The sequence below is a fragment of the Lynx rufus genome, unplaced genomic scaffold, assembly GCF_022079265.1.
Source record: "Lynx rufus isolate CCGP_SWC_20201006 ecotype Redwood Valley unplaced genomic scaffold, mLynRuf1.p SCAF_1, whole genome shotgun sequence".
NCBI lineage: Eukaryota > Metazoa > Chordata > Mammalia > Carnivora > Felidae > Lynx > Lynx rufus.
Window position 1 is genome coordinate 4,898,499 of NW_025814823.1, and position 129,253 is coordinate 5,027,751.

The following is a 129,253-nucleotide window of genomic DNA, read 5'->3' on the forward strand; positions in this document are numbered from 1 at the left end:
TAGGGCCGAGGTATTTGGGTTCCTCCTGTTACTTCATTCGGGTACTTTAAACCAGCCATTGCCACTGGTGAGAAGAGGCAACTGTGATGCTTTCTCCTTATGTTTAAGAGTATAAAATTCTTTAATTAGTTTCTTAAGAATGATTAGTTGCTTAAGAATGAGCACAAAGTATATGCAAATATATTGGAACACGCCTCAGTAGAAACGGAGCACAGGGGACCAAGGCCAGATTGTCATCATTCGGGGGAGAAATCTGGAATGACTACCCTCAGGAAATGTGTTCCACTACGCAAGTGTCAAAACACTCCACCCTCGCGAGAAGTGTCCCCTTACTGCCATCTGAGGGCACCAAGTAAACATGGTGGGTACGGAGAGAGCGGGGAGAAAGCTGCTTTAATTAATCTCTGCATACAAAGTGAATGGTAAAAAGTCTCTGAAGACTAATCTGACAAAGATGTAAGGAATGAAAACTCGGAAAGATCCGTATAAGAAACCTTGATATCTAACATAGCCTTTTTACCTTGGTAACCGTGTAAGCAAAGGGTACTTTGAATATTATTCATTTAAGTGCAAATACTTCAAAACTTACTTCTGAGATGAATGAAGAAACCCTTAAAACTCAGTAAAACGTCACATTCATCAACGTGAAACGTTTTGTATTTACATAGGCAGGTAATCTGTGGAAAACGTATCTAAAGGAAGCCCTTAATGTCCCATATGTCATTGTTGTTATTAGGTGAAATAATAAAAATCTATTTCCTCTTGCAATTATCGAAAACGCTATAGTAAAATTTCTCCCGGTCAGTGCTAATGGAAGAATAAAAGCATCCCACTGCCATTAGAACTGATGGCAGAGTAGTTCAAGTCACATTGTGTGATGTAGACATTAAAGTCAGGCTGTCTTTGTGCAGAGCCATTAAACTCACTGATAAATGCAGGGCCAACAATTGATTTGACTTTCTCCTCTCTAATTTGTTCAGCTCTCTGACTAAACAGACTTAATCAACCAAGCATCTCAGAATCATACACAACATAGCAAAGGTATCATCAGCCCACATTTAATCCTTCCCATTAAAAAAAAAAAATCAGCAAATACGGCCAATTTAGGAAACGCATAATAATAACTGGAATATAAATCTATTAAAATGCTAAAAAAAAAAAAGCCAACTCTTCAATCTCCAGGAACATGAATGAAAGTAGCCCTTGGCACAAAAAAAAGCAACTATGATTCCTTGCCTATGGGTGGACAAGGTTAGGATCCAGGCTTCCTGCATTGGTCCTGATTTCCCATCAAGCTACTGAGGCCATTTAATTAATTGCCTACATCCTTCATTTTGACTGGCGTGGGTGGAATTCTTAAAGATATAGAGGTTTGGGGTTTTTTTTAATGGAAAACATACGGGAAAAAAAGAAAAAAAAGAGAAAATATTTTACATCTTGCATAACTGGTTAATTGCCAGGCAAGAGAAAATGAAGGTAAACTTTGCTGACACTTTACTTATAAAAGAAGACACAGCATCGTGGTGGAATTGGAGAAAGGAGTCCCAGAACTGTGAAAGCAAAAATAGTTTGTCCCAGTGCTTATAAAAGAGATTTGTCAATAGATTGCCTTTACTGTTACAATATTCTCATCAGTACTTCAGGTACACTTAACTTTCCTGTACAGTTGAACAAATGAGCAAACAGAACTTTTGTCATGGATTCACACAGAGGAGACTACAACCCTCACAAGCAAATGCACGAGAAGAAAATCAAGATCCTTTGTTTTACGGCTAGGAATGAAATTTACGTTTACATTCGCTGGGGGGGGGAAATGAATGCAGCTGGAGTCTAACTAGCACTATCGGGGTGAAATCAAATTTAAATCCCTTTCTCAAGACAGAATGTGTAAAATATTTCCAAGTGTGCAGTAGATGCCTTTGTGCATTAGTTTGTGCACAGTTGAGTGCATCAGCACGTGTGCGTGCGAGTGGCTTTATGAATTCCTGGTGGTGGGTTCAGAGTGCTTAAGGCTATGTCTGATTATAGGACCTCATCTATAGAAGGAAATTAAATATTAAAACAGTACTTTGAAATGACATTAAGGATCTGACACAATGCAATAAAAGCCAGTAATCTGACTAATAAAGAAATTCAACAAATCTCTACCACCTCTTCCAATTGAATCACTGCAAATTTAAAATGGGAACAATCTGCTTTATGCTACTGGCTCAAACTTGTTTTCCTTTGATGTCTGTTTATTTCGTTCCTTTCGTACAGTTGAAATAGGTTTCCATATACTTAGCTTGCCTCTTTCTTTCCTTTATGAAACAGAACACAAGCTTTAAAAACATGTACCATCAGTTCATTACTTAGGCAATCTCTCTGGAAGATGGGAGCTATATAGCTCATATAGCGTATGAATGTTATGCCGTTCACATGCATGTAGTTTTGCTTGAGAATATCTAGTCGTCCTGACACCATGAATCAACTCCTAGTAGGAGCTCTGGTCTTTTGATTACACACACTGAAGAGCATTTCAGAGAGGATATTACATAATCATTAGAGGCTAATAGCGTTCTAGGAGCTGCTTCAGTTAATCACTCAAAGTATCCAGGCATATGGTAACCTGTTCTGAAATAAATGTTTCATCTAAAATAATAGGAAACATACATATAAGGAAGCCACTTTTCAAAAAAAAAAAATCTTGGCATAGAATGTTTATGATACATATGCTTGCCAGTGTCATATTCTGAACATACCTGTCCCAATCACAAGTCCATAAAGCAAAAGTCAACTAACATGAAAAACTGTGTTTTTCTCGTTTTTTCTTTATATGTTCCTCATTTGGGACTCCCTATATTGTAGAATGGTGGAATCCAAAATTTTTATAACCAAGGTAAAAATCTCTGATAGTCTCTTACCCAAGACAAGACAGAACCATTCCTCTGGGAGGTCAACACAATAGACTTTTCTTTTTTTCTTTCTTTCTTTCTTTCTTTTTTTTTTTTTTTTTTTTTTTACCCCTGCATCGAGAGCCAGAGAACCCATATAAAACAAAAACAGAATTGCTTTAGGTTACAGTACATAAAAGAACATCAATAGTTCAGGGACAGTTATCATAACTAGTTATAAAACCAGATTTTAAATTCGAGGTTACTGATAGATTATAAAATGTTAACAGCTGGATAAACTGTAAAATATGCATTATGTACACATGAAAAGGTTACAGTTTATAAATGCTAAAATACTGTGTCTCTTGGCATTTTAGTGAAATCTTTCCCTGATCCTAATTTCTTCACTGGGTGGGAAAGAAAAAGGAGAAAGAAAGAAAGAAAGAAGAAAGAAAGAAAGAAAGAAAGAAAGAAAGAAAGAAAGAAAGAAATCCTGCTCTGTTGAGCTTTTTACTTCTCCCCAAACAAATGATCTAAACCAAGCAAACCAAAGTGCTCCTTTATGGTCCTGGTGGTAGATAGTGACCTATTTGCATACCCAGCAACTGACAGTAGGCAAATTTTCTGCCAATCACTGATCCCCTCTGCTCATCAGGTGAACACCAGACTCTTTCAGCTTTGGGGGTGTTTCCCACACAGTGGTACGGCAAAGGGTCTTTTTTTCTTTTCTCTTTCTCTTTCTTTTCTTTCTTTCTTTCTTTCTTTCTTTCTTTCTTTCTTTCTTTCTTTTTTTCTTTCATCTATCTCTCCCTCTCTCCCTCTCTCTCTCTCTCTCTTTTTTTTCCTGGAAAGAAAAAGGAAAAGAAGGAAGGAAGGAAGGAAGGAAGGAAGGTGTCTTGGGAGAGGAGGGGCTCCTCTGGGGTTGGCAGTGGTTCCTCCAGGCCCTCTTTGCACCCTGCCTGGCACGGCCGAGGATCACGGCATGACGCTTACTTAGGTTTGTTTGGTTAAGTCCTGTTTTCTGCAAAGGCAAGTAAAGGTGACTTCCAAGTGTTGAGCGCATCAAAGCAAAAAAAGGAAAAGCAAAGATTTTTTGTTTTTAAAGGTAAAAAAATTAAAAGTGCTTGAAAATAATTCTCAGGAAACTTATCTTGAGAGGAGAATCCCATGTGTAGCACCCCCTCCACGCTGTATCCTGCTGCCCCTGCTGGCCGCACAGGGACCTCCTGGGTCTAGGCTCTGGAGCAGGGACGGTCCTAAGAGCCTCCGTTTAGGGGGAAGCAAAACTTATTTCAGTGGTTCCCAGGGAAAGTTGTATTCCTTGACGTGTGGTCCACGCACGTCGGCCTCGGAGACCTCACAACTTTTTGGCAGTGTCGTGGCACGCCGCTGCCCGGATGGTGGTCCCAGCCAAGCCCCTGTTGCTGACCCTGCGGACCAGCACTTTGGAAACCGGGATTTTTGTTCTGGGCATCTCACTCCTGACCGGTTGCTGGTGCGCTACGGGATGGCTGGACGGGAGGTTCGCGAGGTGCTTGATGCTGATGGGGATTTTAGAGTCCTTCAGCAGGCTGCCTGGTGTGCGCAGCGGGCAGGTGATGGTGACCGGGGACACGGGCTTTAACCGGGACAAGCAGGCCGTCTCCTCGCTGGCGGGGACGACGGCCGGGCCCGCATCCGGATCGGAGTAGAGGTCGTAGAGCGCGTCCCCGCTGTAGCTATCCCGGGGGATGGCCGCCTTCCTGCCGCCGCCGCCGCCGCCGCCGGCGCTGTCCTCCTCCGGGCCCGGAGTGGTGGAATCCCAGTAGCCCTCGTCGCTGTTGGGGACGCCCTCCTGCTGCTCCTTCTCCGGGGGTTTGGGCTCCTCCTTGGGATGGAGCTCCATGGGAACCCGGTTGAGCCTCCGGTGCTTGCCCAACGGCACGTCCTTGGCCCCTTCTGCGCACCTGGCGTCTTTGGGGGTCTCCGGCCCCACCTGGGCGTCCAGGGCCGCCGCCGCCGCCGCCGCCGCCGCCGCCGTGGCCGCTGCCTCCTGGGGCCCTCGTCCCTGGTCCTCGGTCTGCGACAGCATGTCCCAGAACTCCTGGAGATAGGTGTCGTCCAGCTCGTCCGGGCTCGCCATCTCCTCCCCGCCGCCCTGGTAGGCCACCACGCCGGGGTTCTTTTTAGACAGGACTGGCTTGCCAGGCCCGGGGGCATGCTTGTCGCAGCTGGGACCCGCCTCGTCCTCCGGGTCTGCAATAATATCTCCGCAGCCTGTAAGAGAGTCAAAGCTTTTCAGTGAAGTCACGTCAGAAAACATCAAACAAATACGATCGGCCGCCGGGTCTGAGGGCGGGTCGACAGAGGAAGGGTCGGGGGCGGCCGCCGCCCGGCCGCCGCACTCCGCGTCGAGCAGGGGGACGGGCGGTGCCGGCGCGTCACCTGTCCTGCAGGCATCCTCGGCCGTGAGCGCCTCCTCCCCCGCGCCCGGCTCCGGGGGTGCCCGGGGCTCCTCGGCGCGCCGGTGCCCCGCGGCGTCCTCTCCCCGGGCGCCCTCGGCCCGAGGCGCCCGTCGGCGGTCCGGCGCGGGGGCGCGAGCGGCGGGGGCCGGCCCCGGCTGCCCCCCTCCGGGCTCACCTGCTGCTGGCTCTGGCGGCGCGTCCCCGCGCGGCTGCTCCGGCTGGCGCGCGGGCGCGGGCGCGGGCGTCTCCTCCTTGACGCACTCCAGGCTGGCGGTGAGCGAGCCCGGCAGGACCAGGCCGCCCGGCGCCCCCGCGCGCTCGCCCTTGGCCTCCGCCTTGGCCCGCTTGTCCTTCCTGGGCCAGCGCATGCTGCTGAAGAGCCCCTTGAGCCCCCTCTTTTGTTTGCCGCCGGCCCTGCTCGCGTCCGCGGGCTCGCCCCGGCCGCTGTCCGGCCGCCCGTTCTTCCTCAGCAGCGAGAAGAAGCTGTGCGACTTGGCCACGGCGCTGGGGGCCGCGGAGCCCCCGCCGGGGCCCGCCGCCCTGGGGGCGCCCCCCGCCGCCGCCGCCGCCGCCGCCGCGCCCGGCCGACCCCCGCCGCCGCCGCCGCCGCCGCGCGGCTCCTCCTTCTTGCCGCTCTCCAGCACCAGCACCTCGGCCAGGCCGTCGTGGGTCCGGCTCCTCGCCATCCCCGTCGGACCCGAGCCTTTCGCGTCCCCTTTGTTTTTGACCCCGAAAATGCTGGGCATCGCGCCGCCCGATTTCCTCTTCCTGAACAACTTGAACGCGGCCTTGTTGATCCTGCCCGACGGCTGCTCGGCGGCCGGCGTCTCGGCGGCACAGTCGCGGTGCGAGTCCATGTCTGCCGCGAGGGTCCCGGCCGCGGCCGCCGCCTTCCTCCTGCAGCCCCCCGCGGACGCGCGGTCGCCGCCGCCGCCGCCGCCGCCGCCGCCGCCGCCGCCGCGCCCGCTCGTCGCCATGGAAACCGAGCGGGCTAAGCCGCTTTCGTCAGCCGTGCGCTCGCGCCAGGCCCCTGTCATCGGGTTCTGCATCAACCTGAGCCGCTCGAGCCGCCGCCGCCGCCGCCGCCGCCGCCGCCGCGAGAGACGCACACATCAAAGACCCTCTCCCCTCCCGCCAGCGGCTTACATAACTCCCCAGCCCGCTTCGGATCCGGCGCGGCGCGTGTGTGCGGCGGGGGCAGGCGACGGGGCCCCGAGCCGGCTGCGCACCCGGGAGGCGTCATGGTGGCGCTCGGATCGCGGCCAACGTTGCCCGCCGCCCTCGCGGTCGTCCTCTAGAGATGCTCCTTCCGCAAGCCCGGTCGCGGATCACGGAACGCCCCCGACACGGACAAAGGAACGCGAAAATTCGACCCAGCAAAATGGTTCCTCCTCTCCGCGCCTGTCCCGGGCCTCATGAGTCTCTCTCTCTTTGTGTGTGTGTGTGTGTGTGTGTGTGTGTGTGTGTGTGTGTCTTGCCCCCAGCCTGTCGTGTCTGGCCCTACCGTTTGGGCCCCAGGCAGCAGCAGGCAGGCAGCGCGTCTGTTCGCCTCTGCGGCTCGCCCGCCGCTCAGCTCAGCACAAATCTGCAGGTGGAGGTGGAATCCTCGCTATCGCGGTTCTGATTCTGGCCGCAAAAACGCCAGCCCTCCGTCGAACACCAAGTAGCAACGCTCCGCAAGGAAAGTGCAACAGTTCTGCAGGGTGGACGTGGACTGGTCCTTAGGGACAGCCATAGATTTTTATCTCAGACCCCAGCTCCTGGGGCTCGGGCCACGGGAGCCACTGCCTGGCCCGCATTGGGCCACGGCGGATGAGTGCAGAGTGGGACACCCTATTTGAGAATCTCAGGTCCACAGGTGGTCCTTGGAGGCCAGGGCCTGCCGCCTTCTTTTTCATTCCGCAGGACACGAGCTTTACTCCTGTACCCCCCACCCCGTCCCCTTCAACACCCCCAGGCCTTCCTGCAGCCCTCTCCCCCTTCCGGACGGGCAAGAGCCTGGCAGCATCCCTGAGGGCCCAAGAGTCTCTGCGGCTGCTCCAACCCACATGATCTGGGGAGAGGAAAACCTTGCCCCCGAGAACCGCCCAATCTGGGGACCTTTTCTTCAATCTGACTTGGAAGGTGACTGCTAATATTGTAACCTTCCCACCTAATTCCGTGATCCTGGCTGGGGGGTTATTAGCAATAAAAAAAGAAATGTGGAGAAGCATGTACACACACACACATAACATATACATTTAATATTATTTAAGAACGTGATAAATATGTAACAATACTTATATACCATTTATTTTATTCATAAATATTATTTAGGAATATGCAATGTTTACATCGATGTGAATAGCCATGTTTCCCCGAATCATCTCGGGATTCATTTTTGTTGTTTTTTCTTGTTGTTGCTGTTAGAGACAGACAGGTGGGGTGGGGGGAGGAGAGCCCTCACACTCGCTGAGCAGGGGAGGGACACAGGGAGAAGGAGAGAGAGAGAGAATCCCCAGCAAGGCTCCACACCCAGCGCGGAGGCCAGCTTGGGGCTCTGTCCCACAACCCCGGGATCACGACCTGAGCCGAAATCAAGAGTCCGACTGAGCCACCCAGGTGCCCCTCGAGCATCCTTTTTTATGAGCTTTGCATTTTACCCCGAAACTCCATTCTCTATGGGTTGGAGCCGCAGTTTTACTACTGACGTGTTGGCCATTGCAGCTCCTGTAGCACGGAACACAGTTGGTTTGAATTTAGGCCTTGGGGTTGTTAGTTGCACACTTGCCCTTTTCTACTGATTTCGATCAAGAACACTGTTTCGTAAAATCTAAAGAGCAGGGAGTTTGGACTCAGGAGAGGTTTTCATTCTCGCGTTTGAATCCAACCGGGTCTCTGCAATTCTTGGCACACGTCTCTCCTGGACAGCGTGTGACATTAAGACCCAGGTCTTTTGCCGGTTCTAACTGCCCACTTGCCATGAGGAATCAGGTTTCACATCACCGCAGGGAGGGAAGAGCTATGAAGGTCTGTAAAGTGAAACGCAAGTGTTATTTCTCCACCAGCCTTTGGAAGGCGGTTGAAAACCTTTCTCAGTTCTCTTATACGCATCCTGAAATTGCTCTGACTGATGGCTTACGACGACGTAACTGTCCGTCCACAAGCGTTCATGGCAGGAATCTGGGAAAAATGAAGCACTCTATACAAACTCTCCCCTGCTCTCTCCCCAAGCCTGGCGCTGGGAGAAAGTGGACTGCTTATCTACTGCAGAGCTCTGATCTCCCAGGACTCCAATCTGAGTTTCATTAGCATGACAATCCTTGGGTCCTCCTGGAAAAATGTGGCCAGGACTCTGGGTTGGATATCATTCCCTTTGAGACACAGAGACTCCAACAAAAACAAAGGGACAAAGCAGTCTTCAGTCCTTGGCCCAGAGGCAGAAGAAGGCGCCACACTCAGAACCATCCAAAGGCCTCCAGCAAAGGGAGCTTTAGAAGTCAGGATGTGACTGGGGGTCTTCAAATGTCCTCTAACCTAAGGTCCTGGTTACAGGGACTGTCAAAAAGGAGAGCGTGGCCAGCCTGCAAGGACCTTACCAGAAGAACCAGACACTCGGGGAGAGCACCCCTTCCCGGGGCCCAAGAGCCAGCAAGGGAGGTGGGTGGTTAAGAGTTCCAGGCAGCCTGCTGGGTGGCAGGTTTAAGCCAAAGGTCATGGTTAGGAGCCACGGCAGGGGTTTACGCAACCTTAGATCGCTCTTCACGGTCAAGAGTGGGGGAAGCAAAATCTGCATCTGCACAAACTGGTGACTTTAGTCCCTGAAAGACAGATCGTGGCAGTGAAGAGAAGTTTACCAGAAGCATCCCTGTGGGGGGTTATGTTTTCCTCTTTCATTCCTTCTCCCCAGCTCCACCATTGCCCCCACCCCCACGCTGCCCCTTGAAAGAGCAAACAGAAAATTCAAGTAGAAAGAAGCTGAGGAGAAATGTTTCAGAAAAAAAAAGCTGTTCCGGGGGCGCCCGGGTGGCTCAGTCGGTTAAGCGTCCGACTCCGGCTCGGGTCATGATCCCGCGGCTTGTGAGCTCGAGCCCCGCGCTGGGCTCTGTGCTGATGGCTCAGAGCCTGCTTGGGATTCTCCGTCTCCCTCGCTCTCTGCCCCTCCCCCGCTCGTGCTGTCTCTGTCTCAGGATAAATAAATAAACTTTAAAAAACATTTTAGAGGGTGACTCTGTGGCTTAGTCAGTTAAGCTTCTGACACGAGCTCAGGTCGGGGTCTCATGGTCCTGAGTTTAGAGCCCCTGTATGGGGCTCTGTGCTGACAGCTCAGATCGTGGATCCTGCTTCAGATTCTGTGTCTCCCTCTCTCTCTGCCCCTCCCCGACTTGCACTCTGTCGCTCTCTTTCTCAAAAATAAATAAACATTTAAAAATTGTTTTAATTAAAAAAAAGAAGAAGAAAGGAAAAAAGCTGTTCCAGAATGATAGGATACTTCACAAATGTAAACAGCAAGCTGCCTTTGCTGGAGACAAGTGCATGCTTTTCTGTTTTGGCACAAGGGAGTGTTTGTTATTCAGTGACGGCTTTTCTCTCTGGGTAGAGAGCGTCTTTGGCGGAAGACAATCAAAACAAGAGACAAGATAAGAGAAACACGGGAGAAATCATTTGAAAGCTTACCATCATGATCATCAAATTCCTCTTCAGGGTGTCTTCTGACCAGCCTAGCTCCAGCCATTGTCCTAAACTTATTGGGTGGAATTTTCTGACGGGCATCACCCAGAACATTCTGCGGAAAAGGCCATGGTGCAGCAGCCGCCGTGGACCTCCCCTTGTCACAGCATTCCCAATAAGGAGGCCACTGGCTTTACCTTACATTTGCCTAAGGTCCTTAAAGCAATAATGCTTAATCAATGTCATTTAGAAATGATGCTCGAACTGCAACCAACACTTCCTGTCTCCAGACCACTCAGCCTGCTCTGGACCCAGCCCAGTTGGCAACGCTGGCTTCCCCTTCCTGTCCGTCTCTGCCCCCAACCCCACCCCACCATAACTATCCTCTAAGGCGAGCTGAGTGAAGACCCTCAGATATCTTTGTTGAGAGGACCATCCGGAAGAGCCCCAGCTTTGCCAGCTTTGACCCTCATCCAGCAGTTAACTCTGTCCGTGTAACCACGGCCTGTCCTCGCCCTCCAAGGGACGCCTTGGGCAACCACAAGCTGAGAGAGACCACAGGTGAAGCGCCCAGTGGCCAGGGGAGAACTATGTGAATGCCCCTCGGGAGGGAGCTTGGCCCAGGGGCCCATGCTACTGGCATTTTTCTGTGCCCTCCTTTCTGTGGAACACAAGGCTCTAGGTGACGGCTGGCAGAGAAGGACTAGAGAGCTCTAAGCACAGTAAGCCTGAGCTGGACCGAGGTTCTTATGCATATTTCGATTGCTGATCTGGCCTGAGCACCAGCTTTCAGTGTGGGGTAATAGCTGCTCTGGGTACATGCTTCCTCAGAGGAGAAATTCATTTCTAATTAGTAACATGCAATGTGAAAAGCCCAGTCCAACTCGTAATTTTCCACATTAACCCTGCAACACAGCTGAGGCTGCTGAGGGGCAAGGGCTTATCTCAAGAGAACACAGAATCCCATGTTGGCTCTGGAATGACCGGAAAGCTCAGGGGGTAAGGTGTTCTGGGTTGCACAGGTCACCACTCAGGTGTCACCCTGGCCCAGCCCCTGTGGGTTTGTACCCGGATCATAGAGCAAGGGGGTGTGAAGAAAAGACCAGATAAAAGCAAAATGAGCACCTATCTGTAATGTTGGTGGGTCTCCGGGGCACGGGCCGTGCGGAAGCTGGTATTTGGGTCATTCCTACGCCTCTCTCATAGCTTCTGCTTCTCGCTGGCAATCATTGGCATCCCTTGGCTTCCAGACACATCATTCCAAACCACCTCCATTTTATTCTTTTTAAAAAACGTTTATTTTTTTAAATTTTTTAAAAATGTTTATTTATTTGAGAGAGAGAGAGAGAGAGAGCAGGGGAGGGGCAGAGAGAGAGGGAGACACAGAATCCGAACCAGGCTCCAGGCTCCGAGCTGTCAGCACCGAGCCCGACGCGGGGCTCGAACTCACGGACCGCGAGATCATGACCTGAGCCGAACTTGGACGCTCAGCCGACCGAGCCACCCAGGCGCCCTGAAACCACCTCCATTTTCACGTGACGTTCTCCCCCAAGTGTCTGTGTCTCCTCTCTTCTTACAAGGACACCAGTCACACTGGAGTAAGGACCCCTCTCCAGCATCACCCCGTCATGTTATATCTCAGTCACAATTGCAAAGATCCTATTTCCACATAAGGTCACATTCACAGGTACCGGGGTTAGGACCTCCGCACATCTTTGGAGCCACCGTTCAACCCACAATAAGCACCACTGCCAGCAAGGGTGCCAGCACGCACCTCACTATTATCCTTCAGCCCGGTCACCAGTGCCCTCGGCACAGACAGTATGGTGGCTGGACTCCCTTCGACGGGTCCAAACTGGGTATGGGTCGCTCCAGCAAGTGTAGGCCCTTGGTAGCTTTCAAGGTCATGGATGGCGCTCCTGGGGTCGCCAGCAATGAGGGGACGGTGCCACTGGCAGCCGGAGCAAACAGGAAAGAAAATCGCGTGGTCCAACAAGACTAGATGTTGGCGCACTAGACGTGAGATCGCTGGCGTCTGTTGGCATCGTCCGGGAGGATAAGAGGGCTGCCCGAGTTCCCATGCGGTGGATGGGATAGACTAAGAGGAACACCGTGGCCACCGTTGTTCTCCAATTTCTGCGCATAAGCCAGGGTGGCCCGAGCAACCCGTGAGCCCGTCACCGCGACTCAGCTCCTCCCCATAGTTCCCTTTTCTCCTGGGTCACTGTTTGGCCAGAGCCCCCCTTAGAAAATATTCTGTCTCCGATTGCAGAGTGGGGTGGGAGGCCCTCAAGCTGTCAGCACCAAGGTGGGCACGAGGAAGCGAAAACCAGGCAGAATGAGGCCAGACAACAGGGGCCCGTGTGGACGGGATGCCAGGGTGTGGGGCACGGGTGAATGCACATCAGGGAGCGGCCAGACTCAGCAGTGGGGATCGTCTGATCCTCGCGAGCGTGGAAACCACAGCCAGACTCCAAGAGGAGGCCCACAGGTGTTGATGGAGGACGCAAGGCACAGGAATTCGACAGCGAGAGCCCGGAGGGGCTGCGAGAAATGAATTAAAGCCCAAGCACCCGGCCCCTTGGGGGTAACTCTCGCTCGTCTTTAAGGAAATTCTACTGCGTGTCTGCTTTCTGACGCAAAGCAGCCTCACACACAGGCTTGGCACAGCTCTTTCCGCAGGTCCACAGTGAGCACGAAGCAGCCCGTGCAGCTAAGGGAGGCCCCCCTGTCCAGGTTCCTCCTTCCCACCTGGTTTGCAGCCACATGAGCGAGGTGCTCTCTGCCAGGGCATCTCCTCATTGCCACCACGATGCCTTCCGGATCTCCGGCTCCCTTTCTCGGCTGTTTCAACTTCAGTCCCACAAACACCAAGCTCCCCTGCTTTCCCGGGCCACTCTGGTTCTGCCGCTGCCCCACATCATAACACCTGCTCCCCTGTCCCTGCCGTGATGGCGCAGGGGACATACATAAGGGCTCCAGACAGACAGCAGCAGGGTCCTTTCTGGTCTCGGCTCCCAAGCCCCCCCGCGACACGGGGAGGCGTGTGTCACACCCACTCCTTTGTGGCAGGGCCCCCTTCTTGAAGACCCTGCCATTCCTTCTCTCCAACTTCTTTTCTCCCACTCCCCAAAACTTGGGGGTCTTAAGTAGTCTGGGCCAGCAAAATACACACGTGTTCTCTTAAGTTAATCGCTTAGGTTGGGACCCTGGCCCTTCAAGTTTAAATGACCCTGCCTCGTGCAAGTAAAAAACTCTTATACTGGAAGATACTGCCATGGGCTTCAAAACTTCATTTTGCACTTCAAAAAGCGTCTTCACTTGTTTTCGTTTTCTGGTTTCTGCATCTCTGACGACCTATTCTCGTCTAATTTCCCAGCCCTGTCCCATCCCAAACCTCCTACACACAACGCACAAACACTTGCTCTCTAGCGTAGTCTATATTCTGGCAAGTCTGAGCAAATTCCCCGAACGTATCGTTGCCCATCAGCTTGGTACACACTGCAGCTATCACTTGGGGCACGGGAGCCCCACTTTCGCAGCTGATGTACCCCATGCGTTCCCCACGAAGTGGCTGGGACCCCGGTTTCTCTGTGTCTCTAGGAGGTGTAGCAGATTCCCACGATAGGCATTTTCTGCACTGCCTCAATCATCATGGTGGCCCAGGGCCCACTTCCCATAAGTTGACTTGGACCTAGAGGGGCAGAAGATGCTGTTGACAGGGAGGAGGACTTCCCTCTGTGACAAGCAGAGCCCCCAGCCAGTGGCCCTGAGGCAGGTGAGGAGCTCTGTCATCTCAATCAGAGGCTGATGACTCCCTTCCGGGGCCACGACCTCCCCATTGTGAGTTACACGGGGTGTGTGTGTGTGTGGGGGGGGGGGGTTATTTCCCTTGGAATTCTAAGCGTTACTTAGGATGGTCTTAGCTTCTGTACCGGGTCCCCCCAAATAATGACTCAACCCAACAAGTGTATGTCTTGCTCGGGTACCAGTTCGAAGTAGGTATTCAAGCCAATGGGGCAGGGGTCCCTTGCGCATGCTCACTCAGGGTCTTGAGCCTCACATCTCCCCTGGGGTCTTGTGGCCGTCTGCTTCTAGCCAGTGGGAGGCAAAGAGACCCCGGGAGAAGCTTAGACTCAGGCACCGTGCCTATCCCTTCCTCTCGCGTTCAGAGGGTTACGACCACATCTAGCTGCAAGAAAGGGTGGGAAATCTGGTCTCCCCACATTGCTATGGAAGGAGAGATTAGAGCGGCCAGCCAGCAGAACGTGCTGCCTACGGGCCCACTCTGCGGCCATGCTGGGGCAAGGAAGCCTTCCCCATCTCGCAGTGGGTTCACTTTCCTTCATGCTCCCTCCTCCTACAAGACGGCACATTCGATCTCCAGACCTTCCCCTCCAACCCCATGAGAACATTTTCTGGCTAAAGCAATTACATTTAGGGGCGCCTGGGTGGCTCAGTCGGTTAAGCGTCCAACTCTTGATTTCAGCTCAGGTCACGATCTCACTGTCTGTGAGTTTGAACCTCGCATCAGGCTCTCTGTTGTCAGCGCAGAACCCACTTTGCATCCTCTGTCTCCTTCTCTTTCTGCCCCTCCTCCCCTCAAAAGTAAACATTACATTTTTTTTTTTTAAACGCAAACACAATTAGCAAATGTTTGAAACGGACTTAAGTTAGTGCTGACTGTGGTTATTGCCACCTCTAGACTGCCTCCATTAGCATTTGTTGAGTGTCTACTGTGTGCTGGGGACTGTCATGAATAATCTATGACACTGCCCTGGAGAGCAACCAGGAGACTCCCCAGTGTGAGCCTTAGTTCAGTGTGAAACTCTCCAGCCAACTGGCCTCACAGTACCTTTGTTTCCTCCCAGGTGCTAGGCCAGTATGATCAGCCCTCCGCAGCTTAAGTGTTCTTTTTTCTTCCTTTGGGAAAAAAAAAAAAAAAAAATCTATGTTTTCCTCCATGATGGGTTAATCCCCAAATAGCCAGGCTTACTTCAGTCCCAGATCCTAACCGCCTACTGGGTTTTCTGCGTGGGCTTCAGTTTCAGTCCCTGATCCGGCTTCACGCAGCTTTCGTTTATGTTTCATTTCCATCCACCACAACAAGGTTACTTTTTTCAAAAGAGAGAAATCTCAGCAGATGTATTCATTCTGAAATGTTTCCTGGGCACACACCAGTGAGCTCATTAGCCCAGGCTAACCATGAGGTTTACCCTCCCCCCTCCCTGCCTCTTTTCTTCTTCGTCGTCGTCATCTTTTTTTTTTTTTTTTTTTTAATTTTGCAGCAGAGAGCAAGATCATATGGTCCCCTAGCAGCTCCTTCCTGTATGTGCAGGGAGCAGTGACTGAAATCACCCTCAAGAAGGAGGGCTGTGCTCTCTAAACACGCATACTTCGGAGTATCTGCTTTTGTTTAGCGAAGACTGAAGCTCAAATGGGAAATTTCTAGGTCAGCTGTACTTTGCTCTAATAAAGGGAAAGTCTAGCCAAAAAGAACAGCAAAACTCCGGCCTCAGCTTTTTGGAGTGTCTTGTCTGATTACCCAATTATTATATTACAGCTCAGATTAGGAAGGGATTAGCCCCCGAGGTCGGACAGATGGAGAACACTATTAAAATACCCCATGTGGGGTTTCAGAGTGGGTAGCAAAGTGGCCACCTGTCCCTGTTTCTTGGGTCAGTCTGTCCTCATTTAGAGTCCCAAGATCGCTGTCTTTGATGCCAGTGTGGAGAAGCTGAATAGCACAGGAAGCAAGCTGGGCCCCACCCCCCCCAACTTCTGCCCCTCCTCTTTCTCTTTCCTTATCTTGTGCCCTGCCCTAGAATGCCCTGGCAAGAAAGGGTCAGCTGAAGTGCAAGTGACTTTGGGGTTGCCATCTCTTAGGGCCCTTGGGAACAGGTCTGGGACATTGTATTAGTTAATAACAGACAGGAAGGTTTCCATCCCAGATCCCCTTTTCCTTTGTTAACTTCTGAATAGGCACCTCCTCCTTTCTCGAGCTTTTGTAATTCAGGGGCCACACTGGGCTGTTTCTTGAGCAGTGAAGGAAGGTCTGTCCTGTGTCTTTGTGCCTTTTCACCCCTGTGTTTGGGGAGATGGGGATGGTCTCTGTACCACCTTGCCGGGCAAGGAAGCCTAGTGGCTTGGGCTTCGGGTCCCAGGCTTGAATTCGCAGGCAGAAAGGTGCTCTAAGCGGTTCATTTAATAATTAATAAGCCACTTAGCTCTTCTGCTTCAAGTCTTTTATCTTACAGGAATGGTGATGCTGACCTCAGAAGGATGTGTTCAGAAACATTAATGGCTGATGAGAAAGCACTATGCCAAGTAAAATATGTTGGTAATCTCGACACTGTAATGATCTAGCCAGATGAGTACATCTTCCTAATGAATATATCTAGCTCAGGTCAATTCAGGAAAAGCATACCGAACACATAGAGCGGCTCCTTCCTCAAAGACTTGGCCCCAGCACGACAGAACATAGAATCTTAAAGTTGACAGGGTCATCGATACCCAAAGTCTACAGACAGCCACCATTCGTGATCGGAATTCTCCAGGAAAGAGGGTTTCACCACATCCAGAAGCAGCTTACCCTAACGTTTGGACAATTCCATCACAGAGTTTTCTTGAAAAAAAATAGAGTTGAATTACTTTACGTCTTCACAGCTTCTCCCCCTTAGTCCTGCTACTACTCCAGTACTGACCAGCTCAGACAGGCCGGGTATTATTCCACAGGATTCTCACGCCTTATTTCATCCCCACAATAATCACAGGGGGTTGGCTGCCCCGGTTAAGCAGAAAAGGGAACCGGGACAAAGAAGTAAAATGATTCGCTCAGATCTAATGGCTGGTAAACAGTGTGGCACCATAGTCTGCCATTTTTTTTTGTAATGTTTTTCATCGATTTTTTGAGAGAGAGCACAAGCAGGGGAGGGGCCGAGAGAGGGGGACAGAGGATCCAAAGCAGGCTCTGCGCAGACAGGATGACAGCAGTGAGCCCGATGCGGGGCTCCAACTCGGGAACTGCGAGATCACGGCCTGGGCCAAGGTCGGACGCTCAGTGGACTGAGCCACTCAGGCGCCCCCATCGTCTACCTTCCTTATCACTCTTTCGGTCATCCGCTCTGAGATGTAGCGGCTTCAAACGACGACCATTTATTTGCTCAGAATTTTGCGGCTCAGATGCTTTGTCAGGGCTTGCGGTGCGATGGCGGCTAGCACTGGACCCCAAAAGCGAGCATTTCAATCAGCAAAGCTGAAAACTGCCTAACTGTTCAGGTCCAGCTTGAGAAGTTACATGCCACCACCTCCACCAAATTCTATTGGTCAAAATAAGTCCCAGGGAAGCCCAGACTCAAGGGGAGGATGACTAAACTCGATGTCTTTGTTAAAGAGTGGCAAGATCATAGCGTGAAAAAACACGTGAGATGGGAGAGAGCATGGTGACCATCCGAGGAAACACCATCTACCAAACCCACCACTTATTTCTTCTAGAAAATAAGTTCGTATGTACTTCCAAATGACGCCTCTTCTGGAAACTGCCTTTCGAGTATTCTCTGAGACTTAGGTTTTTCAGGTGAGCCTTTGGTTCTTGAACTGTCCCTTATCATCCCAGCTTTCTCCCGCCATGTACCCCACAATGTAATGGCACATCCCAGGGTATGCCTAGGCGGGTGCACAGCAGAATGACCATGGCCTCGTGTCTGCTAGATGTGGATATTGAATCAAGTGGGAATTTTTGACTGCCACACGGCATCGCGTAGAAATTCTGGCCCCTGAAATTTGTAGCCCCTCACTCCGTACCTGTGCAGTTCTTTCGAGGGACCCAAGCTAAGTTCCATTTTGCAGAATCTGGCCTCGCACTCTGATTCGTCGGGCCTTTCTAGATCCTGATTTGGGGTTCCGCTGTCTTCACGCTCCTTCCCAAACCTACGTTTGACTCATGACTTACCTCTTCCTTCCACACGGGCTTCAAGCCACTGACAAGACTCCGGGCCCATTCAGGCACAAGAAGAGAGTGCTGAGGAACACCTCTTAAAAGACAACCCCTCGGGGCGCCTGGGTGGCGCAGTCGGTTAAGCGTCCGACTTCAGCCAGGTCACGATCTCGCGGTCCGTGAGTTTGAGCCCCGCGTCGGGCTCTGGGCTGATGGCTCGGAGCCTGGAGCCTGTTTCCGATTCTGTGTCTCCCTCTCTCTGCCCCTTCCCCGTTCATGCTCTGTCTCTCTCTGTCCCAAAAATAAATAAACGTTGAAAAGACAACCCCTCTGCGCATTGACATCTAGCCATCGATCTGCAGCTCTGCAAGCCGGTGGGCGGATTTATTCAGGCAGCTGTGATTCACCACCTCGTCCTGCTTGTCATCCAACCCACCTTTTTACACGTTGTCTCGGGAGGGTCAGAAGGACCACTGCCAGCACTTGAACCAGGTCCTGGAGACTCCCTCCTCTTTGCATTTCTCTGGTGTGCCACAACCGTAATACTGGCAACCAGAGAAACTAGGTCAGCCCGAGTTTTCTCACCGAGCCCCTGCTGACTCCTGGCGATCACAGCCTCCCCTTCGCAAATCATCCTGTTTACCCTCCACGCTGGACTCTCTCCCACCTCCTGCCTCCTGCCTGTTTCTCAACAGCAGCGCACTGTTCACCCATGTACAGCCGCCCCTGTCCTCTCCAGAATCCCCCAGGGAGCATCTCAGCGGTGCGGTCACCAAACTAAATCGCAGCTCCCCCTAGAACCCGATCCTCTTAGGAATCTGGGTCAGGAGACGTAAAGCTGCCCACTGTTTTCAAGAAACGTGGGCTTCTCTGCTCCCCGGCAATATTGATGGCACAGCACAGCAAGTGCAAGAAAGGCAGAGTGGACCTTCAGACTGCTTACGGTATAGTTCAAGGGGAGGCATGTCTGCTGATGACAATAATATAAAATTAACTACAGTCACTGCGTTTAGGGGGTGGAAGTGAGACATTACAAGGTGCATAAGACACACGATTTCTACGTGGGCAGAAAAAAAAAGGTTCCGGGAGGCAGTGGCGTGTGGAATAATTCCCAAATAGCAGGTAAGTTCTGGCGAGAGCACAGAGACGGGCCCCTCGCACGGCTGCCTGTTTGCAGACATTCTTGAAAACAGCCAGGTGGCGATGTAACAGATTCCTTTAAAATGCTCGCACCACTCGAGCTATAGTGCTTTCAGCGTCCGAGGAACTAATCCAAACACGACGTTATTCAAAGTGTCATTTAAATGATGGTGTCCTTGAACGGAACACCGGGCCACCATCAAAAGACTGTTTGTGAACGTGAACCCGATATCCGCTCAGGGCCCTAGGAGGCCCTCCCTTGTCTCTCAGATAGCTGATTAACACACCTCGATTCTCCTCTCCACCCTTTGTGACAGTGCGATTCTTTCCCACTAATCGTGCAGATTGCCAAGAGCTTCCTTCCTTCCTGTCCAGGGCCGCCTCATTCAGCTTCCACTCCCCACAGACATGTGATTTGGGTGATTTCCCCTCGTTGAGAAGACCCGTCAAGGGGGCTCAGACTATGCAGCCCAGCTCCCTCTCGCCCTCACGCGCTCGCTCCCTCGACTCCCTGCACCGGGTGACAAAGTATGCCCCCTGCTCCTCCCCAGAGCTTTTTTCTCAATAATGGCCAATGTTTCCCTAAAAGGAATTCTTCTATCAGTTGCCAAGGATATACATTTCCCTCTCACATAATTGTACGAAGAATTTTTTATGACGTGACAAAATGCTTAAGATAACATGAGCTCAGCAGGAAAAAAGCAAGACACAATGGCAAAATCAGACCCAGTATAATCTCGACTGCGTAACACAATGGGCCTCAAAGAGCAAATTTAGCCCAACAGCAGCCGTGGCCGTCTCTGGCGATGGTGGGCTGAGATTTTTGTTCTCCTAAATACACGCTGCTGCATTTGCCAAGTGTTGAAAGATAATGAAGATACTTGGGGCCCAAGTGCTGGGGAAAGTAATGTCACCTTTTGGAAAAACTGAAGTCGAGAAGTGAGGAAAAGCCAGCGCGGGGCAGGGAGGGCGGGCTACCGACCCTCGCGCTCCTGAATGATGCCCAGCCCTCCTTGCCCCGCGCTGCTGACCGCCAGCCTCCGAGCGAAAGCTTGACTAGTTATCTGACTTCCCATCGTGTTGCCAGACCGGCTCCGTGACACTTGGAGCCTCGGCAGGATTTCTGGGAGGCGGGGGCAGCGGCCGGGTCGGACTGAGGGGCGCACCTGCTGGTCTGTCCGGGCGCGCGCGGCCCGGTCCCTCCCCGCGGGCTGGCGAGGCCGGTGCGGTGCGCGGTGTAGCCACGGAGGCAGTGAGGGGCAGCAACGTGTGCTAACGGACAGAGCTCTCAGCCCTTGTGGTCAGCGACGGTCCCTCCTAAGTTAAACATTAGACATTGCAGGGGGACCTGGGGGGCTCAGTCAGTTAAGCATCCGACTTCAGCTCAGGTCATGATCTCACCGTTTGCGGGTTCGAACCCCGCGTCGGGCCCTGTGCTGCCAGCTCCGAGCCTGGAGCCTGCTTCGGATTCTGTGTCTCCCTCGCTCTCTGCCCCTCCCCCGCTCATGTGTGTGCGCTCTCTCTCTCTCTCTCTCTCTCTCTTTAAAAATAAATAAACATTATGGGGCGCCTGGGTGGCGCAGTCGGTTAAGCGTCCGACTTCAGCCAGGTCACGATCTCGCGGTCTGGGAGTTCGAGCCCCGCGTCAGGCTCTGGGCTGATGGCTCAGAGCCTGGAGCCTGTTTCCGATTCTGTGTCTCCCTCTCTCTCTGCCCCTCCCCTGTTCATGCTCTGTCTCTCTCTGTCCCAAAAATAAATAAAGAACGTTGAAAAAAAAAAAAATTTAAAAATAAATAAACATTAAAATAAATTAAAACATAACATTAACCATTGCAAAGCTGGATGTGACATCTATGATGACCACTCCTACGTTTAATCACTACTATTTAGTCAGTAATTTACTGGGCCCAGGAAAGGAAAATAAGACAAAAGGCCTGTCCTCGAGCTGCTTGTAAGATCTAGAACGGGAGATTCTGCACATGACCAGATGGGACAAGAGCCTTGAACAGTACAGCACACAGGAATTCAGATCCTCTGACGGGGGGGGGGGGGGGGGGGGGAAACGACCACTGCCTGGGGCAATCCAGGCCCGTGAAGGATGAAGGTCCTGGTGAGCACGCACGGGAGGAAGGCTTTCTAGGCAAAGTGCTAGCGAAAGGGACAGGAATACCACGGGGACAGGAAAGAATCAAGCATATCCAAGAGTCATGAGTGGTGGGGCACCTGGGTGGCTCAGTGGGTTAAGCACCCGACTCTTGGTTTCAGCTGGGGTCATGATCTCGTGGTTCATGAGTTCGAGCCCCATGTCCTGCTCTGGTGCTGATGGTACGGAGCCTGCTTGGGATTCTCTCTCTTTCTCCCTCTCTCTCTGCTTCTCCCTTGCTCTCTCTCTCTCTCCCTCTCTCTCTCAAAATGGATTAAAACAAAAAGTCACGAGTGGTGGTTGAGCTGGAGGGTAAGATCCACACAAAGGAGTCATTACTGGAAGAACAAACTGGAAGGTAGATGAAGTTCAGTTGAAGGAAGCTATAGATGCAAGTGAAAGAATTTACTCAATGCGCTGAGGGTTTTTGAGCAGGAGAGTATAGGAGCTTAAGAAAGTTTACTGTCTGCTGCAGGTAGTTGAAGGAGGCAAAGCTGGGACTTAGTGATCAGTCCCGGGACTGGCTCTAGATGGTTAAGGAAAGTAGGTTCGAGAAACCTTCTGGGTGTGGAGCCATGATTGTTATTATCTGGTTGAATGTGAAGAACAGAGGAAAAGAACAGAAGGTAAAGCGTGCCGAGTTTTCACGACCAGGAGGGTCGAAAGCTGCCATTTGTTTCCGTCTAACTGAATTTCTGGTGCACCCGTCACCCGAGGGTGGCGGTGCCTCCCAGGCATAGCTAAGGCTCAGGGACTACAGGCCTGGGATCCCTCTCTGAGCCTTCTTCTTGGAGATAAGAGTCAAAAAGTAAGGGGGCGCATGAAATTGCCGAGAAAGGATACTACAGAAGCAGAGAGGAGGGAAGGAAAAAGCCCATAGTTAATGAGTTACAAGAAGAGGGGTTATCAAGATAGTTGGTCAGTATCTTTGCTCGACTGACCTCTGACTTGCTTGGAACTTTATGCCACCTTGACACACAGCTGTCTTGACAATGCTCCGAATGACCTTCCGGCTTGCTTGTCTGGGTATTCTTCTCTACTTCATTGGACGCTCTGGTGCCCAAGGAATATGATTTGCTGTGGCTGAGAAAGATCCTTGACAAAATTTCTGCTGTAGCATTTGGTCCATGAGCTTGTCAGTCCTCAAGTTTGTTTAAATCAGTTGATAGTCTAGGTCTTCCAGACTATCTCTAAGTCATTCAAAGATATTCAAACCCTAGACTGGTATACCTTTTAGTATTCTTTGGTTTGTGATGGTGCTTTTCCTTTCGTGAATACGAACTTCTAGGGATTGTGTCATGCTGTATTTATGTATATCGAGATAAATAAAAAGGTGCCCACCTGGCAAACAATCCGATCATGTACGCACTGTGTACAAAACCCACTTACTACAGACCTCAGCCGTCGCTTCCTGAGTTCAGATCTTTCTTCGCTTGTGATGGGGTTACCTCCCGATAAACCCATCATAGATTGAAAATATCACAAGTTGAAAATGCATCTAATGCACCTAACCTACCGAGTGTCAGAGATTAGCCTCGCCTACCGTAAAGGTGCTCAGGACACTGACATTAGCCTCCAGTTGGGCAAGGTCATCTAACACGAAGCCTATTGTATAATAAAGTGTTGAATACCTCACGTAATGTGTTGAGAACTGTACCGAAAGTGACAAACAGCACGGTCGTGTGGGTTCAGAACGGTTGTCCGTGTATTGGTGGCTTACTCGCGTGCTGGCTGCCAGTCCTGGGGAGGGGCCGCGACTGCTGTCCAGCATCAGGAGAGAGGATCTTTACTGCATATCCGTCGCCCAGGAAAGGACTGAAGTTCAAAATTCAAAGTTCGGTTTCCACCAAATGCGTATGGCTCTCACGCCACCGTAAAGTCAAAAATCGTTAACTCGAACCATCGTAAGCGGGGAGCATCTGGGGAGGGTGTGTTAGACCCCGAGAGAAGAAACCCCATCCTAGATGACGAGTCTGTGAACAGTTCAGACTGCAAGGCAGGGCCAGCTTCTGGGCGTGTCCCGCTGCACAGGGCCCATGCTGGGCTAATGCCCTGCTGCTGCGTCTTGAAATCGTTAACACTTTTTGAACAGGGAGCCCTGCGTTTTCATCGTGCACCGGGGCCCCGCAGATTATGCAGCCGCAGAGCTAAACACATGTGTCAGTAATAATGGAAAAGGTCAGAGGGGTCTCTGCTGGAAGCAACGTTTGAAATGGCTCTTTAGGTCAAAGCAATGCTGGCTGCAAGGACGTGGCCCCGTGGGCTTCCCGCAGTCATTCACTGAGGTCAGCTTGGGGAGGGCCAGGGGCTCGCCAGACCTCGCTGGGGCCTCTACCTTTGAGCCCGGCGCCTGGCAACAGCTGCTCGCCCCGAGTGGGTGAAGAATTTAGCTGCAAAAATCTAATTTGGGACTCCCTAATTAAGCTAACGAAGTCAGATCATTTTAATCTCTTCTTGGTCTAGCCCTATGTCTAATCCCCGAGTAAATAGATAATTGTGACTCTGTGACATATGTGCCCTATTTTGCGATCGATGAGCCGAGCGACATCTTTCTGTGACTTTTTTTTCTTCAAGACTTTAGGCAAGGAACTGGTTTTCCTCAGCCAGACTGGGGCAAAACTAGCCAGACCGATGCCTTTAAAATGAGTCAATCGTACACCTTTTACTATAAACAAGCTGTGCCCAAATTGCCCCTTCGTCCCGAAAGATCCTAGATGATCCTCAAATTTCTCTTGTGTAATTAATAATAAATAATTACCATGTACAGATGTCTCCTGAGACGGGCTGAGGTTGATAAAATGGAGACCCAAGCCGGCTCTCTCCTTTGGCCTCATAGTCTATAAACTAGGAAAATTCGCTAGTTCACCTTCAAAACAGTATCACATTGTCTTCCTGGGACACATACATCCTCGTAACATTGGGAAAGCCTCTAAAACCCAGAGACTGAAGGCACCGTTCTGTGTAGCCCCTCCGTCTTCCTGCCAATCAAGATTGTTGTTACTGAACCGTTTCCCCTGTCTTTTCAAATAACTGAGAGACAGTCATTCTTCCCCTTTGGAGTTTATTGATTCATTCACCGAGTCTTTTCCATATTAATCTTAATATCAGACGATTTTCAAGTATCACCCATTCCTCCCTTCAGAGGGTTTTGTGTTTCACCCGTGCAATTTGATTTCTAAGCATTATTAGAAAATACAGGCACCATTTACAAACAGTCCAATTGGTTAGCAATACCACTACTAACGATAAGGGGTAATGTTCACTGGGAGCTTGCTCAGCACATCAGGCCCTGTGCTGAGCGCTTTGTTTAGATTATCACTTAATTTCTCGCCATCACAAGAGGTAGGGACTCCCGCCATTGGAAGTGAGGAAAGCGAGCACAGACTGGTCTGTCCTCACCCAGGGTGCCCAGCCGGCCCGTCGGGGGGCATCTGAGCCAGGCGGTTCCAGGGCTCCAGGAGCCCCTCAGGTTCTCTTGCGAAGGAAAGATCTCTGTCCTGTGGCCTCCGACTTCCCTCCAGCTCAGCTAAGTGTACAGGCAGGGTTGCCACTGGAAAACACTGCTGAGACAGTGTGACGGTCAGCACACGGCTTCTCAAATCGTGGTGGAGCCCCGATTTGCCGTGTGCAAGGCCGGAGGCGCCATTCGCGGGATACAAAGGTCAGGTGAACACAGACCCGCCTCAGAGAACCTACGGAAGTCTTCCAAATCTCCTCGCAGAGACAGCAACCAGCCATCCCGGGTTGCCTGAGGCTGAAAAATGTGTGATTTTCCATTTTTTTTTTTGTTTTTTGTTTTTTACGTTTATTTATTTTTGGGACAGAGAGAGACAGAGCATGAACGGGGGAGGGGCAGAGAGAGAGGGAGACACAGAATCGGAAACAGGCTCCAGGCTCTGAGCCATCAGCCCAGAGCCCGACGCGGGGCTCGAACTCACGAACCGTGAGATCGTGACCTGAGCCGAAGTCGGACGCTCAACTGACTTAGCCACCCAGGTGCCCCGACTTTCCATTTTAAAAGGAAGATCTTAGCCACACCAGGATGAGTTGGTCACCCCACTAGTGGGAAAGTGGTATCCTGTGTATTTTGAGAAGAAAACCCATGCAGCCCCATTTGGGGACCCTATCTAGACAATCTTGTGGTTTCTGTTCGCCTTTCTGTGTGCACCGTAGGGCCGCAGAGGCTGAATGAGCCCCGTAGGCAAGCAGCGTGCTCAAGACCCACACCTTGAATATTGCGAGTCCCTGAGGACCCCAGAGTGAATATGGCCGGGCTCAAGGAAAGACAAGCTCAGAGGAAGACCTTCCAGAAGCCCCGTGGATGGGAGTAAGGAGAGAACGTGGATCAGAGCTGCCTGCCTGAATGGGAGTGCTCTGAGAGGAGAATTGCCCCGGGAGCACCATTTGCCCCTTCTTTCTGGACTCACCTCTACCAGCCCATAATTCTCCCCGGTGACCCTCGACTCTTTCAACAGCAGGCAGGAGGGACCAGAGCCACTCCAGTAACCCGCCCCCCCCATTCTCCTACTGGTGACCCCAGCAGCATTGTTGTTAGAGTCTTGGCCTGTCCCCCCACACTCGGCTGTCTCACGTTGGGGCAGCTGGACAAAGTCCAATAGGGCAACATACTGGATACTGGAGGGAGTGCATTTTCCCTCAAGACTGAGGCTGCCATCTCTCTCCAGAGAAGCCTTTGAACATTCAGGTGGGAACCAATATGGTGGAGGGTTTTCGTGAAGACTTGTGAAGGACCCCAGAGCAACTTTCCTAGTTTCCGAACAGAGAAACACAAAACGGCTCTTTTCTTTTCTTTCCTTTTTGCTCTTTGTTGCTGAATAGCTCCTTGTTCACAATCCTCTGGGCATGCGTTCAGTTCCTATGACAATGCCTATGGCGGAGCCAAACTGTGAAATCAGACCCATTGTCAACCACAGATGTGCTGCCAGAGCCTGGGTGGGGTCGCCCGATGAACCAAAATGGCATCATCTGAGCGCGCAACAGTGGTGAGCTCTGTGCTATTTACCACGGCATCACAACGGTCCAGATGGGGCGCTTTTCACCCAAGGTTTGAAAATCCTCAGTAGAGAAGATTCTAGGCAGAGAAGAGGAGAACGCAACTGAATTTGCGTCGCTGAACTTAGTCTGATTTCGGAGAGAGATGGTACTTCACTGCCATCGGGTCATTTGCTGAGCCAAGAACAAGAACTTACGGCGGGACAGGTGACACATGGCGGGGTCCTCTGGGAGACAACAGATGCACGAGTCGGATTAACGCTTAAGCTGATTTAAGATTCATATGAGCTTGGTTGAAGTGTGTCAGTAGACTAATGTGTTTTTACTTCTATTTTAATTCTGACGTTGAAATGGGAGCAGTTGAAAACAAGCATGAAATTAATTTCCCTATAATCTCTCGGTAGGAATATGACATCGATATCATTGCTTGCATCGAAGGAGCATTTGGCTCAATAAAAATGGAGTGTCAGGCACTACATTAATCCTGTGGAAGGGTGAATCTCCAAGTAAAATAATTGTCCCACTTAATTTTTATTCCCTAGTCATCTGTGGCCACGGCCGGGCTGCAAATTTCATGAGAGGAGGGGCCAAGTCCGTCTGTATCTCTTATGCTTCACACAGTGCCCTGAACGCATGTAGTAGGCACTCAATAAATATTTATCAAATGAGTGAACGTAGTGTAAATGACGCGGGATCTCCACCCTTAAATTGTGGTAAAGGAAACAAATACAATGTGGCCATAAAGGCTTTGGAGGGTTTGGAGTGGGTGGGCTGGGAAGTCCCTTCCAACCGTGGGAGCATCTCTCCTGTAGAAAGAGGGGCTCTGGAGGCAGCTCTAGAAGATAAAGCAGGGCCAGGCTGGAGGGGGAAAGGGAACTCTTGGGGGGTCTTCCCCATGACTGACAATCTGAATCTGTCTTCTTCCAGGATGCTGGCCCAGCAGTGCCCAGCCTGCCCTCTGTCGGGCCCCCTGTCGTCCAGGTGCGGTGTGGCTCTGCCTCAGGGCGGGCATCTGGGGCAAGGACGTAGGAAGGAGAATAGCCATCATGAGTCTGCCTGAAATGTGTCCTTTGCTGGGGACACATTTGCTGGTCCCAGCAGCAGAAGCCAGCACCCTTCCCACCACCCATGGACAGGCAAACGCCTCCAAACTTGGAACTCAAACCCTAAAGTGTTTGAAGTTTATTTATTTATTTATTGTGTGTGTGTGTGTGTGTGTGTGTGAGAGAGAGAGAGAGAGAGAGAGAGCAGGAGAGGGGCAGAGAGAGAGGGAGAGCGAGAGACAGAATCCCAAGCATGGAGCCCAATGTGGGGCTTGAACCCACAAAGTGTGAGATCATGACCTAAGCTGAAACCAAGAGTCAGGGATTTAACTGACTGAGCCACCCAGGTGCCTCGGAAACCAAATCTTTGTGCCACAGTTTGCTGCTATGGTACCCCAGGGAAATGCCAACCTGCTGCTCTTTCAATGCCAACCTGCTGTTCATTGGTTCTACACTTCCCTTCTGACCAATTACCATTTCCCAATATTCATCCTTCGTCTCAAATTCTCTTCCTCTTCTCTTCCCACCTACAGTCCTCCCCTCTCTCCTCTGGCGTCCCTCTCTTCCTTTGTTTCCTTCTCTGCCTCTCCTTCCTCTTCATAGCACTGGAAATTCCTTCAGATTCTAGTTAACAAAAGAAAAAGACTGGGGTGCCTGGCTGGCTCAGTCAGTGGAGCGTGCGACTCTTGATCTCAGAGTGTGAGTTCAAGTCCCATTAGGTGCGGAGATTGCTTAAAAATAAAATCCTTAAAAAAACAAAAGACCCCTAAGGCAATGTGTACCAAAGCCAAAAAGAAAAAAAAAATCCAAAAGTGTAAAGTTAAACCCATAAAAGTGGGGCACCTGGCTGGCTCAGTTTGTAGAGCATTGACTCTTGGTCTTGGGGTCATGAGTTCAAGCCCCACGTTGGGTGCAGAGATTACTTAAATAAATAAGTAATTTTTTAACTAAAAAAATGTTTTTAAACCTTAAAAGTATTAAAAAAATCATAAGTGACCTTAATTAAAAACGTACCAATACCCATTCATGATAAGAACTCTCAGAAAACTAGGAATAAAGGAGAACTTCCTCAACTTGCTAAAGAACATCCACACAATATCTGCGGCTAATATCACACTTAACGGCGAGAAACTAGAAGCTTTCGTGCTAAGATTAGGAACAAGGCAAGTGTGTCCCTTCTCACTCCCTCTTTCCAACATTGTACTGGAAGTCCTACTTAATACAGTACGATGAGGTACAGAAATAAAAAAATCTATCAACCAGGAAGAGAGAATAAAATTGCCTTTGTTCCTAGATGACATGGCCATCTGTGTAAAAAATCTGAGGGAATCAAACAAAACCTCTTGGAACTAATAAGCAGTTATAGAAAGGCTGCAGCAAACAAGGTTAATACATAAAAGGTCAACACTTTTCTATATATCAGCAGTGGACAAATGGGATTTTTAAACAAGGGTGCCTAGCTGGCTCAGTAGGTACAGCATTGTGACTCTTGATCTTGCGGTCATGAAGCATCTAGCCCCATATTGGGCCTAGAATTTACTTTAAAAAATGAAATAAAAGAACCCAAAGCCAGTTATGGTAGCACGCCCCCAAATGAGGTCAAAAACAATACCTAAAAATGAGGTATATACCTAACAAAATATGTAGAAGATCTCTACGAGGAAAGATACAAAACTCTGATGAAAGAATCAAAGAACTAAATGAATGGAGAGATAGCCCATGTGCATGGATAGGAGGATCCAATATTATCAAGATGTCATTTCTCTTCAACTTGATCTGTAGATTCAATGCAATCCCAATAAGAATCCTAGCAAGTCATTTGAAGATATTGGCAAGCTGGTTCAAATGTTTATATGGAGACGCAGAAGACCCAGAAAAGCCAACACAATATAAAGGAGAAGAACAAAGTCAGAGGGCTGACGATCCTTGACTTTGAGACTTAGGGTAAAGCTACAGTAATCAAGACAGTGTGGCCCTGTTAAAAACAAAACAAAACAAAACAAATAGATCAATAGAACAGAATAGAGAGCCCAGAAATAGACCCACATAGAGTCAGCTGATTTTTAACAAAGGAACAAAGGCAACACAATGAAGCAAAGATAGTTTTTTCAATAAATCGTACTGGAACTGGACATCCACAGGCAAAAATATGAGCCCAGACACAAATCTTACACCCTTCACAAAAAGTAACTCAAAATGGACCATAGATCTACATGTAAAATGCAAAACTATTAAACTCTTAGAAAGTTTAACTAATGTTGGGTATGGCAATGATTTTTTAGATCCACCACCAAAGACACCATCCGGGAAAGAAGTAAATGATAAGCCGGACTTCACTAAAATTAAAAACTTCTGCTCTGCAAAAGGAAATGTCAAGAGAATGAGAACGCAGGCTACAGGCTGGGAGAAAATACTTGCAAAAGACACAGCGGATAAAGAATTGCTGTAAAAAGCACACAAAGAATTTGTATAACTCGACAACAAGGAAAGGAACAACTCATTTTAAAAAAATAGGCAAAAGTGATAAGATACCTCACCAAAGAAGATGTGCAAATGGCAGATAAACACATGAAAAGATGCTTCACATCGTCTGTTGTGAGGGAACTGCAAATTAAACGAGAGTGAGATGTTTCTACACGACTACTAAAAATGGCCCAAATCCAACATGGGCATCCCCAAATGCTGGTCACAACAGGAACGCTCGCTTACTGCCGATGGGAATGCAAAATGGCGCCGCCACTTGGGAAGACAGCTGGGAAGTTTCTTACAAAACCCAACATACTCCTACCAAGTGACCCAGCAATCACTCTCCTTGCTATTTACCCAGATGAACTGAAAATTCACATCCACCCAAAGACCTGCCCGAACGTGGAACTGCCCAAAGTTGGAAGTAACTAAGATATCCTTCAGGGAGTGAATAAACAGTGGTACATCCGGACAGTGGGATATTATCCAGCAATAAAAAGAAATGAGTCATCAAGCCGTGAAAAAACATGGAGGAAACGTACATGCATATGACTAAGAGAAAGAAGGCAGTCAGAAAAGGATATATACTGCCTTGATGTCAACTATCTGACATTCTGGAAAAGGTGAGAGTACGGAGACAGTAAACAGATCAAGTGGTTGTCAGGGGTCAGTAGGAAGGAAGAGATGTATAGGGACAGCACAAAGGATTTTGAAGGCAGTGACACTACTCTGTATGATGCTCTAATGGTGGACACATGTCATTATACGTTTGTCAAAACCGATAAGAAGGTATAACACCAAGAGTGAACGCTAACGTAAATGACAGTCTTCGGACGATAACTATGGGCCAATGCAAGCTCGTTAATAATAACAAATACACCATTCTGGTGCAAGATTTTGTTAGTGGGAGATGTTATTGGGCAGGGAGGGGCAGGAGGTATGTGGGAAATCTCTGTATTTTCACTTTTTTTTGCCTCAAACCTGAAAGTACTCTGAAAAAATAGCCGATCAAAAATATATAATGAGGAAAGGAAGCTATTAAGATGTGACTAGGTGAAAATGAATAATTTCTGACAGTAAATATTACCATACATAAATGAAATGAAGATTATCTCTTAAGATAAAACTGTAACACCTTCCACATTTAAAAATGAAAACATTTAGGGGCGCCTGGGTGGCTCAGTCGGTTAAGCGTCCGACTTCAGCCCAGGTCATGATCTTGTGGTTCACGAGTTCGAGCCCCGCGTCGGGCTCTGTGCTGACAGCTCGGAGCCTGGAGCCTGCTTCCGATTCTGTGTCTCCCTCTCTCTCTGACCCTCCCCCCATTCATGCTCTGTCTCTCTCTGTCTCAAAAATAAATAAACGTTAAAAAAACTAAAAAAAAAAATGAAAACATTTAAAGACAAAACGTGCTCAAACGATAACATTATCACATTTATTTGTCACCGTTCCAAATGAAGGACCCCCACGTCCACAGCATTTGCTCTAACACTGACGGCCTTTCCCCAAACCACTACCATCCACTGGATTTTGCAGCCTAAGGGCGTTCAGCAGGACACCGATCCACCCACGTTCCGCTGTCTGTCCTGAATGAAGCGTTTCCCTGCGCTCCCGGAGCCAGAGTGCCTGCTGGTTTTCCCATCTTTGCCGGAAAGGTCTTTTACAAAGTACTTCCTTTGGCGCCGGTGTTAGCCAGCCTCGGGGCGTTTTTGTATTTCAGATTGCAGAGACAGGTGTAGCTTTTCACTGCAGGCAGCTAATCACTTCACTTGCTTCCTACCTACTTTCGTAGTTCTGGATTTAACTTCTTTTTTTTTTTTTTTCTTGTAATTTTCTTTCTTTCTTTGGAGAGACAGAGAGAAAGAAAGCAGGGGAGGGGCAGAGGAGCCCGGGGTCTCCTGGGAATGCCCATTGCTGATGGGGTTTCACAATAACCAGACTTCGGTGTACCTTCTTCCTCAGTTCTTTACCCTTGGGCTCCTGATTCCCCAGGTCATCCCCCCAGGGGCATGCAATTCAACCAGAACATCTTTGTTTTCTTTCACTATCTTATCAAAGCTCCACTCCCCTTCAGGGGCCGTGGGGTCCTGGGGGCTGCCACACAGGTGTCACCGGAGTAATTTCTCCCGCGTGACAACTGTCTTCTTTTAGCAGCTCTGAAAGCTACAACTTCAGGGGTGTTCTTCCAAGCCACAGATCCGAGCATTTATGGTCCAAGGTCTCCCGGCCAGTGACGGCCAAGCTGAGATTCATCCCCTCCAGCATCCCAGAGCTTTCATGCCGCCAAATCAGTTCCTGCTCCAGTGATGAGACCCTGTCTTATATTCTTTGCATATGTCCAAGCAGATCAAGTGAATCATTTCCTTCCACCCGATCTTTACTCTCCCTTTCTTAGGAGGGCAGAACGTTTCCCTGAATCAATTTCTTTGATCTGGCCTCTGGCCATGTTTTTCTGCTATGAGCGCCTTGCAAGTGATCTGCTGCTGCAGAAACAAATCACCCCAAAGCACGGGGGCTTCAGACAACCCTCTTTGTCGTGATTCTGTGGTTCTGCGGTCTGACGGGGGTGGGGGGGGGTTCTTCTCCCGGCAGGTGGTTCACACTTCCGCGTCCACGTGGGTGTGGGCTGGCCTGGGAGGCCTGAGAAGGTCCCTCGCACACAGCAGGGCTGGGGCCCGGAGTCCGCCAGAGGGCTTCAGGTCACACGCTCCCCGCGAGCCCTCTTTCTGTGCACATGTTGTCAAGCTCCAGGGCCGCCCCACGTGGCCTCTCTCCAGCAGGCCGGCTCGGACGTCCTCCCAGCACGGTGGCCGGGTTCCAAGAACACAGAGATGAGGCCCTCAGTCTTCCCAGGGACAGGGCCACGGAGACCCTGTAGCCGCACTCCATCGGCCAAGTGAGTTTCAAGGCCGGCACAGACTCACGGGCCGGGGCAGTTGCCTTCCGCCTCTAGGTGACGGCGGCATCCAAGAGGCCGTGGCCCTCTTTAATCGGCCAGCGGGTCACAGTCCTGGCCTCAATCTCGCTACCCAGCAGGAAGGACACACAAACGATGGCCTCTCCAGCCCTGTGCGTGTCCTCATCAGACCCCCCATCCGGCGGCACTGGTGTTCAAGCCTGCCCTGCAGCTGTCAGGACCCCTGAGGGAGGTTCCCTGAACAGGACTTTGCAGGTCCCGGCACCTCAGTTACACGCGAACTGCTCACCTACTCCCTCTGCCGGGGAGGCCGGCTCTGCCTTCTTCTTCAGGTGAATGACCGTATCCCCTGTCACAAGCACCGGGTGTGTCTCCAGCTCAACGTGCCTTCAGGCTAGAGAGCCACTGACTCGCATTTATTACAGGGGTTCTAGCCGACAGTACAGTGAACCTCTTCTAGGGAGGTGCTCCCTGCCTTCCTCATTCTAGGTAAGGCCTTGTGATGGTTAATTTGAGATGTCAACTTGCCCAGGCCACGGTACCCCAACAGTCGGTCAAACACCTGTCTGGATGTTTCTGTGAAGACATATTTTAGATGAGATTAACGTTTAAGTCAGTAGGCTTTGATTAAAGTAGATTACCTTCCATGACATGGTGGGCCTCGTCTAATCAGCTGAAGGAGTCAAAAGACTGAGGCTCCCTGAAGAAGCGGGAATTCTGCCTCCAGTCTGCCTTCAGATTCAAGCTGCTGCTGTAACTCTTCCATGGGTCTTCAGCCTGCCCTGCAAGAACCATCTCACCTCACGGTGCCCTTGGGTGCTTTTGGGGACTGGCAGGTATTCAAAGCTGACTTTTGTTTGGGGCAGGGCTCTCTCACACACAGGCACCTTAATATGGGCAATGTCCCCTCAGGCTGGCCATTTGGTACCACCCCCAGCCCCACGGGTTCCAGATTTCCAGCCACACAACCCCCATCCACGAATACACAGACTCTCTGTTACTACTGCCCCCAATGTCGTTGCCTGTGGCTTTCTCAGATGAAGTCCTTTTAAAGATGGCTCCAGTCTGGCTCTCTCTTCTACGTAGACCACATCTCATTCTAGCCCAATGCCCCAGGAACAAGATAGATGGTATTCCTTGACTTTGGGGTCCCTTCATTTGTTTCCCTCCCAAATTCTCCCAAGAGAGACAAGTAGGTACATTTGACTGAGGTGGCAATCTGGGATGCGGTGGGGACAACAGTGGATGCTGATGTTTCTTGGCTAAGGATTACCAAAAGGGGAACCTGTTCCATTTTTTCCTATCATCCTTCCTCTCTGCCACATATGCAACAGGTTTCTCCAGACTAGATCCACCACTGTGGGCCTCTCCCAGAAGGCCCAAAGGTATGTCAGGGCCTGATATGCCTGTCAAGGACCTTTTGGCAATAAGTAGCAGAATATCTAAGAGTAGCTTGAGCAATAAGGATTTATTATTACATATAAGTATAGAGGTAGAAAGTTCCATGTTGATCCAGTGGCTTGATGACATCAGGGCTCTAGGTCAACTTCTCTGCATTCTCTTGATTTTTTTTTTTTTTTATCCTCTTGGTCACAAGATGGCTGCTACAGTTCCAAATATCACATCATCCACCATAATACAAAGCCAGGAAGGAGAGGACAAATTCCGTTCACGTACCTCTGTTCGCGTCAGAAGGGAAAATGTTACCCAAAATTCTCCAGCAGACTTTCCTTTACATCTCACTGGTCAGGGCAGGGTCACACACACCCCTCTCCCCCCGCCCCCCAGTTCCCTGCTGCCCAAACCCAATCACTAACAAAGGGAATAGGTTAGTCTGAGACTCCTCGTGATTCATCCTCTGGAGCTGGTTCCAACTTCCTTCAGGCAGCCAATCCCACAACAAAACTGGGATTTCGTTCACCGGGGAAAGAAATGACGGAGTGTCGCTAGGCCAGCACGCTGTCCTCACAGGCTCCAAAGATAAATGCCACCTCCTTCTACTTCATGACTCTGCCCAGGGCAAGTCATGAGACAGCATGTATCAGTCCTTGTCAGGGACAAAACAGTCACACGCGTGAGTGGATTCTGCCATCTAAGTAGGCTTGTTTCTGCATCCGATGCCCCTCTGAGGTCCCCGAACGAACGGGCTGAATCAGAGAGCAGGAGACCCCCCAGGGCCCACGCAGGCCCCCAGGCTGCAGGGTCCCGCGCCCCCCCTGGGCCTCACGGCCAGCGGGCCCTCCCCTGACTTCCCTGGTCGGCCGGAGCGGGGCGCTGCTGAGGACTCACCGGGCTGCGAGGTCGAAAGAATCAGAAACGCAGATGCCCTTTAGGGGATGCCCGGGAAGCAGTGAAAATCAGCCAGAAGCAGGGCGAGGGCTTCTGACAGCGCTGGGCAGACGCCGCCCCCGCCCCCCACTGGGGAGACTGGGGGGGGGGGCGTCTCTCTGGGTGGAAGCTAGAAGGAGGAGAAAGGAGGTGGAGCGCAGGGGTTGGGGGGGGTGGGGGAGCAGGGGAGGAGAGAGGAAAGGGCCCTCTCCGTCTGGATTGGCAGGGCAACTCTTGGGAGATTTTACTTCCAGTTCTGTTTCCTACTGCTTTCTGGTTTCTGTCCAACACTTCAGCAGGTCAGGGTGTGGCTTGTTTTAATTCGTTTGCATATCTGGCAGGCCCTGGGTTTGGGGCTTCGTTTAATTTCCACCACCGACCGACCGAGCCTCCCCTTGGGGAGTTTGAATGGGAAACACAAAGAGGGAGCTAGCAGAGAATAAAGGCAGAGCAGCGCAGGACTGAAGGCGGGCTTCGGAGGCCAGCGGGGCAGGGGCCCGGGGTTTGCAGGGAGGAAGCAGTGGCCAAAAGAATCACGGGAGAAAGAAGTCGCTCTGTGATCAAGATGAGCTTGCTAATGTCAGGGACGGAGGTGCCCAGGCCGGGACGGAGCTCAGCCGCTTTCGGGTGCCCGGGGGACCAGGCCATCCTGTCGGGAGAGCCGCTTTGCCGTGCAGAATGAGGAAGCCGGCCTCCTACCCTGTCCTCTGGGGTCCCCTGCCAGGTGGCACCTACCTCTTTATTTCCTCACCTGTCCCTCCTGACACACAGTAACCAGATGAGTCCCTTTCGAGAGCACTGAAAGGGCTTGTTAAGATCACTGGTTGGCCCTTGACTGTTCTTTATCCTTCGAAGTATTGCTTCTCGATTTTGACCCCAAATCAGTAAGAACATTTTTCTGACGGTGAGCTGTGTTCCACTTCTCCGCTCATGATGCCGTTGTCGGGAGGGCTCGGGGAGGGATGGTGTGCGCCTGCGTGCCAAACTATGGATTCATTCATCGGTTCACCCGTTCACGCAACACGTATGTAATCTGCACCGGCTGCCAGGTTATGAGGTTTCTGGGATGAGCAGCGTGGCATTAACGTGTCACCATTCGATCCGGAATATTTTACGCCTCAGAAAACAGCATAGAAAAGCTGAAACCAGAAGCAAGAGAAGTATAGAGGAAGAAAGATTAGAAGGACGTTCGATGGCTTCCGGGGAGGAGAAAGGACCCCAAGGCCATCTGCTTCCTGGTGGGGATGGGAGAGAAATTCAGGGATCCCCTGGATGTGTTTGGGTCCTCCCTGGGCAGACGACAGCGCCCATCCTCAATGCCACCAGGTCGTCCCCAGACCGGTGGCCAGGCCTCAGGACGACCCGAAAGTCTCCCGCCAGAAACGCTAGTGTAGAGCCACCCCTTGGCCCTGGGCCTTCTGGCACGTGCAGGCCAACCCCAAATCAGGCCCTGTGGGCTCCTGACGGGGGGTGTGGAAGGCCCCGGGGCAGCTGGGACAAGGCCTGCATTCTGGACAGTGCTGGCTGTGTGTTTGGCTTTCAAAACTGAAAAGTAATAAAGGTATTTGAGGCCAAGTACGACTATAACGGCGTCGTAAGGGATTTATCCAAAAGAGCCACCTAGATGGGAGAGCTTTTGCGTGCCCGGGTTTCAGATGCATTCCAAGGGAAGGAAATGTGACTTCTAGAAAGGTGCCAGCGTGTTTTAGAGTGAGGGATTGTGCCAAAGCATTTGCTGGTTATACTTTGAATAATCAAGAAGGGTCTGCTGCCACTAATTGGCTGATTCAAGGCCAAAATCAAAGACTTGAATGCTGGGTTCAAGTGCACATCACTTAAATTGTATTTTTAGGAAGTGGCGTCATTCAGAGTCCAATTGATTCATGTGTTCTATCAGAATCCTTCCAACCTGACATGAGAAATATGCTCTAAGCACACCTTCAAAAGGAGGAATGATTTTCCTACTTTTTGCCCTACTTTTTGGACATTATACTCCAAGAATTATTATGTGCTCCTATTTGCTATTTTTATATCACCACTGCCTGGACTGTGACACCCTGCATGGGACCCACCCAAACACAGTGGCAACTGTCATCGTCTGTGAAACGTCTATCCCACACCTCCCTCAGCAGCTCATGCTTAGGACAATGAGGAGGGACTGTGCCCCGCTTGAACGCCCTCACCAAGAAATATGGATCCAAGATAGAAAATCCCCAGCGGGAAACAAAGCCTTGACTTCAGACTCACAAACCTTAAATTATCTTATTAATCTGAATAAAACAAAATAGGGCACAAGAATAAAGCACTGAGCTATAAAGACTCCATGATGTTTTTTGACTCTCCACAATAACAAAATTCTCCTCACCACTGTGGAGGAGCTAACCCAGCCTTCCAGAATGTATTATGCCCATGGCGGGGGGGGGGGGGGGGTGTCTCCTGAGGGGAAATTGGCCTAGCTCTGTTTTCCCTTATATTTTGTATGCTGACACCCAGATACTTCTTTTTGTCAGGCAGAAACAGCCATGGGTCTGCGGGGACAGAAATCACCACTGGTTTCCCCGGAAAGTCTATTTGGTACTCGCCCCCGCCCCCACATCCCAAATGGGAGAGAAGAGGTGGCCAGTTATCTGAATGACAAATGGGGAGAAAATACCCAACAGCCCGCAAAACAACCCTCGCTTCAAAAAGAGCTCTTGCATCTCACCCAGTTGGAACTGTCATTTGTCACTACCCGCAGGACGGACTCAGTAAGTTTTGTTGAATGGATAACTCAGCGTTCGTGTTCATCGCGGAGGATTGTCCTGGCCCAGCTAGCTGCACCCAGGCCCCGGTAAGTGACATCACCTGTACAGGGGGCGTGGAGGTCCTACCGGACGGGCTGGAGAACGAGTGACAGAAACGGCACACAGCCATACTAGCGGCTCCTTTCTGTCTCCTTTCCCTCTCCCGCTTACAACCTTCTGGTCATTTCCCAGTTTTCTGAGGACGGTCAAGTCTGAAATCCTGAACAGGGTCCATAGATCCCTGAAGACATGGCCCTTGGCTCTCTGTCGTACCCCGACTCCTGCCACTGTCCCGTTGTCCCCTAGGCCCCAGCCGCCTGGCCTCAGTCTCCCCACACCCCAGCTCCTCCCACCCCGTCCCACTTCCTGCTCCGCGTGAGTTTGGCGCTCAGTTCACAGCTTACCAACCCTGAGAACCATCTCGAAGAAGGTCCCCTGCTGAACAGTCACGTACCCTCCATTTCACAGCACGTCCCTCCATTGGAAACATGTGCTCATTGGGATAGCGGTCCTCTCCTTTTAAACCGTAAGCTTTGTGGGGCACCTGGGCGGCTCGGACCGACTTGGGCCCAAGTCATGATCTCACGGTTTGTGAGTTCGAGCCCCGCGTCGGGCTCTGTGCTGACAGCTCGGAGCCTGGGGCCTGCTTCTGATTCTATGTCTCCCCCTCTCTCTCCCCCTCCCCTGCTCACGCTCCATGTCTCTCTGTCTCTCGATAATAAATAAACATTAAAAAAAAGTTTTTAAACCGCCAGGAACAAAATGATGGCTTCAGTAGCTGACTCATTTCATTATGTCCCGTGCTCTACCAAGAAATAGCCACTCCGGGAATTTTTCTCATAATACTACTGGTTTTACCATCTTGATTACTTTTGAATCTCAGTCTATGTCATTAAGGATGAATGTTCACAAAGGCTCTCCGTCAGAAAAGCGCCCTGGTGCTTAAGCCCCTTAAATAAGCCATTTCTTTAATAAATAATTTCCACCCACCGAGCATAACGGTGCAGATCCTCTGACAAGAGAATAAACAAGGCGTCTGTTGGAGCCTGCTTTTTGCCAGGTTTACACTGAGAGGCCACCCCCCTCCCCCCATGGGACTGGCAGGGGCGTGTCCCAAATCTCCTAGTTCTGTGTAGGGACGAATGTGGCTATAAAACCAGGGGCGACTGCTGTCCTCCTGGGCCTCACCCCGTGCCGGGCACCCTGAGAGGCGGGACTGACCAGGGAAACCACCACATGTCCACCGCTCTGCTGAGGGACAAGAGACCTCAGGGAGGGACCTGCCCCCCCTGCGCCCCGGCTTTCTCCTTCCTAAAGCCAGGGTTATATTACCACCTCTCTCAGGGGGCTGTAGGGACCAGCGGCAAATTCACGTCAAATGCTTAGCCCACGGGAAAGTTCTCGACGTGAGTTGACTCGCGTTACCGTTTCACATCCCGTTTCATCACATCTTCACAGCAAACTCAGGACGGCTGTGTGTGGGCGCTGATTTATCACATCCCCACTGCACAAAAGAGGAAGCTGAGGTTTGGGGGCAGGGGTACAAATCAACTTCCGGGAGGTCAGCCCGACCCCGTCAGATTGTCGGGGCGACCCTGGGACGCTCACACAGATTGATCGGTCCTCCAAGCCCCCGCCTCCATCCCGGCTGTGACCTGGGAGGAGGAGGGGAGGTGAAATACCAGAGCCAGCGGCCCCCCAGCCCCCCTTGCCGCTCGGGAAATAGCACAGCAGGGATCGGGGCTCAGCACCGGCTTTAAACTGGGAGACTGGTCTTTCTGGGCTTCCGGTTCTTTGACTCAGATGAGAAGAACACTCCTGCTGAGCATAACCTATAGGCTTCTGGCGATGAGCCCCAGTACCCACGTAGCAGCCCCAGGACGTTGATCCACTCTCCTTCCTCGTTTGCAACATGGGAGTGAGCGCACCCCTTCCCTGGAAGAGCTCTGTAACCCTAACACCTCACCCCTGGCGGCGGGGAGCGCACTTCTGGTCCCCCCCACCCCCCCACCCCCGTCCATGGCGCTGTACATGGCTTGGCCGTGTGCCCCCAGCGCAGGAGGGAGAACTAGGACCTACCCAGGGGTCTTTTCCAATTCTGTGTCAGACTTCATCCCTTTCCATGCACAACACTGGTGCTGACGGAGCAGAGTAGAAACCAACTTTTCCTCTCCAGGGGTGGCTGTCTGTACAACAGCCCCGGGGCCGTGCGTCGTGTCGGCTGGCCTATTGCACGTCCCGCGTGAGACCCACACCCCTAACCCTGATCTCATGAGCGCAACTTCAGAGAGGAAATACGGGCCTGATGAAATACTTCTGGAATACGGATTCCGCAAGCTTTGATATAAAATAATATTTGTGAAATGTTCTAGGCTTTGGGTGAAAAGTGAAACATGAGGGTCATAAATATATCATCTAACTCGTTAGGCCGGCCACGGTGCTCGTGTCACATGAAGCAGGTCTATGGCTCTGGGCTCCATTCATCACATTATTCGGCGATTATCTCGAAGCCAGTAGAGAGTCCTTTTCGCGGGAGTGATGATTAAAGATGAAATTTATAACGAGGACGCGTGGAAGTCCATCTATACTGCTGATACTTAAGGATGTGCCGGGCATGTGAAACTTAGGATGTGGCTTTTGGGTTTCCCCCCCGTCGCCGTGGCCCAGGATGTAAACTGTACTGGGATGCGTGGCCCGTGTAGCCCTCCCCGCAGTCACGCAGAGAGAACTGGCCTCTGCAACTTCTCCGTTCCTGAGCTGCTCTTCCTCAGGAAGCCCGTGCCCTGCAGGGAAGCAAAGGCGAGGATCTCAATTTCCCGGGACTCGGTAAATTCAGTCTGAGGTAATCAGGCAATCACTTAAGCTTTTGCTATGTGCTCAGTCTCTTAAGAAACATTCTGCGTCTCTCTAATATTTCCCCCCCTCCTGCTCTCCTCCAAGATGGTGACGGAGAGGTAGGGATGGCTCATGACAGTGTGTGGTGCTAGGGGAATCTCACCTCCCCTGGAACTTTCCGGGGGCCCTCTGGCCTCGAACACAAGAGGGGCCAATGGGGCCAATTCCAGATTTGCGGCCGATCCCAGGACCTGTCTGGATTGGGAAGTGTTGGCAGGGGTGTGCCAACACCCTCTACAGGGGTCCTTGTTGCTGCCCCTGGTACTAAGTAGGCTTCCACCTGTCAGGGGGCTCTCATCAGAGACGTGGGCATAGCTGCGCCCCGCGCACACTCTCACAGGGCCATGGCCTCGTGCCACGACCAGAAGGGATCACGCTGGGACCAGTGATGATTGCAAAGATACCTTCGCAGAAAATGCATCTGTTCCTCGGCAACGGCAGTGGGAAGACTGACGTCGTTACAGGCAATGTATCCTACGGCAGATGGCTTCTCAAGGACAGTGGTGCAAATGAGGACGAGCAAAGGGTCCTGGGCCACAGTGTCGGCCCCTCTCACTCACAGAGGGAGGCGAGCAATCAATTTAGTGTTAAAATGACCTGAGGAAGTGAGGATCCCAGACATGAGCTCTGCCATGAAGCCTTCCTCGGTACCTGATGAGCGGGCAGAATGAGGGCTCACACCCACCCCCCCCCGGCACCTCCTACAGCGCGGGGCTCGTGGTTCCACCATCACTCGTGTCCATGGTCATGGCCATCACTCATGGCCACCATGGCCATGGCACAGTCTTTCCCCACGCGATCACCCTACGTTTCCTCCCCCTGATCCTTCTTCAGACCGTGGAAAGGGGCTGAAGTTCTCGTTGTCTTTTGAGCCAAGTCTCCTCCGGGGGCCAGAGGGAAGGAGGCCAGCTCCTCCAGTCAGTCCCGAGTCAGAAGCCAGCAGGGTTCAGGGGAAGCTCACAGCGCCCCCTCCCAGGCTTGCCAGCCCCCCTCCCTCCTGCCCTCCGGTCTCATTGCCGCACAAGACACGGACGCCCTCCTTGACCGAACTTTGGCCGGGCTCCACAGCTCTCTTTCCGGCCAGGCTTCATCTGTGGCCCCTGTTGTTGGTCTATGGAGTCCAGTGTTAGTGAAGATTCTAAGTCACTTTATTGAGAGGCCCCTACCCTCGATATCCAAGCAAACTCCTCTTCCCCGCCCACCCCCTCAACTTCGGTACCGAACCAAGTTCCTCCTAGTAATTTTCCATCCACGGTCTCATCCTACCAGTTGGTTATAAATCCCCACGGTTCCTACTGTATTCCCAGTTGCATCCGGTCTCTCTCCCCTACCGCAGCCCAGTCCTTCTGCGACTGTTTTGAATAAACTCTTTGTGCCAGTTTCACGTGTGTCAGAATAATTTCCCTTTAACAGTTCCGAGACCGCCCCCAAACTTACTCTCTGGAAATTACTGTTTGACTTTGCTCACGGTGCAGGGAAGGCGTGGTTGAGCCACCCGTCTCCGGTCTTCGAGCGTCAGGTGGGGAGAGATAGAGTTGAGGCCACCTTCCAAGCCAACGTCGTCACTCCCACGTCTGGTCCCTCCAGGTCTCCAGCCCCTCCCTCTCCACCTGGCATCTCATCGCTGAGGGCCCCTCCCTGTGATATTGGGTCTCTGGGAGCCGCGATTTCTTACGACCCAACAGAGGGACGTTCTACAAAATACCCGACCAGTGGCCCTCAAAACCACCGAGGTCGTGAAAAGCAAGGAAAGGCTGAGAAATTGTCACAGACCAAAGGCGGTTAGGAACACACGGCACTTACGTGGAATACAGTAACCTACATAGGATCTTGGAACAGGAAAAGAACATTAGGAGGAAACTAATAAAATCTGAGTAAAGTATACAGTTAAGTAGTGACATACTAATGCTAGACCCTCAGTTGTGACAGGTAGTAATGTAAGAAGTTAACAACAGGGGACACTGGGTACAGGGTCTGGAAGTCTCTGTGCCATAGACCTAACACTATTCCAAAATCAAGCGTTTTTTAGGGGTGCCTGTGTGGCTCAGTCGGTTAAGCGTTCGACTTTGGCTCAGGTCACGATCTCACAGGTCTTGAGTTCGAGCCCCGCGTCCGGCTCTGTGCCGACAGCTCGGAGCCTGGAACCTGCTTCGGATTCTGTGTCTCCCTCTCTCTCTGCCCCTTCCCCGCTCACGCTCTGTCTCTCTCAAAAACAAACATTAAAAAAAAAGTTCAAAAAAAATTTTTTTATGTTTATTCATTTTTGAAAGACAGAGAAAGACAGAGCACAAGCAGGGGTGGGGCGGAGAGAGAGGGGGACACAGAACCCGAAGCAGGCTCCAGGCTCCGAGCTGTCGGCACAGAGCCCGACGCGGGGCTCGAACTCACGAACCGCAAGATCGTGACCTAAGCCGAAGTCGGACGCTCAACCGACTGAGCCACCCTGGCGCCCCCCCAAAAAAGGTTTTTTTTTTTTTAATTTTTTTTTCAACGTTTTTTATTTATTTTTGGGACAGAGAGAGACAGAGCATGAACGGGGCAGGGGCAGAGAGAGAGGGAGACACAGAATCGGAAACAGGCTCCAGGCTCTGAGCCATCAGCCCAGAGCCTGACGCGGGGCTCGAACTCCCGGACCGCGAGATCATGACCTGGCTGAAGTCGGACGCTTAACCGACTGAGCCACCCAGGCGCCCCCCAAAAAAGGTTTTTAAACCAAACGTTTTTTAAACAATTAGATGAACCTAAGCTACAGCAATATAATGGCTTACCATTTGTATAAGACTAAGGAATGGAAAAAAAAAAAAAAAAGTCTCAGCTTAATGACACCTGGATCCTGGACCTCCAAGAGTAGTGAAGGTGACACAAATAGAATCAGAAGCTGATAACGACTTTACCAAATGCTAATTACCTCACATTTGAGACTTAGGATTTTGAATTTTCAGTGACAGTACACGGAGTAATTAATTATACAAGATTAACTAGACTATGATTCAATTTAAATTTTGAGTTTCAGATTCTGTTCCTTTTTCTGCTGGGCAATCCCAGTTGAATACGTCTCTGAACTGTGAATGGCATTTGCAACGACACCGAAGGAATTTGAATCAGACTGTTCTCCTCCAGTAAGATGAGTTCTTTCCGGAAAGGATGGCCAAGGAAGTCGTGTCTCTTGGCTACCTGATGAAACTCACCAGCAGCAGCAACTGATCTTAGGTTATGGGAGCGGAAAAGGGGATTTAGAGTTTTGGAGCTTTCACTCCAAAAGTGCTGGTGGGGATGATACCGGTGATGCTGGTGGGAGCAGACGCATTTTCCCACAGCGGCTCCCCAGAGGAGATAGTAGTCCAACGCCCACTTGGCCATGGCAACGGGGTTGTTGACTTCCAGACACGCTGCCATTTGAGTGGCAGCTCAGTGGGGAACCAAGCTCAGCACAATGAAGGTCCTGCTCTTCAGAGCCTACTCAGTCATAAACATAGCTCTTTTCCCAGGCCTTCTGAAGAGAGGAGAGGCCAGGCCCAGGGTGCTGTGAAAAATGCCCCTTCTTTCCACCATCCCACTGTTTCATTTCCTATCGCTGTCTTTTTTCGATGAGCAAAGCATTCATATACTAAAAGTGGTAATATCATGGTTTTGACAGTGTATTTGATTTTGCATTCCCCGTGGTGAGGACAAAGGTTCTTTTTATCACATTCTAGCGCAGCGCACAAGAGGGAGGCCGGCAGGGAAAAGGCGACATGTGCGGTGAGGGGGTTAGTTTTTATTCCGAGTACACTGGGAAGTCATCGGAAGGTGCAGCCATTCAAGGACAATGTGTGCTGGCGAACTTAAGAGACCTGCCTGGAAGTGGGGGAAAGTTTATTGGCTCTGTCTTCTCCCTCATAAATTTTAATGACATGTTAGAAAATTGGGGTCAAGAGAAACAATTTCCCAACGTCTTGATTTCCTGAAGGGTTTACCCTACAAGCAGCTATTTTCATGGGATCCCACTGTAAGACAGAATCAAGGCTTAATTCAGGAAAAGGATCTTGGCACTCTGGGCCACCATGCAGCAATTTCTCATTCAATCAGTTATTAAGTGCTGATTGAATACTAGCAATGCACTAAGCACTGTGCTAAACATCAGGAATAATGATGATCAAGGCCCAGCCCCTGCCCTTAAGACGCCCGCAGCTTAGTGTTGGAGACAGGAAGAGTGGGTATGGTTGGGAAAGACTCATTGCAATTTCGGCTGGCTTTTAAATGTTTTTCAAACTCACCCCAAGTGAAAACAGCTACAGAAGGATACCCCAATTGTCTCTGGTTTTGAGATCCTGCAGCTTTTCATGTGTTGAAGTCTCCTTCAATCGTCTTTAAAGTCTGTATGATTTAGGAACAAGTTCTTTGGCTGACGCTAGTGAATTTACCAAAGTCAACACCTATCCACTCAGCTGCTTGAGGAAAGTTGGGACACTGACAAAGTTTAATGTGGTGACTTCCTGTGCATCTTCCTATATCATTTACACTGTCTTTAAAATCCCAAACTCACTCATTCTCTCTCCCCATTCAGTCTTCTCAGGAAAGAATCTAAGACTTACCCACATTGAGATTTAAGGAAATGTTGAAGCTCAAAGTATGTTTCTTTTTTTTTTTTTAATTTTTTTTTCAACGTTTATTTATTTTTGGGACAGAGAGAGACAGAACATGAACGGGGGAGGGGCAGAGAGAGAGGGAGACACAGAATCGGAAACAGGCTCCAGGCTCTGAGCCATCAGCCCAGAGCCCGACGCGGGGCTCGAACTCACGGACCGCGAGATCGTGACCTGGCTGAAGTCGGACGCTTAACCGACTGCGCCACCCAGGCGCCCCTCAAAGTATGTTTCAATAGGGGCAAAGTTTTGTTGTTGTTGTTTTTTTTTCTTTTTAGTTTAGTCTTAGTGGCCTAAGATCCACTAAATTCCATGGTCAGTTAATACATGTTGAATAAAGGAATAAATGAATACACAAGCAAACAAAAAATAAAATAAAATAAAATAAAATAAAACAAAACAAAACAAAACAAAACAAAACAAAACAATAAGATGTATTAGAAAGAGTGTAAGGAGGGATGCCTGGGTGGCTCAGTCAGTTAAATGTACTTCAGCTCAGGTCATGATCTCACAGTGTGTGGGTTCAGGTCCCACATTGGGCTCTGTGCTGACAGCTCAGAGCCTGGAGCCTGCTTCAGATTCTGTCTCTCTCTGCCCCTCCCCAGTTCATGCTCTGTCTCTCAAAAATGAATAAGTGTAAAAAAATGTTAAAAAAAAAAAGAAAAAGAAAAAGAAAGAGCATAAGGGGAGGCAGAGTTAGGCAAATAGAACAATAGCATCCCATGACTCCAAGTAAGGTTGTCAAGCAATTAGCTAACAAAAACAAAGAAAAGAGATTACAACAGCTAAAAATCAGAAACAAAGATCATCCACCACAGGAGAAGACAGTTTGCAACCTGATCCAAACACATATATTCACACCATGCTGCCCTTCATTCATTTTGCCAGACTGGGAAAACGTTCCCATGGCCTGAAGTCAGCCCACAGGTTAGCTGGTGTTTGGAGCCACTGGGCTGAAAGATGACCCTCCTGACAGGAATGCTGTCTCTTTTTTTTTTAATTTTTTAAATGTTTATTTATGTTTAATAGAGAGAGAGAGAGAGACAGCAAGGAGGGGAGGGACAGAGAGAGAGCGAGACACAGAATCCAAAGCAGGCTCCAGGCTCCCAGCTGTCGGCACAGAGCCTGACTCAGAGCTCGAACCCACGAGCTATGAGATCACGACCTAGCTGCTTAACCGACTGAGCCAGGAGCACCAGAAACTCTCTTTTTTTTTTAACTGGTAGGGATACACAGCATGATGTGGAAGCAACAGAATTTTGCACGAAATGTGTACGCTGCTCTTTTCTTGGAAGCTGAAGCCTCTTTTTTGTCATCTCTGCCACAGTAAAAGTAAGGACCATTAAATTCATAGTCTCCTGACGCCTTTGCTCAGGAAGAGGTTCCACCCTGTTTGTTCCAGGCGATTCCATTGCCTCCTAAAATTGATCATATCCAGAGATGAATTAACTCTTGATTTTTTTTCCAAAAAGGAACACTTAAAAGTCTTAAATTATTCAACTTGCACCAACGGATATTGACTCCTTGACACTGTGTTGTATATTTGTGTCCCACCCCCCTCACCTCTACTTCATCTAAGTGCCTCTTAACTTTAAGATTTAAATAGAGCTGTTTCTTCAGCTTCCAAACTTCTCTGTGGGATGGCATTATATGGTCGACTTCCCAGAGTGAGGAAGAAAACCGATACCACCATCAATGGGGGGATAATATCTTCTCAGTGAAGACGGCTCTGTCTACTTTGGAATGATGGCAAACTCTTTGTTTCAGACCAGGTAAAAAACAATTTGCTGGTACAGAAGCAAGCTATCAGTTTTTATATATTTATCTTGCATTTAGCCACTTTGCTGATTCTTTATCAAATGAAATGGTTCTTGAGTTGGTTATCTGGTGCTTTCTTAGATAGACAACAATATTGGTTGCAATTTTTTCCTCCTTTTAAATAATTATAATATATCTTATTTATCTTTGATATCTAATTGTATTGCCCAGAACTTCCAGGCAATGGTGAGTAATAATTAAGGCAGACATCCTTGGGGTTCCTCCACAGTTTTAATGGAAATGCTTCTAGAGTTTCATATTTAACGTTGTTTAATGGAGTTACATATTCCGTCCCAAATGTGAGCCTTAATTTCCCTACTGTTTTAAAGATTTTTCTTATCTCAATCGGGCAAGAAGAGCCTTAAATTTCACAAATATCTCTTCCACATCTAACAAGATAAACTTTTTCCTTTGTGAGTTATTGATTTGGTTTATTAATATATTTTAATGTAATTATTCTTGTATTTCTGTAATAAATCCTACACAATCATAAATTATTCTTTAAATGTGCTATCAAATTTAATTTATTAGTATTTTATGTAGGATTTCACATCTATGTTAAAAGGTGAGTCTGGCCTACAATTTGGGGGGAAAATTAATTTCTTTTTTCTTCTTTTTTAGGTTTAGGTTTATTTATTTTTGAAAGAGAGAGAGAGAGTGCGTGCACACACATGGGCAGGGGAAGGGCAGAGAGAGAGGGAGACAGAGAATTCCAGGCAGGCCCTGTACTGTCGGCACAGAGCCAGAGGCAGGGCTCGAACACTTGATCCAAGAGATCATGACCTGAGTGGAAACCAAGAGTCGGACACTTAACTGAGCCGCCCAGGTGCCCCAGGGGAAAATAAATTTAAAAAAAATTTTTTAAACTTATTTTTTTATTAGTGGTCTATTCAAGTTTTCCATGTTGTCCAGTTAAAGACTTTCCTATCTATTAACATTTACTGTTTTTAAATAATCTTTTAAAACTCCTCTACGCTTATTCATTTCTTCCTTCATTCAACAAATAGCAATTGAATTTGCCTTTATAGATTCAATTCATAATAAGGTGTCTGCCACAGAGACTCCACATTTTAGGGATTTAATCACTATGCCTGGCACTGATTTAACGGCTGGTGACACAGCTGTGAATGGGCCTCGAGAAGTCCTTTCCGATAAGAGCTTACTTCCTGGTGGGGGAAACCATAGATGAAGTAAACAGATGGATTGCAGTGACAAAAAGATGGGAAGACAAGACCATGTGATGGAGATGAGGAAGCATGCCTGTCTGGAGCATGGTGGCCAAAGAAGCCGAGATTTCACGAGAAGCAGGCTTCCAAAGGCCAAGGGGCCAGCATTGCCAAGCCTCCGAAGTTAGAAGAAAGCAGAATGAAGAACAAAAAGAAGGACAGGAAGAAAAAGCAGATAGGTAATGATCAAGGAGGCCGAGAGGCAGGCACAGGTGAGATCACTCAATATGGGAAGATACTGGAGGGTTTTGTGCGTGGTTGGACATGATCCAACATACATTTTAAGCAGATCTATTTGGCCGTTATACAAAGTGTTGGGGCAGAGAACAAGAGTGGCAGCTGGGAGACTAGTTGGGGGTTCAGTGGCTGCATAGGCAGAAGTGAAGGTGTTGCCCTATCCCTTTTCTCAGAATATTCGAGTTGTCTTTTTCTCCCTTGGGTAGCTACGCTGGAAGTTTGCCTACTTGATCGCTCTTGTCTAAGAAACAACTCTTGCGTTTCTTGACTTACTCTTCTAATGTTCTCTTGTTAATAATTCATCAATGGTGTTTTGATCTCCAGGATTTTTTTCTACTTTTCTCTTTACTTTTTGCCCTCTTGCTCTTTTCTGATTCTTAGCTCATTGTTTGTTGCTTCCTTTAAAGTCAAAAACGTTTAGAGATTTCAGTGTATCCCATAAATCTGATAGGAAGCAAAATCTTCATTTCACCAGACATTACCTTTTGGGGTACTGATGGCATCATATCAATGACCCAAATGTCACTAGGTCAAGGCTCCATGTGGATAATTGTCATTCTTTCAAGGAATTATCATATGAAACACAACTTGCCTACTCTATATTATTGTTTTTTATTTTTTTTAATGCTTATTTATTTTTGAGAAAGAGACAGAGTGTGAGCCGGGGAGGGGCAGAGAGAGAGGGAGACACAGAATTGGAAGCAGGCTCCAGGCTCCGAGCTGTCAGCACAGAGCCCGACGCGGGGCTCGAACTCATGGACTGTGAGATCATGACCTGAGCCGAAGTCGGACGCTGAACCGACTGAGCCACCCGGGCGTCCCTTGCCTACTCTATATTAAATGCAAATCCCAGATACTTTCCCACCCCCCTTTGCGTTAGGACATGGACACTAGACTCTAAGTTAGAAGCCAGTGACAGGAAGAGCCAGGGGCTGTGCAGAGCCCTGTTGAAATGAAACAGCAAGAGCTGCACACAGTGACAGAGGAACGTATAGAAGTTGACAGCAGAAAAAGTTCCACAAACATGTTCAATATTCCTAGAAAACCACATAAGGGGAGCAATGAAAACTTGCCATTGGAGGTGCCAACAGGGAGATCATGGGGGAACAAGAAGCTAAGGCCACTCCTTCTGATGGAGTCTCTGTTTTTTCAGTGGGTGGAGAGGGTAGGCAAGCCATCAGCTGCCTTGTGAGGAAGGAGGCACAAGGGAATGTTGGAGGGTTGAGGACAGGTGACATGTGGGCCCACACTGAAAGGGAGACCATCAGCTACTGTGATTGGTAACTTTTTGAGACTTCTTGAGCATTTGAAACTTCCTTGACATTCCAAATTTCTGTAGCAGTAAATCCCCATAGCATGTGTGTGCTTTTGTTTCAGAGGATGCAAAAGCTAGATGGGGCGCCCGGGTGGCTCAGTCGGTTAAGCATCCAACTTCGGCTCAGGTCATGATCTCACGGTTCGTGAGTTTGAGCCCCACGTCGGGCTCTGTGCTGACAGCTCGGAGCCTGGAGCCTGCTTCAGATTCTCTGTCTCCCTCTCTCTGCCCCTCCCCTGCTCATGCTCTGTCTCTGTCTCTCTCTCTCTCAAAAATAAAGATTTAAAAAGTTATTACAAAAAAAAGAATAAAAGCTAGATAAACTACATCCCACTCTAAAGCTGGTACTGAGAGAGAACCCCAGGTAGCTGGGAAGGTTCACCAGATGCCCAGGGTCTGCAGAGGGGGGCAAGGATCGCTCAGATAGATAGACTGAGCAGGCTGGGTAGTGGGTCACCTAGCAGGGACCATACTCCCTACATTCCTAGGCAAAGCAGAACCACCCTCCTAGATATGGCCTCATCTTGCGTGAGGAGATCGGACTTAATATGTTTGGAAGTTATTTGAGTTTCACTAATGCGGACCTCCAATTTTTTTTTCTCCCGTCTATCCCTATAATTGCAAAAACTAGTGAAGGTATTTTACATATTCGCTTTTGCTTTTACTGAATAAAACATGTCCTTTCCATCCAGAGCACACATTTTTAGTGTTTCCCCATCAGGGACCTCTTCTTTTCTCTATGGTTCAAACACTTATCTTCGAATGTACTCCTATTCTATGGATGAGTTGGAAAGAAGTCAAATACATAAATATTTGACATGACTAAAAGCATGCTTTCCCTGTCAGAACAGCTATACTTTACCACCAAAAGTGAATCCCAGAATTTAAACTCCTTCCCTGCATGCCTCGGACAATCGCTTCTCACCTTGTCCTTTGGTTTTCTGATGACTGACTGTCACTCCGAAAAGAGGGAGGCATTCTCGTCTTGCACATTCCCTACAATGTCAAATCTCTATGACAGATACCTAGGTATAAATTAGATCTAAAAAATGAATGCCAGGGGCGCCTGGGTGGCGCAGTCGGTTAAGCGTCCGACTTCAGCCAGGTCACGATCTCGCGGTCCGTGGGTTCGAGCCCCGCGTCGGGCTCTGGGCTGAGGGCTCAGAGCCTGGAGCCTGTTTCCGATTCTGTGTCTCCCTCTCTCTCTGCCCCTCCCCCGTTCATGCTTTGTCTCTCTCTGTCCCCCCCCAAAAAAAACACAAAAAAACGTTGAAAAAATAAAAATAAAAAATGAATGCCAGAGACTAGAACCCTAGATGAAGGGGTTTCATCACATTACTATTTATGAAAGGTCATTTGACCCTCATTTTCATCTCCATGTGAACCATGAGTTCTACCCAAGAAGAAACAGACACAAGAAGTCCACATTCCAAGAGTGAACTACTGCATTTGATTTGGGATGTGAAGTCACATCATCGAGTGGAGATGTTTGCACTTCTGCATTTGAGCCCTGGCATAGGACTCTAAGATAATTCTTTAAGTAGCTCATTCCCATCTATTTTCCAAACACACTACTAAAACCCTTGTGGACAAACAACTGAGCATTCTCCAGGTCAAACCTTGAGACCATAAGTAAATAGAAGACGACAAAAGTAGATAAATTCAAATAAATAAGAAAAAATATTTAGAGCTTTGATTTTAATGGGGCCCGTACGAACTCAAATCAAGAGATAGAAGCTGGAAGAGATAGCCGTTCACAAGTAAATAATGTGGCCCGAGGAGAATGAAGACGGTTTAATTTACAATGAAAACACATTTTTTTAAATGTTCGCTTATTTTTGAGAGAGACACACAGGCAGACAGAGCATGAGCAGGGGAGGGGCAGAGAGAGAGGGAGACACCGAGTCCGAAGCAGGCTCCAGGCCCTGAGCTGTCAGGAGAGCCCGATGCGGGGCCCGAACACCCGAACCGGGAGACCATGACCTGAGCCGGAGGCAGACGCTCAACTGACTGAGGCACCCGGAAGATGGTTTAATCTTAGAATCACACAGAACATTGGCCTTATACTCGAGTATTTTTCTTTATAGCAACTTATCGTCAGGGAGAGGTTTCCGAAGGCCAAGGTTCTCTTCAGGGCGTGTCTTCTGCCACCGCTCTGTCGCATTTCACATTGTGGATCGTTCTCCTTTCAAACCTTGCTCCTTCTTGACTTCCCGTGTGTACTTGTCCATTCGACGAGTCCCGCGGCGTCCACCAGACACGGAGCCCCGGAGTGACGTCACACACACCAACACCCCTGTCCTCATGGGGCACATCTGTTCAAGGGAGCCAACGGAGAGTTGAAGAGGCCTATGCTGCAAGTGGCTCCAAAGGGTGGGCAAACACAGGGGCACACGGGAGCCAACGTCCGCTCCCACCCACTCTCACCCCTGATCCTCAGGCAGCCCCTGCCCTGGGGCCTTCCCACCCGATGGCCGACTCCTCATCCCCTGCCCGTCTTTGTTCCCACAGCACCGTTTTCACCCCACGCGACCCACGGCCTTCCCTCCTCCTGACCCCTGGGTTTCTTCGCCGCAACTACCAGCTGCTAGCACACAACATCAATTCCTCTCGACGGTCATAGTTCATTGACTGCCTCCTTGCTCCCTGGCAGCTCCTTCTGAGTCTCCTCCAGTATCTCCTGCCCTACCCGTACCTGACACGTTCCCTTGGGTGTGCTACTCCGTTCTTTTCAACGACGATTCGGTGCCTGGGGTATGTTAGATACGTGGGCACGGAGGAGACGAAGATGGAACCGGCCTCGTCTCTGTCCTCGAGGAGCTCATCACGTCCTTGAGGCAGACGTGTGGACGCTTTCACTACACGCGGATTTACCTGAACTCCTGGGAGATCACAGGTGAACCACTCAGCCCTGGTTGGGGGTTGCGGGAAGTCTTCCTGCTGGATCACGGGTCCGAGGATTCGAACTGCATCACGGAGCGAGGATGAGGGTTACCCTGGCAGAGCCAATATGCTCCCCCAATTCCAAGCACGTCTCAGTTCCCCAGCACGCACTGTCCTCGGGTGGCTGCATTTTCCAACGACCGCCCAGAACACTGGGAGCAAAACCAAGCACCTAACCGAGCCGGGAACGTGCCTGTCTGTCCTCCTCTACCTCCTGCACGGCTCTCAAATGTGATCAAGGGACTCGATCGGGAGTCCTTTCCTGAGGAAGATAGTATTTAAACAGAAAGCTATGAAAATAGAACTTTTAACGAACAAATGCTGTCTTAGGAAAGAACAAACAAATGAACAAAACAGTGACAGGAAGTAATACGGTGGGATACAGGAAATAGGGGTACTTCCGGGGCATTCTCAGCCACACCCTTCCCTTTCCTCTCAAAGTCTGGGCAAAGAATTGCGTTTAAGTGATATTAGACACTTCAATAAACATAGTGTATTGAACCCTCTCCTCCTTGTATGCTCATGATTCACAAAACTGCCAGGTACAGACCTCTTTCCTGAGCTCCAGACTCTTTTTTTTTTTTTTTTTTTAGTGTTTTATTTTTTGAGAGAGAGCAATTGAAGCGGGGGAGGGGCAGAGAGACTGGGGGACAGAGGATCCGAAGCAGGCTCCACACTGATAGCAGCGAGCCCGATGTGGGGCTTGAACTCACAAACCATGAGATCATGGCCTGAGCTGAAGTCAGACACTCAACTGACTGAGCCACCCAGGTGCCCCGGAGCTCCTGACTCTTAAATCCAACTTCCTACTAACAATCTCTGCCTGTGTTTCCCAGAGTGCCTTACATCCTTCACATGAAAAGCAGAACCCATATTCTTCCCCATATACACCTGCTCTTCACAACTTTATTTCTCAACTTGGTCAATGACACTACCATCCTTATCAGCAATCCGGGAGGCATCCGAAATCCCTCCTTCTCCACTCTGCACATTGAATTGGCCACCAAGACGTTTCCAATTTCACTCCCGCCACTCTGTCCACTCCTTCCCCTGTGTAACACCTTGGCAATTAATTTTTTGCTTTGGTCTTTCATCATCTTCTCCTGAACTCCTGCAAGAGCTTCTTCTTCGACACTTTCTGTCCCAGACCGGGTGTCCCCCTTTCTCCCCCAAGCAGAGCTTGATTAGAACCCGTGAGTAGGTTCTGTTGACGTTGGAAGTACTCAAGGCAGTAGGCATGAGGGAGCTGGGAGAACGGTGGAAGAAAAGCCCATATAAAGATGAGTGACCAAGATCACCTCTGTGGGTAGCTGGGGCTTGATCCCATTCTCAGGCACATGTAGATTTCATCTTGGTATTATTCGTGAAGAGACAGGAGAAGCATTTACCCACGGGTTTCCATTCCTCACCACGAGGGTGTCAAATCTCCTGCACTTACGAGGCAAGGTGAAGGGGTGTGGGGCCAGGCACCCGAAATATCTGCCACCTACTCAGTTGAACCCACCTTTGTTTAAAATGTCTTTCTAGAATATAAATCTGATTATGTAACCCCCCTTGCCCAACTTATAATCCTCCAGTTCAGTGAGCTTGCAACATAGCACCCATACCCATTAGAACAGTATACAGCCTGCGCGATCTGGCCACTGCAGCCTTCCTGACCTCCCCTCACACCTACCCATTGCCCCCAATGCCCTGGCCATACTAGAGGCTGGACTAGTCATGATTCTTCTCTTTCCTCCATGTTTGCTCACTCTTCTCATCTTAAATGTTCTTCTCTACCTGGTGAATTCTTACTCATCATCTAAAACTCAACCCAACTACCATTTCTCCTCGAGCACCTTCCTGACGCCTACCGTGTACTCCCAGCTTGGCCCCCAAAGAAAGACCTAAAGCTCCCCCTCCTTTGCTCCTATAACAAATAATTCCAAGGCGATGTTACAGGGGGAGTAATGTACACGCTCTGTAATTCCTCCTACCCTCTTGTATTATCTGCCCCGGTCTCGTGAGACCCTTGAGGGCAAGGAACTACTATATCTCCTTCAATTTTGTATGTTCAGTGCCTTGAACAGCGTTGGACCCATAGGGCATTCACTAAATATTTCTTGAATAACAACATGGATTCGTCACTTATAATGGATCAGCCACTTTGCTAACTGTGTAATGCATGTGTCACTGAAATGCGTGCAGGAATCAAAAGCTGGCCCAGATAAAGTACACCTGAGACCCTGCCATCACGTGCTCATGGAAGGATGACATGAAGAGATACAAAGCAGCTAAAGGTTCCATCTCTCAACTGCCTCCATGCACTGCACACACACAGCAGCTTCCTCTCTTTTCTTCTGGCATCTGGCCCTTTACACCATGGGAGAGCACTGCTGTAAATATTACTGGTCCAGAGTCCCCAGAAACTTGAAAATGGACCCTAAGCCAGAGGCTTCGGACACAGCACGGGGACAGGGCAAGTGGAGACAACGGCGATGCAGAATACGAAACTGGATGAAAACCTTCAGTGGCAACAACGGGGGGAAACAGGGCCAAACCCGAGATCTTCGCAAAGAGGACAGCACTTTGTAGCAGCTGCACGGGAAGGAGGAGCATTAAACATTCATTAATATTGCCCATTTTCAGAAACCATTTGGCCAAGAGCCACCTGGCCTGACTCCTGGCCCCAGCCCCGCCTGCTAGGAGGCTGGCTTCCGAGCACAGGGGCCTTCTAAGTGGCGTTCTGCCGAGGGGCACAGGGCTCCAAGCAGCGTCAGCTACATCCCCGCTAGGATGCGATGTTCTTACTCTCTGGTAGCAACACACAAATTTAAAAATCCTAACTTGCTTCCAAGCTCTAGAAGATACTAAAATATTTAGATTCAATACTTGCCTGGACTTATGAGGAAGGGAAGAGAGGGTTTATCAGAGGAGAGCGAGCGATCTTAGCAAACTGGAAAAATAACAGGCTATCTGAAAATTAAAGGCATCATTCTTGGTATGTATCAATATTTTAACACGGTTCCCTTTAGTTAAAAAAAAAAACCCTTAAAAATTCTGGGCCTGTAAAATAAATAAATAATTTCTGGGCCTGGGTATTCATCTCTGCAGCCAATCCGTAAAGGCCTCTTGCACAATTGCTGGGTGCCTGGAGACGTGCTCACGGGTTTTGGATAAGACGAGGAAAACACTCTTGCCATCAAAAGTCCAGGACCGAAACCCCCATGAGACATTTTCCCCTTTCCATGTACATTCTATAGGCTATGCTCATTTGGGTTTTCTAAATCGGTGATCTTTAGTGTATTTTAACTCTTTTCATAGAAAAGTTATATGGATAAGACATATTTTTCTCCCAATTATGAGTGTGGTCTATAGTCATGCTCTCTACTCACTCACCCCCCATTCAGCCATAAAGCTGGCTGAAGTCTGATTTTTGCCCCTACAGTCTGATAGTGAAACTGTTCTTGCCAAACTACAAGGACATAGACCATTTCTACTCTTTACATGAAATGACCTTTATGGCATTTGACACGGTAGATAAAGTTCTCAGACCCTTCCTCCCTGGAGCCTATCGGTCTCTCTGGTTTTCCGTGTTCTCTTTGTCTTGCTATTTTTTCTTTAGCTTTTCTTCTTTTCCTTACTTCTCAAGGTCTCAAGCTCTGATCTCTTATCTTATTCTAGGACCTCTGATAAATTTTATGCACACCCGTATCTTAATCCTCTGCTAGAAACTGGGGGCTTCCAGACTTCCCTTTTATAACTGAGGTCTCTCCTCTGACTACCAGTCCCATATTCCCATATTCATAAAATATCTTCACTTGGATGTCCCATAGATCTCTTCAGTGCAATATAACTAAACCCAAGAGCATCTTTTCCCCACCTTACTCTCCCCTTCTCTTCCCCACCTAGGTGAATGGTAGTCCCATCTTTAACACAGTTACCCTAATGAGAAATCTGGAAGCCATCACTGACTGGTGCCTGTGCATACTCTCAGGCCCTCAGCAATGTATTATTGGTCAGCAAGCTGGTCTATTCTAGCTCTCTCCCTATTCAGCTCCCCCGTATCCTTCATCAAAATCTTTTTTTTTTTTTTTAAGAGACGGGGAGAGAACACAAGTAGTAGAGAGGGAGACAGAGAGAATCTTAAGCAGGTTCCACATCCAGCACAGAGCTGGAGGCAGGGCTCTATCTCACAGCCCTGAGATCATGACCTGAGCCAAATCAAGAGTCTGACGGTTAACCTACTGAGCCACCCAGGTGCCCTTCCTTCATCCATGTCTTACTTCAGGCTTCCATAACTTCTCTCTTGGGTTATCTCAGCAGCCTCCTTTTGACCCCCACCGGTCCAGAGCAATCCCTCCAAAATACAAATCTGACCTTATGTCCCTCTTGTTTAAAATCAAAACTTCAAACGTCTTCTCATCTTCTTTGAATTAATACCCAATATCAACTCTTACTACTTTCTAGTCATACTTTTCATTATGATCGTATTCTGAACTATTCAGAGCTCCCCATAAAACCCATGTTCTCCCACTTTTCTGTGCTTTTGTTCTAAATGGATAACATTCCCCTCTTCTTTACCTGGCCAAAACCTACACATCCATCCTAAACCTCCTCATTCATGCAAACAGTTCAAAACAAAGCCTTTGATGGCCCCTCCCCAAGCAGAAGCAGGATTTCTCTATGCTATGATAGCAACAACTCACAGCAGCAGCAAAAATAATAAAACAACAACGAATATTTACTTAGGGCTAAACAGTCACAGTGGTTCTTAATTCCAAATGTGTATAAGAATCATCTGGGAATGTTAAAACGCTATGCAAATGTTGAAATGGTATCCAGTGGTCTCCAAAGCCCATTCCAATATTCAGATGCATCAGATTTGGGACTGAGATCAGGAACCCACATGTTTAACAAAATATTCAAACTGATTCTGATGCAGTTGATCTAGGAACCATATTTTGAAAAACACTGAACATCTAACTGGCTTCCTGCCAATCGACTCAACACTTTGCCACCAAATTACTATTCATAAAATACCTCTTATAATTTTAAAACATCAAATAGTTGGCACCAAAGACAATTGTGAGCTTCACACATATCTGTCAATTATCTTAAGCCCACTGAAGTTGTATTATCTATAAAGAAACAGAAAGTTATGGAGATTAACCTGATCAAATTCACAGATAGGAATGACAGGATTCAAGTTTCGGCCTTGTTCCAGGATACCGTATCTTGAATCATTCACTGCCATATAAAAATGATAACCAAAAGTCTCAATGAGTCCCCATGACAGTCAACTGAATGAGATCCTTGGCCTGGATTTAAAGGCCCTTAAGGGTCCTGTCCCTTGTGATGGTTAATTTTATGTGCCGACTTGACTGGGCTTATCTGGGCAGATAGCAGATAAAACATTATTTCTGAGTATGCCTGTGAGGGTATTTCCAGAAAAAATTAGCATCTCAGTTGGTGGGCCTAGTAAAGTAAGAGTTCTTCCCCTTTGTGGGTGGGTATCACCCAGTCCACTGAAGGCCCAAATAGAACAAAAAGGCAGAGGAAGGGTGAATTTACTCTTCCTTCCTGACCTGAGACACATGCCTTCTCCTGCTTCAGCTATCACACTGAGTCTGGAACTTACACCATCAGCCTCCCTCTCCCCCTTTCTCATGTCTTTGGACTCAGAACAAAGTATGGCACCAGCTTTCCTGGTTCAACACCAATAAGACAGCAAACTGTGGGACTTTTTGGCCTCCATTACTTCATGAGCCAATTCCTAAAATAAATTCATATATATATATATATATATATATATATATATGTGTGTGTGTATGTAAATATATATATATTTATATATATTTATTAATTTCTATATATATAATTTTATGTATTTATATATAATATATATATTTATATATACATTTTCATATATGTATGTATGTAAATTTATATATATACATATATATATATGTATATGTATATATACACCCATACCCACACCCACAAACACATAGGCATACCTCAGGGATATTACAGGTTCAGTTCCAGACCATTACAATAAAGTGAGTATCACAATGCAAGTCAAATGAATTTTTTTGGCTTCTTAGTGCATATAAAAGTTTTATTTAGGGGAGGAGCCAAGATGGCAGAACAGCATGAAGTTTCTTGTGTCTCGCGTCCATGACATACAGCCAGAGCAACGCTAAACCATCCTGCACACCTAGAAAACTGATCTGAGGATTAACACAACAATCTGCACAACCTGAACCACAGAATTCAGCAGATATGTGGCGGGGAGAGGTGAACTGGGGGAGACAGAAGCTGCAGAGGGCAGAGAGCCACTTTTGCCGGCGGAGAGAAGATGGAGATGGGGGGGAGGAGAATATGGGAAAAGCACCCCCTCCAAAAGCAGCTGGAGAGAAAGTGGAAAAGTGGAAACAGCCGCAGGGACTGAACTAAAAAAGGGAGAAAGGAGAAAGGAGAGGGTTTAAATTCCATTAAGACTATAAACAAGGGAAGCACAGAGTCTGCAACTCCGCAGCTCGATACCTGGTGGTGCTCTAGTGGGAAGGACGAATCCCCAGGAGCAGAGTGGAGTCCGGGGGTCTTCGGGCCACATGGGAAGATGTGGTTCCCCTGCTGGAAGGACACCTGGTAGAGACTGTGTGGGCTCCCCAAAGGTAAGGCCCCAGTGGACCCGGGAGAACAACCACATTCACTGGTGCTGGAACAAGGTCGTTAAGGGTGAAGCCTGGTGCCAGATGTGTGTTGTGATTTTCCATAATCCCTGAAACTCTGCTGCTACACTATCGTGCGAACTTTTTCTGGGGTGGGCTGGCACCCGGCCACAGTCTCTGGGCATCAGCAGCAGCACAGTCTTGCAAACGTTCCTGGGGGCAGCCAGCACCCAGCCATTGCTCGGTGAGACCCTCCTGCAGAGGGGCAGGGCGGGTCAAAGCCACAGTCCCTCAGAAGTAAGGGGCTGGGGAAAAACAGCCACATTGGAGACAAAACTCGGGAGGGAGGTTCTGCCTGGGGCGTGGTCACAGACTGTGTAAAAGCGGGGAGTGGACAGAAGCCAAAGACAGAGGATGGGTGTGTGATTGCTGACCAGGGAGAACAGAGTTCCAATACTAGAGAATGGGTAGCTGGGTGACGCCATTTTCACTGCTCCCACGCATGCACATACGCACCTATGAGCGCCACAACAATCCACCCCAGTAGGCTAGCAGCGCCATCTAGTGGAGAATGGAGACATTACACTGAGCCCGCCCAACTGGGCCAACCTCGCTCTTCAAGAGCACAAGTCTCACCGCCTGCTTAGTTTATGGACTATAAAGCGCTTCACAGTTTGACTTCTAGGGGAAAACAAAGTAATTTCAGTCATATTTCAATCAAACCCTGTTGCTTTATAACTACTAAGTTTATGTAATATTGCAAATCCTTTGCTGTCCCTTCAACAAGCTTCACAGCATCTTCAGCAGGAGCAGAGTCTATCTCAAGAAACCACGTTCTCTGCTCAGCGGTGAGAAACAGTCTTCACCCCATCACGTTCTACCACGAGACACAGCAATGCCGTCCACCTTCAGGCCCCACTTCTAGTTCTGGTTCTCTTGCTGTTTCCACCACATCTGCCGTGATTGCCTCCACTGATGCCCCGAGCCCCCAGAATCATCCTCAAGGGTGGGAATCAACTTCTGCCAAACTCTTACAAAGGATTTTGACCTCTTCCCGTTGTTCTTAATGGTTTTCCATTTCAGGAGGGATTTAATTTACTTTGCCCAGATCCATCAGAGGAATCACCGTCTATGGCAGCTAGAGCCTTATGAAATGTATTTCTTAAAAAATAAGACTGAAAGTCAGAATGACTTCGTGATCCATGGGCTGTGGAATGGATGCTGTGTCAGCAAGCTGAAAACAACATTCATCTCCTAGTGCATCTTCAGAGCTCTTGCGTGACCAGATGCATTGTCAACGAGCAGTAGTATTTGTAAAGGAATCTTTTATTTTTTCTGAGCAGCAGGTCTCAAGAGTGGGCTTCAAATATTCTTCAGTAAACCTTACTGTAAGCAGATGTGCTGTCATCCAGGCCTTGTTGTTCCACTTATAGATCACAGGCAAAATAGATGGAGCATAATTCTAAAGGGCCCTAGGGTTTTGGGAAGGGTAACTGAGTTTGGCTTCAACTCACAGTCACCGGCCGCGTTAGCCCCTAATGAGACAGTCAGCCTATCCTTTGAAGTTTTCAATCCAGGCATTGGCGTCTCCTGTCCAGCTCTGAAAGTCCTCGATGGCATCTTCTTGCAACAGAAGGCTGTTTCATCTTGTTGAAAACCTGTTGTGTAGTGTAGCCGCCTTCATTGCTATCTTAGCTTAGCTCTTCTGGATAACGTGCTGTTTCATCTTACAATCTGATGTCATGGAGCTCGCTTCTTTGCTTAAACTTCAGGAACCTGCCTCTGCCGTCTTCGTACTTTTCTTCTCGGCTTCCTCACCTCCCTCAGCCCTCACAGAATTGAAGAGCAGTAGGGCCTTGCTCTGGATTAGGCTTTGGCTTAAGGGAACGCTGTGGCTGGTTTGATCACTGAAACTTTCTCTGTATCAGCAATACAGTTGTTTCTTATGATTCATGTGTTCACCGGAGGAGTACTTTTTAAATTTCTTTCAAGAACGTTTCCTTTGCATTCATAACTTAGCTAACATTTGGCACAAGAGGCCTCGTTTTCGGCCTGCCGTGGCTTTCGGCTTGTCTTCCTCATTAAGTGTAGTCATTTCTAGCTTCTGATGAAAGTGAGAAGCGTGTGACTCTTCCTTTCACTTGAACAACCCAGAGGCCCCTGTAGGGTTATTCACTGGCCTAATTTCAATATCGTTGTGTCTCAGGGAACAGGGAGGCCCAAGGAGAGGGAAAGAGATAGAGGAAGGGCCAGTCAGTGGAGCAGTCAGAATACACAAAACATTTAGGTTTAAGTTTGCCGTCTTATACCAGCATGGTTCGTGGGACCCCCCACCCCAAACAAACTACAATGACAACATTGACATTCACTGATCACAGATCACCATAACAAATATAATAATGAAAAAGTTTAAAACATTGCAAGAATTACCAAAAAGTGTGACCCAGAGACACGAAGTGTTGGTGCCAATAGACTTGCTCTCCATGGGGTTGCCACCAACCTTCAGTGTGTGAAAAAACACAGTATTTGCAAAGCAGTAAGGCAACGTGCACTAGAACGAGGTATGCCTGTATGTGCTGACGGTTCTGTGTCTCTGGAGAACCCTAACACACACAGACTTTGGCTCTAGAGAAACAGAATTTTAGGGATGAGTTTTCTGAATTGGCTCTTGGGTTTCTGGAATTGGCCATTAGGTTTAAAAATGTTAATGAGGGGCACCTGGGTGGCTCAGTCAGTAAGTGTCCGACTTTGGCTCAGGTCCTAATCTCACAGTTTGTGAGTTTGGCCCCACATTGGGCTCTGAGCCTGGAGCCTGATATGGGTTTGGTGTCTCCCTCTCTCTCTCTCTGCCCCACCCCAGCTCATACTCTGTCTCTGTCTCCCTCAAAAATAAGTAAGCATTTAAAACAATTTTTAAATGCTAATGAATCTATTTCAGGTAGTTAAGAGAGCATTGATAGTTCATGGTGTGAACTGTCTATAGAAAGATGCAAAATATCTGAATTGGATACTTCTGATTAGCCCCTTACAAGAAGCAAGGCAGTAAATGACTCTGTATATGATACCTTGGAAACTTTTTGGAAAACTAAGGCATACAACAACATTGGTCAGTTGATCTTAGAACTCTAAGAAGACTTAGTAAGCCCTGTCCTTTATATTACAGGTGAGGAGAGCGAGACTCTATGGGGAAGAGTCTTGCCTGGGGGGACCACCGAGGAGCTAGGCCTGGGTCCTGCTTCTCCTGGCCCTTGGGTCAGCGATCCTTCCACACAAAAGACTGTCTCCTTTCATTCATCAAGAAAACAAAAACACCTTGCTTTTAGTAAGAAGAGTTTTATGGAGCGATGAAGATATTCTAAAACCGGATTGAGGTAAGGGTTGCGCAAGTCTATAAATGTATTAAAAATCATTGGATTCCCTGCTTAAGAAGGTTGAATTTTCGAGTATTTAAATTATACCTCAATAAAACGGTTAAACAATGAAACCTTGCCCTTAGGGAATGGAGTTTGGTCAGAAGCAGGCTCTATCTAGCACACAACATAGGTAAACTGAAGATATTGCCTATTCTGTTTCCTCCTCCTCCGGCTGAGGTCCCTGTTCCTCCTTTAGTATCAGCCTCCCTACTTGCTGCCACTAAAAGCTAAGCTTCCCAAGGGCAGGGACTTTTTATACCTTGTCCCCTTCTAGATCCCCACCTCCTAGAATAATCCTAGAGTAATCTCTGGTACATGGTAGGCCTGTCAAATATTTGCCGCATGGATGAATGAATGAAAAACATGCCTACCTTCATTTTCTTACTGTGTTCTCTACTGTGTAGAATCTGGCTTCTTTCTCCAGGGAGGGGTTGACAACTAGCCCAAAGTCCACAGATACTTGGGGGTTTGGGGGCAGAGCTGGGGTCAGGCAGAGCCAGGCTCCAGAGGCTGTGTTCTTAATCACTGCTCTGTACTGCCTTCCATAAGCACTGAATAAATGTTAGCTGCTGTTATCACCAAATCTGCAAACAGCTAGTTTCCCTACATCCCAAGAGATAGCCAAATTGGCTCGTATCATTTCCTCATTGAAGAGGACCTGTGCATTTCTTTCTCTAAAGAATAAGAAGGGTTTTGGAACCGCAGGAGTGTGAATTTTGGAATCGGAAAAGTAAAGTATGAGTCCAAGTTGCTAGCTGTCAGAGTAGACACGTCACCTAACTGCTCCAAGTTGGTGCCTTCACAAAATGAGGAAAATGCCACCATCCGTGCAGGGTTACTGAGAGACTTTCATGAAACGATGTCTGTGATGTACCCAGCACCCTACCTGGCATCCACTAGACACTCAGCTCGTGCCAAATGCCCGAAAGACAAAGAATGGGGGAGAGCACTTGAAGTGGGAAAAGCATCAAAGGAAAGGACAGTGAGAAGGTAGCACGAGTGAGACTAAGATAGAACAACAGAGGGAAGAACTCCACAGGTTTACGTAAACGTAAAACACACACACACAAACTCTGAGGACGAGAAAGGCACGTTAAATACTATGTTTTGGGGATGACTGGGTGGCTCAGTCAGTTAAGCGTCTGACTTCGGCTCATGTCATGACCTCACGGTTCATGGGTTCGAGCCCCGCGTCAGGCTCTGTGCTCACAGCTCGGAGCCTGGAGCTGCTTCAGATTCTGTGTTTCCCTCTCTGTCTGCCCCTCCTTGGCTGGTACCCCCGTCTCTCTCTCTCTCTCAAAAATAAACATTTAAAAAATACACAAAAAAATAAATGGATGTTTTGGGGAGTGGAATACAAGTGAGGTGAAAGGGAAAAAGATCAAGACAGGGACTTGTATGAGCTCATGCTGCTGCCGTATCCCTGGAATCCGGACACCCACGGTCCTGCAGACTGCACTCTCGTGTGTACACATCTCCCTCATACTCACACATGGGCACGAGAGCGAAGAAAGGCCAACTTCTCTGCCCACTCAACTTTTGTTCCCAATCTCCCTGATGTTTTGTTCCCCTATCTACCAACTGCTCAAAAAGTCTACCTCCTGCTGGATCCACTGAGCCTAAAATCTTCAACCAATTCCCTTAGGACCTCACCTGCCACAACTACTTAGCCACCAGTCCTACTTTGCCCTCCGCAAATGCCAAGACCGCTTGCCAAGGGCCTGTTTCTTGACAATTAGTCCAATGTCGGCTATTTCTAAAGAATACGCCATTAGATAAATTAAAGACTTCAGGATTTATACCTTCCTACGGGAACTATCTTGTATAAGAGCATACAGTTGGATCTGTTAGGAACAGAGAGCAGAAAAGCTAACAATTTCATCTGTCAAGCTCCGGAAAATTAAACTGACGAACAGATCTGGGCAAGCAAGATCCCACTGTTTAGATTTTTGCTGCCCAATACGGTAGGCACATGTGGCTACTGAGCATGAAAAGTGTGGCAAGTTCAAGCTGGTATGTGCCTAAATGTAAAATATATCAAATTTAGAAGACTTAATACAAAAATATGTTAAATATCCATCCATAACTTTTATATCAATCACTTGTTAAAATGCTAATATTTTAGATGCATTGGGTTAAAGAAAATGCATCATTAAAATTAATTTCTTCTTTTTCTTTGTACTTTTTTAAATGTGTTTCCTAGAAAAATTTTAGATTACATATAGGGCTTGCATTATATTTCTATAGCAGAGTATTAATCTGGACTTGCCTCACAACTCTTTCCCATGCTCTATTTCACCAAGGAGCACTCCCTGATAATAACATCTGATGATCCGGTAACCTGAATAGGAGCTTCTCGCTCAACCAATTTCACACTCACGTGTGCTCTTCAACTTGTCTACCACTTCATTTCCTTTACAATATTCTGTGTTTGTTTCAGATGGCTACGTGACTAGAATTTCTCATATATTTTATGCGATCCTTTTACTCATGTTTATTATTTTAATTTTCATATTTTTGGTAACCGTATCAAAACACAAATTTGAGATGAGTTGGAAGGATGAAGGCTCCGTTAATGCAGCTGAGATATGCTTTTGTCTCTTTTTCCTTGCTGAAGTGTCAGCTTTTCATGGTGGTCACTCTTCCTGTAGTTGACCAACCTATACCATGCCAACACGAGAGAACAAAATACTAGCAAACTGAGTTCAACAGCACGTTAAAAAGATTATAGACCATGATCAAGTGGGATTTATTCTTGGAATGCAAAGGTGGTTCAACATACAAAAATCAGAAAGCAGAGGAAAAAAGTGATTATCTCAATTGATGCAGAAAATTCATTTGACAAAATGTCAAATGTCCTTTCATAATTATGTCCTTTCATAATAAAAACACTCAGCAAACTAGGAATAGAAGAAAATTTCTTCAATATGGTAAAGGCCACCTATGAAAAACTCATAGCTAACACCATACTCGATGGTGAAAGACTGAAAGCTTTCAAGAACAATACAAAAATTCCTGTTTTGGGGGTGCCTGGGTGGCTCAGTTGGTTGAGCATCTGACTCTTAACTATGGCTAGGGTCATGATCTTAGGGGTGTGGGATTGAGCCCTGTGCCAGGCTCTGCTCTGGGCATGGAACCTGCTGAAGATTCTCTCTCTCCTTCTGCCCCTTTCCTCTGTTTGTGCACTGTCTCTCTATCTCTAAAGTAAAAGAAAAAAGTTTAATAACAAAATAAAAATAATTTTAAAAAATGCCTGTTTTCACCATTTCCATTCAACTTACTACTGAAGGTCCTAGCTGGAGCAAGTAGGCAAGAAAAAGAAACAAAAGGCATCCAAATTGGAAAAAAAAGAAGTAAGATTATTTCTGTTCACAGATGACATGATCTTATATGTGTAAAACCCTAAAGTCTCCCCCTCACACATAAAACTGTTAGAGCTAATAAATGAATGTAGCAAAGTTGCAGGAGACAAAATCAACAGACAAAAATGAGTGGGGGTTTTATATACTAGCAATGAACAATCTAAAAAGGAAATTAAGGAAACAATTCCAGTTATAATAGCATCAAAAAGAACAAAATACTTAGGAATAAACTTAATAAGGAGGTACACTGAAAACTATAAAATGTTGGTGAAAGAAATTAAAGGAAATTCAAATAAATGGAAAGACATCCTGTGTTCATGAATCAGAATCTTTTTTTTTTTTTTTTAATTTTTTTTTTCAACGTTTATTTTTATTTTTGGGACAGAGAGAGACAGAGCATGAACGGGGGAGGGGCAGAGAGAGAGGGAGACACAGAATCGGAAACAGGCTCCAGGCTCTGAGCCATCAGCCCAGAGCCCGACGCGGGGCTCGAACCCACGGACCGCGAGATCGTGACCTGGCTGAAGTCGGACGCTTAACCGACTGCGCCACCCAGGCGCCCCTTGAATCAGAATCTTAATAGAGATAAGATGTCAACATTATCCAAAGCAATTTAGAGGTTCAATAAAATGCCCATCAAAAATTCCACAGCGTTTTTGCAGAAATAGAAAAGCACATCCATAAATTCACATGAATCTTAGGGGATCCTAATAACCAAAGAAACTTGAGAAAAGAACCAAATTAGAGGCCTCATGCTGATTTCAAAACTTACTTCAATATTGCAATAATCAAAACAGTGTGGTACTGGCATAAAGACAAATATGTAGATCACCGGGATAAAATATAGAGCCCAGAAACAAAGAAATGAACCCTCACACACACGGTCACTAGATTTTCAATAAGAGTGCCAAGACCGTTCAATGGGGAAAGGGCAGTTGTTTTCAACAAACAATGCTGGGAAAACTGGGTATCCATATGCAGAAAAATGAAGTCAGACCCTTATCTTACCATATATGAAATTCACTCAAAATGGATCAAAATGAAAAATACTATGCTAAATGAAATATACCAGACACAACAGGACATAAACTGCGTAATTATACTTACAAAAGGTAACTAGAATAGTCAAATTTATAGAGACGAAAAGTAGAAGGATGGCTACCAAGGGCATTGGGGAGTTATTGGTTAATGGATACCGAGTTTCTGTTTGGGATGATGAAAGAGTTCTGCAAACGGATACGGGTGATGATTTCACAACATTGTAAATGTACTTAGTGCCACTGAATTGTACAATTAAAAATAACTGAAATGGTAAATTTGATGTTATGTCTATTTTACCACAATAATGACACAAAAAGAAGACATGGGTCGGGGGGCGTCTGGTCGCTCAGTTGGTTAAGCGTCTGACTCTTGATTTAGGCTCAGGTCATGATCTCACAGTTCGTGAGAGTGATCCCTGAGTCAGGCTCTGCGCTGACAGCACAGAGTCTGCTTGGGATTGTCTCTCTCCCTTTCTCTCTGCCCCTCCCCCGCTCGCTCACACACTCTCTCTCAAAATAAACAAACAGAATAGAAAGACCCTAAGAAGAAGAGATGGGGGCTCCTGGGTCCCCACTGGATAATCGTAGCTAACTCTGTTAGTCTGAGTTCTACAGAGAACCAGAAGCAAAAGGATACACACAGAGAAAGAGATTTATTACGAGAAACTGGCTCACATGATTACATGGGCTGAGAAGTCCTGTGATCTACCACCTGCGAACTGGAGACCCAAGGAAAGCCAGAAATATAATCCAGCCCAAGTCTGAATTCAGGCGGGAGACTCAGGGGACCCAATAGTGTGAACTCTAGTCCTAGGGCTAGAGAAGACCAGTGTATCAGCTGGATCATTCAGGCAGAACGAGGAGGTAAGTTCTTTCTCCTTGTTTCATTCTCTTCATACCTTCAACGGATTGGAAGATGCCCACCCACATTGCTTTACTGAGTCCACCAATTCGAATGCTATCTCCTCCAGAAACACACTCAGAACACTCACAATAACGTTCAGCTGAATATCTGGGTGTCCAGTCAAGTTGACACACAAAATTAATCACCACAAGCCCACCCCTTGCCAACTTGGGCCCATACATATCTTGTTAAACCATACTTCTCTCCAAATAAAGAAAATAACCGGACCCTCATTCTGCCTACCATGACACAACTCTTCTGCATACAACTGAAAAATGACTAGCCCCTTCCCCAAAAGAGGAAATAAAATCCTTGAGTGATGTTTACTCTTCTCCTTGACGTCCTGTAACTTAAATACTACGATATGACATTAGCAACACTTAGATACTATGATATAGTGAATACATGATACGCTATATAATGAGGGAACAAGACAGGAAAGAAAACAAGGATATTTGCTTCATATATATACTCACACAAATGTATTCATCAATATAAGAAGGAAAGACTCATAAAAACGACAGTCCTCAATCTGTAACTGGTCACATGGTCATTTCTGGCATTCGTAAGTACCTCTTCCCACTACCCATTCTGTGGTCCTTTTGCCTTCAGCCAGCACCTCAGCTGGTCATGGTTCTTCACCTGCTGGAGTGACCCAAACCTATATTCCTTTAAAAAAACATTTGGATGGGGCGCCTGCGTGGCGCAGTCGGTTAAGCGTCCGACTTCAGCCAGGTCACGATCTCGCGGTCTGTGAGTTCGAGCCCCGCGTCAGGCTCTGGGCTGATGGCTCAGAGCCTGGAGCCTGTTTCCGATTCTGTGTTTCCTTCTCTCTCTGCCCCTCCCCCGTTCATGCTCTGTCTCTCTCTGTCCCAAAAATAAATAAACGTTGGAAAAAAAAAAACACATTTGGTTTTAAGTTTATTTATTTACTTAGAGAGAGACAGACAGAGACAGAGAGAGAGAGAGATTGGAAGGGGCAGAGAGAGGGAGAGGGACAGAATCTCAAGCAGGCTCTACACTGCCAGCATGGAGCTTGATGCAGAGCTTGAACTCACGAACTGTGAGATCATGACCTGAGCTGAAATCTAGAGTCAGACACTTAACTGACTGAGCTGCCCAGGTACCTCCCCTGACTTCTCCAAACCTATATTCCTGAAGGGTCTGCATCACTAGTAACTGACTGGATAGGGTTCTTGTCGTTTTCCACTGACCTTAATCACAGGCCATGGTAATGTTAAGAGAAGCCCACAAGGATCTGCTGTACTCTAGACACACTCTTCCTCACCTCCGCTGTGTAACAGCCGTCCACTTTCCTCTCGGTAGTCGGGACCAATCGCCCAGCCAACACGGTAACTCCCTTCTTTGCCTGTTGATTCAGAGGCGTGAGGAGCCCAACACGGGCGGGTGGCAGTCTTAACGTCCAGCTCATGAAACCATTGGTGTGTTTCCTGGTGGAGGCATTCCTCCCTCTCAAACTAAGACTATGTAGGCCAGCAGAGCATGACATCATGGGAAGAGAAAGCAAAAGCTTTGCTAGCGGGTCACTAGGAGTAATAGTGAATAATCCTATTGCTCCTAGAGGAGTAATAGTGAGCAATTCCTGGAATCATGACTCCCGGCTATGGGAGAAAAAGCAACATATATTGGACACTGATCCAGAGCACGCACAGCCTTCTGGAGAACCTTGTCCCAGCCCCGCAAGGTACCGCCACCGAGCTGGCACTACAACTGAATCTTCAAAGGGCCGTTCCATTGTCCTATCAGGCCAGCTGTTTAGACAACGCAGCAAGGCCAATGAATTCCGTGAGCATAAACTTTTCTGCTTGTACAGACCAAGCAAGAATTTAGTAGGTTTCCTATCCATTTCACTTCTGGAAACACCATTATCGACTAGCCAATGCCACGGGTCTTTATGAGTCGACCACTCTAACTGCCGTTTTGACTCTGCTGTCCGTTACAGTAACTACACCTACCTTGCCTTTGGCCTCGAGTGCAACCACGTGACCCCCGCCACCCCTAGATCCAATTAGTCCCATTAGAACTTCCACATATTCATCGGTGTAGCTGTAAAGGTCAACGGGGAGGACAAATTAAGTCCCTCCTGGCACACGCTTGCAGCATAACCGAGAGAATTTCGTACATTTCAATTTAAATGTGACTGGGGGAATAAAGATCTGAGACCAGCAGAACTGGCTCTCCACCCAAAGTGGACAGTCAGGTGGAAAATGAATGTGAGAGAGTGCAACGTGACAGTTAACATCAGCTATAGTTCATTCCCATAGAGAGAGAATCCCTCTCTACATGAAGAAATATTGACACCATATCTGAAACTATAGAGTCAAAAGGAAGGAGCTTAGGATGTATGTTGTGGTCATCTTAGGAAGACGTTACTTCCAGGGGAAAGAAAGTATCTTGAAAGGTGGAGGTATTGGGAAAGAAGAAGACAGCTAAAGATAAGCCTTTTACCAAGACAAGATAATATAAATAAATCCGAAGACAGACAACAAAGGCACATTTATTAAAGAAACTGTACTTCACTACAGCAACAGAAGAGGAAGTTCTTAAACTAGCAATACATGCTAATTCTTCAATTCTTCTTCATAGGATCACTTGCTACAACTGTTCCAAGAAAATCCTACACAAACGCTTATGAATAGCAAACAAAAACAAGCATCCATGGGAAGTTATTATAAGAAGGAAGCAAAAACGAGAATTAAAACTTTTCAGTAGGTGAAATCCCAAAGATAAATGCTACAAGTGGAGGCAAACTGTAGCAATACGACAACATGCGTTAAAATATAATTAAAAGAAGTGCTGATATGATAAACAACCACTAATCATAAATTCAAAAACTCAGAATAGAAATGAACAAAAAGATGTGAAACAAGAATTAACAAACTTAAAAGAGAAACTGAAGCAGGGCACCTGGGTGGCTCAGTCAGTTAAGCATCTGACTTCAGCTCAGGTCATGATCTCATGGTTTGTGAGTTCGAGTCCCGCGTTGGACTCTGTGCTGACAGCTCGGAGCCTGGAGCCTGCTTCAGATTCTGTGTCTCCCTCTCTGCCTGTCCCCTGCTCGTACTCTGTCTCTCTCTTGCAAGAATAAATAAAACATTAAAACAAAAAAGGAAAGATACTGAAGCAAAAGAAAACAAATCCAGATGGGGCGCCTGGGTGGCGCAGTCGGTTAAGCGTCCGACTTCAGCCAGGTCACGATCTCGCGGTCTGTGAGTTCGAGCCCCGCGTCAGGCTCTGGGCTGATGGCTCGGAGCCTGGAGCCTGTTTCCGATTCTGTGTCTCCCTCTCTCTCTGCCCCTCCCCCGTTCATGCTCTGTCTCTCTCTGTCCCAAAAATAAATAAAAAACGTTGAAAAAAAAAATTTTAAAAAAAAAGAAAACAAATCCAGAAACAAAGATTAAATTTTAAGTTTCCAAAAGGAGAATATGAACAACTAAGTGCACAATAAACAGCATAGAGGAAAGAAATAAAAGATGTAAAAAATTAAACAGAAACGAACAAAAAATGGTAAAAAGAGAAACTGATACAGAAAACTAAAAAGATCTAATACTTATGAAATTTAAGCCCCTGAAGAAGAATAAAACAATAAAACTAATATATATTTTTTAAAGTTTATTCACTTCTTTTGAGAAAGAGAGGGAGAGAAAGAGAGAGTGTGTGTGAGCAGAGGAGAGGCAGAGAGATAGAGGGAGAAAGAGAATCACAAGCAGGGTCTCTGCTGTCAGCGCAGAGCCCAACGCAGGACTTGAACCCACAAAGCATGAGATCATGACCCGAGAGCCATGATCAAGAGCCAGATGCCCAACCAACTGAGCCCTAAAACTCAGGCACCCCTAAAACCAGTATTTAAAAAATGATTCTAGGGGTGCCTGGGTGGCGCAGTCGGTTAAGCGTCCGACTTCAGCCAGGTCACGATCTCGCGGTCCGTGAGTTTGAGCCCCGCGTCGGGCTCTGGGCTGATGGCTCAGAGCCTGGAGCCTGTTTCCGATGCTGTGTCTCCCTCTCTCTCTGCCCCTCCCCCGTTCATGCTCTGTATCTCTCTGTCCCAAAAATAAATAAACGTTGAAAAAAAAAATTAAAAAAAAAAAAAGATTCTAGAAAACTTTGCTGAAATAGAAGACCTGAATCTGTATGTTCAGCTGGGCCCCAGTGTACCTGGAAAAACTGACTAGAGGAGGTAACTAACTGCAAGATACTAGTTTATAAAATGACTTGACTTTATTTTTTTTTAATTTGTTTTAATGTTTATTTATTTTTGACAGAGAGAGAGAGAGCATGAGGGGTGGAGGGGCAGAGAGAGAGGAAGACACAGAATGTGAAGCAGGCTCCAGGCTGCGAGCTGTCAGCACAGAGCCCGATGTGGGGCTCGAACTCACGGACCGCGAGATCATGACCTGAGCCAAAGTCGGATGTTTAACCGACTGAGCCACCCAGGCACCCCAAAATGACTTGACTTAAGAAAAAACAAAAAAAAACCACAGGGGCACCTGGGTGGCTCAGTAGGTTGGGCGTCCCACTCCAGCTCAGGTCATGATCTCATGGATTGTGAGTTCAAGCCCCGCATCGGGCTCTGTGCTGACAGCTCAGAGCCTAAGGCCTGCTTCAGATTCTGTGTGTCTCCCTCTCTCTCTGCCCCTCCCTTACTCGTGCTCTGTCTTTCAAAAATAAATAATTAAAAAAAATTAACCCCCCCCCCCACACACACACATGCACACAACAAAACACACTGGGCTTCCAGGGAAAGGACCAAGCCACTTAAAAGGAAAAATATGGCTGGCATCAGACTTCTCAACAATAAATAAACAACATTTCTAAGAAACCCCAGGAAAGAAAGTATACACAAAGGATTTTATATCTAGCCATACTACTCTTAAAGAATAAAATTTATATGAGAATGCAAGCTGGTGCAGCCACTCTGGAAAACAGTATGGAGGTTCCTCAAAAAACTAAAAGTAGAACTACCCTAGGACCCAGCAATTGCACTACTAGGCATTTATCCACGGGATACAGGTGTGCTGTTTCGAAGGGACACATGCACCCCCCCCCATTTTATAGAGCACTATCGACAATAGCCAAAGTATGGAAAGAGCCCAAATGTCCACCAATGGATGAATGGATAAAGAAGATGCAGTATATCTATATACAATGGAGTATTACTCGGCAATCAAAAAGAATGACATCTTGCCATTTTCAACTACGTGGATGGAACTGGAGGGTATTATGCTAAGTGAAATTAGTCAGTCAGAGAAAGACAAAAATCATATGACTTCACTCCTATGAGGACTTTAAGAGACAAAACAGACGAACATAAGGGAAGGGAAACAAAAATAATATAAAACAGGGAGGGGGACAAAACAGAAGAGACTCATAAATATGGAGAACAAACTGAGGGTTATGGGAAGGGTTGTGGGAGGGGGGATGGGCTAAATGAATAAGGGGCACTAAGGAATCTACTCCTGAAATCATTGTTGCACTATATGCTAATTTGGATGTAAATTTTAAAAAATTAAAAGAAAAAAAAAGAATACAATGAAAAAAAAAGAATAGAATTTATAGAAAATATTTAAAACATGCAAGAACTAAAGATTGTATTTGCAAGCTCTTCTAAAGAATCTTCAAGGGGATAAGCTCCACTGGGGAAACTTTGGCAAAGACTGGTGTTGAGCATTGGAGACATTTAGTGAAAACTTCTAGAGTAGAAAAAAACGAGATGAGCATGGAAGGATAGTTTGATAGTTATATGCTCTGACAAAGTGGAAATAACACAGAAGGGAGACAGAAAAGGAAGAATAGAATAAGCTTATTGACACATAAGTACCACATGGGAGCCAAGGATTACTACATACAGTGGACAATCCAAAGAGCAGAAACCTAAGTAAGGTAAAAAATGAGCTAGGTGCTTCATATAAAGTATCACTAAAGAGGCGACCACTCGAACCTAAGTCCAAATATGTAATTACTAAAAGAAAGGTTTAAAAATATTTTTAAATGAAAAAGACCACATAGTAAACAGATAAAGTAAACATAGAAAGTTGAAGTAAATGTACACACAATAAAGTTATAAATTATGGCAAAGTTAACACCAAAGATGAGTCCATGTTAATATAAATAAATGAAATAAACTGAACATTTATTTGATAATAAAAAAGATCATTTACATAGGCTCAAAGGACTTTCCACAAAATACTAATGTTATTAATTTTAAAGACAAAAAGAGTGACTTTACTTTGAAGAAACCTGGAACATACCACTTTAAGCGTTCATAATTAACACCACCAGTAGCAGAATAAACTGATTTCACCTGATAGTACAAAATAACTGGTCTGTACTCATCATGAAATTCAAGAAAACACTGAGAAACTTTCCTGATTGAAGAAGCTGAAGAGACTGGAGAATCAAATTCAACATGTGGATTCAACAACTGGATTGTCTTTTTATTTTATTTTTATTTTTTTAATCATTCTTTTAAAATGTTTATTTATTTATTTTTGAGAGAGCTAGAGACAGAGCACAAGCAGGGGGAGGGGCAGAGAGAGACAGGGAGACGAGAATTTGAAGCAGGCTCCAGGCTCCGAGCCATCAGCACAGAACTGGCATGGGGCTCGAACCATGAACCAAAAGATCATGACCTGAGCTGAAGTCAGACTCTCAACCGACTGAGCCACCCAGGTGCCCCTGGATTGTCTTTTTAAATAAAGGTAATTTGGGGGACAGTTGGAAAATTTAAATGGGGTCTGAGAATTATAGAGTGGTTATGTTAATTTTCTGGTTTTGATGGCTGCATTATGGTTATATGGAAATGCCTTAGTTTGTGGGGAAAATACACTTAAAGTGTCTAAAGGAGTAAGGGCAACATGTCGGCATCTTACTTTCAAAGGGGTTCAGGAAAAATGTTTCTTCTGTACTTTCAACTCTTCTGAATACTTGGGATGGCCTCAAAATTAATAATAAAAATAATAGTAAAGAAAACTCTGAGAAAGAAAAGTGCCAAGGCACAGTTCTACCATATAGCTTTGATAAATACAGTTGTACAATTTTGGTACATGAATAGACACACCAGTGCTAAGGAAGAGAATCCAAAAGTACATAAACATGATGTCTCAAATCACTGATAAGAAGATGAATTTACTAACAAATGACTAAAATAACCAGATAACCATTTGGGAAAAGATAAATTTGAGTCCATATTTCTTTTTATATCCAGAACAAACTCCAAAGGAACCAGAGAGTCAAATGAAGAACAAACAAACAAACAAAAAAACCCAGCTATAAATACTAAAAGAACATGGGTGAATTATTTTATAGCCTAGGATTAGAAAGTCTAACTATAACTCAAAACAAGAAGCAATATAAGATGAATAGAATTCTATCTCCAAAATCTAAAAGTCTTTTGCATGGCAAAAAGCAAGAAGCAAATGACAAGCAAGGAGAATATATTTGCACATTACATCATAGAGAAAAAGTCAGTCCCCCTAAAGTACAAAAAACTCTTAAGAAAAAACAGAACTTGTTCAGAAAAAAATGGGCAAAAGACATGAACAGGCAATTCACAGAGAAGTGCAAATGACCTTAAATATATGAAAAAGAAAAAAATATATTGATGCCTTATCCATCAACCTACAGCATCTTTACCACACCTTAGCTAGCTAGCTAGCGCCACCACCCCCCCCCCCCCAGCCCTGCCACACACATACTTTGAACTACTTGGTAAAATGGTATGTCTGAAATCTGTTTTGATATATGCCAACAACAAAAAATGGCAGAGTATCAATCAAATGTGATTAGCAAACTGCCATTAATAATCGACTCTAGATATATACACAAAGGCTCATTACACTACTCTTATTTTTGAACTTTTGAACATCTGCATAATAAAAAGTTTAAAAAAATAGGAATGAGTTGAATTCACTAGTTTAATAAAATCTATACCATGGAGTAAGTACTATGTAGCCATGAACAAGGACTGAGCAAGCTCCATCTGTAATGATCTGAAGTAATCCTCAAGATTCAGTGATATAAAAAAATGCAAGATACAGAATAATATATAAAGTAAGCATCTTTTGTTTAAGAAAAAAGCAAATAAATATGCATCATATATGTATGCACATTTAATTGCAAAAAAATATTGAAAGGGTAATAGAAACGAATAAAAGTGGCTGCCTGTGGTGGGGGGGGATGGAAGAGTAGTGGGAAAAAAACAGGGCAGAAGGGAAAGGAATAAAAGCAAGACTTCTGCATATACCTTTTTATAGAAATTGGAATTTTGAATTATGTTTTACCTCTTTAAAAATCCACTAAACCAAAAAGAAAATTAGCAAATCCTAAATTTGAAAACAAAATATCTTAGTTGTATTTGAAATTAGTACAGTTGTTCCTTTTTTTATTGCACTTTATAGATAACCACATTTTTTTTTTAATTTTTACAAATTGAAGGTTTGTGGCAACCCTACATCGAATGAGTCTATTGGCACCATTTTTCCAACAGCATCTGTTCACTTCCTATCTCTGTGTTGCGTTTTGGTAGTTCTTTCAATGTTTCAAACTTTCCATTATTATTATATTTCTTATGGTGAGCTGTGATCAGTGATTATGACTCACTGGAAACTCAGATGATGGTCAGCATTATTTAGCAATAAAGTGTTATTAAGGTATATACATTATTTTTATAGGCATAATTCTACTGCATACTTAATAGACTATGGTATGGTGTAAGAATAACTTTCATATGCATCGGGAAACCAAAAAATTCATTTGACTCACTTTATTGTGATATTTACTCTGTTGTAGTGGTCTGGAATCAAATCCCAGTATCTCTCAGGTGTGCCTGTAATGTGAACAGAGAAATTATTTCAAGTGACTTTTGAATATAATTCTCTTTATGTCCTTGGTAGGATATACACAAGGATAAAGAGAACTGCAAAGAAATCTTAACTTTTATTCCGTATTTCTATCATTAGTAGTAACACTCATTGCGATTGTGAAACTATATTTTGTATACTGTAGTATATGGTAGAATAAAACAAAAAATGTCAAGAGATGCCTGGGTGGCTCAGCTGGTTAAGCGTCCGACTCTTGATCTCAGCTCTGGTCTTGACCTCAGGGTCGTGATTTCAAGCTTTGCTTCGGACTCTGCAGGATATGGAGCCTACTTTTAAAAAAAGGTCAATATACACATGCTATTAGAAACCAGGATTTTTAGTATAAGGAAAAAAGAAATAGACCAAAGAAAGCCCTGTGGTAATAATAATTTGAATGAATATTGTCTAAAGTTATTATTTTTTAAAGTTATTTAGTTAGTTAGTTAGTTAGTTAATTTATTTATTTTGAGAGAGAGTACAATAGTGAGAGAATCCCAAACAGGCTCTGCAGTGGCAGCACAGAGCCCAGCATGGGATTCAAACCATGAGATCATGACCTGAGCTGAAATAAGAGACGCTTAACTGACTGAGCCACCCGGCACCCCTAAATTTATTATTTTTAGAAATACATTTTTTGGGGCGCCTGGGTGGCGCAGTGGGTTAAGCGTCCGACTTCAGCCAGGTCGCGATCTCGCGGTCCGTGGGTTCGAGCCCCGCGTCGGGCTCTGGGCTGATGGCTCGGAGCCTGGAGCCTGTTTCCGATTCTGTGTCTCCCGCTCTCTCTGCCCCTCCCCCGTTCATGCTCTGTCTCTCTCTGTCCCAAAAATAAATAAATGTTGAAAAAAAAAAAAGAAATACATTTTTCTAGTTCTGTCCACTAAAAGGGCCTGGAAGCAGTGACGCTCCAGGAGCAATGAGCACATGTGATGTCCAGAGTTTGGTTTCAAATATTATTCCCCACTAACAGGAACAAAGGTTCCTTGGAGACATGGCCAATTCCAAAACTGGAGTCAGGAAAGCACAAGATGGGCCTGGGACATCTACTCGTGTCACAATCCAAAAATGTGCTCAAAACTACTTGGTACATGAACGGACATGAAAGGAACTTGAAGGAGCTCTTCTGCACAGACAGTGTGCAAAAAGAGCCTTTACTGCAACTGATTATAAAAATACACATCCCTACAGAAAAAGAGAGAAAACTAATTTTTGGAGGTATTACAACTCCTTACTCTGAAAATTAGTGATTAAAGGGAAAGAATTAAGCATTTATCATGCCTTTTTCCAGAAGAATTTTCCCATTTGATGAGTGAAAGCACTTCTTTAAAGAATACCATCATGGGGCGCCTGGGTGGCGCAGTCGGTTAAGCGTCCGACTTCAGCCAGGTCGCGATCTCGCGGTCCGTGGGTTCGAGCCCCGCATCAGGCTCTGGGCTGATGGCTCGGAGCCTGGAGCCTGTTTCCGATTCTGTGTCTCCCTCTCTCTCTACCCCTCCCCCGTTCATGCTCTGTCTCTCTCTGTCCCAAAAAAAAAAAAAAAGAATACCATCAAATAAACATAAAAGTGAAAAGACAATTTAGAAAATCAGCATTTTGGAGCACCCAATGAAATAACTGATTCAGGAAATATTATCAAATGGATAAGTTGTTAGGGAAAGGGATATTCATTTTGATGTCAAAATACCACCTGGCAGATGGGGCGCCTGGGTGGCTCAGTCGGTCGTGTCCGACTTCAGCTCAGGTCATGCTCTCGCGGTTCGTGAGCTCAAGCCCCGCATCAGACTCTGTGCTGACAGCTTGGAGCCTGGGGCCTGCTTCGGATTCTGTGTCTCCCTCTGTCTGCCCCTCCCCCACTCATGTTCAGTCTCTCAAAAATGAATAAACATTTAAACAAAAATCACCTGGCAGAGAATTGGCTAAGTGTGAAGCCGGGGTGGGGCGGGGGGGGGAGGCAAATGTACCTTTAGAAGGAGAGATCAATCAAGTGATCGAATTTATCATCAAAACAGTGGAACAGGCTGATTATTATATCCTCCTGAGTAAGGAGGTACAGGAAGTCGTAAGATGCCCTACAGTTGGTCTGGTTCAAGATGTCAGTGCAAAGGGTGAGGGGACTGTTCAACGTCAGAGCCTAGAGAGGTACGAGCAAATGCAATGCATGAACCTTAACTGTAGATAGGAGTGCAAAAATAAGTAAAAGGCCCTTAGGAGACCATGAGGGGCTGGAATCTAGATGAAATCAGAGGCTTATTAACTTCTTAGGTGTGCTAATGGTTTCCTCATTCAGGATGAACTAGGTTATGCTAGTAACAGAGCCCAAACTCTCGGTGACCTAAAATAAAGGTTTCTTTCTCACCCATCTTGTGCAGCAATGTTTCTTAAGTACGATGCGTCCCAAATTACTGCTCTTCATGGGAAAGTAATTCTGCGTTTCCTTTAAGAACAGGAGAGATGCTTACTGATCGGGGTAGGCGATTCAGAATGTGATTCTCCTACCATTTTGCAACAGAAGCTCCACAAATATTGTTAAGTGCAAATGCTTCTGAAGGTTGCTTTTGGTTACACATTCCACTCTTTGACAAGAGTTGCTGTGCAAAGGGGTATTTTACTTGCTTGGAAATAATTAGATTAGCACTAATACCATTTAGAAAAGTGGCAGAAATTAGTGTTTTATTTTCTGATAAGTACAATAGTATATATCCTTTTCTTGAGATAGTCAGTCATCTTAGTTTACAGGCTTTTTCTAGATACAGCCTTCTAAAGCGTATAGTTCTGTACTTGTAAAAACAGGTTCTACGTTTTAACCCACCAAAACATGTTAATGTGAGTTGTACTACTGCACGGAAAAGCCAACAGAATAGCCAAAACATGGCCAATGAAAATGGATCGACATCACCGATAAAAGCCTGCAACTTCTCCTTATATAGTTTTGTAAATGATCAGAATTTCATCCAACTTAGAATGCCAACTGAATGAATTTTCAGTACTCTAAAGCGGACCTAGAAAAAAAAAAAAAGAGGTCAAAAAAGGCCATTCAAATGGCCGAAACGCAGAACACCGACAACGGTGAACACTGGTGAGGGTGCGGAACAACAGGAAGTCTCATCCACCGCTGGTAGGAATGCCACCGGCTCCCCCACTTTGGGAGACGTTTTGGCACTTTCTTACAAAATTAAACAGGCTCGTCCCACACAACCCAGTAATTACACTCCTTGGCATTTAGCCAAAGGCGTTGAAAACTTCTGTCCACACAAAAAGCCGCACAACAGATGTTTACAGGCAACTTTATTAAAAACTGCCGTAACTTGGAAGCCACCCAGGTGCCCTACAATAGGTGAATGAATCAATCGTGGTATATCCAGACACGGAATATTATTCGGTGAGTGAGCGATCAAGACATGAAAAAACCGAGAGGAACCTGAAGTGCATTTATTAAGTGGAAGAAGCCAATCTGAAGGCTGCGTACCGTATGATACCTACTATGCGACGCTATGCAAGTGGTAAAGCTATAGAGACGGGAAAAAGATCAGTGGTTGCCAGGGGTGGGTGGGTAGGGAGAGATGAATAGGCAGAGCACGGAGGATTTGGGGGCAGTGAAGATACTCTGTATGATACTATAAAGGTCATCATACATTTGCCCAAAGCCCACGGAATATAGGACACCAAGACTAAACAAACCCTAAGGTAAACCGTGGACTTTGAGTGATAATGACGTTATCAGTTTAGGTTTATCAGTTGTAACAAATGCGCCACTCTGGTGGGGTACGTGAGAAATTTCCGGACCTTCCTCTCAATTTTGCTGGGAACCTAAACTTCTCTTTAAAAAATAGTCTTTCAAAAAGGAGGCGGGGGGTTCCTGATACTACCCACCCTGCCCTGCTACTCCACTAAATAAAGAGAATACAAAAAAAAAAAAAAAAAAGACTTCCTTCCATCTTTTTAAGTCAGGATTCCCTGAGCTACTCTGGCTTGGCTAACCTGTTCAAAACACCCCCATATAAACTCCTTCCTGCAAGTCACTTTCCTCCTCACATTTACCTCCAGATCTGCCTTTGGCAAGACATTTCACCAAATGTATACTCTTACTGGACACTGCCTTCCACCAAAATTAAGTGACTCAACGACATCTGCTGAGCCTTTTAGCCCACTGTGCCTATTTTAAATATTTTGGTAATTATCTTTATGTAAGTTATTATTTATCAACATCAACCTTTGGGAAAATGAACTGAGGAAAGAAAGAACCACCACAACTTGATGCCATTTGTTTTTTGTGTTTTTTTTTACAGAAGAAAAACATTCAAAGTAAAATATGAACATTTAATTACCTTTAAATAACGTATGTAATAATTTACATGCTATACATTCCCAAACACACTGAACATAAATTCAATTTTATAAGACACATACACAATCTGCTTTTTGCCAACACATACGCTGTAGGTCACTTCAGATGTTAACTGATTTCTCAGTCCCTGTGTGAGCACATAAATACACATATATATGCCTGAAGTTGAAGATAAACCAAAAACGCGTGAATATGAGAAGTCTGCCATGGAAGATTCTAAAACCACAATCAGTTAACTGGAACCAAGCAACAAGGCACAAAAGCTTCCCTTTGTGGTCACAAAGATTAAGGTTCCTGTCCCAGTGCTTAATTAAGTATGGAAATAGGCTTGGCTAAATCACAAACTATATTTTATAGTGCATTTCTGTCACTGTTTAAAAAGGAGTATTTTTCTTCTTACATAACGCATTACACAAAAGCATTGGAAAAATAAACAGGATTAGGTAAGTTCCCATACAATAAAGCTTTTTTTCCCATGTGAAAAAGATACTTGTTTATGCTCAAAACTAACAAAATAGATAGAAGCATAGTAAAGAGAAGCATTAGGGATCTTACGCAGGTTTCCTACTCTCCCTGAATCACATCTCTTGCCAGCCGTGTACTTAAACCTTCAGTTTTAAAGCCAGCTGAGTGAAGACCGTCAAATGCATGTGATTTTTTTTTCATTTAAAGATATGTTACTAGCACACAGAAACAATTAACATAACAAGGCAAACAGAAACCTCCTAGCATTTAAGTTGTTTTGCTAACTTTGTACTAGGCTATCCTTAATTTTCCTTTTCTTCCCCTATGTTAACGGATAAGATAAAAATGTTCCACATAGAAATGGCTGCTTTAAAATTCATGCAACCAAGCAAAATCTAAACTACCTGTACTAACTTCCCTTTTTTAATCCCAAAATTTTAAGGAAACAAAGTTTGTTTTAGGAAGAGCAACTCATTGAAAGATAAAACCGTACATATCTATATACTCTTCACTGTCTCTAAGAACAGTTTTAGAGCCTTAGCTTGTTAAAGTTACACAGTTAAAAAAAGGAATAAAGCCAACCACAGAGCATCAAAAGAATGCAGTAATCCATACATAAAAGACAGTCAAATATGTTTACACATATTCAAGAAATCGGTAATCTAAGTTGTAAGTAATGTCATCAAGTGTAGCACTGCACAAACTGGAATCAGAATTAAACCTTCAGTTTCATTAATCTTGAATATGGAAGTGGGACCAGCCAACCATGAACTTAACAGTGGACTTGTACATCTGTTTATACAGGAGTATTGTAGCATGCAACCCCTGCAGTAATGAGAGTGCAATTCTTTACAGATAAAACAAGGCTGACCAAAAGAAAAAAACAAAAAAACCTTGCTCTCGGCTACAAAACCTAAGAGTAAAGAATAAGTTGAGATTTTTAAGGCTTTCTCAGAAGTATTTTTCATGGCACTTCAACATTAAACATCACTAATAGGCAAAATATGTAAATACTCATGGTTACGTAATTGTTAAGTCCATGCCATGTCAATTATTAAGTAAGGGAGAACTTGGTCAATTAAATTAGAGTTAAGGAAAGTTATTCATGTTTGGCTGTAATTAACATACAAATCATACAGAAGTGTCAATTCACTAGTATACAGTACAAGTTGTGTTCTGAGTAGATCCGCCCATTCCACTCGTTTCTTAAAGAACTGAAAGTCATTCCTTGCCGGAAATGCAATTAAATGGACTTACTTCTCTCACAACAGCAGTTATTACCCTTTCTTCAACTACTCGACTCCAAAATCATTATCAGACAAATTCCTTTTGGTCATGCGCAAAGACCATTCTCACGATCCATTCTTGCACTACAGTCAGTCCAGAAAACACTCTATGCATCTAACAAGTCATTCTTGCCACACCATACTCTAAGCTGACCACACCGGGTTCCGATTTGGAAAACTCCTCAGCGTATTCACTGTAACGATTATCTGCTGGGTTGCTGCCCTCTATAGTTCGAAGAGCATGATTCACAGGTAACAGAGTTTGCTCCTTGAAACACAAGGAAGTTTTGAGGGTAGGTGACTCAGGATGAACTGAATGTATCAATTCCTTGGTGAGAATTCCATCTGTTGGCTTATTTTTACATTGTTTAATTTTCTAGAACAAATCCAAATTTGAAAAAAATTACTAACTGCACATACTACACGTTCAGTATAGGTTAGATGAAAGAAGAAACCAAGCTTTTGCAAATGTTCTCTTTATGAACAATACAAAGTTAAACCTCAAAAAATTAATAAAATCTACTGCAGAAGAGTAAGACATCATTGAGAATCCTGACTGTTTATACAACTTTTACAGTGAAAAATGGTTATTACACTTGACTGCAAAAGATCCTAAGCCTTCATATTTGAGAAGGATATACGTTACCTAGAAAGTATAAAAAAAAGTAAACATTTTATAATGAAACACATGTGTATGAGACCTTCACCCTGAATCACAACTGTATAATAAACACACACTTACTTATATAAAGGTTTTATTGCCTAAAGAACTTTCTTACATGGTTTCCCTATAATGGTTTGTTAGGTAAACACAACCAGCTTTAGAACACAAGATTAAAACAAAACAAAACAAAACAAAAAAACAAAAAAAAAACAAAAAGAAACAGAACACAAGATTTTAGAAGTATTCTTTGGCAAAGTATCACGCTCTCCAAATCCTTGGACCGCTCTCCAGCCAATCTGCTTGTGTCACCTACGTCTTGGGCTTGCCTCACTTTTTACACATCCTCCTACTGCTTCCTCAAGCGGTTATTAGTTACCTCCCATTCTGACAGATGACTAAGGAACAGTCCTGCCTGATTGGCAGACACGACAGTCTGAGTTACAACTGTCTACGATTTTTAAAGTAGGCACTCGCTGATCCTTTTTGCTTCTATATGAGGACTGACAGAAAGATGATACGAAAGTCTTAGAGTGGAGAGGGACTTCTTTTTTTTTTTTTTTTTAATTTTTTTTTTACATTTATTTATTTTTTGAGAGACACAGAGAGACAGAGCACAAGTGGGGAGGGGCAGAGAGAGGAGACACAGAATCTGAAGAAGCTCCAGGCTCCAAGCTGGTCAGCACAGAGCCCGACATGGGGCTCAAACCCACGAACTGTGAGATCATGACCTGAGCCGAGGTCGGCTGCTCAACCAACTGAGCCACCCAGGCGCCCCGAGAGGGACTTCTTAAACAAGATACAAAAGAAGGCATAAAACATAAAGAGTCATCAATTTGTACACAAAACATATCATAAATAAAATGGAAAAGACAAAAATGGACTAAATGATGCCACTTGTGATACCATCTATCTAGATAGATAGATAGATAGATAGATAGATATGAAACAGAGAATTAGCGTCTGATATATAAAGAACCCTTACGGATCAATAAGGAAAAGGCAAATATGCCAACAGAAAAATGAGTGGAGGTTGGAACAGGCCATTCACAGAAAAGGGAAAACCAAGTGGCCGGCATATATATGAAAAGTTATTCAACTTCATTTGTGATCATGGAAATCCAAAACTGAAAACAAATGAAATGTTCTGCAGTAGCTGAATGGAGAGACTGATATATGCATATAAGAGAATATTATACAGTAGTTAATAATAAAATGAATTAAAGCTACATGTATCAACATGGATAAATTTCAAAACAATGTCGAGTAAAATGAAGTATGATGATATAACAACCTTTATATACTTTTAAAACGTGCAGCTCCTCAAGCCGGGTGAAGGGTACATGTGCAATCATGTTGCCTGTTGCTTTTATACCTTATTAGAAAATATATTCTTTTGTATTTTTTAGTAAATATTAAAAATAATATTTTAAATCATATAAAACAGTCTTATAAATTCTGGATAAAAAGACAGAAGTATAAAAATATGCACAGGAATAATTAACGCTAAATTCCGCCCAAATCATGTGGGGATGGGCTGAGCATAAGTATACAGGATCTTCAAATATATCCTATTTCATTTCTTAAAAAAAAAAAAAAAAGTGCTGAGGTATGATAAATATTAAAATCTCAAAAAGCGTGAAAGATACTCCAATATTTATTGCGTTCATATCTCTACTTTTCTGATGACCCCTGAACAACACAGGGGTTGAAGGAACCAAACCTCCCTGCAATCAAAAACCCACATGTAACTTCCGACTCCCCCAAAACATAACTACTAATAGCCTACCATTGACTGGAATTCTTATCAATAGCATAAACAGTCAACTGATACATATTTTGTATGTTACAATGTATTATATACTATTTTCTCACAATAAAGTAAGCTAGAGAAAAGAAAATGTTATTTCGAAAGGCATAAGGAAGAGAAAGTATATTTACAGTACTGTGCTGTATTTGTAACAAAAAAAAATCCACTTATAAGTGGACCTGTGTATTTCAAACCCATGTTGTTCAAGGGTCATCGGATATTGTACATCAGCTGTACAATATTAGTATTTCAACATTAAAATTCAGGGAAAGCAATTCAAACTTAAGAGGTTTCTACATACCAATTTACACTTCCAACATAAGGAAATAAACTAACTTAATATTCCAAATGTATTATATTAAGACACTTCAGAATACTTACAGATTCTAAGTCTTTAATATCTTTCTCTAACTGCTTATTTTGCTCATTCATATTCGTAATTATATTAAACACAGACTGTCTAGGATGCAATGTTCGGTCAAATTGGTGGTACATGTTTCTCCAAAACCTTTAGGACAAAACCAAAAAACAACAGCTCAATAAATTGTGTTTGAAAAAAAAAACAAGTATAAATACCTCCATGATGCCAACTTACTTAAAATTGAAAGATACTGTATTTGGCTCCAAAACTGTAAATTTTGGAGATTTGGAAGTGTAGAGAGGATTTAAGTACTTCTTCTGGTCATCCAGGAGAAAAGGCCACAGGGAGTAAGTCTTCTCCTTTAACCTTGGTGTAATGAGAAAAACAAAGAGCTTTCTCACAGATGCTAATAATCATTTTTTATAGATCAGGCAATTCCTTCCCAAGTAGATTTCAGTTTTAATTTTTCCTTCTATTCACAGTCTAACCTCACCTTGTCTCTGCATTCTGTATTCTCCCTTTTCACTCATAATCATGAAATAAAACCATGTCTCTTTGAACATAACACAGGTCTACCATTTCTCTCACAACCATACATGTTAAGAGATTCCTTTCAACTCCCACAACTTCGTAAATGTGGTCTCTGTGACACCTATCTCAAATCACCATACACATGTATACAGAGTAAGATACTTGTATCACTCTTTGCCTCATTCTTTTAACCCTCCATAGGGGCCGTAGTACAAGTAATTGCAGAGCAGGGACAAATTTAAGTGGGAATGAGTACAATAAAAGGGAATTGGGAAAAATCAAGTCGTTATTCAACAGTAAAAACACACCAATTATATTGCAATTTTAAGAATACGTTAGGTGAAGTAAGTGGATAAAGAGTAGAATGGTTTAGATAGTACATTTACGAAATGAACATAAAATAGATAGGAGTAGAGGGAAAAGGGGAGAGTTTGCTCATTTTTCTATGATCCCTAAGATGGGTAAGTTCTTAGAGAAAGACTAAGAGGAAATACATGCTTTTACGACCATCTTCCTTTATGACAGGATGTTTGGCACTAACTGAGGACAGTGTTTCCTAAAATAGCTCTGTACTCAGCATCATCTGCTCCAAATTATGATAAACTGTGAATTACCATAGCATGGAGCTAAAGTCTTAATGGTCTTTGATTTGTTCATCTCTGTCATACTTGATTTCAGTTGCAATTCCTTTCACACATCTTTAGAATCTTCCACGTGCTCTCAGTTCTGCTTTTGAGTTGGTTGAGAGTGAGAGTGTGTGGCTGCCTTCAAATTACTATCGGACTTAGCTTCTCTAGTTCTTGGATACGCAAGAATCTATAACTGCTCTTTACTGGCTTGTAAGAAACCTAAGCGCAGAAACTCAACCTAAAAAAAATGTAAGAACTTCTCACGGCCTTATCCCACATCTCCTTTGTATCAAAATCTAGCCAGAAACCCCTACTCCCAAAGACTGGTTAGGAAAGAACAGATAGGAGACCCAATTCAGGGACAGACACACTATGGCTAACATATTTTCCCCAAACAATTGTCTGCTTAGAAATGTGAGAACTGTGGCACAGGGTGGCTCGTCAGCTGAGCGTCCAACTCTTAATTTTGGCTCAGGTCATGATCTCACGGTTCGTGGGACAGAGTCCACGTTGGGCTCTGTGATGACAGCAGGGAGCCTGCTTGGGATTCTCTCTCTCTCTTTATCTCTCTCTCTCTCTCTCTCTGCCCCTCCCCTGTGAGCAACTACGTGCTCTCTCCTTTTCTCTCTCTAAATAAACTTTCAAAAGAATTTTTAAAAAATTATTTTTTTTTAATGTTTATTTTTGAGAAAGACAGAGCGTGAGCGAGAGAGGGGCAGAGAAAGGGAGACACAGAATCCGAAGCAGGCTCCAGGCTCGGAGCTGTCAGCACAGAGCCCGATGTGGGGCTCGAACTCACAAACCATGAGATCATGACCTGAGCTGAAGTCAGATGCTTAACCAACTGAGCCATCCAGGTGCGCCGCCCCACCCCCGCCCCCCCAAATAAAATTATTAAAGAAAAAGAAATGCAAGAAATATAAAGCCTCAAATTACCTTAAAACCAACAATTGTAAAATCCTTTACCAAACCTTAAAACTTAGTGATCAATACTTTGTAGGAAATGAAATAGTGTAAGGCTTTTCTGTTCTAAATATATATTCAGACTAGAAAGGAACATGAAGGGGGTTTCCAGGGTGTTGGCAATACTTCTTGTTCTAGGTGCTGGTTACATGGATGGATGAGTTTGAGATGTGCTGAGCTTCGCACTTAAGCTATATGTACTTTCCCATGTGCATGCCACGTTTCAAAACAAATTTTTTAAATGTGTTTTTACTATTAACCTGAGGATGTGAGGGATCTTCAGAAAGTACTTAGCTTCAGAAATACAGACAATAAAATTCAGTTCTATTACAAACTGTCAAGGTATTTTATTATGTTCAACCGTGATCTAGGTTAGACCTCAGCTAAGTAGGGAAAAAAACCAGTCCATTTGAAGCAAACCATCTTACTTGAGTTCTTCTCTTTCCTTCTGACAATTTCCAAGGAAGTTTCCAAATTGGCATGAATGAATATGTTCATGGATCTGAAGGAGAAACGCTTCATTGAATTCAAAGGCTTGTGGAAACTGTTCGGTCAAATGCCACACACATTCCAAGAACTGAGTAAACACCGGTGAGACTTCCTTTGGGTCACCATCCAAATGGCCACACCTAACCCCCCAGAAAGTACAAGCTTTTGAAAATGCCTCTGAGAGAAGACAAGTGTTCAGGTATTATTAAATTTAAACACACACACAAACACACGAACCAAAAACTTTGTGATATTGGTATTAAAAAAGTATATTTTTTTTTTTATTAAAGCAATTTAAACCTGAGTTTTTCAACCACAACTTTAAAGGGTATGTTATCTTCTAAGTACCACAATCCAGACAGAAGGAAGGTAATGAATTGCCATAAAAATTAACAAAGGTATGAGAATTGAAAGAAGTAACAGAAAAAAATTAAATCAGTTTTCATACAAAAAACAGCACTCTCACCTGCCTCTGGACATGTGAGCTCATGAAGAACAGAAATATTCTGGCACTCTAAAATAGCTTTATTAATTTTACAAAATATATAAGTGTAAAAAGTATGACTCACCTCTCTGAAAACTTATGTCCAAAAGAGATCCAATCCTTTTCTATTAAAACCTTAATAAGAAAAAGTAAAATGCAATTTACAACTACTTTCAATTTCTTTTGTTTAAAACGGATTAAAAACTATTATTTTAATAACAGCATTTACCCTTTCAACTTATGGTTGCAAACAGAACAAAACAATTTTTTTTTTAAGTTTTTTAATGTTTATTTATTCTGGAGACAGAGAGACAGAGCGTGAGCAGGGAAGGGGCAGAGAAAGAGGGAGACACAGAATCTGAAACAGGCTCCAGGCTCTGAGCTCTCAGCACAGAACCCGATGCGGGGCTTGAATCCATGAACCGCAAGATCATGACCTGAGCCGAAGTGAGACGTTCAACCAACTGAGCCATCCAGGCGCCCCCAAATTTTTGTTTAGTTATAGGCAAAATATAGAAAGAACCTGGATTAGGGGCTGGTTTAACAAAGAGCAAAAATGATGCATAAAAGAAATGGTAGTCCTGTGACTTAATCATTTCAGTTGTATTTATTACATTTTAAATGAAAAGTACATGCTATAAAGCACTAGTACATTTACATTTTTATGTGTAATATCTGCATAGTAAAAAAACTAAGAAAATATAAATCAAAATGGTAACAGTGGTTAACTGTGAGTGGTAGACTGGGATATAAGTTTTAAACCTTTTGGCTTACTTGTACATTACTTATATGGTGCTTACCAAAAAAAAAAAAAAAAAAAAAAATATATATATATATATATATATATATACACACACACACACACACATATATATATATATATATATACACCTACACACACACACACACACACACACACACACACACACACACACACAGAGGGAGATGGGGAGAGACAGAGAGAGAGAGAGCAATGAAAAGTTTATATTCAAATTCAAATGTTGGTATCAACCTCTTGAATGAACTGTCTTTATCTGTTTTCTCTGTCACAACTCTACTGAAGAGACAGGCTTCTGATTTTTTTCAGTCTAATTTATGTAACGTATCTTCTTCGTATACCACGTAATTTCATTATATAATCACCAAGTACATTTTCAGTATTAAAACTGTCACATTCAGCTTCTCTGATTTTGTTTTAAATCTCTCCAGAAGGCCATGTAATGTGATGGGGAAAGATGCAGTTTCTGGAGCCATGTTGCATGGGTTCAAATCCTAGCTTTGCCACTTCCACACCTGTGTGACCTCAGGCAAACGGTCTTCAGGCTGGAGCCCCAAATTTTACTGCAGGCCCTCTGCCTTTCCTCTCCACACCCACATCTAAAACCTCACTCAGTATCTTTCTCACGAAACTTAGTCATCTGTTTCTCTCAGTAGAGAGAGCAAGAGAGCAGCACCATCCATCCTGGCAACTGAGTCCAGATCTGGAAAATCATCCTGGAAGGGGCCTCCTCTCTTCTACTGCACATTTAACCCAGGAACAATTCTTATGACACTACTTTCTCAATATTCCTGGAGGTTGAACCCTACCCTCTTGTATCTGTGTGGGACTGCCCTACTCCTGGCTGTCTTTTCTCTTCTGAGTTATCTTACCAGTTTCTACACTGGTCTCCTGCCCTCCATCATCCACTCCCCTCCACCTGGAAGACACCAAGCCGTCTTTTTACAAAGAAGATCTAAGCAAGTTACTGTTCCCTCTATTTATTTTTTTTTTTAATTTTTTTTTTTAACATTTTATTTTTGAGACAGGGAGAGACAGAGCATGAACAGGGGAGGGGCAGAGAGAGAGGGAGACACAGAATCTGAAGCAGGCTCCAGGCTCTGAGCTGTCAGCACAGAGCCCGATGTGGGGATCGAACCCACGAACCATGAGATCATGACCTGAGCCGAAGTCGGCCGCTTAACCGACTGAGCCACCCAGGCGCCCCCTGTTCCCTCTATTTAAAGCCCGTTAATGGCTCTCACTACCCAAAGAAGGTGAAGGTCAAATTTCAGTCTTCTCTTCCTCAGGCTTTCATCTCACTATATTCTTCTGCACCCAAGTAGCCCACTCCGACACCCTAAGCCCCAGTCATCACGCATACCTGCAGTCAGCTAACGGATCTATGCTTTGGTTCTCCTTGCTCCTTTTGCCTGGGAAGCTCTCACTCTGTCCCAGGGCATTTATCACATGACTTCATTTGAATGTCTAGCAAACAATGAAAGCCAAATGTGGCACAGAAAATATTCCTCACCTTACACTCTCAAGGTAAGCTGCACATAATTTTATCAGGAGCACTTCCATTCGGCCTATCCCAGATTCGGCATGTTACTGCCACCAAATAATGGTGCTGAAAGGGATCTGGTGATGGTGAACTTCCCTCTGTCTTAAAGATGGCATACATTTAATAATTCTAACTAATGACAACTTTCTACCTTCGCTTCATTTACTTTACTTGCCATGAGTTAAGATGCAAATTTTGAAAATCTAATCACGTTAAAAGACAAAAAACAGGAGCCAGGGCTTTAGCTTCACAAAGCAGAAAATCTAGGGGCGCCTGGGGGGCTCAGTCGGTTAAGCATCCAACTTCAGCTCAGGTCATGAGCTCGTGGTTTGTGGGTTCGAGCCCCGCATCAGCTCTGTGCTGACAGTGCAGAGCCTGGAGGCTGCTTTGGATTCTGTGTCTCCCTCTCTCTCTGCCCCTCCCCCGTTCATGCTCTGTCTCTCCCACTCTCTCAAAAATAAGTAAACGTAAAAAAATAAAAATAAAAAAAATAACAAAGAAAATCTATTCAACTAGAAATTTAATCTTCAGATATAAAACATGCTTCCTAATGTGTAATTACAATTAACAAATAAAGGAGTTTTAAACAGAAAGTTTCCTCTAGAATATAATTTCTTTTAATGTTTTCATTATGTATTTTTGAGACAGAGAGAGAGGAAGAGAGAGTGCAAGCAGGGGAGGGGCAGAGAAAAAGGGAGACACAGAATATGAAGCAGGCTTCAGGCTCTGAGCTGTCACGATAGAGCCCAACGTGGGGCTCAAACCCACGAACTGCGAGATCTTGACCTGAGCCGAAGTCGGATGCTCAACCGACTGAGCCACCCAGGTACACCTAAAAAATAATTTTTAAGTACTCTTATTTGTGCCTTGTTTTACTATATCACTCATATTAGTCAGATAAAAATGAGGGAGAAAATACTGACTATTTCTACTATAACCTTTTAGGAAACAACTATTAAATTTAAAAGTTGTTGGGTCACGGGTGGCTCAGTCGGTTGAGTGTCCGACTTCAGCTCAGGTCATGATCTTGTGGTTCCTGAGTTCAAGCTCTGCACTGGGCTTGCTGCTGTCAGCCTATCAGCACAGAGCCTGCATCAAATCCTTTGTTCCCCCCCTTCTCAAGCTTGCTCCCTCTCTCCAAATTAAAATTAATTAATTAATTAATTAATTTGAAACTCGTTTTCAAAGAGGTGGCACAAACTGAAATCAGTCTGATTCAAGGTTTTTGAAACTCAGCACTATATATATTTTAAGCCAGAAAATGCTTTGCCGCAGCTGCTGTCCTACGTGGTATAGAGTATGAGCAGCATCCTGGGCCTCTACCAGCTAAATGTCAGTTAAATCCCTTTCTTTGTAACAATCAAAGCTGTCTCCTAACATGGCCAAATGTCTCCTGGGAGGACAAAATCGCTCCTTTTTGAGAATCACTGGCCCAGCCAAATCACTCCTTACCATGAATCCTTTGATTGTCCTGTAGTAGGAATCCAGTAAGAGAGAGCCAAGGGAACAGACCTGGGACGTCCTATCCCAACCATCAGAACAATGTACCAACACACTTGCACTTTCAACCGTTATTGCCTGGAAAGAAAGATCACATACTTAGATTACAGCAGAATACGTTTTAGTTACATCAATTAAGTTCTATTTAAAAACGACACTAGCAAGTATTGCATTACACAGAAGAGCAAGGATTGCAATGGTAATGTCACGGCATAATTTCCAAAAAGAAAAAAAAAAAAGGCAAAACACAATAAAAACACAAAGCATACCAACAAAAACCAAAACCAAAACCGCTGTTTCAAAGTATTTGGGGGTTTCTTTTTAAGTCCCTACATGAAGTGCCACGTGATCTTTTAAAGCTCAAATGAAAAGAAGCCTCATTAAGGAGGTAACACGTAATAAAACTTATCTGACTGGAAAAGATACCAGGTCCCAACAGAATAAATGTATTCCTTCCCAACCAGTATAAACCCCCAAACCAAATATGAGAAAAGAAGAGTTACTTTGGCTAAGAAGATTGCTGCATCCATAACAGCTTTGATATGGCGAAGCCATCCTGAGCTCTCCAAACCAGAGTAGAAATCACTGACAGAAAGCCCTTTGGTACCATTAACTAGAAAAGAAGGGAAAAATTTTCAATTAGAATGAGGCTACAGTCTCCACTTTTCCTCCTCATGCTCTCTCTGAGTTAAATGAAAAAAAGAAGAGGACAAAATAAAAAGCAGGACTCTATAAATGAAAAGATGCTAGGAGAAGCTCAATAATGGATTTTGGGGGTATGTTTTTCTGTCATTCTTCATGCTTAAGTAAAGCTCCAATCTCTTTTAAAAAAAACTTAAGTACAAAGTGTTTAATTAAAAAGTCTGATTTTTTTTCATTAAAGAATTTTAAGTTTATTTTTGAGAGAGAGTGAGCGAGCGAGCACGAGTCAGGGAGGGGCAGGGGAAGAGGGAGAGAGAGGATCCCAAACAGGCTATCTACGCACTGCCAGTGCAGACCAGTGCAGGGCTTGAACTCACGAACCATGAGATCATGACCTGGAGTCGAAATCCAGAGTTGGACATTTTACCAACTGAGCCATCCCAGCGCCCCTGATATTTTAATTTTTAAAATTCCACACCATGACTGGAAAGACACCTTAGTACTTAAATAGAGCATTACTATCATCAATTAATCAATCTAACAATAGCAATTTCTGTAACACCATTAGAACTTTGCTGTCCAATACAGGAGCCACTATCTACCTGAATATGGCTATTGACATATGTTTAGTCCAAACTGAGATGTACTGTAAGAGTGTAAAATACACATTAGTCAATTTCTAAGACTTAAAAAAAAAAAACAAAACACCTAAAAAGTGTCATTACTAATTTTTATACTGATTACACGTTAACACAATGTTTTTAATATATTAGGTTAAATAAGTACGTTGTTAAAATTAATTTCAACTTTTTTTTTTTTTTTTACTTTTTGGAATGTATAGGAAATTTTTAAATTACCTTAATTTTAAATTTTATAATTGGACTAGCATTATATTTCTATTAGACAAAGTTGCCTCCAAGGCAAGCAGTAATTCATACCTTCCAATAACTTCTGAAGGCTGGACCGCATGACATGAATATTTTCAATTCCAACAAACTGAAATCTAATATTAGAATAGTTGTCTTCATTTTCATAACCTTTTCCAGCTGCTCTGTTGGCCATTGCATTCAGCTAAAATTTAAAATTTTAGAAATTTAGAGATAAATTGCTTTTATCTTTTAGTTCACCAAAACATCACGAAAGCACTAAATGAACCGTATTTTACCAGAGAGTTTAAAGAACACTTTAAAACTGAATATGCTACCATTTTTTAATGAATAAAAGTGTCATATATGTTATTAACGGTAAAGAGGGCCACTAACAACACGATTGCTATATAATGGAAAGTTCAGACAAGAAGTTCCCCACAAATAATTTATGAAACTAATTCACTTATGTTTGTAGTCAGTTTTCCATACGTTTGCAGTATTTCAAAATTTAGAAGAAGAAAGAAATATCTCTTATCTGAATCCTAAATGATTCAGAGATGAGCAGAGCTGGGAAGTTTTTCTGTTGCAGAATGAATGAGACCCACTTCAGAGCAAGCCTGTGGAGCCCTTGACCATCGGAGAGCCACAGGGACCCTGAAGAATCAGATCTGAAATACACATCAGGTTATTTGAGGTCCTCCACATTAGAGATTACTGGAGGCCCACATGGTACATACCATGGCATGTAATCCACTAGCCTGATGTATCTCCAAGAATTGGGCCAAAATAAGGAGAAAACAGACTGCCAGTAGGCCCCATGTCTTTGGTCACTAGATCAAATGTAGAAGTTCATTTAAGATTTGGCATGTTTTAATTCTTCCAGACTAGGATTTCATATTACACATTATTACTGTTTACTAAGTATTCTTATCAACTTGGATGAAACAAAACCTAAATTGAAAGAAAAAGTAGCTTTTCATTCAGTGGCTGGGGGCCCAGTTTGGTAACAAGAACAGTTCAATTCTAGCTGCTGGCTCCCTGGCTATTCTGCACCTAAGGTGAAAGTTAGATAGTAAAACGCTTCCACATTATTACTACTTAAATTTGAGTTCATCAGATGAGAGTCAGAGATTAAAATGCTTCCACATTACTACTCAAGTTTAACTAGTATAACAAAACAAAGAGAGAGGCCTGTTTTCTGTGTAGAAGTCAATTACACAAATGAGAGGTATAAGGTCCTGAGAAACAGATTGCCCTCAGGCCTCATATTCAGAAAGTCTTGTGTTACAACAATCGTTTATATCTAATATCATCTAAAAGTAGTTCTGAACTATGAACCCACCTAGATGAAACAAGGAAGTAAAATAAAATTTGTCTTACGATATCACCAACATTCTAGACTTCTAAGAACGTCTTTTCTTGTTAACAAGATAAAAGATTATCAAATTATCAATTTCTAATTTTTAATATTTCTTAATTTACTCAAATTAATCTTCAAATTAATCTTCTGTTTCTTCCATTATCTTTTGTGAGAATGCACAATGATGAGAACAACTTCTAGAACAACTACCGTTCCTTTCAACAAAACTGCCTAAAATCGTGTTCTATATCGCTCACTCGCTTTTTCTCATCGCTTTCTCTTATTTTCTCATCATTCCAGATTTTTGAAGAAATCCTCACTATAATTCTGCCAATGTCCTTTTGTGTAGCCCACCAGCTCTGCATGCGATGCTACAATAAAAATTAAAAGTGATGTTAGCTATTACCATTGAGGATTTTAATTACTTTAGTTTCAGGATCCAATATGCATTAGTTGTTTAACTGTGTTTATAAAAAGAAAAAGGGATTCTGACATTTGGCCCAATGACAAAAATTTAACCTAACATTATAGATGCCTAACAGAACAACTGTTTCCTGTTTACTATTTATAATTCTCTAGTTCAATGTTTCTTAAGTTGAACTCACTATTTTCCTTATTTTCTTGAGTATTTCAATTAAGGCCCATTATTTTAACAAAAAGTATTTTGACAATTAAAAATTCTACCAAAAAAATTTAGTAAGATTTTCTAATTTTTCACAACACACATACTATTTAATATTTCTTCACAATAACATAAGACTTACACATCATCAAGAGCTCTCAATATAAAGTTCAGCTTTTCTAAATTTACGTATAAATCAGAAGACATAAGAAATCACACATCTGGGAAACAAGTCTCCTAACCTGGCATCCTTTTAAAGGCTGCTTTCCTCAGTATCATTAGCCTCAGTTCATTTAAAACTAGGATTCAGATAGGTCGATTATGGGCAATTAGATCAAATCTCACTAATTAAAGTAACAAAGATAATGAAACAAACAGACTGTACTGTATTCAAGACACGTACTTTGGGCCTGGTATCCATTACATACATATAGCGATTGACTGGGTTGGCTTTACTAATGGCTTGAAGCAAATGTTCATCCTCCAGGCACCTGGCACTGAATCCTGACAGTGGCTGACTACATCGACAAATGGCAGCCTAATTTTAAAAGGACAGAAAACAGATTATTCAGAGATGTCTAAAACATGTCTAAAAAATGCTTAAAAGAAAAACAAAAGTTAAAATCAAACATGTAATCTGTTTAAAAGATGGCAAGACAATTAGAAGATGTTAACTCTAAAATGCTATTAGAATTAAATGCTTTTTTAATACCTTGGTGTTATGTAAATTTTCCCAATATTTTCTTCTAGTAAGAAACTGAAATGCTTCCTTGCCTAGTTTGATGAAAAATTCCTAAATTCTAAGAAGCAATACTTGGTCAATTCTCTATCATGTAACCTACTAAGATACTTGCATTCTATGCTCTAGATTATAAAATACTTTGAACTCAAGTTCAAGTAGGAGATTAGTCAATAAAGGTAGAATAAAATTTTTAAAAATAGCAACATTTGAGCTTTTACTTTCCCAAAGCTTTTAGATCTCTACTGAGAAATCAGATCTTAATATAAAATGAGACATAAAGTAAGAAAAATGAGTTTCAGTTTAAATTTGAGTTAAAACATAGTCAATCTAGGAGGGCAAACATATCTGTAAGAAGTAGTGAATGTTGGATTAGACATTTTAAAGTCTTAAAGAAAGACTGAAAGATTTACACCCATATACTTTTTCTCCAATCTCATCCATACCAACTCCAACTTAACCCGACCCAACATTCCAACCATAGTGTTTGACATTAAGGAAAAAGAGTAACATAAATTCACACATTCACATATTTTAAATTCATACATAAAACCACGAGAATCTAATAAAATAGAAGAAAATGAGGACTGCTTTACAACATTCTTTTCAGACATACTTTCTGATTTGTTAAATTGGGCACTGAATATCTATTTTCAGCCAAGCTTTCCAATAAATACTGTATACAAATGTGGGTGTGTCAAATAGAGGCCATACCCAGTCATAACTCCCTATGACTTTGTTATGAAGAGTAGATTGAGAATTTCTGTTTAAAGTTTTACTTTTTACCTCTGGCTCCCTTCTAAAATTGAACTAAAATTCTAATAAAGACATCTAAAATGTATAAAATCAAAAAATCAAAGAGAATGGAAAAGAGAAAAGTACAGTAGAAATATTAACAAAATTTCAGTAAATGAAAGCAAATTGATAAGTAATAACCAATTTACTGGAACAAAGAAAGCTGCCAAGTTGTTATAAGTCCACAAGAACCAAGTATTCTGAGCAGCAAAATTTACCTCTGATTTACCTCTGAAAGCCTGACCCAGAGTATAACTGAAAATAGAACTGGCTGAATATCTGTATGGGGACTAGTTAAGGCTCCCACATCTTCCCTCGCCCTGAAGACAAAGTTTATCCTATGAAAAGGATTAACCCGAAGACTCTGGACAATAGGCACAGCTGTGGGTGTAACCCTCAAAAAACAGGAGGATGGGGCGGTTGGTGGGGGGAGGGGCACCTGGGTGGCTCAGTCAGTTGAGCATCCGACTTCAGCTCAGGACCTGATCTCATAGCTCGTGAGTTCAAGCCCCACGTCAGGCTCTGTGCAGACGGCTCAGAGCCTGGAGCCAGCTTCGGATTCTGTGTCTCCCTCTCTCTCTGCCCCTCCCCTGCTCACACTCTGTCTCTCTCTCTCAAAAATAAACAAACATTAAAAAATAATTACAAAAAAAACCCAGAAAGAATCCAAAGATAGAGATCACACATGCACACAAACTTCTGAACAGCTTTGTAGTACCCCACTTTTAAATATGAGAGGGCAGCTAAGAATCAGGTATTCTGAAAGGCATGAAAAACAAACAAAAAAATAAACAGAAAAAAGGAACTCTGAGCAACAGACAACTAATGTGGGAAGCAAAAGAATTCTTTTTAAAAAATCTTTAATATCTTCAGGGAACCCAGTCATCACGGCCAAGAAAAGTGTCTAAAAAGTTCAGAAAATACAAAAGAGTTCTTAGATTTAAATATAGTATAGCAAAAATAAAGAAGTGGACTAGAAACGAAGTTGAGGAAATGTAAAAAATAGAGATGGAAAATAGGAGAGAAAAATGAAGAAAAACGGAAGTTTACAGAAGCCCATTAGCCCATTTGCCAACACACACACACACACACACACACACACACACACACACGTACAAAGGAAAGTAAAAGAAGACAGGAAGTTACCAAAGAAATGGAGAAGTAATTTCCCCAAAGCGAGTTCCCAAAGAGAATTTTTAAAAACACGCCAAAGCACCTCACTGTGAAATTTCAGAACACTAGGGGGAAAAGCAGATTCTAAAAGCTTCCTGAGGAGAAACAATCAGGTCACAAAGGACTGGGAGTCAGAAGTGGCATGGGACTCCCCAACTTACTAGCTGTTAGATCTAGGAAAAGTGGTTTACTCTCTCTGATAGTCTCCCCATCTGAAAGTTACAGGTAGTTAGTAGAGGCTACCTTATCAGATTGTCGTGGGGATTTCATGCATATGAAGCATCTAACACATAGTACCTCGGGGCCTACTATACAAGCTACAAAGAAAACTCTGCGGTAGTGGGCAATCCCTATTACAGCATCTCAGTACAAAGATGCCTCCTCCCGCTCTTCATATTGCAGAATCCTTCTGTTTGAAGAGCTTTCTACAAAAACTGAGAGCCTGAAATACCCTCGGTTTTCTTCTTTTTCTTAGTTGGCTTCTCAAGACTGTCTGGTTTCCCCCAATACACGGGATGAAAAGAGAACCACAGGGAAGAAGAAGAACCTATCTGTGCCTTAATCCTATACTTTCAGGTCCCTATGAGAAGGAAAGAAAGACTGAAGGAGGGCGGGAGAGAAAGAAACATGACAAGTATGAAAGTTTCTGTATTTCAGGCTACTTTTGTCTTTCAAAAACGTAACCCAGAGTTCCCTATCAGTAACTTTATAATAATGATCTCTTGATGCAAAAGCGAGTGCTCTTTAGGGTGCTTAAACCTGAAGAGGGGTTACACGTCATTTGTAAATTAACAAAAGAAAAAAGAAAACCTTTTCTTACCTCTTTATGTTCATGATAGTAGGAAAGAACTGGGAATCTTCCCTTGCTCCGGAACTTGGAACTACCAACAATTATTGGTTTACTTGCTATTCGGGGAACATAAAGTTCTCTGGGGTAAGTTTCACAAATCTGTAAAAAAACAAGTGAAACATAACCATTCTTCTCACCATTCAAAAACCATGAGGTTAAAAACCACCTTCAGAAAACTTTCAAACTTATTAAATGCAAGTGCGGTACACATACGGACAGACAACTTGCCGCTGGGACACTCTCGGGCTCTGGGACTAACATTTTCTGAATTTCTCCCAAAAGGTTACTACGTCGAAGTAAATCAGAGAAAGGCAAATACCACATGATTTCACTCGTACATCGAATTTAAGCAATGAAACAAATGAGCAAAGGGGAAAAAAAGAGAGTGAGAGACAAGCCAGGAAACAGACTCTTTACGGAGAACAAACTGATGGTTACCGGAGGGGAAGGGGGAGGACGGGTTACACAGGTGATGGGGGTTAAGGACGGCACTTGTGAGGAGCCCCTGGTGTTGTAAAGAAGTGTTGAGTCACTGTGTTGTACACCTGAAACTAATATTGCACTGTATGTTAACTACCTGAAATTAAATAAAAACTTAAAAAAAAAAAGGTCGCTAAGTTACCTTGTATTCTCGGTTGGCATCAGACAGCTGCCAGTTTGAATTTGGCACTCCCATCCTCTTATACTCCTCGGCAAGGTCAATGAGCTGCCAGCCTCGGAGTCGCTCCGAATCGTTTTGTTTGGGATTGTAAGAGAATGCATAGAGATCTTCATATTTTGCTGTAGTATACAAAACACATAAATGTTAAGCTGCTACTATTATAGGATTTATAGTTAAAATTCTACAAATAACAGTTTTTCAGTTGTTTTTTTTTTATGTTTATTTATTTATTTATTTTTTTTTTAATTTTTTTTTTTTCAACGTTTATTTATTTTTGGGACAGAGAGAAACAGAGCATGAACGGGGGAGGGGCAGAGAGAGAGGTAGACACAGAATGGGAAACAGGCTCCAGGCTCTGAGCCATCAGCCCAGAGCCCGACGCGGGGCTCGAACTCACGGACCGCGAGATCGTGACCTGGCTGAAGTCGGACGCTTAACCGACTGCGCCACCCAGGCGCCCCTATGTTTATTTATTTTTGAGAGAGAGAAAGACAGAGTGTGAGCCGGGGGGGGCAGAGAGAGAAGAAGACACAGAATCCGAAGCAGGCTCCAGGCTCTGAGCTGTCGGCACAGAGCCTGACGCGGGGCTGGAACCCACGAACTGAGCCGAAGTCAGACGCTTAACCGACTGAGCCACCCAGGCACCCCAACAGTTTTTCAGTTTTATCCCTTCATTTTTCCTTTAAAATTTTCAAAGAGATAACTAATACCTGAACATATTTGAACTGAATATTTTCTCAGTTTGTTAATTCACATGATTATATCTAAAGGGATATCAATCTGAGATTCAATTTATATCATCAGCAAAAGCTAATAAATAATATTTTTATAATACCCTAGTGTAATACTTCTTTTTAAAAGTAAACTTCTAATGATGTACACATTTCTCACCCACCACTCTTCCCAAACGAGATGTGAAATGAAAATACTAATGCTACGTTCCTATACATTCCCATTCCATGCTACATTCCACGTACATTCCTATAGGACAGTGTCGACCAAAAGTGGCAATGGTTGTACGGAGCTCCGGACAGCACTTGTTCCTGAACAGTGTTGAGCCCCTAAAGTGACAGAACCATCTTTACTATAAGATTTGGCATAACCTGGGACACTGGGATAAATGCTACAGGCTTTATGTGTTAGGAGAGAAGGGTGTACATATACCTGCTCCTAGGCCACTACCGTCCGAGTGTTCAACAAAAAAGTACATTTAGTAACCAGTGTGCTTTGTCTCCCTGGAAAGGTCTATGTAATTCAAGTCAATGTTGAGGGAAGGAAGCCTCCAGATCCTGAAGGCGTAAGTAGTAATAGGATTCTTCTCTTGGGCCTACATGTCTCTCACTCCTACCTCTACTAACATTGGATTCACCCTCCATTTCTCCTTTGGTGATCTCCCTTATGTTCCACTCTGGGCAATTAAATATATTAGTCCCACTGCTACCAAAGGAGCCCAACCTTCCTTAACTTCTCATTTAGCAACGAATTTCCAAGTCATTGGAACACCTTATTTGTGGGATACCCACTTGAAAAAAAAAAAAAAAGAAAGCTGTTCTGTTGGCTACCAACAAACTTTAAAAACGTTAACATGAATCTATGCTTTTTAAAATCTGTACTCTAAATGCTTCATTTTTTCTTTACTCTTACCCCTTCTTTGGAAACCATTCTTACAAGTCAGATCAGAAGCAGCTAATTATTTCTAAGCCAAATTTTTTGGAATAGAATGCATAAGAACTTGACTTAAGAGTTAAAGTATCTACCCAAACGATACAAAAATACAGATTTGAAGGGGTACATGCACCCCAATGTTTACAGCAGCATTATCAACAATAGCCAAACTATGGAGAGAGCCCAAACATCCATCGACTGACGAATGGATAAAGAAAATGTGGTATATATATATATATATATATATATATACACACACACACACACACACACACACACACATACACACACACACACACACACATATATATATATACACACACACAATGTGATATTACTCAACCATCAAAAAGAATGAAATCTTACCATTCGCAACAAGGTGGATGGAGCTAGAATGTATTACGCTAAGCAAAATAAGTCATTCAGAGAAAGACAAATATGATATAATTTCACCTATATGTGGAATTTAAGAAACAAAGCTGATTAACATATGGGAAGGGGGGGAGAGAACAGAGGGAAACAAACTACAAGAGATTCTTTTTTTTTTTTAATGTTTTTATTTATTTTTGACACAGAGAGAGACAGAGCATGAGCAGGGGAGGGGCAGAGAGAGGGGGAAACACAGAATCTGAAGCGGGCTCCAGGCTCTGAGCTGTCAGCACAGAGCCTGACGCGGGGCTCGAACTCACGGAGTGTGAGATCATGACCTGAGCTGAAGTCGGACGCTCAACCGACTGAGCCACCCAGGCGCCCCATACAAAAGATTCTTAATGACAGAGAACAAACTGAGGGTTGATGGAGGGAGGTGGATGGGAGATGAGCTAGGTGGGTGATGGGCACTAAGGAGGGTACTTGTTGTGATGAGCACTAGTAGTATGTAAGTGATGTGTCAAAAAATTCTTCTCCTGAAACCAATATTTCACTGCATGTTAACTAACAGAATTTAAATTAAAACACATGCACACAAGAGTAACTTAAAGTATAAAGTAACAATGAGATTTAATCCATCACAAAATTAAGTAAGCTTTGGTCTCTCATAACAGTACCTTGTTTGGACAGTTGTAGCAGGGAATTGTAAATATCATGGCAATCTCTTTCTCTGGGAACAATGAAATGCACAATCCTGAAGTTCTTACACTGAATCACAAGTGGGCATCCAGAAGTAGTCAAAGCTAGTTTCTCCACTAAGGCAATATGGTGATGCAATATCTACAGCATGAAAAAAACATTTGATCAGCGTCGTAAAAAAGTACTAAACATTGTATTCTCTTCCAGAGCGCATACGTGTTAGAAATGCCCTCTTCGGGGCGCCTGGGTGGCTCAGTCGGTTAAGCGTCCCGACTTCAGCTCAGGTCACGATCTCACGGTCCGTGAGTTCGAGCCCCGCGTCGGGCTCTGGGCTGATGGCCCAGAGCCTGGAGCCTGCTTCCGATTCTGTGTCTCCCTCTCTCTCTGCTCCTCCCCCGTTCATGCTCTGTTTCTCTCTGTCTCAAAAATAAATAAACGTTAAAAAAAAAAAAAAAAGAAATGCCCTCTTCAACCAAAGTCCTCAGGCTTTGTGACTGAATGCCTGAACCAGAACTATGCTCTGATACTTCTCCATCGCTCCGCACATTCAATACATCATCAGACCCCAACAACCGCGTCTCCTACATCTCTCTGGAACCTACTTCTCTCGGTGTCCACTGTCACTCCTCTAGCTGCAGTGCTCCCATTGTTTCTCACCTGAGTAACTGTAAGTCACCGCCTACATGCTCTCTCCCTACCTTCTTTTACCTACTCTTACCTTCCTCTAATCCATTTTCTACAGGGCAGGTGATGACTATTAAAAAACGATTTAGAAAACAGCAATCTGGTCATGTCATTTCCCAGACTCTGGGTTCTAGACTCATTTCCAGCCCCTCCCCACATCGACTTCGAGTGACAAGGGCCCTTTCTGCATCAACCTCCTTCACACACACTCAGTTGTTCTTACTAACTGGCAAACTGTAGGTCTGCCTCTTCACCTAGGAACTTCTAGTATTATTTCTGGCCTTTGCTTAAACCTCACCACCAAGAAAAACAGCCTGACAACCCCCATGGCCTTTCCCATGGGAAAAGTTAGGTCCTCTCCATTTTCTTATCCCTTATCAGCCTATACTTTTCCATCACGGCACTCAGAACACGAGTAATTCCTTGTATACAGTGAATGTCTATTTCTCCAGCTAGATGTTGGGAACTTCATACAGAGCAATACCACAGCTAAGTTGAGCAACGTTCTATCTCTAGCACCTAACACAGTATCTGGAGCATTGGAGTGACCCTGCTCAAATAGAAAAAGAAAGTTTCAACTGTTATATCTTATACATGCAAACTTAAAATCTGACCAAACCAGCAATACAGGTGTCACTGCTTATACCTCCCTTACAATGTTTCCTGACTGAATGAATAGAAAGTTCTACTATAAACTCAATACTTGATGGCATTTTAAAGGTATAATTATCGGGGCGCCTGGGTGGCGCAGTCGGTTAAGCGTCCGACTTCAGCCAGGTCATGATCTTGCGGTCCGTGAGTTCGAGCCCCGCGTCAGGCTCTGGGCTGATGGCTCAGAGCCTGGAGCCTGTTTCCGATTCTGTGTCTCCCTCTCTCTCTGCCCCTCCCCCGTTCATGCTCTGTCTCTCTCTGTCCCAAAAATAAATAAACGTTGAAAAAAAAAAAATTTAAAGATATAATTATCATTCATATGAGTTCTAATATTCTGTTTGCTACTAAAAAAAGTTTTCTTTTTCTCAATACCATTCCTATTAACTTAAAGCATTTTTTAAAATGTTTACTTAAGGGGCGCCTGGGTGGCGCAGTCGGTTAAGCGTCCGACTTCAGCCAGGTCACGATCTCGCGGTCCGTGAGTTCGAGCCCCGCGTCAGGCTCTGGGCTGATGGCCCAGAGCCTGGAGCCTGTTTCCGATTCTGTGTCTCCCTCTCTCTCTGCCCCTCCCCCGTTCATGCTCTGTCTCTCTCTGTCCCAAAAATAAATAAACGTTGAAAAAAAAAATTAAAAAAAAAAATGTTTACTTAAGAGAGCAAGCAGGGTAGGGGCAGAGAGAGAAGAGACAGAGAATCCCAAGCAGGCTCTGCACTCAGTGAAAAGCCCAACACAGGGCTCAAACTCATGAACCGTGAGATGATGCCCTAAGCCAAAATCAAGAGACCGACAGTTAACCGACTTAGCCACCCAGGCACCCCTACTTTAAAATATTTACAGAAAAGTTTTCTGGAAAATAAAAGATCTCAAGAGTTATAGCAGATTCCTGAATGATAGAACTCAATCATGACAAGAAATAAATTCATCCCAAATTAATCTAAAACTTTAATGTAAGTTCCAATAAATAATTCCAAATGGCTTTTTGCCTTTTTCTGTGGTAGGGTAAGAGATGGCTGATTATTTATATATCATACATATGTATTATATAATTATAAAATTAAATGCTGGTATTATTAATCACTAATTATATATTTTTTCTAAAGTTCACATGCAAGATTAAATCTATAATATAATCAAGAAAAGCTTAAAAAAGACTAATGAGGAAAGAATTTGCTCTACAGACATTAAAAGTATACATCACACAAATATTTAACACACACTACACATGTACGGCTCACACTTGTGGCTAACATTTAGTACTGTTAACACTGATATTAGCAGGCCTGTGCCAAGTTACTCAAAATGATCTAATACTAGCATCTAAATACAGAACAAGAGACAACAGCTACTGTAATAATATGTCACTATCGCGATTCTAATTACGACCCAAAATTATTTGCAAGAAAATGCTGCAGAGACCGGCTCTGCCACTAACTAGTGATGTGACCTTGAAAGAAAAATCATCTGTAAAATGAGAAAAAAGATAAAAAGTTGGTAAGTCTCTAGATCTAAAATGTTCATTTCTGTGGATCTACTATACGAAACAGATTTCATTCAGGAGAGACATATGGGAATATACTGATAAGAAGGCATTTTAAAGACAATAATAGGAGAGGACAACACCGATATTTTTTCACTGCCCCGAAACTATGTTCTCAACATCCGCAAGAAGAGGTCTAGGGGAAACTTGCACATGTATCGCGAGGAGATGGGTAACATACTGAGAAGGTATTAGGACAGACAGACAAAGGAGGCGTAGACAGAGTAGGTGGTAGCATGACTAAGGATTTTACAAGGCCCTCCTGGCAGCTCCCGGGCCAACACTGCGTGGGGAGGAGGTCCAGTGCCTCTTGGGAACACAACTTCTCCGAGATCAACATCTCAGGGAAGTATCTTGACTTACTTACTGCAATCACGTATCAACTGGATGGCCTTCCTGGGAAAATCAAGAGTACAATCAAAGAGAGATTGTATTAAAAAGCTAGAGTCAATCAAGGAATGTGCTACTGGTACAGTGGAAGCAATATATCAAAAGAACAGGACAGGGAGCCTAAAAGCAGGCCCTCCCTTTATCTATCACAGTTGATAGTACACATTAATGCAACGAAACCATCAGTAAATGGTGCCAGTATCCATATGAAAAGAACATGAAAATGAATCCCTAAGTCATATCGCCCACAAAATATTTCCCAGATATATTAACAACTTATACTTGAAACACAAAATGTAAGTTTTTAGAAAAAAAAAAAAAATAGAATCCCTTAAGTCACAAGACAGCATAAACCATAAAAGAAACAACGAAAATCTAATACATTAAAATTTCAAACTTTAGTTGCAAGACGTATACACATACAAGACAAGCCACACACTGGGAGAAGTTATCTACGACACACACACCTGACAAAACATTAAAAACCAAAATTCTTATAAAGCCAGTAAAAGGATAAACAGCCCAACAGAAAAAGAAAAGGAAACCTAAAGGCCAAAATATCTGAAAGGACAACTTTCTCATAATCAGTAAATTAAAATCACAATTGCACATCCACCAAAGAGGCAAACATTGTAAAGCTGACAATGTCAATGTTGCTGATGATGGCAGACCATGAGTCACACTCTACTGAGAATATTCTGAAACAACTATTTTGGAGAGGTGCCACACTTAGCGAAGGAAAATAATGCACTTATCTTAGACCCAGTAATTTTACTCTCAGCCAGATACCTCCGAGACACTCTGGCACATATACAGGAAGAAATATATATAAAATACCCATTACTGTATTGTTTGATCTATAATCAATCAACTTAAAAAACACTGTAATTGCAATTTGGTATAAAAATACCACGGAATAGGCCATTTGATCTATTAAACATGTGCATGTATTATTTACGTTTTTAAAAATTAAAAGGAACAAGTAGGTATTTTATAATTATTTATGCAGATAAAAAGAGTCTTGCTATATTCTATAAAAAATTTCCACATTCCACATGGTATCTTTGTTTTATTAGGAGGGAGGGTAGAGAATAGGTAGTTGAATTTTGTTGAAAACAGGTAACCAAGGATTAAATTATTTGTACATGACCAAAATAAAACACAGCTATAGGCCAAGTCCATTATTATAAGTATGGTAAGCAGCACAGCAGATGTCCTTCTTACCCAGGTTTCTTTCTGATGAGAGTCTATAAATAATAGATGTGTGGCTGTAAGATAGAGTGTTCCTGTTAGTGACTTGTTGCTGGTACTGAATCGGTCAAGTAATTTCACTTGCTCAACCTAAAAAAAAAAAAAAAAAAAAAAAGATGTTATCTCTCATTTCACAAGTAACACAAATTCTTTGTTATCCCAGGATTTAAATGATCAGCTCCAATTTTTTTTCCTCCTTCTGTTCAAACACACGAGTTTATTTAATGTTGAACATTAAATTTCACGTATCTCAGGGAATATGTACACCATCAGTAACCTGGGTACTTTTTAGAGTTAAAATTATAACCGATACGGGAACTCCGTAAAAAAATATTAACGCAGATACTAAGTGGAACAGAAAGGAAGCATGTGGTATAAACAGAAACAGTTTTCATATCCAAGAGTCCGTAAATTTTATGTTGGCAAATTAGGTAATAAATACAAAAGGTCATTTACCTAGGGTCAGGGAGGTAAACTACCAGAAAAATGAAATCAGGAAACAGTTAAATGGTTGCAAACTCCAACTGAATTTCTCTATTCTCTTCACCACTCCACCCAAGACCATGTTTTGTAGCCACCTCTATGCTTTTCCTCACACCGTTCTCCCTTTCTAAGACAGTCTCGTCTGCTTAGCTAAGTGCTAACCACTCTTCAAGGCTCACTGATGCCCAGTCTCTTAACCCGAGTCCTTCTCAGAAAATTGATTAATGTCTGAGCTTTGTAGTTCCTCCCTGCTCTGAATGCCCCATCACGGATTATGTCACACGCTGCTTCTGTGTTGTCTAATGGATGAGGCAGTGAGGTTCATAGTAGTTCTTTATTAATAGTAAACACCCACACATGCCCTGTGCGCACACGCACACGCAGGGTTGCCATTGGGGAATGGGGTTAGAGTTGGCGGGAATGTGCAGGACGATACTGTTTTGAAAACACAGTATTTATGGCTGTGCCTGCTCATGGGGACGGGGGAAAAAAGTAAAACAACCATAACCAACTTAAAATTTTGATCGGCAGCTATAAGAGTAGGCTGTGGATAATTCTTTAGCTTGTGTGTCTTCAAAACCGGATTACTAACAGTTATCTCATTAATTCTATACTTTTCCCATACATATTTTGTTCCTTACTAAAACTGAAGAAACAAATGCCCCCCATTATGAAATTATGATCTTCAGTGTAATAACTACCATGTAAAACACTAATTAGCTTCCCCCAAAGAAATTTCCTTCCAGGGTTTTGCACTCGTAACAGTTGCTGTCCAAATAAGTCAAAATTTAAATGTAAAAATAAAGCACCTGTTTTTGATAGAAAATTTTATTTGCAAGATTAAGGCAATGAATTGAGTTTTAAGTCTTTCTTCTGGAAACTTATAGAGCTATGATCTAATAATGGCTCAGTTCTCACAGCTGATTTGACAGGCAAAAACTGCCAGATCATCATACTCCTTGTCCTTCACGAAAGACAATAGGAAAACCTCCTTCTTATAAACCCGTATGAAGATTTCTCTTGGAGATCAGATTTGTTCAGGACCACTCCTTCCTTAGATAAAATTCTAACTTCATTATGCAACACACTTTGAATCCACACTTAAATTTAAACACTTTTAAAACAATGGGTCAATTACTGTTTAGCCCTCTTCCACCGTGCTGGACTTGGCTGTAAGGGCACTGCGGCCAACCAACAGCAATGACCCCGGTATAAAATCTCACCTGCCGCATCTCTGAAGCAAGGAAAGCGAAGTGCCAATGGCACTGGAGAAAAGAGAACTGATGAATATACCTGGAAATAAAGGTGACTGTGAAGTGTCGACACTACTCAAGCAAACAATTTGTGCCACCTTACACGCTACTCAGAAAAGATTTAAAAAAAAAAAAAAAGGATATCGGCAAGTAGTTTAAAGGGAGTAGGGGCTGATGTTGTTATTACCATTTATTTAAATGAACAGTAAGTTCTTTTTTAAGTCCACGTGAAGAGTTTTAATCTGTGGATTTTTAAAAGGTCATAAGTATTTCTTGTTATGCTCCAATCATAAGCTGTAATAATTTCTTGACAAGGCACGAATTCTCTACACACAATTATCCACATGCAAAACAATCACACCACTTTTCATTTGGATGTTAACCCTCTTCCCTCCATCCCCTACCTGGGGCTCTTGTCCACTGTCATTGGGTTAGCCTATACGTTAATGATTCCCCAAACTAAATGCCAACTCTGAGCTCTTCTGAATTTACACCGTCTGTTATACCTATAATAACAATAATTCCTGACATGGTATTGAGGTCTTATTATGTGGCCAGTACTATGATAAGTGCTTCACATACATCATTTCATTTCTTTTCACAATTCCTATGTGGTAAGTACTATTAGTGTCTGTACAAAAAATGAGACTTAGAGAAGTTAAATGTCCCAACACCACACAGCAAGTAACGGCTAGTAAGCGGAACAGCACTGAACAGGAATAGTCTGATTCCTGAAGTAGGACACCTTCCCACCATGCTAAACTGCTCTACTTGAGTGTCTAAAGAGTTATGTTAAGCATGTGAAGATGAAACTGATTTTCCCTCACCCCTCACAAATAGGTTCCCAATCCTGTATTTCTGAACTGAGTGAATATTAACCCGTCCTCATCCAGTCACCCACATTAGAAATCTGGGACTCATCCTATGATCCCCAACGTTCAATTAATCACCAATTCCTACCAATTTTATGGCCTACATATTCTAAAAATCTGCACCTTCCACTACTATTAGGGTAGTTCCTACAATATAATGAAATCATCTGTTCACGTGCCCATCTCTCCCACTCAAGCTATAACATACCCCAGGGCAAGAACTCTTATTTTTTTAATAAAGTGTTTTTTTTTTTTAATGTTTATTTTGAGAGAGGGATCAAGCACAAGCGGAGGAGGGGCAGAGAAAGAGGGACAGAGGATCCGAAGCAGGTTCTGCGCTGACAGCAGAGAGCCTGATGCGGGGCTTGAACCCGTGGACTAGGAGATTACAACTTGAGCCAAAGTCGGACGCTTAACTGTATGAGCCACCCAGGCACCCCAAGAACTGTCTCTTATTTTTGTCTGACTACCTAACAACTAGTATAACATTTGACACAATAAATGTTTGTTAAACGAAAGTGAACAGCCACAGAGAAATTTCTCACGGGGGGGAAAGAGAAGGTGCCCACAATTTACGAGTGGTCTCTTTTGCTGAAATCATCCAAGAGATTCATTACATAAAATTCTTCTTTGTAACATTATACTGTCCCTAAGGTCTCTCTGCCACCTTTTCCCTACACAGTAGGTGAACAGTAGACATTCAGGGGTTTACAACTAAATGAACAAACTTAAAATCAGTGGAAAAATTACTCATAGGGTTCAGCTTTTTTTGTTTTTAAATACATGTGTGGACTCTCAGTCTGCTATTCCCACCTCGTCACCCAGTTAGGACAAAGCCACTCTTCTTCTAGAGCTGCGTAACACTACACGGCTCTTTCAGGCCTGCTGTCTATCAAGATTAGAAATTCAGGTCACAAATACTCTTCCTGGGGCACCTGTGTGGGTCAGTCGGTTGAGTGTCCCACTCTTGATCTCAGCTTAGATCTTGATCTCAGGGTCATGAGTTCAGGCCCAGTGTTGGGCTCCGTGTTGAACGTGGATCCTACTTAAAAACAAACAAACAAAACTCTTCCTAACACTCCAAGCCTATTTCTTGATTCCCCCTAATTTCTATATCCAAAATTATCTGAAACTCCATTTACTAGATCTCTAATTCTGGCTACCTACACACAAGTCCCAAAGCCTACCTGTTTAAAACTCTACATAAATATAAATCCCAAGCCCCACTGAACTACATTCAGTCATCTCAGAAGATGGAGACCAATATAAATATAAATACATATACATAAATATAAATACATATGTATAAATACATACATATATTCTTTAAACACATATATGTATTTAAAGAATCTGTATTTTTATGAAGCTCACCGGGTCATTTTTACGCAACAGGTATTCCTTCTAACTTTAACTCCAAATTAATGCCTCTTGCTCTTAACTCACATTAGGCTAGGTTCCTTCCCTATCTTTATGCTCTTTTCCCAAATATTTAAGGCCCCATCTCGTGTAGTCCGCCCACTTTTTAAAAGAGCTTCTTACAACTGTGGCCCCTTAAAATATGTAACTGCATTATGGGCATGTACATACACTCCCCTGCCCTCCCCCCCTCCCCACGCATACACACACATCTTTAAAGAACATAGAAAAAGGGGTACCTCGGTAGCTCAGGTAATGATCTCTCGGTTCATGAGTTTGAGCCCCACGTCAGGCTCTGTGCTGACAGATCAGAGCCTGGAGCCTTCTTCAGATTCTGTGTCTCCCTCTCTCTCTGCACCTCCCCCACTCTCTCTCTTTCACAAAATGAATAAACATTAAAAAAATTATGAAGAGCATAGGACGAACATGAACATAAATATACATTATAAAGAAAGAGGGTTTACTAAAAAAAAAAAGAAAAAGAGTTTACTAACTCATTCAACAAAATTTTACCAGCTATCAACTAAAGGTCAATTTGTCTGGGCCTCGTTTTCTTTATCTGCAAAATAAGTACAATAATCTCTCCCTTGAGCGCTGCAGTAAGGTTGGATAGTAAATGTAGGTACTTTACCCCAAGGTTGCTCGAAAAACAGTAAGCAATAAAGTGCTCAAATGTTTGCAGAAATTACTACTGTTATTAAGTTAGTAAGCTGATAAGGTAAGTTGAGCCCTGACAGTCCTCTATATTAAAACGATGTCAAGTCAAATGGAGAAAAGGATGAAGAGGCACACCGACCCAATATTCTAATGTGTGCTACAGCTGGAAAAAACTATGTTTTCCTAATATAATATTGAAAGCAAAGCTCAACAAAATTTTCTTAACTAATACACAGAAAATACAGAATTCTCAATAGAAGAGACAGAACACAAAAGGGGGGGGCATAACATTTATTTGATGAAAAAGAAACTCCCGTTAAAGTAGAACATCTGTGATGCTACAGATAAAAGGATACAAAGGGAGGATTTTAAGCACCGTAGCCCATGATCTGATACGGTTTTTAAGATCTTTCCAATGGCAACGTGGAGAAAATGTTGAGTAGAGAAGAGATGGGAGGAAGGAAACCAGGTAAGAGGCTAATGAAGTGATCTAAGGGTGCCTGGGAGAGACGTAGTAAGTCCTGGATTAAGCCACAACAGACAGGATAAAGAAGAAGCCCATCGTGAGATAACGAAACTGAGGTGAGGAGGAAGGAGAAGTAGAGAAATAGAGGCTTCTTGAAGATGTTAATCTCGTCAGACCGGTTGCCATTCACTAAGATAAGGTATAAAAAGAAATATAAATCTGAGGGAAGAGAGATTATATATGACTCAATTGAGGATTATTTACCTTAGTAAATGAAAAATTATATTCACATCAGAAAATATAATAGAAAAATCATTACATGACTGCCTCAATATGGCAATCGCTATATGGATGTGACAGATAATAAAATGAACCTGAACATTAGTCCAAAATGTTTATTTAGTACTTTAGGTTCCGGAGAAACTTTAGGTTCTGAGAAAATTTACTAATTATTCTGTTCTTTGCTGCAAATCCTAAGGTTAACTGTAAAAAAAAAAAAAAAAAAAAGAAGGAAATCAGATCTTTTTCTTCGCTAAAATTATCAGCATACAAATTTCAAACCAGAGACTCAGCCAATTTCTAAACACCAACTGCTGCCTCATATTTCCCTTTTTCACCAAGGAACTAAAAGTACTTCACAGATGTTGCGACAGATCTTTCCCAGTGTTTTCCTGGAAACGTTTTAAGTCAGGTATTTAGGGAACCACAACTCTTTCAATTGACTAGCACTGAGGCCCTACAGAAATAGTGTTAGGATCCTTTAATTATAGGTATTACCACGCGCAAAAAGACAGTGGGGAAGAAGGAAAAGGTTTTGGGAAAAGAATAAACAAAGAAATGGTGCCGGGAGAACAGAACTGGAGAGTATGGTCATTATGGTAAGGATGGGAAACGCCAACACATTACTTTGAGGGCACGTAAGCTGAATTGTTGCCAACTTTGGGCCTGCACTGAAAGGTCCCCTAATGGTCTAAACAGGAAGTTCAAATTTCAGCTGATTACAAAACTGGAAAGGAAAAACGCAGGGAATCACACATACTCAGAATCACGTCTAGAAAATCCAGACGCCAAGTGGCCTCTGGGACAAGAAAGGACCAATGGCTACCCTCCAAGTTCTGCATCAAACAGCTGTACTTTACAACTCCCTGACAAAGGTTACTGAAGCAGAAAATGCACTGTCAGGGTTTCTCTGACTTGTCGTGAGCCACCCCTATAGCCAGGCACCCACTGGGACTCTTAGTATCCACACTCCGTAGCACTGACGTCTTTCAAAAAGAAAGAGCGTCAAGCTGCCTTTGTGAGGTGGAAGATGAACCTCAAGAGGGCAGTGACTGCCATCTTTCTTTGTTCGTGTACCCCCAGTTCCTACAATAGTGTCTAGCTGAATAAATCACCAACGAGACCGATTATAAATCCAAGGACACTTTTCAATCCTGTCTTACTTTGCTTTTCTGCAGCATTGGACACAGCTGACTTTTCATGAATGGCTTCCTGTCTCACTCAGTAAAAGCAAAGAGTTCACATCAGCCTTCAAGACCTGCCCCTTTGCCCCACTTTTCATCTACTCAAGTGCTCTCTCCTTCACTCACTCTACTCTAGCCACACTGGTCTTGCTAGTTCGTACTAAGCAGGCATGCCCAGCACAGGGTTTCTGCCCTTGTTGTTCCCTCTTCTGGGACTCTTCCAGCCACCCCTTCCCAACCCCTGTCCCTGTGAAGACGGCTTGCTCCCTCATCACTTTCAGGTCTCTACTCAAGTGTCACTATCTCTGTAAAGACTTCCCTAACTACCCTACTTACAACCATCCTCCCCCAACCCCACTCTGGCACTCTCCACAGCAGTTATTATCATCTACCATGTTACATATTTGACTTATTAACCTTGTTTACTGTTATGTCTTCCCCAGCGAGCAGATGAGTTTTATAACGGCAGGGACTTTTGTCTGATTTACTGACCACCGTTTCCCCAGTGCCTAAAATATACAAGCCTAAAGACAAGGAGAGAGCAGAGGAAGAGGAAGCAAAGAAGGAAATTAGAATAGGGAAAACTGTTCCCTTCCTGTGACTTGCCTCTTCCCATTTTATCCCTAATACCCTTTCTCTGACTCCTCTTCTCCTGCTTGCCCCTTTGTAAGTATTCTCGGGGCTCTAACCTTCACACTCTTCTCCACAGAGCCTCTACGTGTACTCCTTGCAGAAACTCATCCATAAAAGAAAAAATCAATGATTACCTAAACACTGACAACTCCCAAATCTTCTTCGGAACCACACTTCTCCCCTGACCCTAGACCCTCATAATCGGCCACCTGCTAGACACAACCCGACCACCTAAGTTCCTCTCCTCCATCCCCTACTTTCCTTCCATTTCTACTCATGCTGACCTACCTCACTATTCAAAACTCTTGATTAGACCATTACTCTGTGGAGAAGAGGAGTGTTATGGTTAAGAGAACAGGACTGGTATCAGAAAGACCTAGATTCGGGGCGCCTGGGTGGCCCAGTCGGTTGAGCGTCTGACTTCCGCTCAGGTCATGATCTCGCGGTTTGCGAGTTCAAGCCCCGAGTCAGGCTCTGTGCTGACAGCTCAGGGTCTGGAGCCTGATTCGGATTCTGTTTCTCCCTCTCTCTCTGCCCCTCCCCCACTCACATTGTCTCTCTCTCTCTCTCCTTCAAAAATAAATAAATATTTAAAAATTTTAAAAAAAGAAAGAAAGAAAGATCTGGATTCACGTTTCCGCCTCTTACCTAGTAGAGCTAGCTGTTTGAGTCAGGACAAGATATTTAATCCTCTGCAGGCTGGGGTTTTCCCACCTGTCTAATGGGATAATATTAGTGAGTCAAAATGGCATTTTACATGGGGAAAAGCATTCAGGTGCTCCCCACAAACTATCGGTTCTTATTTTTAGTCATTCCCAGTTTTGCATATCTTTCCCTCTGTGTAACTGATAACATGTGTTTGTATACATACGTGTATGATCTTACATTCTAATGACAAAACGGGTAGCAAGCTAAGAACAAACTAGGCGTTACTTTTGGAATAATTCACTTGAATCCTAGTGAGGTCAGATTTTCATAGGACACTCCAATCTTTAGTAAACTCTAGAAAGCAGTCTTCCGTACAGAACTTAGGAAAAACATTCTTCCATTACATTCTGTAAAGTTCCATTCACAAACAGCATGATATCATTCGACATCAACAGATGATGTCAGCCAAAGCACTGGAGCCTGGCAGGGAAAGGAGAAAGACTGTATAAAGAAGTGTGTCTGCTTCTTTCCCATTGTTTCTTGGCAAGACTATCTCATTATGGCAAAATTAGAGCTCAAAGTGACAGGCATAAGCTTGGAAATGGTCTTTCCGAAATTCAAATTCACACCTGACATCTTTAGTGGTACAGTTCGTAAACCAAATGTGACCAAAATAGGATGATATTCCTGAATTTTATAGGTATAAAGCCATTTAATCAGTACTCAGCCTCTGGTTAGTAAGCAGTAATAATAATAAAAAACCTCACAATGACACTATACAAAAAAAAATGCCACATATTATTTACTTAAGTCAAAAAGAGATTTGGGGGAAGAAAAAGCTCTTAGAATTACTATTAGATTCATTTCTGATTTAATATTAATACATTTTAACAATTAGATTAAAACTAGAGAAGAAAAAAACATTATGTAATCTTTGGAAGTAGACAAGCCTTGGCTTCGATCTTGGCTCTACGCCTCATTAGATAATTGGGCAGATTACTTCAACTCTCCAAGTCTATTCCCTCATCTGTAAAGGTTGATAATGTACCCAACTGGCAAGGTTATTCAAGAAATTAGTGACAATTTTGTATAAAAAATATATTTGTGAAATTGTAAGTACGGTAAAGAAATACCGCACAGTTGGCTCTGGAGACATAGAGTTGCTCAAGAAATGGTCATTATTACTTTCCAAATACAGTGGTGTCAACACAGAACAAGACAATCGTTACGTACGACTACAATCAGTTCTTGATCATAGTGACTAAACAGCTAAATTCAAAACAGCTAAGTAAACTTAAAGCAATTCATTTTTAGTTTTGAAATACAATCATTTTTGCAGTAAATTTACCATGTCCAAGTGAAGGCTACGCATACTAGTATAATAATGCAATAGGCTATGTTCATATCAATCTTTTAAGACTAAGCCATGATTTAAGAAAATATTACAGTAAACGCAATGATCAGAATGTAGAACGAGCTCCAAATCTATCGTGCTTACTGCTACATAACCGGTGTCTGTACGATGCCTGGCACGTAACTGGGACCTGGTAAATATTTGTTTAATTACAGTCTGTCTATAGCCACTTAAGATTACTCCAGAGTACTGGTGGTCCAATGCTAGAAAAATAATTCAAAGTAATAAAAGAGCATAACTTGAGAAGTAATTTTAATAGAAAATTAAATTTTGCTTCTTAAAAAGTCGTAAGAGGACCTGGCTAAACCATCAGCACAGGCCCACTGTGAAAAGCTACTATATAATATACATTCAGAACTTTGGAGCCAGGACAAGAACCTGATCTGATGCATACCTCAGCCCTCTTTTCCACCTCTGCATTTTCTATTAGTTTGGTTATTTACTTAATTAGCCTTCTGTTTTCAAACTTTAAGTACCAGCAACTTGAAGAATTACAGAGTTGCTTTACTATTCTTCTCTTTAAAAAAAAGATTTTTTTGGGGCGCCTGGGTGGCGCAGTCGGTTAAGCGTCCGACTTCAGCCAGGTCACGATCTCGCGGTCCGTGAGTTCGAGCCCCGCGTCAGGCTCTGGGCTGATGGCTCAGAGCCTGGAGCCTGTTTCCGATTCTGTGTCTCCCTCTCTCTCTGCCCCTCGCCCGTTCATGCTCTGTCTCTCTCTGTCCCAAAAATAAATAAACGTTGAAAAAAAAAAATTAAAAAAAAAAAAAAGATTTTTTTTTATGGGGCACCTGGGTGGCTCGGTCGGTTAGGCGTCCGACTTCAGCTCAGGTCATGATCTCACGGTCCCTGAGTTCGAGCCCCGCGTCGGGCTCTGTGCTGACAGCTCAGAGCCTGGAGCCTGTTTCGGATTCTGTGTCTCCCTCTCTCTCTGACCCTCCCCTGTTCATGCTCTGTCTCTCTCTGTCTCAAAAATAAATAAACGTTAAAAAAATTAAAAAAAAAAAGATTTTTTTGAAAGGCATTAGTTTTGGGGCGCCTGGGTGGCGCAGTCGGTTAAGCGTCCGACTTCAGCCAGGTCACGATCTCGCGGTCCGTGAGTTCGAGCCCCGCGTCAGGCTCTGGGCTGACGGCTCAGAGCCTGGAGCCTGTTTCCGACTCTGTGACTCCCTCTCTCTCTGCCCCTCCCCCGTTCATGCTCTGTCTCTCTCTGTCCCAAAAATAAATAAACGTTGAAAAAAAAAAATTTGAAAGGCATTAGTTTTTAGCGTCTTCAATTTTACTATAGTATGCGCAGTCAAAAACAAGCTCCAACAAAAATCCGTGACATCTAACAAAGGTTTGTGAAACATTTTAATGGCACAGACCTCAAACTCTCCATGGAACAAATGAAGATAACGCACGTCTGCTATTTTTCTAAATGAATGGTAACTTTAGGATGTGAGGCAACTGAACAATGGTTTCAGGAAAACACGAAGTCAAGATTCACAGTGGGTCCCTCTTCCCTGTGTTGTTAGGCGCCCAGAGGTCTTCAAATCATGTTATTCAAGTCTTGTCTCGGTTTGTTTTCTCCCTCCCAAGGCTGAAGCTGAACTTAATTGCTGGTAACGTAATTCGGTAACATTCTGATGCTATTCCCTTCAGTTTTAACATTTGTAATGGAATTAAAAGAATACTGTGTGTTCTTAAAAGTAAATGCCTTTCGCACCCAAATGTTAAGCATAGGATTTAATAAGCTCAACTAAAAAAGAGTTTCACCGGACACTTTAAAATATGGGATGCCATTTTTTTCTTCTCCGTAACTCCCCTGTTAAACTATTCACACTAAAGACAATGAAGTTTTGAAGCACAGAGACGGAATGCCAAATGTAAACGACTGGAGACCGAGACAAGCAAGTGAGATGGAGCAGAGCGCTGATCGCAGCGTCTCCAAAACTTCCATCAAGAATCTGTGACATGGGACAATTCAACGTGAACAAGGAAAAGCTTACACAGTACCGGAATGCTGGTTTGAGGACCCACCCGTTTTCCGGTCTATGGGCGGCGAATGGCTGAAAGCAGCTGGAGCTAAAACAGCCCCAGTTCTGCCCCCCAAAGAGTGTAGCGCTAGAGGGCGGCGACCGATTTCATGGGACTTAACCCCCAGCAGCCCAAATCATCCAGACCCCGACACCCAGGGCTGAAGCGAGACTGCCACTCCCGTAGGTACAGGAGGCCTCCGCACCCACCTCGGCCCAAACTGCCCCTACCCTCCCAGACTAGGCCCGGGCAGGCCCCTCGGGCCTGGGGCCGGGCCCCCGCGCGGCCGCTCCTTAGCCCCGGTCGGGCCAGCCGAGCTCCCATCGCCTCGTCCCTCTGCCGGCTCAGACCATGGCCAGTGGCGAACAACTCTCTGCGTCCGACTACCTTGGTCGTACGGATGTGCTCCATTTCGAGGAGACGGCCGCCGGCAGCCAGCCTCACGGGCGTACCATGGAGCGACAGAACCCCGGGCGGACACAACCACCCAGCTCCGGCAGGAACTATCAGCGGGCCAGCGCCGCGGCCCGTCAGCCCGCCCCCTCAGCCCGCCCGCTGGCAGCGTCAACCGCGCAGGCGCAGCCGGCGTGCGCCGTCTCCAAGAAACACTTCCCCAAACCGGCGGCCGCGAAGGGGGCGGGGACCGGCGGGGCAGAGCGTCCTCTGGGGGAGAGCGGCGTCTCCTTCTTCTGAGCCACCGTAGATCCTACAGCGCCCCCTGCTTGTGGAGGCTCGCCAGCCCCTAGCAGAAGGCGTCCCTCTATCGGGCAGTTGGCCAAGGACAAGAAATGGAGGCGAGCTCGGTGGTTCATAGACTTTTCTTTGCTCAGGAATGGACTGTGTGGACGTCCTTGTGTGAAGAGAATTTAGTGGGTGAGGGCGAGACAAGACGTCACTGAAGTCCATTACCCTGCCAGTGGACAACACCAAATTTCAATACTTTCTCTTTAGGTGCGGTTGTACTAGAATCTGTTCCAAGGAAATCATCAAATATATTTAGTGTAGCCTTATTTGAAACAATCAAAATTCCCCATACTACAGAATTAGTTATATAAAAGTGTAGTATGTCCATAAACACCAGCATCCATTAAAAAATTATGCGGTAGATCCTAACAAGTAAAAGCTGAACAAACTTGAAAATCATCAACTTTCCCTAGACCTGCAAGAGAACTGAGGTCACCGGGAATATCACTGCCCCCAGAATTAGAGAGGGGCAGGCAAATACAATCACAACTAAAGGAAACAAACCCACAAGCAGCAACCTTCCTGGGCACCAATGCCGGGCAGTTTCTTTTACCTAGTAAATCATGTCCAAATATCCAGAAAAACTTTACAAGACATACTAAAGGGCAGAAAACAGTGTGAAGAGACACAGCAAGCATCAAAACCAGACTTGGATATGACAGGGATGTTGGAATTATCAGACTGCAAATTTAAAACAACTAGGGTTAATATGGGAAAGGGTCTTATTTATCTGGATAAAGGAGACAACACGCAAGAACGGATGGGCAATGGAAACAGAGAGACGAGAGTCCTAAGTAAAAACCAAAAAGAGATAGTAGAGATAAAGAACACTGCAACAGAAATGAAGAATGCCTTTGATGGCGTTATTAGTAGTCTGGACGTGGCTGAGGAAAGACATCTCTTTCCTCGGAGAGCTTGAGAATATTTCAAAAACTAAAACTTCCAAAACTAAAACACAAAGAAAACAAAGACTGAAAAAAAAAAAAACCAGAACAGAATATCCAGGAACTGCAGGACATCTACAAAAGGTGTAGTATACATGTAAAGAACATCTGAAGAGGAAAGAAAGGAACAGAAGCAAGTATTTGGAACAATAGTGTCTGAAAATTTCCCCCGGTTTAATGTTATATGTCAAACCTCAGACCCAGTAAGCTCAGAGAACACCAAGCAGGATAGATGTCAGAGAAACTACACATCATTCTCAAACTATAGAAAATCAAAGATAGAGAAAAAAAGTCCTGAAGAAGCCAGAGGAAAAGAATAGTTTACCTATGGGTAAGTATCACATTTGACTTCTCTTCAGATGTGAAGAGACTGCACAAGCAAGAAGAGAGCAAAGTGAAATAAAGACTTTCTTAGGTAAATAAAAATTGAGCAAATTTGTTGCCGATCGAGCTGCCTTGGAAAAAATTGTTAAAAGAAGTTCTTCAGAGAGAAGGAAAATGATACAGGTCAGAAATTTGGATCTACATAAAGAAAGGAAGAACATTAGAGAAGGAATAAGTGAAAGTGAAATAAAAACATTTCCTTATTCTTTATTGATCTAATAATAAACATTTTGTTCAAAATAATAGCAACAATGTATTTGTGTGTGTGTGTGTGTGTGTGTGTGTGTGTGTGCACGCACACATGCTTAATGTATAAGTGAAATGAAGGACAGCACTGACACAGGGATGGGAGGGAGGAAGGAGGAATTAGGATTATTTTGTTATAAAGTACTTGCACTACCAAAAAAATTTATGCTGTAGAGGAATATTACATAACAAAAATGTTGATGCTGTATTATTGAGTGGAAAATAAGCTGGCTATGGAATGATAAGATCAATGTGACTGTGTTTTGTAATTTTTATGTATACAAACAAAAAGTTTACATTTCTAGATGGGAGGATTGCAGGTGGTTTTTGTAATTCCTCTATTTCAGTGTTTCTCAGCCTCCAGTGATTTTGCCCCTCAGGAGATATTTGGCCATACCCGGAGATATTTTTGGTTGTCACAACTGGGTGCATGGGTGGAGACGCTACTGACATCTAGTGGGTAGAGGCTAGGTTTGCTGCTGAACATCCTACAATGCATACCTACAGACACACACCTAGCAAAGAATTATCCAGAAACATGTCACTAGCGAAGAGATGGAGAAACCCTGCTTTACAGTTTCCCGATGTTCTATACTAAGCAGGTTTTTAAAATTTTTTTAACGTTTATTTATTTTTGAGAGATACAGAGACAGAGTGCGAGCAGGGGAAGGGCAGAGAGAGAGGGAGACACAGAATCTGAAGCAGGCTCCAGGCTCTGAGCTGTCAGCACAGAGCCCGACGTGGGGCTCAAACTCACGGACCACGAGATCATGACCTGAGCCGAAGTTGAACGCCTAACCGACTGGGCCACCCAGGCACCCCTGTACTAAGCAGTTTTGATGCAATTTGAGTTTTGGGTTTAAGAGTGAATGCTAAGAAAGAATTCTTGAGATGTTTTTGGTGCAAAAAGGTGATTTTATTATAGCACAGGAACAGGACCTATGGGCAAAAAGAGCTGTACTGGGATTGTGAGGAGTAACTGACTATATACTTTTTAATTAGTGGGGGTTAATGATAGCGTAAGTCTCTAAAGAATGTGGAAGCAAGGCTTTCAGGACCTTGAGGGGCTAGCTGCTGTTGGGATAAGGTTACCTTTAGTCTTTTAATGAAACGTAAACACTAAGGCACTAAGGCAACCACGAGTTCCTTGAGGAAGATCACACTCTGCATGTTTCACGTATCAGTGGGCTGCAAGCTGTAAGGAAATTTAAGCTACATTTCTCTTGCCCTTGTTTCCCTCATCAGTTTCACTTGTTGTAACAAGAAAATGCTGCTTGTAAAACATCATTATAATTTTTACATCATCTTTCTTTTTTTTAAAATTTTTTTTTTCAACGTTTATTTATTTTTGGGACAGAGAGAGACAGAGCATGAACGGGGGAGGGGCAGAGAGAGAGGGAGACACAGAATCGGAACCAGGCTCCAGGCTCTGAGCCATCAGCCCAGAGCCTGACGCGGGGCTCGAACTCACGGACCGCGAGATTGTGACCTGGCTGAAGTCGGACGCTTAACCGACTGCGCCACCCAGGCGCCCCAATTTTTACATCATCTTTCTTACCATGTTTGATGTTCTAGGTTTTTTCTTCTTTCTCTTTTTTAATGTTTATTTATATTTGGGGGGGGGTGGTGTGGGAAGGGGCAGAGGGAGAGAGAGACAGAATCTGAAGCAGGCTCCAGGCTCTGAGCTATCAGCACAGAGCCCTATGCGGGGCCCAAACTCATGAGCCCTGAGATGACCTGAGCTGAAGTTGGATGCTTAACTGACTGAGCTACCCAGGTGCCCCTACATTTGCTTTTCTGGTTAAGAATTTGCCAGCATTTCATTCACTTATTTATTCAACTTGTCTTGGTGTTGCTTTGTCTTATTTTGGTTTTTTTTTTTTTTTTTTTTTTTTAGGTGCCTGCTGTGTTTCAGACAGATCACCAAAGCAAGTGAGATGCTTGTTAAGCACAGCAGTCTTTGTGGTGAAATTACTTACTCCTGTAAGGTAAGTATGAAATAAGATTAAGCAACCTAGAAACCAGTCTTGGTACAGTAGCACATACAAAAGAAACACAAATCCTGCTTCCAACAAGAAAGAAAGAAATTAAGAAAGAAATTAAGAAAGAAATTAAGAAAGAAAGAAAGAAAGAAAGAAAGAAAGAAAGAAAAGGAAAGAAAGAAAGAAAGAAAGAAAGAAAGAAAGAAAGAAAACACATTGAAAATTAATGTAGGTCCTTACTGAAGACCTTTTGAGAGATGAGAATAGGGCAAATTATATTGAGTGACACACATCACGACTTCCTTAATAAAACCTCTTTTTATTATTTTTCCATGTTTTTGTCATTTTCCCCACTTCCTGTTCCCAGTTTACCCTCACATATCAGGTTATCTATCCTCCACCTTCTTTCCTCTTGTCATTTCTCACTTTTTCTCTCTTACCGATTCTAATAGAGAGGGAATAACAATGATAACACTTACTACCTGATAATCAGGAGTCAGAAAGTGTACCGGATGCTTTACCTGTATTCTGAGGAAAATACTTTCCTCAGTTTAAAGATGAGGAAAGTAAAATACAATGAAGTAACTTGCCCAATATCATGCAACAGAGAAAGCCTAGATCCATGATGTGAAGCCAGACAGTCTGACTCTAGAGTCTGTATTATTAATAATTATTCTATATTGATTTTCCACAATCCATATAGATGTTCCATTTATGATAATATGATAGGCTAGGAAATGACCCTGCCTTAAAAAAAAAAGACTTAGGGCGCCTGGGTGGCGCAGTCGGTTAAGCGTCCGACTTCGGCCAGGTCACGATCTCCCGGTCCGTGAGTTCGAGCCCCGCGTCGGGCTCTGGGCTGATGGCTCGGAGCCTGGAGCCTGTTTCCGATTCTGTGTCTCCCTCTCTTTCTGCCCCTCGCCCGTTCATGCTCTGTCTCTCTCTGTCCCAAAAATAAATAAACGTTGAAAAAAAATTAAAAAAAAAAAAAAGACTTAAAATAACAGGCAAAGTAGAAATCAAGTTCTGTAAAGCACCAGGTAACAGACAAGATAGTGAGGCCTTACCGTGCAAACTATAAGGGAAAGTATATACCCAGAGAGGTAAGCAGGAAACTGGAAGTGTGGCAAAAGGGCCATTTCCAAACCAGGTGCCCTTAAAGGATGCAAAATTCAGATGTCAAAAATCTCAGGCCCACTCAGGTGGGGAGTTTAATGAGGCACTCTCTCCCTACATAAAGCCAGGGCCGTATGGAAACTCAACCAACCCAAGCCCTAGAATATAGCAGGAAATTTGCATTGACATGGAGAAAAGAAGGGGGTGTAATAATTGCCCACCTTGAAAATATTACAACCACAAAAAGGTTATTAGATGGATGTACAACCTAGATTCATACCACCTAAAAAAACTTACCCCAAATGTCAAGCTGTGAATGCAGTTGAAAGTACCTGGAATCAGTAATGCCTAGGAAGCTTTTTACAATAAACACAAATCCTTTTATAGTGAATTCTACTTCTACTGTGGGTTTCAAATAATTCTCACAATTAGTTTTCAAAGGAAAGCTGTGGTGATTCGTCAGAGTAAAAAATACGTACATAGTACACAAGGAAACAATTCTCAGGAGATAATTGGCAGTTAACAATGCAATAGCAATAAAAGATTTTATAATTATCAGGCTTTGTTTCTAAAACAACTATGCTCATTTTGTTTAAAGAAATGAGACATTTAAAACATCTGCAGTATAGGGGGAAATAATTAAAAAAAAATTTTTTTTGTTTATTTAGCTTTGAGAGAGAGAGAGAGAGACAGAGACAGAGCAAGAGCAGGGGAAGGGTAGAGAGAGAGGGAGACATTGAATCCGAAGCAGGCTCCAGGCTCTGAGCTGTCAGCACAGAGCCCAACGCGAGGCTTGAACCCAGGAACTGTGAGATCATGACCTGGGCCGAAGTCGGTTGCTTAACTGTCTGAGCCACCCAAGCGCCCCGGGGGAAAATAATTTCTGAATGATATAGCAAATATGAAGAACCAAATATAACTTCTATAAATTAAATACAAAAATTGGAATGGAAAGCTCATTGGATGGGTTTAACAGATTAAACAAATTAGAAGAAATAATTAGAAAACCAGAAGTTACTAAAAAAAAATTATCCACAAAGGAAAGGAGTACAGAGAGACAAAAAGATTATAAATATGACAAAAGATTCAGGAAAAATGAAGGAAAGAGTGCAAAGATCTAACATAAACCTAATCACAGTTTCACAAGAATAAGAGAGAGAAGAAGAGAGACTGGGCAAAAATAACATTTGATGAGATAATGCCTGATTTTTTTTTTTTTTTTAGAATGCATGGAAGACACCGATCCACAGAATAAAGAAGCCTACAAATTCCAAGTTTGATAAAAAGACATCCATGTCTAGATACATGATAGCGAACTACAGATTCACTATGGTGACTTTGTTATGGCAACACCAAAGACAAAAATGGAGATCTTAAAAGCATCCAGAGGAAAAGTACAAATTACCTCCAGTAGATCCGTAATTACATTTACAGTTGACTTCTTATCAGCAATAGTAGAAGGCATGTAACATTGCAATGGTATCTGCCATTTACTGGAAGAAACAACTAATAATCTAAAATACTTTTTGCAGGGGTGCCTGGCTGGCTCAATTGGTAATGTGACTCGTGATCTCAGGGTTGTAAGTTTGAGCCCCATGTTCAGTGTAGAGATTACTTAATAATAAAATCTTTAAAAAATCAAATAAAATAGGGAAGCCTGGGTGGCTCAGTCAGTTAAGTGTCCAAGTCTTGATTTCGGCTCAGGTCATGATCTCATGGTTCATGAGTTCCTGCCCCACCTGGGGTTCCATGCTGACAGTGCAGAGCCTACTTGGGATTCTCTCCCCCCGCCCCCGTCCCTCTCCCACTCTCTCTCTCTCAAAATATATAAACTTAAAAAAAATTTTTTAATGGGAAATAAATCACTTAAAAAATAAAATACTTTTTCCAGGAAAAAATATCTTTCAAAAAATGAAAGTAGGGGGAAAAAAACTCAGACATCTTCCAAAAGACAAAAACAGAAAGACTGAGTTTGCCATGATCCATATTACAGCAAATTCTAAATTGTATTTCAGAATAGGGAAAATGATCACAGATGGGAGGTCTAAGATACAAAAGAAATGAAGATTCTTTTTTTTTTTTTTTACATTTATTTATTTTTGAGACAGAGAGAAAGCATGAACAGGGGAGGGTCAGAGAAAGAGGGAGACACAGAATCTGAAACAGGCTCCAGGCTCTGAGCTGTCAGCACAGAGCCCGACGCGGGGCTCGAACCCACGGACCACGAGATCATGACCTAAGCCGAAGTCTTAACCGACTGAGCCACCCAGGCGCCCCGAAAATTCTTCTTAACATAAAGAAATGAGAGGCGCCTGGGTGGCTCAGCCAGTTAAGCTTCTGTGTTTGGCTCAGATCATGATCTCATAGTTTCGTGAGTGGAGCCCCGCATCCGGCCCTGCGCTGACAGTTCAGAGGCTGGAGCCTGCTTCAGATTCCGTGTCTCTCTCCCCATCTTTCTGCCCGCCTCCCCCACAAACTCATGCTTTGTCTCTGTCTCTCAAAAATAAATGTTAAAAAAATTTTCAAACACAGAAATGAGTAAATGTAAATAAACACGAACTGCTTAAAACAATAATAAAGTTTTGCTAAGTTGAACAATAATTCAAATACATGAGTTAGGAGTGAAATAAAGTATCCTAGTATCCTTGCATTACCTTGGAAAAGAGTGGGAGTGCTGGTTAACTTTAGCCTTAAAAAGTTGTGTTTATATGTGTTATTTGCTAGAGTAACTGCTAAAATAATAGAAACAGCATATAAGTTCCAATGTAGTAGAAGGTGAAAATGGAATTTTAAAAAGATATATTTGCCACAGCATAAAAAGAATATTAGATGTCAACAAATTTAACAAAATATGTGTAAGATATTTATAGAGCATGTTACAAAACTCCATAAATGGATGGATAATAGGTATACAGATATGCAATCTCAATCTTCTCCCTCTCTCTCTCCACACACACACACACACACACACACACACACACACGCCTAAATAAATGGGAGGGTACACTATATTCATGGAATAGAAAACTCATTTTTAAAATATATCAATTCTTCCCAAACTACTCTATCTACAAATTCAGTGTATGCCCAATCACTATCCTAACAGTCTTGGTGTGCGTATGTATTTTGGGTGTGGTGGGGAGTTGTCAGTACATATGTGTGATAAGCTGATTTTACAATATATATGGGAATGTAAAGGGCTAAAAATAAGTTTGAGGAAGAACAATAAAGCAAGATTTTCCCAAAGGGATTTTGGAGACATTATAAATTTACAGTAACTTAGGTAGTGTGTTGCAAGAATAGGGCGGATAGGCTTGTGGAACAGAATGAAAGTCCAGAAATAAACCCACATATATAGATATTTGATTTATTAAAAATGTGATACTGGAGATCAGTGTGGGGAAACCCTCTTTTCAGTAAATAGGGCTGAGAAACTTTGGTTTCTATATGGGTATCTATATGGGTAAAAAGATGAAATTTGATCCTTACCCCACACTATGCATTCCCATGTTGATTAAAGACTCAGATGCAAAAAAGCAGCATAACAGACTTATGGAGGTTAGGTGAGAATAGTCTCATGACTTTATTATGGAGAAAAATATTTAAATAAGACCATAAAAAATTTACATTGTAAATTGAACTACATTTAAATTGTATATTTCTATTCCTAAGAAAAAAAGACAATAAGGCAGTACAAAGCAATCCAGTGAGTATAAAAGACATTTTTAACATAGATAGTCTACAAAGGATTCATATTCAGAAAATATAGAGTTCCTATAAATAAATTTTAAAAAGGCAGAGGCTCCACAGAAAAATGGGTAAAACATTCGAACAGGACTTCACAAAATAGGATATCCAAAAGTTCAATCACTATATGTAAAAGTATTTAACTCTATTATTAATCAGGAAAGTGTTTTGGCAAGGATACGTAACAGCATGGACTCTCAGACCATAGTTGCTGTGGGAGTATAATTTGTTACAAAGCCTTTCAAAGGTTTATCATCACCTTACCTAGTTGAACATGTTCATAGCCTATGAACCATCAACTCACTCCTAAATGTGGACTCTAGAGAATCTTAAGCATATGCAATAGTATGTTATGTATATTATGTATATGCAATAGTATATTATAGAATATTATGTATATGTTTTTAGTACCCCATCTGTAATAGCCCAAAACTATAAACAACAGCAGGAGTAAAATAGGTGGATAGATAAATGGTGATACAGTCATAAAATAGAATAATATGCAGCAATGTTAATGAATATTCAGTTACATATAACAGCAAAGATGAAAATCATAAGTATAAGGTTGAACAAAAAATGCAAGACACAAAACAACCATATGCTATGATTCCATTTATGTTATAGTTCAAAAATAGACAAAACTCAACTACGTTTAGGGGTGAACACAGAGGTGCTAAAACTATAAGGAAAATTGGAGTGTGACTGAAGAAGGGCATAAAAAGAACTTCTAAGTTGCTTGCAGCATCCAGTTTCTTGATGTGGGTGGTGGTCACAATATGGGTGTTTCATGATGTGGATGTTTAGTTTATAAACACAACTTGTATACTTTCTGCATTCTTCGGCAAGTATGATATTTTCGTAACTGGGAAAAGTCTATGAAGTAGGACATTTTAACTTCTTTTCAAAGTAATATATACT

General features: G+C 44.2%; 2 protein-coding genes across 11 annotated transcripts; both read right to left on the reverse strand.

Annotated features, from left to right (window-relative positions):
• Positions 1 to 4,230: 4,230 nt before the first annotated feature.
• AMER2 (APC membrane recruitment protein 2) lies at positions 4,231 to 6,294 on the reverse strand. Its single transcript, XM_047072710.1, has one exon. It carries the CDS (start codon positions 6,292 to 6,294, stop codon positions 4,231 to 4,233), a length of 2,064 nt encoding a protein of 687 aa, XP_046928666.1.
• A 45,505-nt stretch (positions 6,295 to 51,799) lies between these two features.
• Positions 51,800 to 119,702, reverse strand: MTMR6 (myotubularin related protein 6). 10 transcript variants are annotated; one of them, XR_006961811.1, is made up of 16 exons: positions 119,560 to 119,702; positions 107,822 to 107,938; positions 103,314 to 103,476; positions 100,564 to 100,721; positions 99,912 to 100,040; positions 96,788 to 96,922; positions 94,472 to 94,604; positions 93,395 to 93,504; positions 92,844 to 92,969; positions 89,156 to 89,205; positions 88,526 to 88,726; positions 86,209 to 86,340; positions 85,995 to 86,121; positions 76,952 to 77,015; positions 52,727 to 53,057; positions 51,800 to 52,167 (listed from the first exon to the last, which is right to left on the reverse strand). XR_006961811.1 is itself a non-coding variant. In XM_047077892.1 (15 exons), the coding sequence occupies exons 1-14, from the start codon at positions 119,581 to 119,583 to the stop codon at positions 76,989 to 76,991; spliced, it is 1,632 nt and encodes a 543-aa protein (XP_046933848.1). In that variant the 5' UTR covers positions 119,584 to 119,702; the 3' UTR covers positions 51,800 to 52,818; positions 76,952 to 76,988. The 10 variants fall into 10 exon arrangements, 8 of the variants coding, with proteins under 8 accessions (XP_046933848.1, XP_046933839.1, XP_046933866.1 ...); XR_006961810.1 differs by having other exon boundaries at positions 52,548 to 53,057; XM_047077892.1 differs by having other exon boundaries at positions 51,800 to 52,818.
• Between the last annotated feature and the right edge of the window lie 9,551 nt (positions 119,703 to 129,253).

Excerpts from the sequence above, each read along its gene's own strand:
- AMER2 (XM_047072710.1), bottom strand. The coding sequence starts at position 6,294 with ATGGCGACGAGCGGGCGCGGCGGCGGCGGCGGCGGCGGCGGCGGCGGC.
- MTMR6 (XM_047077936.1), bottom strand. The coding sequence starts at position 119,583 with ATGGAGCACATCCGTACGACCAAG. Across the intron at positions 86,122-86,208 it reads ACAGTATCTTTCAATTTTAA|GTTTTGGAGAAACATGTACC; the intron begins GTAAGTTGGCAT and ends TTTGTCCTAAAG. Across the intron at positions 83,519-85,994 it reads ATATTAAAGACTTAGAATCT|AAAATTAAACAATGTAAAAA; the intron begins GTAAGTATTCTG and ends GATTTGTTCTAG.